A 137370-nucleotide genomic window follows, 5' to 3' on the forward strand; every position below is an offset into this window, starting at 1 on the left:
CCTCTTCATTAGCTACAATAAGATGGAAAAAACAAACAAGTAGTACCCTTATAAATATGGCACAAATGTAAAAATAAAGAATTTAAAGTAGAGTTTAACATTGCACACACCTTCACAATTTAATGTCTGCCGTCTTTGCTTTACGACTGCTGATGTCACCGCAGGCTGGCGGAGTGACCCTCCCACAGCAGCAGCAGCATAAATAGACGCAGGCTCAGCTCTCCTGCGCTCACTCAGCCAAGCTCACAAGCCAAGCAAGCCCGTCCGGCCTCTCTCGCTTTCTCTCCGCCTCAGCGCCAAACCAACCGAGAGACGAGATGTCCGCGTACGTGTCTTCAGACTGCCGCCGTGTCAGTCCTTCTGTCCACGGCAACAAGTTTGCCACGGCTCACCGCAAGAAAGCAGTGGCCAACATTTTCGACAACGTGAGCCAGGACGCCCTGACCAGACTCTTCCAGAAGACGGGCGACATGAAAGCAGAGGAGCGAGTGAGGAGCATCTTCTCCTACTCACACGATCCGGAGGAGACGGCCCGGGCGCTGATGGCTCTGAAGCAGCGGAAGAAGGACAAGTTCCTCCAGATCGCGGGTTTGCTCCGGCAAATGCTCAAACTCCGCTGACGGCACTGCTGTAGCCGCTTGTGTCTTCACTCACTCGGCTCGACTCGGAGCCGAAAACACGCAAGACTACGCTCCTGATGGGACTTGAACGCCGACTACTGTGTGTGCGGCGGCTATCCGAGGGGCGATGACGAGCTTGCACAAGGCTGCCAGCGTGGTCACGTTGCAGCGCCGGAGAGTCCCGCCATGACCGGTTGGAAGCAGATGAGATGATGGAAGCAATGAAGGACATAAAATGACTCCCCTCAAGCTTGAATTCAGCCATGCTGATGAGGCAGCAGCACACAAAGGAGGTGCTGGTGGAAAGCAACAACCATATGAGACTTGAAATGCCAGAAGAAGAACCTTTATGGATGCCTGTCCTGAACACATGCCTTCTTCCAACATGAACACTGTCACTGCTGTGGCTCCTAATTTAAATCTCAATTAGCCACTTTTTCACGAATGATGTGTCCTATTCTGTGCCCTTTTTAATAAATTGCTTTGTTTACAAAAGTAAAGCTCTGCTTGTGTGCAACCTTATTTCTGAGTTCACATGAACCACCATTTTCGACTCACGCATGAAAAAGGATCTGCTTTGTGTCATTTTAAGATACAATTGACATAAGTGCTGTGCTTCAAAGTCATTTTAATGGCCAAAAAGAGACAGGCTTACATCTACCTCTCTTCCTTAACTGTAAACATTGTAAGGAGACAAAGGCAGTAAAGTAAGGGGGTGCAGATGACAAGCCATTGTAGCACAAAGGCCACAATAAATGGCTGAATTATAATTATAGCTCAGAGAGCACAACTAAAATTGAGAGAAAATCACAAGTGTGGACAGTTTATTGTGATATTTATAAGATTAGTGACATATAACAAAATATAAGGTAAAATCTAAAGATGACTGTTGTTGTTTTGACATCAAGCTTACCATTACAAATGAAAACTGAATTAAAATAAAAAATCTGTTGGACGTTCATAAATCTATTCATAACGTCATCATTTAAATCTGAAAGTAGTCAGGTAAATGCCTGCAAACTAAACATTTCTTTCACAGCTTATTGCTAAGGTGATAATTAATGTTGAGTCATGTAACCAAGCCCAAATTTCTTTCTTCATAAAGTGCGTGGTTGGCACATTTTTGTTTTCATATTGCTCTTTGTTCTGACGAGACAAGCCCATTGGAGGGTGAATATTCTATTACTCAGAGAAGGATGTAATTATGCCTGCCTGGGTTTCCCTCAAACAGCCACGCGCTACATCAGACCGGCGAGAACCAGTTGAGATCAGGCTGGGGAGGGCGGGAGTGATTCCTCTGCGCTGTGTTTGCACTGGACTCTATTTAATCATCCCTTCTCTCTAGATAAGAACCTGTTAAAGTAGCATTACAGGCTTTAGACTTGTCCAGGCTTTGCTTCTTCACCTTCTGATTTATCCTTCTTGACAAAATCATAAATGACATTTCTATGCAGGAAGCTTTTAGTGCATTCACTCCGACCTCAGAGGTTTTTGTTGTGTTTTATAGCTTTTTCATCAATGCAAAAGGGGCATCTGTAGCAGGCTTTGCTGCTGACGCAAAGATGGTTCGAGTGGCTGCCTCCTAATCTGCTTGCTTTGGTAGTCCCTCTACCGGCTCAAACCAGTTTCTTGGTTTGTTGCACATGACGCCATTGCGCTGCTGTGTCGCTCACGTGCTGCAACATACGCTATACTGTAGGGCGCTGAAAAGAAATACAGCTCACCCTCAGAGGGGCGTCATCTGTGACAGTCTTATCTCTCTTCTGACACATAACTGTCACAGATGAGTTGCTGTGTGTTGGAATGACCTCACCAGTAAGAAAGGCCAAAGTTATACAGTGACAAATAAAAAGCAGTATATAAGCTGTATTATTGTGGCTGTGTATGTGTGTATTAAATATGTCGCCATGGCTCGGGAAATTTGTCTTAACCAAGTACTTCTATCTCAATGTATGTATAAGCTATCTCATATCAAAAGCCAACTAGTTGAGACAGATATTCACATCTCACCAGTGCTGGGCGGAGTTCCCTGTTTGTTCCAAGCGAGGCCTTATGTTTTGCATGCAGATTCATGTAGCTGTGACCAAAATGTTTGACTCAAATTTGTTTTTGTGAAATGAATTCCTTATAGAAGTTGGCACGTATTCCTCACAGTTCAGAGATACAGGGTTCGATTCCGGCTCTTGCGTGTTCTCCCCTTGCCTGTGTTGGTTTTCTCCAGGTGCTCCGGTTTCCTCCCACATTCCAAAGACATGCATGATTGACTGCTCCAAATTGTCCATAGGTGTGAATGTTTGTTTGTCTGTGTGTGCCCTGCGATTGGCTGGCAACCAGTGCAGGGTGTACCCCACCTACTGCCCAAAATCGGCTGGGATAGGCTGCAGCATATCCGTGACCCTTGCGAGGATGGGCGGTTTGGAAGATGAATGAATTCATTCTTTGTAGACCATAGTCTGTAAAGTTCATCATTTCAGTGTTCTGTACGCAATAAGTCTTCAACTGAGGTCACCGAGGCCACACTTCATGCTTTATCATCTAAGTCTGTTAACCATGTAAACTTTTTTTGCACTTTTAGCTTTCTGCTGTTTCATTTCTTTCTCCTAGCTCAAGTCGTTTTTTAATGTGCATACCCTTTTATTGCCATCCAATTGTTCAGGAAAATAAAGGTAACATTCAAGTCAATTGTCTCAGCGGTGTTGGCTACAGTGTGCCGTGCTGGACTCGGGCCCATCCTCTCCCACCCTTTTCCTGCCTTTTATCAGCCTTAGAAACAGTAAATGCTTTCATGTCAACAGACACTGTGGCAGACAGCCTTCGGACCTGGACGACTGTTAGAGGAAGAGAAAGGGTAAAGGTGTGGGCTGGGAGGGGAAAAGGCTTCAACGGAACTATGGAAACATGAAATGCCAACCAATACAAAGGTTCATATATAGCAACATTTTAGCTAAACAAGATTGAATATACTCTGAAACGGAATTGGTTGTGCCTAATAATATTAAATAATGGAACAAACTTGTGAACTATACATACTGTGCATTCAAAACAAATGTAATTCAAAATTTATGTACATGTTTTGTCCATTTCTTTTTGGTTGTGACAGGTTAAAGTTAACCTCATGTGTATTGCTAAACGTGGCTAAAGACTCGATTAAAAATTGTTTGTGCTTTTGAGAAACATGCACACGTAAGATCATATTCAATATAGCAGGGTTACAAATGTGTCTACGTCATTTTTTTTCTCTCACAAAGTCAAAATATCCAGGTTTGAACAATCAACGATTGCCGCAAGACCAGCAGTTTTTTTGTTTGTGTGTGCGTGCGTGCGTGCGTGCGTGTGTGTTTTTTGAAAAGAGGGTGACGCAGACAGGCACCAGATCAGCGATTACAGTGCAGGGAGTGGTAGACGACTTGTTTCCAGTGCCAACCGGTTCAAACCAAGATCTTATGAGGAACTAAGCATGATGTATGAACTAGTTTCGGATTAGTCAGCATTGTCGCTGGAAGCTCTCACCATAAAAGGAACTGCCATGGACATATACCGCATTGAAACTGATCCATGCTTCAGGACTTTTTAAAAGACACTAAATATATCTTCCAAACATATATCTAGATTTCACAGCATTATGGAAATAGTAAATTATTCTTTCTATTTTGATTGGATTTATTACCGAGAGCTTATAGAGTTCCGCTTAATAAGAAATGAGGCATCCTGACACATTTGATGGTAATTCTTAATTTAACAATTAATTTAACACATTCTGTTTGTAAGATTACCCAGTGTGCTGGACATCTTGGACGTTGAGCTCTGGGAGGTGGTGGTAGACTTTTTAATGGCCCCAAGCACTTTGGAGGTTAACCCCCCCCCCCCACCCTAAATAAAAATGAAATCGTGAAAGTAGTAGTAGTATATTGTTGAAAATATTTAGTTTTAGACTACATGTACTAACGTGTAAATTATGTGTGTAAATTATGTGTCAACACTGCCCATCTTCACCCTCCCTCGCTTTCCACTTCGACTGAGGTTTAAATCATTGGCTGGGATAATATGTCACTGGGAAACTATGTATCAACAACCTCTCCGTCAACGAACGTTTTTGAGGGTCCCTTGGCGATTGATTATGGGAGCCCAGATTTTGCGCTTTGGAATGCTTCTGCCCGTAAACATTCACACTTGTCATATGGACAGTTAAATATGCTCAAGCATAAAAACATTTGTGACAGTACAGACCTCATTGAATGTGCTCTTTTCTGGACTTAGACTTCCATTAATTGTCATTCAAATAAACTAAGTGTGAGGAACCAAATGTCATTACACGGCTCAAACAGAAGTAAGAAACAAAACAAAAGCCACCACCAACAATTACGACCAGCATTATTTTAAACATAATCATGATAATTATATTTTTTAAATGACTCTACTGGTCACGGGACAGCCGTGGTATGGGGTGGGGGTTTTGCATACGGACAGGGACTTTCAGGGTACAAGCCAGACTCCAAGTGATCATCATTTGCCTGTGGAGGTTTACATGCAACATACTTTCCACACTTTGATCTCCTGCATGGAATCTAGCAAATCAATGTTTGCTTCCACCATGTCCTACTCGCATGCCAGTTTTAAAAGAAGTGCTGATTAAATTGGCTGCAAAACAAGTTGGCTGTGTTCACGCCCAGAACAACACCAACCGGCTGTTTCTAAATGCAGGCCGAGCGGCGTGTTGCTGCGAAAATATTAAGGCTTGCCCATATGCACAGTTAAACCACACTGGGCAAAAATGTTGTAAACCTTCCTTTAAAACCAAACATTCCACATGTCCAAGTTGAGTCAAAGTATTTTTCTTCTCTGATCTCACATTTTAATATTTGCCAAATGATTAACCGCAGCCTTCCTTCCAACAGGACTGATCCTAATTCTGCCCTACATCTCTTCTTGCTGTGTCACACTCAGGATCCATGGTAATCCTCAAGCACTCTCCAACTTAACCCTGACTGACAATGTTGACACCACTGAAGAGCGTTTGATCATTCAAGCCAAAACGATGCCCTATTTTATCCTGCACGTGTCACTAGCTGCTGGCGGACTGACTGGACAATCCAGAGCAAAGGTCAGAGAGCTATAGTGATGTAAACTGTGTACATACAGGAAGCAGTTGAAATATTTGCAAAGATGAGTGCAGGAAAAAGAAAGGGCACTTGTCCTGCTAACGCGCCATCCAGTCTGACTCATTGTTTTTTTGTTTTTTTTTCCTCGGAGTCCAGATTCACTCTTGACGGGAAAATGATTCCACAGCGTCAAAGGATTCCTGGCATTCAGCACATTTGTTGTCTTGCTTGAAGTGTTGCGTCAGTGGTGTACTTTCTACCTAACCTCTGCCACCTGTGTGCCAGCCACAAAGGGACCAGGCCACTTTCTCCACATCCTACGCAAGACATTCCAAACACTTTTTGCATCATGGATCACACCGTGTGTCACAACAATGCTAACATGACTCGTGCCAACTGCACAATCATGCAAACAACATCACACCATAGGTAATAACATGTATTAACCTTTGAGTTTCAAAGGTTAAATCATTACGAACACCTGCTCATAATGCTTTTCAGTCCAAGAGATGTAAAAATAACTCATTAGTAGAATGAATTGAAAATAATGGTAAACAACCAAAAATTGGATCTGCACCAGCTTTCTTGATCTGGAGCTAGAGTTACTCAATTTATATTTCGAATATACCAACAACTAAAAATAGGCTTGAAGCCAAATTTAAATGAGCATTTTCTTTGTTGGTTTTTGTTTGGTTTTGTGGTTAACACATGAAAAAAAATATATCATCATTTAACAATTGAAGGCAAAAATCTTTCAAAGTGTAGGTTTGATGTGTGCGTGTCATCGCTGGTGCGTATGTTAATGTAAACAGAGCTTTGTTTCTATGTGCCCTGTGATTGGTTGCTGACCAGTTCAGGGTGTATGCTGCCTCTTTTCTCAACTAGAAACATGTTGAAAATGCTATGGTCTTTTTTTTCAGTTAATTTCAATAATACTGATACAGGTAAATTATCACAAATCTAGAGACAGATCAAACACAATTTAGAAGCAAATTGAAGCGTATAAAACAATAACATCAACTTTATTTTGTGATCTACCCCCGTGGGGACTAAGCGGTACAAAAAATGGATGGATGGATTAGCAGCAGAAAATGGACAGCACGATGGACAAGTTGTTCAGAAAGTATGCCTCACAATGCTGAGATTCAGGTTTGATTCTGGCCCGGCTCTTATTGTGTGGCATTAACTTGTTCTCCCTTCAATGACTTTCCCGAGGGTGTTTTGGCTTCCTCCTAAAAACAGGCATGCCACGTTCATTTAAAATTCAAAAGAACTGTTTTTTTGTCTCCATTATATGTTCTGGCCTTATCGGGAACTCAGCTTTGACGGAATGTGCTGAGTAAACAGACAATGAGCAAGTCTGAATCTGTCAAGTCTTCCATGAAAGTTCTGACCCCTTTGTAAGTGTGTGCGTCTGCCAGGACGGTCTGTTCTGAGTTTGTGTGAGATGAGTCCCTGGAGCTACAGCAGAGACATGTCCAGGGCTTGGTCAGGATGGGGCCCTTTCTTGTTCACTATTGTCTTGATCAATCTGTGTTTGTACGTTGTGTAAGTGTGCGTGCGGGTGTGTGTGCGTATGTGTGTTTGAGGCAGCTCTGGAGAAAGACCTTTCCTGTGTGGCGCTGGTGGTTCCTCCTGGGGCTCAGCAACCGACAGGCCTGCAGACATACTGTCGCGCCCCAGTTCCACCACAAGGCCTTACCATTGTTCTGCATGTTCACTCCCTTTGTCCTGTCTAGTTTCTATGCACACACACAGACACACACCACGCGGGTGCACACACACACACACACACACACACACACACACACACACGCACACGCGCACAAGGTAGTGCAACTTTAGATATAAATCTCAATTGCTATTTATACATACAGTCCATTATTTTGCAATTAATAAAAATGTTTGTCATATCTAGACAGGAGACTATTGTGTCAGCATGAAAAAAACACGTGAATGCTGAGTGCTAGAATGCTAGTGTTGCACACACTGCCAAAAAGTTAGACTGAATTTGGTGTGAGTAGGTAGGAATATGCCAAACTATTTCCCAGCTTTTCAATGATGTTCACGTAAAGATGAGGCAAGGAAGAGGTCAAGGAAGAGCCCATTCATTTTGAGTGTGGATCTGGATGAAGGTGACTATTTTTTCCACTTTTGATATTTTTACAAGAGTTTGAATTGTCCTTAATTTTCACTGATGCAGGTAAACAATATGAAGATAATCCATTGCCATTCCAGTTTTGTTTGTTTTCATTTATTATCTTCATGTGAAACCTTATAAACCTTTGGCAAAGTTGCGATTTTTTTATCAAATTTAATCTAGTATATTCTTTTGTAAAATTGATTTCGAGCGATTAAACTGCTGTTATCACAGTTACACTAACGTACATAAGAACCTCACCTCCAGTTCACCGAGGAAAGGTCAATAAAACAAATGATGTAATGAGCGGGTATTGGCCGTGACAACGATGCACTTTACCTGAGGGTGAAGGGGAGTATGTTTGTTGTTAACGTGCTTTCAAGCTATTCCCAAGTCCTGTATATAAAGATAAAGCAGAAGAATGTCAAAATTATAATGATCAAAGTCCTCACTTTGTTCTAGACTGACATTGTATTTTATCTGCAGGCCTATACTAAGAAGCACTGCATGGACTTCAGACCGTGAAGAGAGTTTATTATGAGACATTTGAAGAAAAAGAAGTCAGTTTTTCTTAGTACACAATGGATTTTTCAGTTTACAGTACACCTACTGTGTTTATCATTAGATATCAATATAAACGTGTTGTTTTTCATTTTCAGTGAAAGCTTTTTATCATTCTTGGTTCTCTGGATGGTTTTCTTTTGGGAATTCCAAAGAAGCAATTTTTCAAGTGGCGTATTTGTTTTAATGAGAAGAGACTGGAATGCTTTTTGAGAAATAACACTCTCACAAGTGTTGTAACTGGAAATGAATTTTTGGGGGTGGTACTTTGGCCCGTAATTACGCTCAATGCTCAAATGTCCTTAATACATTCCACTTGCCAGATAAAAGTAAAACTCATTAATTGGTCATATATCAAAGAAAATCTACTAATAGCACAAATGTCCCTTAACCCTGAAAAAAAAAAAAATAAAAAAAAAAAAAAATAAAATAAAAAAATATATATATATATACGTATATATATGTATATATATGTATATATATATACATATATATATATATAACCTAGGAATGCGGCTAATTTTCTTACACCTGACACACAATCACTTTGTAAATCGTAATGACTGAAACAAGCAAATAAACCTTTAATAAATCACAATAAACCAAAACAAAGAAACGTGCCCTTTGTTTACACTCGAGACTCCTAAAAATGTTATCCGCCGCCAAATTCATATGCACAAAACAATAGCTACCTTCCAACACATAAACCTGCCCATCACTCATCAACTGAGAAAGGAACTTGATAAAGAAAAAGGAAACTGATAAGGCTCAATTGCTCTGCACCTGATTCATATCTGAGTGGGCCCACGTCAGGCATACGGCACTGATATGGTGGAGTGGTGTGCAAGCCGTCTGCTGCAGCCGGGCCAAGATACTGTTTCTTGAATACGATCCACATTTGCCGTAAATGTGTTTTACAGATGTTCATTTCACTACTTCATGTACCATACATACGTGAGAACCAAATGACATATGTCGTTTTACTGTTGACCAGAAATTACATTAAAGACAACACTGCAGTAAAAGGTGTTTCGCAATTATCCATTTATCCATCCATCCACCTACCCGTCCATCCATCACCGGCCCCAAGATATGTACATTTTGATATTTGCACGACATTTGACAGTTAGTATGTTGTGACCCCCAGTAATAAAATTGTTTGTCTTCCTGCAAAGAAGCACTAAACTAGCTGGCAAACTAAATTGACATTTAGTAGCACTCTATTATGTATTGTATTAGTATTATACTGTGATTGTATTTACTATTTGATAAATTGTTTTATTTAGAAGACAAATTGTATGGTCTTGAATACTTTTCCAATGGAAACAACCTTGAGCAGTTTTGGCATGTCAAATAAAATAGAAAAATATAAATAAACATAAAAAAAGACCCTAATAATGAATCAAAACTAATAAATCTGAAAACAATAATATTGACAAAAATTATAGTATTATATCACGGGCGGAGCAAGAATGGGGGCATGGGGGCAGTGCCCCCCCCTTTGAAAATATGCTTGGACCTCCCAGCTGCCAGGCCAGGACTTTTTCACGCACGTTTCCGGCTGTCTCCCGAAATATAAATATAAATAATCTTTATCAGTTAATGAAGAAACATTTGGTTGTGTAAAAAATGAAAAAAAACCAAACGTTTGTTTTGAGGTCTACCTGAAATATCCTTTAACACCCACCATGCCCCCCGCACCCCCCGAGAAAAAAAAAAATCAGGGCTCCACCAGTGTGTTATAGTATATTAGTTTCAAACTATTTTGGCAAGATGCAGCTACAGTGGTGGTTTTGTGAGCTGACTTGTGGCAAACTGAGCTATCATATAAATTTCATACAGCGTGATCATGTGGCATGCCACGGGAGGGTATTATTTGTAAATCATCGAGTCTGAAATTTTGGCAGTAAAATGAGAGTGGCAGTGGGTAAAGGAGGCTACACAGAGCATAAAGTCAAATATATGTAAAAGCTCCAACAGTTAATATTTAGCTGCCCGCATGTTGTACATGAGCCCAGAACTGGTTTGGAACCAGTTCAGATTAACCTTAAGGGTCAAGTTCGAGAGAGCTGGAGAGAGTAGCACCACAAATTTATCCGGGCAGCCTGGCACCTTACAGTAAAGCCTATAAGCAGATCATCTGTCAGGCGACCACAACAGACGCACCGTTGCATGCTGTACGCTAAAACGGCAACATCCATCGAATTGACAGAATTTGTGACACAAATAATTTCTCATCTTGGCATTTAACCAATTCTTCGGAAACTCTCATAGATCACCAATTTAGAATAAATCTACAAATCTTCCCTACGTACTGCTGAAAGAGGAATTACGGTGATTCAAACCTAAGAATGAGATGAGAGTTGAAAATGACTAATCTTATTAATCTCTTCAATTATGAGACATCCATTTACCCAGGCTGTTGTTATATCACAATGCTGTCTGCCATCTTATTTGTTGTGACGTGCCAATGAGTTGAGCTTGGATTTAAGTGGCACCAATTAGAGAGGGAGAGAGGGTAATTGCATTGCCACCAAAACCTAAATTAGTAAAAATTTGGATCCAATTGATTTTGACGGTTTCACTGTTTTTCCTTCCACCCATTGGTCGCAGTTCATGTCATCAGTAATGACTTTCCAGAGGGTATATTTCCATTTTTAATGGTCTGACAGCCTATGTATCAGAATAGAGAAAATCTTTGTTTGGCAATTACGTTAACACACAAGAAATTTGTTGCCGGTAGTTTTGGGCAGTGTAGTAGCCTCCTATAGCAGCGGTCCCCAACCACCGGGCCGCGGACCGGTACCAGTCCATGGGTCATTTTAGTACCGGGCCGCACAGAAATACTTTTTTTTTTTATCGACGATCAATTAATTCAGATCAAGACGCTCGTCCCGGTCACGTAACATATATCCCCAGTCGAGCCCACAAAGCTATGGAGCAGATACTTAACGGTGAGTTTTATTTTTATGCGTTTTTTATTATAAATGTATCATTTATTTATATATTTATATAAAGGCCGGTCCGTGAAAATATTGTCTGACATGTAACCGGTCCGTAGCGCAAAAAGGTTGGGAACCGCTGTCCTATAGGATAACACAGTAGATGTGTACACAAAAAACTGGAGAGAAAATCTATACATTTAGAATATTTTCACAAATGTGCAGAGTCCAATGCTAAAATAAATTATGTGCAGTATTTCACATGATTACAAAATATTGTTTGTCTTTATTTTCTTTATTTTGATATGCATAATGAGCATGATAGTTGTTTTGAAGGCAAGTATTGTCTGTCATTGTCATCACGGATGTCACATGACACCGCTAAGAACTTTTCATAAATATTGTAAATCTCCTTTGGTGTTTTTTGACATTGTCTTTAGATAGCGATATCATAATGACAGAAGGTGACATCTTGGACTAAGCGATTACTGCTTAGGCTAATTGGAATTTGCTGGATGCAGTAATGTGGGACCATCTCGACAGCCAAAGTGCCTACCCAAAGAAAGGTTGCCATCTGGTGTTAGAACAGTTTCCCAACTTTGAGAGAGCCGGCTATCATCGTGTCGATTCATGGTTTGCTCTCTTGGTCTAATCCCAGCCTTTTCTATAATAGGCTCCAACACAATACAGTACAATACAACTTTATTTATATCGCACATTTCACAACTACAGCTTGTACCAAAGGCCTATATAATATAGAATACATGATAATGATACAACTACAGACAGTATATTAAAACACAAACAAATGTAGAGTACTAGTCTTATTTTGGGTTGAAAGCGAAGAATAAAAGTGCATCTTCAACTGTGTAACATTTAAGGGAGAGTGTTATTCTAGAGGGAAAGACCTGCAAAAGAGAAGGCTCAATCCCCTCTGAGGCTCTGCTTAGTCCCTCGGCACCTCCTGTAGCGTCAGGTCTGCGGACTTGGACACCGGGCTGGTGCGTAGGGTTGTAGTAGCTTAGAGAGCTAACGTGGTGTGAGGCTATTTAACAATTTGAAAACAAATAGAAGTATCTTGCTCCCGCTTACGAGCTCCAGTTAGAGGCGAGCGGCAGCATTTTGGAAAAAGTGGAGATGCTTGAGGGAGGACTGGCTGACTCCAAAGTAGAGGATGTAGTATAGCCAAATTGTAACGATATATTATATGTCAATAATCATCTCTATTTATTTTTGCATCTAGTATGTGTGTGTGTGGGGTGGTTGGGGGGATGGATCATTTTAGCATAATGTGGTATGTGAAATTCTTTTTAGAATTGGTTTGACCTCGTGGGAAGTGTGGGAGCTGATAGAGAACTACATTACAATTCAATACTACAATCTTTGTATGAAAAGTACAGTATCATCGAAGTTTGATTGATTGATTGATTGATTGATTGATTGATGCAACCTAATGAATTGTACAGTATTGAGTTGCCTCATTGCTGTAGAAGTAATTCATGTACTAGACACTCCACACCATCCTTATCCAATCATTTATTTGGTGTTGTTCAAAATATCGCATAGCTTCAAAAATTATGATTCAGTTTAAGAGTGTTATAAATATAATTATAATTATAAAAATATAAATTTGATTAAAACAATTTTAATAAGCACCATATGACTCCACTTAGTTACATATACGGCAAATATGAATATCATAATTGAGATTCAAAAAAAGCTTTGTTTCTAAATTTGATTGAATCAGTCACATTTCAAAAAATGTACTGGAACAACACTGTACATTTTTTTGAAATGTGACTGATTCAATCAAATTTAGAAATTTAGTGTGTTATGGAGGATATGCACATTGTCTTTATAGCTTCATGCCGTTGACGTGTGGTGTGACTGAGTATAAGAGGCAAATAGTCAGACATGTTACAATACCACCTTGACTTTTTGAGGCATTGCTGATCGATTATAGTGCATGCTTTTATTGTGGTGATCCAAAAAAAAGTTATTTAGTGGCGTGCTTCTTACAAATTCGGATGTTTCAGACAAAATTAACACATTGCAACTTTTATTATTTTACTTTAATTAAATTGTACATTTTTTATTAAAAAGAAAACACTTCTACAATCTATATTTGAAAGTCAATGAGGAAAAACCGTATTATCAATGTGTAGGTTGAACATAGGTATTTAAAATGTAATTATATTGATTAAATGGTCACTCGTGTATCATTTATTAAGAATGTGTTGACGTCCTCTGACGATCAAACCCATTCTTGTGTATTGTAAGAACATACTACCATCTAGTGGTCATTATGGATATATACATGTACAATACATTGCTGCCATGCACAGAGCTGGTCCAGTGTCTTGTATACTTTGAAATACCCAATAAAAGTGACTAAACATGGTTCCTGGATGCAACAGGGAGATGCTAATAAATCACTGTTATTGAATCAGCCATGATACATGCAGCCATTATCTTCTTGCTTTGTCAAACAATAAACAAAAGAGGACCAGGCAGCAAGGAATGGCACTTCCTTGTATCCAGATGGCAGAGCTATTTTCTGCCCATTGGAATGTAGATTATTTACATTGTGATTTATTAAGACGCCAATGCTCATTGTTTTCCAAATTAATTCCACAATTGTCATGGGTTAGCGGAACAGAGACGCAAGGGAAAAACCGAAACAAACATATGAATCATTGCTTGGGAATTCCCCTAAAAGAACAAATCTGACAACACATTTGCTATTTTTCATAGTTCCCAACAAAACAGTATTGGGAAATGGGTGGTGGTAGGGGGGCAGTATTAAGCACTTCTTTTGAAGAAGAAAGATTTGAATTATGGATACCGTAATTTTCGGACTATAAGTCGCACCGGAGTATAAGTCGCACCAGCCATAAAATGCCCAAAAAAGTGAAAAAAACCCATATATATGTATATAAGTCGCTCCTAAGTATAAGTCGCCCCCCCACCCAAACTATGAAAAAAAAACGCGACTTATAGTCCGAAAATTACGGTACATGTTAGGATTAGTTAATTAATGGACTTCATAGCAGCTCTGAGAATATGGAATTCCACCAGGGTAGTAAATAACACCAAATAGATGTTTTGGTGTCCTCGGGGCTGCTTGAGGGAGGGGGAGAACAAGAGTTTCAAAAGAGTGAAGGCTAGATTTTGACTCAGGATATGCGTTGCAACCAAGAGGTGCTGAAGGATCAAGGTTTTATTATTTGTGAAAAGATATAGTTTCGGTAAGGGGAACATATTTGTCATTTTTATGCATTTTCTGTAATTATAGTTTTTGTTCAGGCCCGTAAGGTTACAGTTGAAGTGGCTGGTGGTGTCATCTGGAAGCCCAAGAAAAAAAAAAAACAAAGCTACTGAATGGTGTCTCTTCTTGTAACCTCCAACTGAACTGGGAAATTAAAGCTACAGAAATGAACGACGTAGATGTGTCTTTCCTTTTGAGGGTGCAGCATATGCAAAAAGGACTTGGTTAAAAATGGCTGTTCCAGTATAAGCTATAGTTGTCACTGAAACCAATCTTCTATTGAACGCATACTGACTGGTGGCAAATGTCGAGGCTGAATCATTCCATAGCACTAAGTCACCCAGTAATCCTCATGAAACTCATCAGACTTCTGCCCTTACTGCTGGCATCCATTGAGAGTTATCATACAGTACCGTATTTTCCGGACTATAAGGCACACCTAAAAACCTAAAATGTTCTCAAAAGCCGACAGTGCGCCTTATAGTCCGGTGCGCATTATATATGGACTAAATTCCTAAATTTAAACTGGCCCGAAGCACTGTGTCATGAAATCAATCATAAGTGGCCCGCTGAATACTATGAATCATGAATCAAAAAGACTATGGATCATTATTTTGTGATTATAAAGTAATTTGTTGCGTCTGAAGTTGAAGTTAAAAAGATAAAATGGAAAATGATTTGATTTGGATTAAAAATCTGACATGATGCATTAATGGTGCGCCTTATAGTCCGGTGCGCCTTACATAAGGACAAAGTTTTAAAATGGGCCATTCATTGAAGGTGCGCCTTATAGTCCGGTGCGCCTTATAGTCCGGAAAATACAGTGCATGAGGGCTTCAAACCAGACAACAATAAAATAAGGACTTCAGAGACCTGTAATGTCACTATTAAGTCACAGAAACAAAGGTCAGAGAATGCAAACAGAACACCTGAAGACCAATGACTAATACTGCGCCAATGCTTGCTGTGTTAGTAATTCAAAACCACCATGTCATATACTGTAAATAGAATGTCAGTTTGTAGATTGCAGACCTCCACGAAGACTTAAGAAAAAACTAAAAAGAGTTCCATATTTTTCTGTGAAACAATAGATAGCTGTATGCACGTGCCCAGTCAGTCCAAAGAGACTCTCAGATCTGGTGGAATACATTCAGCACGTCCCAATGTGCATTGACCTACATTGTATTGCAGATTTCTCCTGAGCAGCAATAATAACTAAGCCCCTCAACGTCTTGAGTTCTTTCCCTCATTTATGATTTGGGGTTTCCCTATTTTACTTTGAGGTTTTGATCTTCGAATGAGTCCAGGCCCCGAGAGCCCCTATGCAGCCTCTTTTAGGCATACCCCGATTCCTACACACCTGATTCAAGTGATCAAAACAGGCCGACATGGGCAGCACTGGTCTAGTTGTTGCAGCAAATGTTTTAGAAATGATCTGAATAGAGATCACAGCCCAATTTGATGTGAAATCTTCACCATTTTTTTCCCTCCCGCTCACTGTGTCTTCTGTGCTTGAGCTGAGTGCCACCATCAAGATGCTTGTAATTATCTTGACAAAGCCAAATTGTTGTGGTTGTCACATTTGACATGGCCGTTTTCCCTATAATTGCTATTTGGATGCCAGCAACACCTTTGGCAATCCTGTAATTGGGGGTCGGGGAGCTGCTGTGTGTGTGCGGGCCAATCAAAGCGTTCAGCATGAGGATGAGCAGAAGCGTCAGCAGTTACACATAAACACAGACTTTAAGGGAAGACGGCAAAGCCATAATTACACTGCCCCCGACACCATGTCGCTCACATAGAGGCATATAAAACAATGTGTTGTGAAGCCTTAAGAGGAATCCATGTTTCTTAACCCAGACAGGGAGAGATTTATTTTCCCCTCCCGGCTGACAAATGACTTTAGTAATTTAACATGGCCTGTTGATATATGGCGTAGAGGATAAGGTGTTTAATGATGTACAGATTGACAATAAATGTTTTCCAGCCTGTAATGCAAATTCATTGATCAACTTAGATCTGCGAGCAACCCTAGCCATGTTGGGGGTATTGGCATGTCGGAATTTTTTGAAAGTGACAAAATAACCCCTAACACATAGATCCCTCTGCCAGGCCTGTGCGTGAAAATTTTCAGGTTTTTTTGTAGGTCTTGAGCTGTTAACATGTGTTGCTCAATTTAAATCTAGGGGAAAGGTACAACTTGAGCTGCTTTATTAAAATCTATAATAGTCTGTGTGTGGAAAGTTTCATATGTTCTCACACATCTTTAGACCCTTAAAATCAGCCACATATTTATTGACAAACAGTGCATCGCTACGGCAACAGTGCTCGACTAAATGGAAGGCTTTGTTTAAATCTTTAGAATGTCTAGAAGGAGTTCGTCAAACTATGACCTCTGTAAAAGCCCACATTTTGAAAGAAATTGAAGAACCTGAACCCTGTATAATATCCAAGGAACAGTAAGAGGAGATGAGCAAATATATAGTCTCATTTGCCCTCTGGTTTTATTGAGAGGACATCACATTTGTTGACCTCCTGCAGTGCTGCTGTCTAACCTTATTAGGCTGAGCAGGATGTAGCTCAAAGTTACAGAAGACACACATTGAAAGAGGGCATCACACACGCTCAGGGCAGAACAAAGAGATTCAAATACGTTCGAATGTATTTAAGTGGTTAATGAACTTTATGCATCAATGACTCCTACTACACGTGTGAAATTACGTGGAGAACTTGGTGTTTGCAGCATCTGCAGATCTGTCGATGTGGAGTGAGAATCTGAGAGGTGCCTTGAGGTGGCACGCATTCTCCTTGTCACTCGTCCTTTGATGATGGGAGAGGAAGTGCACGGTGGCAAATTCCCAATGGTCCCCCCTGAAATGACAACAACCAGGGGCACTGAGGGCACATCCAGTCAAGCTGGATACAGCATCATAATGGACCTCTATGAATGCTCAATATTTAATGACCTGTTTTATGAACAGAGAGCGGACATGTGGCTGAGTAGGACTCAATTAAATCAAAAGAAAAGATGGTGGATGCCAGTTCTACTTGATTCTCTTAAATGGCATATGAATGGAGCTGCACACATGCACGCACGCACGCACACGATTCATTGTATATTAATTATTATATTCGAAGATTATTTTTTTTACCTCCAACTGTGCTTGAACTGATCAATTCACAACATATTTTTAGTAATATCAACACAACCAATCAATCTCCCAAAACTATTTTGAGATTGAAAATACAGACTGTCCAACACACCAAGAAATGCTGCAAGTGCACACGCCAGGATGAGAACAGCACATTTTCAATGAGAACACTGACTTGCACGGATCATCAACTCAGATTTGGGATTTAGTTTTTTAAGTATTTTTTACAGCCTTGTCACTCCAATGTCATTTTGATTGATATTATTGAAACCGTTTTTTGAGTGAACTTTGAGCTAAAATGAACTGTTAGTTTTTATCGATTGCGTTGACCTGTTTAAAGAAACTGAGAAGAAACTGAGAAGAAACTGGATTGACACAGTTTTCCCACCGTTTTGCAAGACAGTTAACACAGATGTCATTCAAGAAGTCCAAACTCCATTGTTTTAGCTGGGCTTGCAGAATAGAAGCCATATGCGACGAGCTCTTAGAAATTCCCTGATCAGTATGCAATCACTAAACAAGGACCTGTCTGACACTTCAAAACATTTGCAATCAGTCTTTAGGCCTGTGTTCTTTGCAAGCATGGATAGAAGAGGTCTAAGGCAGATGAGAGGTAGAGTGAGAGTAAAGAGGTAGAGGGGTCAGAGGAAAAGGAGTCCTTGTGCGAGGTGGAGGTATAGCTGGAAGGGCTCAGAAGAAGAGACAGATGATCACTTGTGGCTATCTCATACTCTTATAGTAGAGGCCTACTATAGATTTTTGTTCTTTACTGTAAAAGACTTGTTTTTTATTTTCCTAATTTCTCACACAGTAATTAATTTTATTTTTAATCCCGTGTATTTTCTATGTGAATATTTAATTGGTCAGCCACAGTCTGATAAAAGGAATGTAATAAAAAAAAATTGCATCAAAGTATAACTGATTCTGGATGCATTTTTTGCAAGAGTGCTAATTGGACTACAAACGGCACTGGCATGTAAGCTACATACAGATATAGGCTGCATTGATAAGCAATGATTTACATGAGTGTTAGATTTTGTTGCCCATTGTGTAATGATTGATTGGAGGTGCTCATACAGTTGTGTCAAAGTTGAGTTGTTTAAAGGCACAAATTGCTTTTGTTCCATATTTTAAATTGGCACATAAGAACCTTTCGCAAACAAAATGTGTCATTTTGACTACTGTGGCACTGTTTAGGCCTCTGCCTTAACTGTTTTGAAAATGTGGATTTTGAGTTGACGGCTGTGTCAAAACAATCAATAAAAATTGTAATTGCTGTGACAAGCTGATATTCATTCACCAGTCTTTATCTTTAAGTCAAAAGCTACACTGATATCAAATTCAAACTGATACAATGTTACCATCTACAGCGAGCTGTTAGTCATTTCAATAGTTTACAACTTGAATTTCACTGGCACGCCGGCCAGGACCTTCTTATACGCCAATCTGTTGAAAAGCGTACTTGACTAATGTATATGTACCGTAATTTTCGGACTATAAGTCGCACCGGAGTATAAGTCGCACCAGCCATAAAATGCCCAAAAAAGTGAAAAAAACCCATATATATGTATATAAATCGCTCCTGAGTATAAGTCGCCCCCCCACCCAAACTATGAAAAAAAACCGCGACTTATAGTCCGAAAATTACGGTATACAATAGGATACATTTATGGTTCAGGGGACTTTTCATTGTTTTTACAAAAAAAAAAAGAAAAATTACAATGCCATTAAAACAATTGCATGTGTTTGCTTGGATTTTAATTTGTCTCTGACAACCCACTGCATACCTAAACAATAAATACTTAACAGGGTTGGTAAAATTAATTTTCTACATGAACTATTTCAAAGTTCAGTTCACATCTTTTAAAATAAACTATGTTCACCTTCCCAAACATGAAAAGTTCATAGTTCTCCCCCGGATCAAAAAAACGGTTGCTGCGAGCTATTACCCTCTGGCATTTTCAGCTATTCCATCCACGCAAGTGCTGCTATTACCTTACAATCTCAAATGCAAGAGAAAATTGCTTGAATTGTTTCTTTCTCTCATGAATTGAAACAAAAACATGACTGTGTTCCACAATGTGCAAACACAAACAATCGGCTGTCGGTACCAGACTGAGGTAGGATAAAAGAATGTACAAATGAAGTGCAAAACATTTAAAATAACATTATATTTGCTTTAACTAAATTTGTATTTTTTGGGAATGTATTATTTCTTAACTTGTTTGTCCAAAGAGCCAGAAAACGTTTATAATTTGGGACATAACGTTGCAAAGGGTGCAAAGCCCAAATAAATTACTAGAACAACAAAAACATCTCATGAAGAGTAATTTGTGGTTCAACACCATTGAGAGCACTACAACTTCTAAAATTCCTGAATGCGCTCACAGCATTATTGTTGTTGTTTGACAAGAAAGGGCGTTGTTGTTGTTTGACAAGAAAGCCGAATGGGGGGTGCTCATCACACAACTTTGAGTTTACATCGACTCCTCATACACTTTGCATTTTGATGACATTTGTTGGTGTCAGGTATTGCCAAATCCTTTTTCTCCCGCCTATTTAAGTCTTGTTTAGACTTTGTTAAGTGGGGTTTTATTTTAGAGTCTAAGAAGAGAAAACCTGGCATCCTTGAACGAAAGTGAAATGTCATTCAAAGTCGTTCATTGGTCCCAGAATGAGCTTGTTCGCAAAAACGTTCACGAAACAAAAATGCACTACTTTCATTTCAGGTTCGTCCAAATCATTGAACGAAGTTCAGGCACAACACTGATGTTTAATAATTATTAAATACTTAAGTATCATCGTGCATTTAAATTGAGAGAGCAATGGGATTGTCATTTTCAAATGTTAGTCTTCTGCAAACAAGCTTTAAAACACAGGTGTCAAACTCAAGGCCAGGGGGCCAGATAGGGCCCGCCAAATCATTTTATGTGGCCCGCGAAGACCAATTGTGCATCAAATTCGTGTCATTACTAGAATTGCAAATTGTCTTCACTTTTGATAATATCTTTTTTTTTTTAATATTTGACCAGTTTTTACTCGTCTGATTTGAAAACGAGTTATTTGTCAGTTTGTTTTGTAGCTTTTACTGTATATTAGGGGTGTAAATCGCGGGTTTTGTCACGATACGATATCATATCGATACAAAGAACCGCGATACGATATTTGCCGATATCTTAAAGCCTGCTGTGATTCATTCACGATACATCACGATATAGTGCTCTACGATCGATATAGAACAATATCCTGATTTCTAATAATTCATACGCAAAATCAACAAGGTACTGCAAACTCTTTATTTAGGAAATTACAAGAGTATTGTAGTATACAAAGTGCTTATTTTAACACTGAACTTGATCAAATTCCTATATTTTTTCTCATATAAGTAAGTAAAGAGAAATGAATATTCTTTCTTTCTTTTTTTGTAATACCATTAACTTTAAAGTGCATTACTGAACTATTTAATTACAAAACAAAAATAAGTTCTAAGGGGAGCGAATTTCCTCGTCTTCTTGGACACTAGCCATAGCACCAGCCCAGGAGCCGTGCAGTTGTCGGCTCCCCTTTCACGTGCCTGCTCTGCTCACAACACAACACGCCGCACACTGCTCCCGGAAAGAGGAAGCAAGCAACAATGAACTGGATTTCAAAATAAAGTCGCGTCTAATGTCCGAGGTCAGAAACGGGCGATATAGATCGATGTTTACGTTTAGCATCGATGCCAACAAATCGTAGAGCATTATATCGATTAATCGATGTGTATCGATGAATCGTTACACCCCTACTGTATATAATATGAGGTGCTCATACATTTATTTGGGTTGACAGTCATAATGGCCCTCCGAAAGAAGCTATGACTACAATGCGGCCCGCGAAATAAATGAGTTTGACACCCCTGCTTTAAAATATTCACTGCCCATCTTCCCTGAGCCTCCACAATATTTTACATACTGTAACAGTGGGGCAAATGCGTTTCAATATTGATAGAGCATTATGGCTGGTGTGTCAATCAACTAGCTTGGCTTCAAACAAAGGACCTAATGAAAAGCTCTCAAATGCTCTGCAGCCCCGGAAGAAACAAATGACTCGTGGAGTATTTAGTCAGGGTCTGATTACGAAGGGAAGATAGTGTTCCAAATAACACAGCTGTCACCCAGGTTTAAAGGCAACAAAAGGTGCTACCAAAACCAAAGTTGTTTAAATAGCTCACAAAAGATTTCACATGATGTTTCAATAAGCCAACATGCTACTGGAAAAGTACAAGTAATGATTTGAAATTTAGAATGTGGGTGGTGAAACAGATTTTTTTGATATTAATGAGGTTTTTGATATTAATGACGTGTCTCCCCTATCTTTTTACACGCACGCACGTACACACGCACACACGCACACACACACACACACACACACACACACATACACACACACACACACACACACCCACACACACACACACACACACACACACACACACACACACACACACACACACACACACACACACACACACACACACACACACACACACACACACACACACACATACGTGATTTATTGAACCCCCTTTTAATGCCATTAATTTATTATCATTATTATTAATATTATTAAAAATGTGTTGTTTAATTAGACTTTTTTGAAGTATTTTGAAACTAAAAGTACTGGATATCTTGTCATCTTTTTTGCAGGCTTGATTGTGTGAATTTGTGCAACCATGCTTTTTTGGATGTTTAAAATAAATATTTTTTTTATCTTTTATTTCTATTTTTATCTTTTTGTACACCTTGAAATTATTATGCGACCAAATACACCAGAATACAATCTACCAGTCGATAAATCAAAAAAGAAACTCACAGAAAAGACTTTGGCAGATACAATTTACTGAGAAGAATGACACAAAATCCCAGGGCACCTAATGTACAGTCGATGCTTCGGAGGGCTCATTTAATGACTTCCCCCCTGCCAGCATACCCTGAAATGTACATTAGTGTGATGGAAGACCAACACCTAACTGATCTATATCACTTTGAGCAACTGGCTCCAGCTCGGCTTCACCAGGATCTAGAAACAATGACAAGCCAAAAACTTTCAAGGGCTCTGTTATTCCTCGTCAATAAAAGGCAACATTAATTCTTAGTTACTTTTTTTTAGATACAGCAAATCAGAATAATCTAAATCGGCCAAGTATGTTAAAAATACGAAAGGAATAGGTACAGCGCTCCCCCCAAAGGTGCTGCTTTGTCCCTTTGAGTCACAGGTTCAATTCCCACAGTGTACCATTTTATTATTATTATTTTTCCACTGTATTGTTATGTTACTTTTCTTAACTCCGTTTACAATTTCTTGCAGCCAATCGGAAATTGTAAACAACGCTTTTCACTTCACCTCTGTAGGACCCCTTCAGCATTTGTAAACAATGTGGCACAATCTTAGGGGCGTGGCTTAACTGGAGGCAAAGACATCCAGTGCGTTCGCAGGAAATCATATTTCAACAAAGTGTTTACATCAGAATGGTTTGCGAGATATGGTCATTTGAGTGAATATATGAGTAAACTCACTCTCGACAATCGTAAAGGTTTATTTTTTTAGCGACTTGCTTATTCCATGGTTTATAGATGAAACTCATACTCAGTTATGCAGAAATCTTGAGCGCAAATGGCGAGCGACCAAATTCAAGGTTTTTCGTCAGGCATGCAACATCCTGCAGAAATACTAAGAAGCTCTTCTTTGAGCAAAAACAAATTATTTCTCTCGTCATCAGTCTTTTTAAGATGGACAACTGCATGGGTTTGTGGGGTATGTTACTATTTTTAGCACAAAGGTCAAATCCCTCTATAGATACCACAGTAGCTGTTCTACTAACATAAGGGTCAATTAATCCTTAGAAATGACATCGTCAGTGAAGTATTTTACCCTGCAAAATGTCAGTCCTCTCAGAGGTGGTTTTAATCTATCTGCCTTTTCTCAGGGTAATTTGTGTTTAAACCACCTTTGGGGAAAAGTGCTTTAGAATCTCCTTCCAATAAAAGCAGCTATCTGTTTTGTGTGATCACTGCCAGCCTTTTGTCTCTTCTTTTCATTATAGCTTCACAGGATAATCTCTAAAATTCCAGTCAGGGGAATTGAAAAAATGCGTGCCAGCAAGCTACTTTGTAGACAAAAGGAAAAGATCAGGTGAAATGGGAGGAAATAGGTTATAAATCATTAACCCATTATCCCTTTTTATATATTAGCAGTCTGGTTTGGGTATGGGTGTGAAATTGAATATTTGTTTGCTTATTGTGATTGGCTGTTTAGCAGTTCAGGTCCAAAGAATGAATGAATGGATGCTTGATGTTGGATGATGTTTAATTTAAATATATCAATTTATAGCATGAGTAGCTACAGTATGGTAAAACAAAGCTTTAACTTTTTTTCCTGTACTTCATGTTTACATCAAGAAATAAAATCAGAACAAGCCCTTTCATTTTCGAATAAAGTAAACATTTAATTAATAAGTGTCCAAAGTTGGCAGCACTCTGTTATGGTGGTTAACACATCTGTCTTAAAGTTCTGAGGTTTTAAATCCAGACTGCAGTCTTCTTTTGTAGATTCCTCATCCTCTCTTCCACTCTCGTTTCCTCCAACATTTGAACAACATTTAAATTGAATGAGTGCGCAAAATTTGCTACAAATGCTTGTTTGTGTAAACTGTGTGTTTCCCCATGACTGTCATGAAAATCAGCCTTTGCAATATGGAATATTTCCAAAGTCTTCACATTGCCTTGGATTCAAACAATCTCTAGACATGAAATACAGCAGGTAGTAAGTTTTCACAATGTACGTAAAAACATTAATGGTAACATAAATAATGATTTCCTGTGTTTTTCCATTAAAGTTTGAAAGTGTCCCCTGAGGATTTATATACAAAATGCCAAATCATTAAAAATAAAAATTACATGATATTTTAAGGCTATGAGGACTATAGATTCTTTCAATACTGTTTAATCATATGTATCAACTTGCAGGATATGGCATGTTTTTCAAAGTTTTTTTTTTGTCGTTCACAGGCTGATATTGAAACGCACAGCAGTAAGAACAATACAGTTCAATTACTTTAGTACAAATAGGGCTCTATATCATTCAGTGGAAAAACAGCCTTGGTGGAACCACAAATCAATATGACCCTCATATATCATTGAGCAGTGGCAATTACTTGTCTCATGCCTGTGTAAGCAGCAGTGATTCAGCCAGAGCTTGTTAACACCACTATTTGGCACACAACTGGAAATGAGACAGACAATACTTTATTCATGCTCTGCCTCTTGACAGATGAAGTAGACATTCTCTTTGAGATATTGCAGTTGATGTGTGTGTGTGTATGTATATATATATATATATATATATATATATATATATATATATATATATATGTATATATATATATATATATATATATATATATATATATATACGTATATATACATACATACACACACACACACACACACGCACACACACACACCATATAATAGATAGAAAATTAGGGATTAGAAAAAATTCCTAGGTTGGTCTGGGAATTGTCTCATGGCTCAACTAGGACGGTTTACCACAGATGACCCTGCCAGGGGCATAAAGCCCCAGGCAACTTACCTTATGAAAACTAGGACACTCAAACCCCTCCACCACAATATGGTGGCTCATGAAGGGTAGAGTAATAGTAAATGAATTCAAAGACATTTTTTTATCCCTGCTATGTTTTGCTTCATTAAACTGAGTTAATTAGTCATTTGGCCACAGCGAGGCCTTGTTTAATGCGTGTGCCAAATGTCCTCACAGGCTTAATCATGCATTTTTGCAAGGTAAGAATAGCTCATGGTTAGAATTTGTCTCAGTTGTAATGTAAAAAGAGAAGATAATACTCTGATCCACCCAAAGGAAATTGTGATGCCAAAAATATTATTAACATGATATTAAATATTGTATTCATATTCTTTGCCAAGCAACATTTAGCCACCTTGTATGCAAGGATGAAAAAAAAATCACTTTCCTTCATCAATAGGCATTACTGGGTCTGTATAAGGAGATGGATCAGATGATGGATTAAAGCTTAGGATCCCACCAAATACTTAATCATTCCTACTTTGTAATTTTGGAATTCTTTAAAGTAGACTTCTTATTTGGTTTCAAATTACTTTCAGAGAAGCATTCCAAACTGAGACCAATGGATTAGGGATTGCATCGAAAGAAAGATTTGTTTCACTACCTGTTCTGCTCACTAGAGTACAATGGCCCTTACTATAGCTGAGTTGAGGTCTGAACTGAATATTCTACCTAGCATTTGAAGATTAAAAAAAAGATGGCCACTCTTTGTCTCCCTAATAGTGAATTCCATCAAATGCACACTTCAATAATTATACGATAAACTTCACTTCTGGAAAGATCAATTACAGATTTTTAATGCACTCAGCACACTTGTACTTGGCTTCCTCAAAATACTGTATATATTTTTCATTCTCACTAAAGTGAGCAGATGAGTGTGAAAGAAAAAACACGCAAGATATTTACTTATAGCACTGGTTCTTGAAATAATCATGGTCCTTCTTCAAAGGCACAGTCAGAAATGTGGCAACCCCCACAGATTTCCCTCGCTTAGATGTTCTTCAGCCTGCAGGCTGGAGCTTTTCGTAGTTCTTATCTTACTCAGCCAGTATTTTCAAAATGATACCATCTCTGCAAACCACATTTCTCAATATCAAAAGAATACCTATGCACTAAAAGCACTGAAATTCAGACAGTCAGGAGGATAGTCAAGTCAAGTCAGGTACTTTTGGGGCAGCCTTTGAAACCTGAAATGTCTCTTTGAAACTCTACTGTTGTGGTATGACCGCTATCTCTATGGCACGGTGGTTAGCACCCTTGGCTTTGGACATGGGGGCTTTGTGATCAAATCTGTGCTTGGGTATTCTCAGACCTGAACTTTTATCTCAAATTTGCAACAGCTTGTAAAAATGGGAATTCTGCTTCAAAGACAAACTGACCTTTGATACTCTTCTTTAAAACTTTATTTTTAATTTCAAGGTTACATCATCAATTTTTTTACTCAATTTTGTAAGGAACAATCAGCTTGGAAGCCATACCCTCCTTTTAATCCGTTTCTGACTTTAAACCCGAAGCAGTAGTTGTAGAATAGTATGCCTACGAGTTATGATTTTAGAAAAATGTCTTTATGAACAACGGAAATTTACTGAATACAATTCCATCAATCAATTTTCTGAACCGCTTATCCTCACAAAGGTCGTGGGCATATCCGGAGTCTACCCCAGCTTTCTTAGGGCGTGGTACACCCTGAACTGGTTGCCAGCCAATCGCAGGGCACACATAGACAACCATTTGCACTCACACTCACAGCTACGGACAATTTGGAGTGAGCCGGAACCTCCGCACCTCTGAACTTTGAGGCATAAATACTAACCAGTGCAAAGCCTTGCCGCCCTCCATACAATTCCTTCCGGAAATTACATTTTCCCAGAAAGTACATTTGTATTTGTTTCCCATTGTCTTGTCAAAGCTCAACTCCAATGAAACCTTTGTTTTCATGTTACACACCCCCAGGGCCATGGTATTCAAGTTGGGGCCAGAGTGCAATTTGTCTCTTCAACTGATATCAATAGCCATCCATCCTGGCTTTGTCGATTAAAACATGTTAGAGCTGGCATTTGCATTTGTCTTCTTGTATTTAACCCCACAAATGAACAGAGAAGAAGAGAAAACAACACTAAAGTGGTTAAAACAAGTGTAAAGACATGCTAGTAAAAGACACTTGACAAAACATTTCCATGCAAAGTGCAAAATGGACACTTGTTAATATAGTGGGATTTAGAATTGAAACAAAGAATTTGTTAGAAAAGCAAAAAGCTAAATCTACCATTGTTGCTCAGCTGTCCTGAAAGTCTATACACGCACGCGTGCACACGCGCACGTATGCACGCACGCACGCACGCACGCACGCACACGCACACACACACACACAGTAATTTTTGTTGCTGCTGCCAAGATTGATATCAAGCTCCTAAAAAGCTTGCTGATAGGCTGCTCATTTGAATCAGATGTATTGGCGGAGGGAAACATCTAAAACATGCAGGATAGCTGCCCTCAAGGACCGCAGTTGTAGATCTGTGGTGTATAGTGTTGGTGTTCCTTGATCGCAGCATAAATTGCATGTTAGGATATTGTTCAGACATTTCCGTAGCTAAACCTTCATAAGAGGCCAACCAATGCATCCTTAGTTTAAGCTGGCTAACAACTGTATTCAATTGTTGACCAAAAAAATGAGTCCACATTTCAGGTTGCCCTGCCAATAAAAAGTCATGCAATCTTTGTAAGAGTAAGTGTCTTTTATTTTGTATTTTCCAGACACGATGAAGCACATTACCCAAAGCACAAGGGCGTTATTGGATGAAAGATGGGGGTGATGTTTGAATAATACACCTAAATCTCGATTTTACGCGTTGTTTGGGGTCCATAATTTGGGAAACGCGTTAACCCCGAAAGCGCGTTGTACAGAAAGTCTTTTTTAGACAGGCATGATTTTAGGCAGGGTTCTTTCTTGTTTTAATTTACGTCATGCATGTTGTTGGGCAGCCGTTTGCCATCTGTCACCTTGAACGCTCCCCACACATCGAAGTCTGTTGACACCATCCATCCATCCATCCATCCATCCATCCATCCATCCATCCATCCATCCATCCATCCATCCATCCATCCATCCATCCATCCATCCATCCATCCATCCATCCATCCATCCATCCATCCATCCATCCATCCAGTCCACCTCAGAGTCTCCAGGCCCTGCTTCCACATTGGAAGGCGTGTCGGCGGAATTGAGGAGGTCTTCGAAGTATTCTCCCCATCGACTCACGAGGTCCGGAGTTGAGGTCAGCAGCATTTTCTTAAAAAAGAAATAATACGCAGCTGACAATATTATGCAAGTCGTTGTGATGCTATGTCTATTAAATGGAAGATAATAAAGCAGCCACTTATTCCAATACTGTGTCCGGCCACGCTCTTTGACCTGTGAGTGACTGTGTGGATGAGGTGTTTCCGCTAAGGCCGCTATCCAGGGCTAGCACTCGGGTTTACGCGCTAGTCATTTAGCTTCACACGGTCCTTATATCGGTAATTTTAAAATACTACTTGAAAACGTATTTATGACAAAAAAAATTGGGGTCCATGACCAAACCACGTTAGACAGAAAATCACGGAAGATCGAAGCAAGTTAAATCGAGATTTAGGTGTGCCTGTTGAAAATCTATTGTTCTTGCTCTAAATGAGCTAAGCAAATCTCACATTGTTTTTTTCCCCAACTTGCAATATTTCACATCACACATGCAATTTTTATTTGCAATATAAAAACATATATTTATATAAAGGTTTAGTTTGCATTGTCAACAGTAGCATCTCATTTTTGACTGGTTGAGCTATCATTATGTTGTTTTCCCTTAATCAGCATTACAAAGTCATCGTTATGTGATTCCAGCTGCCAGTAAAGGTGAAAATAGAATGCTTTCATGGATGAGTCAAAGTTACATTTTTACCCCACAGCTTTGCAGTTCATACAGCACCTGGAATTACCTTGTAAGCTCGGAGTCTGAACCTCTAACAGCAGTGAATAACTTCTGAACAAATGAAATTATTTCAAAACGTTACTATGTATTGAACCCTACATATGTTTGGGCACCCCTGATCATTTTTAAGATTTTCCTTTATAAATCATTCGTTGTTCGAATCAGCAATTTCAGTTAAATATATCATATAGCAGACAAACACAGTGATATTTGAGAAGTGAAATGAAGTTTCTATATATATATATATGTACATATGCTGACAAATATATACACACATTTCTCTACAGCAGCCACATACACACATAAAAATATAATCCATTTCCCTGAGATGAAGACAACACTAAACGGAAGTTGTCCTAACCAGAGGAATCATTCCAAAGTCAATATTATTTAACCACATACACAAAGTAATGCATGGAAAAAAAAAACTGCAGTTCTGTAGGAAGAAAACCTGTTTACTGTTATAATTTTAGTCAAACACATAATTTGTGACCTGCACTGTAGTTAACCTTGAAAAGGGAGTGGAAATTGACTTTCAAATTGAAAATAAAATGACATTAAAATATATAAAAATAGAAATCTAAACTAACAATGGTGATCTGATCTGTGTGATGATAGTGTGATGTTACCAAGTCTTTCTAGCTGCTGGTCATTCCATGAGTTCAAGGCTATGTTGACCACTCATCCCAATTATACTAATCAATATTATATATTGGAATTTAATATGTATTCATCTTCCGGGCTACTTATTGTCACGAGGGTCACGGGTTTGCTGTAGCCTATTCCAGCAGTATTTCAGCGGTAGGCAATAACCATCCACAGTCACAATCACACCTACGGACAATTTTGGAGTGATCAATCGGCCTACCATGCATGTTTTTGGAATGTGGGAGGAAATTGGATTACCCGGAGAAAACCTGCACAGGCACGGGGAGAACAAGCAAACTCCGCACAGGAAGGCGGGGGCCGGAGTCGAACCCTGGACCACTGAACCGTGAGGTGGACGTGCTAACTCGTGCGTCACCGTGCCGCCCTATTTTGAGTTATAATGTGAAATAAAACACAAGTATTACAGATTTCAAGCTAACACAAAATAGTTGCTGTTATGAATGCGACAAATTCAGACAGCCCAAATCACAATGGAAATGTGTTCCAACAGTAATTTAAAAGCAATACATTGTGATTGGTTAGGATTTACACAGAGTACATTTTGTTATTGTGTAATGTCAGTAGTTTGTTTCTGGTCTTAATAGTTTATGTTTAATCTAGATGTAACTGTATCATTAACTTTGCTCATCTCTAAACAATTTTACAATAGTAATTTCTTACATTGCATAAAATGTATAGTATGAAACTGCAATTTACACAATTGGTCCAAACTTATTATTGCCATTTCATGCAAAATAGGAAAACAAATACCATATAAATAAATAAATAAATAAATAAATAAATAAATAAATAAATAAATATTTATTGTAGGTAGGTATTACAGCATACCTTTGTAATGCAAACAACCACTTTATTTATTTAATGCAGAAATGCTGCCATGAACCAACTGATTGTAATTCTGTTCGACTGGCAGCATAAAATAAATGTTCAAACAGCTTCAACAGATGGGCTGTCATGTAAATGTAATACTTACTTACAGCCATGCAAAGATAATCTTTTCACTGTCCTGTTGTGGGTAGACCCCCCTGACCCCTACCCCATCACTTTCCTGTGAGATAGCTGATGCAATGCAGCAACAGGAAAGACAATAAACAAATAAATGAAAATGAAAAATGTATTCATTCAAGACAGACGAGTGAGTGAAGACAGTTTGCAGAGTAGAGGCAGAAAAAAAGTAGGGCAAGCTGACCACAGCTTGTCTGACATCAATTCAGTGTTGCTGGTTTGTCTCATGTTCACTGGACACATATTTGATTTTTCAGACTGTTGGAGGAACAGAGACAGGAAAAGTTGAATTACCAATACTGTATCTTCAATGATAAAATATTCATCAATGCATTTATTCAATGTGGTTCACTCATGATACAACTAAAACATAATAAAAACCATTAACTAACACACGAAAACGTATCTCATTGCAGCCGCACGCACATGCACACGCATAGAGACAAAATATTGTTGGTTTCATACATAGTTTCATTTAAATTATTTGTTAGTAGTGTTGTAACTGCACCAAGTACAGTGCCAGCATGGTCTAGTATAAGGATAAACGATCCATCTGGCAGTACAACTGCAGGGTCTGAATGACAATCTAGTCAGCATGCTGGAGTAATTTTTTAATCAATCACTTGCTCAACCACACGTCAACACGTTGATCAAGGGGCATATAGAAAGGAAAGGATAATGAGACAAGTGGATGATGGCCAACTAGGTGAGTTGGAACGAACAAAATTTAGACTGGATCAGGTGGCTGAAAAAAGAAGAAACTAAAGGGACATGCATGCAGAGTTTCTTTAATAGCTCAAGGCTATCGCTTACTGTTGCAGCTCATGAGATGTCAGTAGCTAGCCTTTCACTGCCATTGGGGTGCATTTATCTGTTAATTAAGTTAGGTCGACATTCCTTGGTTCTGTTATTATTATTATTATCTGCTGGGATAGGCTTCAGCATGCCCGCGACCCCTGTGGGGACAAAGCGGTACAGAAAATGGATGGATGGATATCATTATTATTTTTATTATTTTTATTTTTTTATTATTATTATTGTCATGTGCCATGATTATTGGTATTAAGGTTTTTCAAGCAAAGCTGCCATTTTATGTCCAGCAGGAATGCGTGTGGATATCCAGAAGATACTTGGGGGCCCAATTTTGTGCACAGGGCAAGTCTAGCAAAAAGTGGCGTCTAACTGTACGCCTGAGTGGGGGTTTGTTTCATTTAGTATTTTCCTAGACACAGGTAGCATTGGGCATAACGGGGTATTTGCGCCATAGTGCACCATTATGGAATAGACCAAGACGAGCGGCCAAACAAAGTGCGCTCCAATCCATTCTGATTGAAATCAGTGCGGTGAAAGTGCACCAATGCAGAAATTGACTCGCTGGGGTCCGGCAGATTAGATGGTATAAATGATGAAGTTTGTCACGTATCTGACATCCACAGGAAATTGAAGGCCGATCGCCTTGCATCCCTGTTTGTGCACCGACTCCTGTGTGACCCCTTCCCCTAGTTGTGACGCTCGGTAAGGATAGACAGGATAAAACATATTAAGGATGACAATATTGATTTCTACAATGATTCAGAGAGGTTGTCCCATGCTGTTGTCATATTTATGAATGAAATCTGATGACTAAAACCACACAAGTCCGCTGCGCCAAATTTGTCTGACTCCACCTCGTTCAACAACACAAATCCTGCGACGCTGCCAACGCCATGAGTTAGACCTGCTTTTACTGAATAAAAAAATCGAGTCTACTTTTTGTAACCAAATTTGTAGATGTGCCGGTGGTTGCTTGGCGGACTACCTGGCGCACAGTGGACTTTCTCTCTCATATGGCGGCTTATTAAAGTCACGTAGTGAAAGTATTAAAGTCACCTAGTAAAAATATTAAAGTCACCTTGTGAATGAAATGATTTCCATCCAAAGGCAAGCAATCTGGCTATCCACTCAATAACAAATGGTGGGTGAAAGGGATGTCAATGACATGACGTCACCCGTTCCAGCATGGCGCCGTGCATTAAAGGTAGAGAGGGAGATTATTCTGGCAAATACAAGACTAGACACAAAAATCGGGACAAAAGATATTGACCAAACTTTACATTATGCTCCCTTTCCTCAGCAAGACCGTAACGTGGGACCACCACGAGTACACTTCAATTAAGTAATTTTAGCAAAATATATCTTCTGTATTTGTCGCATTTCCACACCATCAGCACCTTGGACAGTTCTGTTTCTTCTACTTCTTTTTCCCTTTACCCTAAAAAAAGGGATGGTGTTGCACATGGTTGCCCTACCTCATCCATGACAGTACTTTGTTTTTGATGATTTTGATATTATACTATTAATTTTGTGGAGCTCATTTATTTACTTTGTGTATGAAATGTACAACACAAGCTGCCTTGCTATACAAACGTGGGTTACATATTTGATTCTATGTTCAATAAAGGGCAGTAGGATACCTGGCTAAAATTAATTATAATAATTTATGCTTTTTTGGTGGCAATGTTTACCTTAATTTTTAGGAGTTATTTTTGTCATACAAATTGTTTTTTGAAATGATAAATTTGATATGATGTAGCTAATTTCTTGGCTTACCACGTGGTGTTGAAAAGGAAGAGGCACTTTTGAGATTTACCATATCCTGCTTTGCACTGAAAAGCTGCACATACGTAGTGTGCTTGGTTTTAATTTTGAGACTTGATCAGCAAAATCAGGCATCAAAGTCAAAAGCATGTAGTGTCGCTTTTGTCATTTGTCCAACCTAATCTGTAACTGCCAATGCCTAGGAGAATATCTTGTCATGGAAATTTGTCCCCCCTTGCTGAGCAACTAATAGTTCCACGGTGTGAAAATGGCCTTGCGCTCTGTAGAGTTCTGGCTGTGTGATGCTCTAAATGACAGTCATTAAACAACTGGAGGATGAGTGTTGGAACAATATTACCTCCCGAAAAGTGGATGCAGCTGTTTTCTGCTTCAGTGCACAGGAACCACTTTTTTGTCACCAATGTTTCATAACATTGCTTTTCCTACTGATGTAGTCATTTATAAATAGCACGTACTGTATCTATCTTCAAACCATATTTCATTATTTCCGTGATATGTTTTCTTTTAAATCATTATGGAACATAAGACAAATGAGTTTTTAATTGCAAATAGTTTGCTTTCAGGTTGCATCACCCCTCAAGTGTGAAGGCAAACAACCAAGTGAATCTCAAGTTATCTGGCATTAACCAAATTGTGTATGCGCAAGCCGTTCTGAATTACATTATCAAAATTGAGCTAATTTTTATAACCGTCACCCCAGAGTCATTAAATTGGATAAGCTCTAAATGGGCTCATTTCTACAAGACATAAAAATAAGGTGTGTACATTGTTCCATAATTCTTTACCCTTTTCATGAAAGCATGTTACAGATGTTAAAGCACCTGCAAACTGCTTTAAATTGCGGAAGGAAATGTCCTCAAAACAATAGTTGTGTATTCAAGAATTCATATTTTTCTTTTTTTTTTAATCAAATTGCTTATTCTATGGGGCAATGAATCATGCAAGGAGTGTTATGGGTTCAGCAGAAAGGAAGACAAACATTAGGAAGGTGATGGCTATTTGTAGTAGCAGGATGGAGTGGGCTTTGGGCTTTGGAGATTGCCATGCCTGAGAGGGCATGAAACAAAGGTTGCAGAAACACCCCAAGCCTGCCAATTACACTTCAAAAGCAGTCATTAGCAAATTGCATTCAGTCAAGTTTCTATACGTCATCATATGTAGGTGTGTCAATGTGTTAAAAAGTAAAAGGTAATGGGGTGGATCTACTTTTTTAAAATAAAAATACATTTTAATAGTGACATGGGAATTAACAAATTACAATCTAAAATATAAATGCAAACCAGTTTTTTTTTATGCACAATAAAACATTCAGTTAAATTTAATGTTCCACATGATCCACAGTCTCTGATCGGCAGTTCATTAAAACAATATAATTTACGGTGTAACTAAAAGAAATTAAATTCATATTTAAAATGAAGTTAGCGACGAGAGCTGAGGTGGACCACCTTCCCACAGGCGCTGCCACAATGACTGAGGCTGTCTTTCTGCAGCTCTTTATTTGATTATGGACATCTACATTCCCTTTTCTTTGCATTGTTTAATATTGTGTGGTAAATGTTGACAGCTATCGCAGCCCGATCGTCCTCCCATTGGTGGGCCCTTTTCAAGGTATCTCATTTTTCCCCAGTTGGGATTTACCTTGCCCTCCTGGGGTTTAAGATCACGGGATGTCGAGATTAATGGTCAACAGTGGCCATGTGAAGCCCTTTGAGATGTTTTTGTGATTAATGGCTATATAAAAATAAATTTGACTTGACTTGTTTCATTTTATTTTGTTGTCTTCTTGAGTCTGGGTTTTAGATTGTTTTAAATTACGTTTTATGTTATGTTATTTTGTCATTGTGTGCCTTGTCCTCAATGTGTTCCTGCTCCAACATTAGTTAAGGGACAATAGAAAGTTTCTGATTCTGAAACATGTTTTACAATTGAGTTGACATAAGCACATGATTTGTCCATACTAAAAATAGCCTTTTTTTTTCATACATCTGGTGAGGAAGTGTGCGGTGCAATGCAGTCCCAGTAGCGTTGTTGTAAAATGGTGCCCTCATCCATCGTTTAAGTTGGCAACCCCTTATATAGGCAGTATATAAAAATGACTAAATGTTACATCAACTATACACTGGAAGATTACATTAAGCAAATGACCGAGAAAAATTAACAGATGCCTAGTTGTGGATTACATGGGGGTAAATAAGGCTGGTTGTGGAGGAAGTGGTGGCCTCGGGGGTTCGCGTGTGGTTTGAATTCCCTGTAGGAGCCTGCTCAGTATAGGTACTGTTCATGCATCTGTAAGCAGGTATGTGTGCTTGTGTGTGACAGAGACTGGAACAGCAGATGTGCATGGAAACCCCACAGCTCCAACAAGCAGTGCAGGCATGCGTGACTAAAGCATGGAGCTGTTAAACGGTATGTCAGGTCTTGTGTAGCCAGCATCCCTGTGGATTTGTGCAACAAGAATCTGCCTCACAGGAGGAATTAATTCCTGAAGAAGCAAGTCATGTATTATCTGTCAAACAAATTCCTGAGGTGGCCCTGCTTTGGTTTAATATGAATGAATGAATGAATGCATAAATAAATGCATAAATAAATGCATAAATAAATAAATGAATAATGTGCTATCAGTAGGTAAATGAGGAAGTCAGTGTGAAGCGCTTTGAGGTCCTTATTAGTCCTTACTATACAAGTAAAAGACCATTTCTCATTTACCAGAGCAAAAATCTGTTTACATATTTAAACAAGTCAATTTATGTATTTTGGTCTGCAGTGAGTTTTTAAGGGAGATCTTCTGATCCTGAATGGTTACAGAAACTGCCCATATAATTTGCTGATTTAACAGCAACGTTAAAATGAATTACTATGTTGTTTTGTGCACTTCTCTAAATCCCTCGATCCATTTTTCAGACCGCGTCACAGGACAGGCACCTATCACAGCTGACCTCTGATGAAAGGCATCATAAACACAGATTTGGTTGTCAACTGGGCACATATACGTATATGCAGACAACCATTCAAAATCACATTTACGCCTATAAACAATTCAGAGTACTATGTTCGCCCATGTTTGGGGAATTTGTGAGAAAATTCCGATAAATCCCATACTAGCATGGGGAAAACGTCCTCTCAGAGATGTGCCAATGGAGATCTGGATCCTCTGACAGTAAAGCAGATATTGTTACCATAACCAGCTTTTGGAAGATTACAAATATTATTGATTTTCTACTTTTTTTTTTACCCAATGAGATATACTTGGTTCACAGCTTTTGGGAAGAAGATAAACTGTAATGGGACTACCCGGATGCCCCCAGCAAATTAAGCCCATCTAAAATTTCATTCCCAGCATTGCCTCGTTCCACAATATTCTCATGATTAATGCATGCAATGTGAAATGTGCTGTATCTAAAATGCACACAGGCCTTCCTGGGGTGCAGGGGATTTCAAGGACACAGATGAAAGCCAGGAAAATGCCAAAATGAGAAGTAGCATTTGGCATTAGGTACATCAACATCATTACTTAAAACGAGCTCGACTTTGGGACCCCACAGTGGCGTGATCAACTCACTTGTTTTGGTGCTTTGAGCCTTGCAGATGCGCGTGGTACTGTGCCACCGAATTCAATGTCACGCTGCACACTTCACAGGTATAGCTTCGTTTCAGACCTGGAAGTACAAAAACAAAGTACATCCACTTTAGAGGCTGTGTGTATGTGAAATCAATCACTCTAGGCTGAGCAACTTTGAGGGTCCAATTTACTGCAGGCTTGTGCATACTTGATTGATCAAGCAATTAGATTGGAAGCTGTTCGACTAACCCGGCCGGCACAACCAGGACTGCATGTGCTTAAAGTGCAAAACTTCTGCACAGTTGATTTTGCACATTTTAGCAACACATACCGTATTTTCCGCACTATAAGGCGCACCGGATTATAAGGCGCACCTTCAATGAATGGCCCATTTTAAAACTTTGTCCATATATAAGGCGCACCGGATGAAAAGGGCACCTTCAATGAATTGCCCATTTTAAAACTTTGTCCATATATAAGATATATACATTTGGCCCGCGGGCCGGACTTTGGACACGCCTGCTGTAGTGGCTCAATATTGGTCTATATATAAGGTGCACCTGATTATAAGGCGCACTGTCGGCTTTTGAGAAAATTTGAGATTTTTAGGTGTGCCTTATAGTGCGGAAAATACGGTAATGTGATTTATCATACCTGAGATGAAGTGCAATGGTTGATTTTGTATCTAAATTTCTGCGTCTGAAAGGCTGGGGCAAGCCAACATGCAAAGCTGTACGAGTGTAATGCAGACAAAATGAGAGGGAACACGGGCAAAAGTTAACTCTTGTGTGACCATTTTTCAAATCACGTTTTAAAAATATATGGGCTGAGAAAAGAAGGAGTCACGCCATATTACATACAAAACTTAATTTCCTTGCAGGTGTGTTATTTCAGCACACTGTGACTATGGCCACAGGCTTCTCCCAAAGCAGTTTTCTGTGTTTACAGATTCCTATTCAACTTGAGTTTTTGTGCTTGGTTAATTCTGAACACAGCAACATGAGGGTGGGCAAACTTGTGAAACCAGATTATTTTATTTGTTTTTTACTTTACTCCAAAAATGGACACGTTAATGGTATAAAACGTTTTGACATGACTTATCTAGGTCTTTTTTTTTTGGTCACAAAATCCTGCCATTTCAACACAGACTTTTTATTCTTATGAATTATGAGATGTCTGCTCTGTTCTGTGGTGGGCCTTGACTGCTTGCTTTTCAAACTATTGGATTACTCAACAGCCTGAGTATCAATCATTTCAGCTGCCTTCGGCTCTAAACTCATGGTATTGTCCCTTAAGCCTTCTGGCCTCATCAATGTTCCGCTCTCAGTTGTCCTGAATCCTTTCCATCCACAGAGCAACAGAAAACAACACAGTAATTTGTTTTTGTTAACTTCATAGAAGGGAGAATCAGGATGGACCACAGCCACGGAAAACTACTGTATGAGGTCGACTCGCCACCTTTCCTCTCAGGCTAATATTTACATTATTGGTGTTTGTAAATATTACAAACACCAATAATGTAAATATTATTTTTAATAGTATTATTATTATTATTAACAAACAAACAAACAAACAAACAAACAAACAAACAAACAAAACTTCTCAAAAAACAACAATAAGAAAAAACAACAACAATGTCCAATAGAACTGTTGGAACAAAGCAGTTTGGTCACGCTATGGCTACTGTTCCTGCCAAATACATGAACAAAATGGTACTATAATGACTATTATAACAATTGGGCCTCTATATTTTGTAATTTCACCTTTCTATGTTTTTATGGATGACCATTTATTTCTACAACAATGCAGCACATTCCAGGGTTATGGGACTCCTTTCATGGGAGCTGCTGAGTATTTCATCATATGTACATCTGCAGAGTCAGGCTGCAAATTATATCAGCGGACTGAGCAGATTGAGAAGATGATGCTGGGGTCAAATAGAGGGAAAAGCAGCATCAAATAAACAAGAAAATGAGATCAAAGTGGCAAAGACAAGATGTACAGAAGTGCTTTGGCAGCAAAAGCAGGCTCATTCAGCCAACCCACTCCCAATCCTCATCCAGAGGTTTACCACCAACCATGTCCACTGCATTTTATTCTTCAAAACATGATACTTGCTTGGGTCTGATAGGATGATTTACCACTTCATTACAAAATGATAGAGGCAAGAGAATTAATTTGTGTCATTCAGGAATAGTGCAGCAATTTATGTGACACAAATGCATTCTTGTATAAAAGACTAAACACATGGCAAATGATGGCTGTACTTAACTTATAATAATCTCTGATGATTGAAAAGAGAAATAACATACCATATACGTACGAACCAGAAAAAATCATTATCATTATTATGATCATTATTATTATTAATTATTATTAGTAGTAGTAGTAGTAGTACTGTTAGTCATAGGTGTTGTAGTAGAAGTAGTATTACTGTTAATATTATGTATCATATTATTTTACATTATTATTTATATTATATGTCATTTTAGCTCTGTAGAAAACAATCTACCCTTTTAGCATCAACTAGCTGTCATCCACTTACGAACAAAACAAATCAATCAGGCCTTAGGTTTAGACTATGTCCTCTGAACTGTACCAAATTGTCTGTCTCATTCAGTGTGGTCACATTTGAATGCCTTTTAATCTCTCTTGGGTACTTCTGGTCTTCTGGCAGCCAGTATGCCACCAGCTGGAAAGACATTGTATAATTGTTATTGACATATTGTGACATAAGCGACAACATCCTTCACCTCTCTAAGATTAAAAGCTTGTGAAATATTAGTCGATTCTAGAATGACTATAATAGCTTCAAAACAACAGTGCATGAAAAGCCTGCATCAATATGCCTATACAAGACTGAACACAAGAAGGCCAGAACTTCCAACCCTGAAATTCAGATGGTAGATTGAGGTATTCAGATTACCTATTTTTTGTACACTACATAAAATTGCCAAAACTAACACAAGCCAGTTGAGGCATCCAGTATTACTGACCTCACTGGCTTGAACAGTGAGGACCATGCACATGATTCAGTGATGAAGCTGCCTTTTTTTTTCTTACACCAACATGTCCATCACGCTCAGCCAAAGGCAATCAGGTATCGTCAGACCACACAGACATTTTGCCACCTTAAATATGAAACTTTTCCATTGATCTGATTGACTTTATCGGATTGGGCAATATTTTGTATTGATTTTGTGATGAGCCGTAATATCCTAATTTACAGAGCCAATTAATGACATTGGATGCGCAAAATAACTCATTACAGCGCAAGTGTTTCCCACATATCTATTTGTTTGTGGCAGGCTGCTACAAATACCTATTGGCCACCACTAGTATGTTTTAGCTCTATATGTCGTTATGCAATATGTAACAGTTACTATTAACTATTAACTTTGTTTTGCAGCGCGGATTGTGTTGTTATGCTCCTCCTATGAATCAGCTAATTGATAACTGGACCACTTTCCTTTCTGGTACAATACTAAAAACACATGCAGCACCCCAAATTATTTATCTATCAGGCATATCAGAGACATTGGCAGCTCAACCAATATCGTCCTATCATGGCGCTTAAAGCAGGCATAATGACTGTCTCATCACAGAATGGGACCCTCTGCTTTTATTTATTTTTTTGTCATTGTGTGGGTATTTGCTTGGAAACATGACATGTTGAGCATCAAAGGTGGCTTCTTACTGCCCCCCGAACTAGTGGCTCAGATTCACTTTGCTACCATTTCTGGGTAGGGAGTGCAGAGCACTGACCACTGACCACTGAGTTAAAAGCCCGGGCTGATAGCTAAGCAATCAGCACTCTGTAAAACATTATAGGAAGTGATGTTTGACTGACGTACTACTCTGTAGGTCAAGCTGGCATCCGTGGGGGGCTGATGTTATTAAGCCCCCCTAAATGATTTGGCTGCAGTTTCCATCCGTCCATCCCATTCTATACCGCTTGTTGTTGCAGGCGTGCTGGAGCCTTTCCCAGCAGTCATCAGCCAGTAGGCGGGGGATACCCTGAACCAGTTGCCAGCTGATCACAGGGCACACAGAGACGAACAACCATCCGCACTCACACCTAAGGGCAATTTGGAGTGCTCAATTGGCCTACCAAGCATGATTTTTGGGATGTGGGAGGAAACCGGAGTGCCCAGAGAAAACCCACGCGGGCACAGGGAGAACATGGGAGGGCCGGAGGTGGAATCGAACCGGCACACTCCTAACTGTGAGGCAGACGTGCTAACCAGTGCGCCACATAGTCGCCCTTGGTTGCAGTTTAATTTTTAATATTTATTTTGGACAAAAATGTACCAAAACTTTTAATATAAAGTGACTAGTAAATAACTTATTCATCTAAATATGGATTTCCCCTTTTCTTCAGAATGACACTTCTTGTGTGCTGTTATTCAACCCATTCGACTAAATCTTATTGAGAACATCCTGATTACTGAAACTCCACTCCATTTTTTTTCTTTGCTTGCACAGCGGTACAGGCCCATATGAGTATAAGGTAAAAAATGTGAAGGATGGACTATCATTATTCTCCTAAATATGATCATAAATCTATGGGCTTCTTTTATTGATAGTTTAACGTAGAGTCCTGGTCATGCGTCGTTACCCAATCTCTAAATCCCTTCTAAGTTTATAAACAATGTGATGTCATTTAACAGCTTAACTGTAGGCAAAAAGATCCAACGCACTCACTTGAAAATGCCAGTTAGCATGGTTCAACAGTGTGTTTACGTAGGAATGGTTGTGAAAAAATTGTCATTTCTTACTTTGAAAAGTTGACTCTGACTGATGGGATGATATTTACCAATTCCTACGCCCTCTCACACAGGATTGTAGCAGCAGCAAACTGTCACCACCCAATTTGTTCCTCCACACTCTCTGATGTCTTTATTTTCTCTCTGATGTTTTGTATCCTCACACGGTTATTATTTCTCGTTGATGTCTTGTACCAATCGGATTGCCCAGGGTCCGCTTAACCAACATATAAATAAGGCCAGAGCTTTAATAAATTGAAGTTACAACTCAGCTCACGACTCGCTGTCATTATCTCCTGACAGGTTGATTTAACAGTACGGCCTACTGTGCAATGCCCTGACATTTACACTTAGCTTTCGGGAAAAAAACAAGCATATGCCAAAGATAAACCGACAAGAGCTTTAGAATAGCAGTCTATCCATTTAAAATTCAGCAGTTAAACAAACACTAGCGACATGAAATGAAGAGGTCAGTCAGGCTTCCCTACCTTTCATATCCCCCATGTCCAGAGTCTTGCCCAGCTGCTCCAGCAAGTCTGCTCGGGCAGCATTCTTCTTGTGCTTTTTACCATCATAATGCTGCTGGGCCATGCCGGGGTTGTTGAACCAAGCGTTGCATAGTTGGCAGTACCGATCCGAGTCGCGTTGTTGTCGCGGGTAGGTAATGGGAGATGAGTCTGGAGAGCTCTTTACAGGACTGGGAGAGGCCTCTGAGGAAAAACAGGACAAAACATTGGATTGCGCTTTGTAGCAAGTTTAGAATAGCAAATTATGTTGGTATCAGATTTTTTATATTTCTGGCTTTACAATGCTTGTAGACTTTGAACAACTTGCATGCATGTCATTGTGAACTGATGACAGATAAGGTTTACATTCAAATGACAGAATTTCAAGGAATTGTAACCCGTGGCCAAGTAAACAGTTCAGTTAAATTGGAATTGGTCATGTGGCTTGCACAAGAGAGAGAAATGTTTAATCACTTGAGAAGCGAGAGAAAGGTTTAATCACTTGAGTAAAATCCCTACACCAAAGGTTAAATTGGAACTACAATGTGGCAGTCATGAATGTTGATAATATCCATTCATCCATCCATTATCGGAACAGCTGAGCCTCAAGAGAGTCGCACGCATGCTGGAGCCTATTCTGGCTGTCTTCTGCAGTGAATATATTTTAATGTAAAATATGTCATATAAATGAATGAGAAACAGTTTGATCATCGAGAATATAGAATTACTTTTTGATATTTTAACGTCAAATCCAGTTACTACAGTCTTGCTTTATTGTAAATGTGATCTATATAGCCATACATATTCTAGATGATACTGACTTTAATGACTATAATTAAACATTATTGTCTTATTTCAGTATTCTAACTGCTGAGTGTGTTTAATCACAAAATAATAACATTACCAGCACCAGACTGGCAAAAGATCTGTCAGGACAAGAACATACCACGGAGGTAAATAAAAGCTTTTAATTTCAACACGTCATTTGGTCAGACCATCTGTTTTGTTTTTCTTTTTTTGCACATGGAGATCCTCTTGGGATCCTAGTCTTATTCACCAACAACAGTGCCTAGCTGAGCATTTTTGCCTCATTCACCCGTGAAGGTCATGAAGGTGTTGGTATTAATGTCTCAATATAAACCTTAATGAGAATCAACACAATCTGGGATGGAAGAGCCTTAATTAAATTTCCTGTTTGTCTCCGGACAGATGGTTTTCTGTACAACATCTTTTGGGCTACATAATGCCCATTAAAACTTTAAGACAAATTTCAGATGCAAGTCTGGAATAGAACTTGACAGAGCGACATATTGATGTCATAAGAATTACATTTTTATCAACTGCTAGAGCACTGCACACAGCTTTAGTGACCTAAAAGATAGGCCCACTGTGCTTCTACTCAGGCATTCTGAATGTTCACTGACCCATATAGCACAAGCTGATGATATGCCTTATATTTGGGGTTAAATCAAACCAAATCCAAGTAATGCAAGGGCTTGCGTCCCAATTATTTTAGATTTTACTGTCTGGACTTGCAATAATGATAATTATTTATTATCAATCCGGGTGTTCATGCAACTGTAGTGTATTTGGATGTGGAGTGCAATTCTCATATTCTGGCTGGATTCCAATTGTCAAGGCTGGGGGCAGAGTAGCTCCCACGAATGTCACTTCCTTTAACATCCACAACTTACTAGCTTGCGGGAGCATTTCCACAACATTCATCTACAGAGAAGTTGTTCTGAGACTTTTAAACTAAAAATATAAGCTATTTTTTTCTTCACATTTTTGTAAATGATACAAATGTATAACTCAACATCTTATAATACAACAGATAAAGAGTTGACTTGGGTTTTTAAATGACTCACTGATGCTTTATTGCTATTGCACAATCTATCAAATGAGCAACTAGTCAACTACAATAATAATAATAATAATAATAATAATAATAATAATAAGGCGGCTCGGTGGCGCACTGGTTAGCACGTCCGCCTCACAGTTAGGAGGGTGCAGGTTTGATTGCACCTCCGGCCCTCTCTGTGTGGAGTTTGCATGTTCTCCTCCGCGTGGGTTTTCTCCGGGCACTCCAGTTTCCTCCCACATCCCAAAAACATGCTTGGCAGGCCGATTGAGCACTCCAAATTTCCCCTAGGTGTGAGTGCATGTGCGAATGGTTTTGCGTCCCTGTGTGGCTGGCAACCAGTTTAGGGGTGTCCCCCGCCTACTGCCCGATGATTGCTTGGATAGGCTCCAGCACGCCCGCGACCCCCGTGGGGACATGCGGTACAGAAAATTGATGGATGGATGTTCAAGTCAGTTTACCAAAAACACAAAGAAAACCTTTTGCTGTTGTTGTAGATTGCTGGGATAGGCTCCAACATACCCACGACCTCCCGTGGAGACAAGACAAGAAATACAGATAATGGACGGATGGATGGATGGATGGATGGATAATATCATCCTGAACTCTGAAACGTGGCAGCATGGTGCACAAATGATTATCATATTTGCTTCACAGTGCTGAGAATGGGGGTTCCAGCCTTCCTGAAGTTTGGTTAATTGAAGACTCTAAATCCTCCATATGTGTATGTGAGTGTAAATGCATGTTAATCAATTTATGTCCTGCAAAGGGCTGGCAGCCAGATCACTCTTGGCCCAAGTGAGGATAAGCCGTATAAAAACAGCGGTCACACTCGGTTATTTTGATTATTCACAGACTGTAATCGCTGTTAGTAGACTAATGATGATGATGATAGAACTTTATTCATCCCACAGCGGGGAAATTTACTTGTCACAGCAGCATATAAGAGTGCAAGAATACAAGTGCCAAATTCAAAAAAGGATAAATAACAGACAAGGACAAAGACAAGTGCCGCGAGTAGCGGTAGAGACAAAACTATTTTATCAGGTGCCACGCATGTTGTAGAGTCTGACAGCAGAGGGAATGAAGGACCTGCGGAATCGTTCCTTCCTACACCGTGGGTGTAATAGTCTGCTGCTAAAGGAGCTGCTCAGGGACCGCACAATGTCATGGAGGGGGTGAGAGCTGTTGTCCATGATGGATTTCAATTTAATTAACGTCCTCCTCTCACCCACAATCTCAATGGAGTCCAGGGGACAGCCCAGGACCGAGCTCGCTCTCCTGACCATCTTATTTAGTCTCCCCCTGTCCCGGTCCGTACTGCCCCCACCCCAGCAGACCACAGCGTAGAGGATGGCTGAGGCCACCACAGAGTCATAGAAGGTCCCGAGGAGAGCCCTGCACACACCGAAGGACCTCAGTCTCCTCAGCAGGTGGAGGCGACTCTGGCCCTTCTTGTACAGGGCATGAGTCCAGTTTGTTGTTAAGGCGAACACCCAGGAATTTGTAGTTCTCCACTACTAATCAGATTATAGTATGTAATTTGCAGCTAATCGCACGAGTATACAAATGCTCTTATGTAACCATTATTGGGTTCCATCTTGAACGTTTAAATGTACATAAAGATAAATACTCATATTGTAACTTCAAACTTTAAATTTATTATCCTGCCCTTTTTTGCAACAAATATTAAGTGCATTTGAGAAGAGAGAGAAAAAAAAACCAAGTGGCTCAGTGGGTCACACCCCTGACTTCGCAAATGGGAGTTTGAGATCAAGTCCGATGCTTGGACATTCTCAGACTTGAAGCTTTTAACTCAATTTTGTGATCAATGTTCAGAATGGGAACACTACTTGGAAGCCAAACTCAGCTTTTAAACCTTTCTTTGAAACTTTGGCTGTTTTATAATACCATAAGACAGCAGTTACAGATTTGAGTGGGCCGCAAATTCAGTCACACAGTGTTACAGGAATTGAAATAAAAGCGCTTATTGGCACTATAGAGCCCTCATTGCAAAACAGCATGTGTTCAGGTTAACTGTGGTAACCATGCATTGAGACACAAGTGGGCAGCAACGGGAAGAACAGGCTCTTTATTCCATTTGTCAAGTAGAATTTAGGTTTTCCTCTTCAGGCATTTAATGGAGATAACAGCTTATTTTTCACTTGACTGCATGAGGAGGGCCATAGACATTGTTACTTGGCAGCTGATCACGGCTTATTAAAGGTCCAATACTTCACTGTCAGTTGCATTGTGCTGACTAGCTTGCACTTTAAAAGGCCAACATGTACACGCGTATGTGTTGCTGTCGGTCTGCATTTTGGTTGCATTTAAAACAAATTCTAGCATTAGTCACATTTAGTTATTAGTTAATTGTTATTTTGTGAAAATATAATACAGTAGTGTCTTAAGATATGAGTGATTTGATGAACAAGATTTTGAAAGAATGAGCTGTTGCTCAGTTGTTGTTTTTTTTGCTTTGACTTGGGAGATCAAACTTGAGATGCGAATGCTGTATGGTTGCAGTGAACGCAGTTCAGGTCAATTCACTTCACAATGAGCAGACCAGGCTAGTGAAAAACCTTCATAAAAAGGCTTCAGGCTATTTATTGCAACTCCCAGTTGAAGTTTAGTGTCAACTGAATCAGTGGTTCTCAACTGTTGTCACCCTGATACCCACATTTATTTATTGTCATGAAATTGAGACACACTTCTATAGTATAAATTAAAAACATTCATCCATCCATTTTCTGAACTGTTTATCCTGATGGTCAGGGTCTATCCCAGCTGTCCTTGGACAACAGAGAAAATATTTATGTTGTTAAAACATTGCCTTTGAAAATATGTATATCCATCCATCGATCCATCCATACACCCAACCCCACCCAACCATCCATCCAGCCATCCAGCCGTCCATCCATCCAGCCATCATCAGAACTGGTTTAGCCTCACGTGCCTCACGAGGCATGCCTATTCCAGCGGTCTTTTGGCGGCAGGTGGGCTACACCCTGAACCGGTCGCCAGTCAATTGCTTATGGCTTTCTCTGATTACATAACTTGAAGGCACAAATACACAAGTATCCCAAAACATACAGTATCGTATCTGTTAGATATTGTCCCTGTTCTTTATCTTTAATGCTCGCTATGCTAACAGTAATTACCAGGAGGCTGCCTTCTCAGTTTAACTATTTGATGTATGCCAGGAAGATCGATACACAACTGTGGAGCCTTCTCTGCGAGATTGCGGAAGAAGGTCTAACCCCCACCTCCAAGGTTCCTATTCTTATACCACTTTGGGCCGTCCTCCTGCAAGGGGGCGACTCTGCCTAGTCTGTGTGACAATGTGTGACCTTGTAGTCTTAACTGAGATCAACTTCTACATATGTGCAAAGAGTATCATAGAGAAGGGATAGCCAGTAAAAGCAAGAGAAAGGTTACAGCAATATAACGTCAAAGCTCAAGCTACCTAGCTAATCACAAGTGCCTTAGAGGCTTATTCTAACATATCGTTACCCCTGTATCAATACCCAGCCCTTAGACATAATGCGTAGCTTTTCAATGTACTGATTTTTTTCGCACTATAAGGCGCACTCAAAAGCCTTTAATTTTCTCAAAAAAACAAACGTGTGCCTTTTAATATGGTGTGTATTTTATGTAGACGGAATTCCAAAATCTATAAATTGTTGTGTGGCTGCCGCCAAAGGGACGCAAGCTGACAGCAATCACTAAGTGATACGCAAAATACACAAGATAACAGCGATGAACCAATCAGAGGACATTACGTTTAATGTAAACTACGTAGGCCAGCGCGTTAAACAAATCAGTGAACTGTACGTAATGCGTAGAGTATGTACCTCCGCCACGATTGATAAATATATACTATCTGTTTGTGCAAAGCAAACAGTATTTAGACCCTCTAAAATGGTATAGACAAAGAGAAATGCTTACGAGACACAATTCAAGCTTTCTGGAAAGCCGGGATCATTGCCGAACAGCAACGTGATGAGTTTGACACCGACAATGACGAATGAGAACAGCACGTTTAATGCCCAACTGTTTAATTCAGATACAGATGAGGACTTTGATGGATTTGAGTATGAATATCCAATAACGATAATGTGAGTACAGTACAGTACATGGTTGAATAAAGCTGGTTCTGATTCTGTTGAGTGTTACAGGGAAAGCAAAGTTATCTTTTTGGCAAAAGGCCGACTCGACCCTGCACTGGTTGCCAGTCATTCACAGGCACAATAATGGTCACTGAATAGGAACACATAAGTCTGATTAGGGAACTAGTATACAATAAGTGACTAATCATGTAATGATTAATAATTAATAATTATTTATAGATATCACTTACCATTCAAACACATGTGTCAGATATAGTACAGTTGTTACAAACAGCTTTGTTTAAGCTACAAACAATGTGTTATGCATCATGTTCTTGTTTTACATAGAGTTTTTGATTTGCAGAAAGTCTTGTCTGGAACAGCGGAAAATCTGCTTTGGTTCTCGCATTGCTTAACCATAATTGGATCTTTGCGTAATGCATTGTAACAAGTGTGCTTCATCTTTCTTTGTGTTTTTCTCTCTTAATTAGCCCTCAGCAAGGCTGTTAATTGTAACTGCAAGCTGAAAACACCCCAAAAACACTTGTCACACAAGTGGTCTGCTCTGCGGCAGAAAGCAGGAGGCTGTTGTGTGTAGGCGGGAGTTCTGTCTACACAGTCTTTAATCACACAGTTGAACGTCATTGTGAGATTGTCAATCATTGTATATCACATGAAACCATAAAACCACAAAACATTTCATTAAAATAGAAAAGCGCTCTACCTTTAGTTGTGATGGCACTCTCATCCCCAAACAGAAGTTTTAGCCTCTTGGCATGGATTTTACCCTGGTAGTGCGACTGTGCAACCACTGCTGATGTGAAGGACATGTTACACAGCGTGCAACATTTATTCTTGTCCACGTCACCTTCATCGCTGCCCTAAAATATAATACAATATAACTTTATTTATATAGCGCATGTTACAACAGCTGAAACTGTAACAAAGTGCTTCACATACAGCAAAGGAAAAATAACAAAGACAGTGAAAACAGTAAATTGGAATACGAATTATTATACACTAACAGAACAGGAGCAGTGAAAAATCAGTCGAAAGCGAAAGAATAAATGCGGCTTGCCTAACATTTAAGGGGAGGTTATTCCAGCGGGAAGAACCAGCAACAAAAAAGGCTTGATCCCCTATGATGCCTCGCTTAGTCCTCCGCACTTCCAGGAGCATCTTCTCTGCAGACCTCAGGCACTGGGCAGGTGCGTAGAGGTGGGAGCTCAGAGAGGTAAGCTGAGGCAAGGCCACTAAAGATTTGAAAGCTCATACAAGTACCTTAAAACACACTCTAAAATGGACTGGGAATCAGTGAGAAATGGTGTTATGTGGTCCCTCTTACAAGCTCCGGTTAGTAGAAGAGTGGCAGTATTTTGGACCAACTGGAGTCACTTGAGGGAGGACTGGCTGACTCTGAAGCATTACAGTAGTCTAGTCCAGATGTAACCAAGTGCTGTTGAGAAAGCAAATGTTTTACCTTAGGTAGATGCCTAAAATGGAAGAAGGTAAGAAAGATTTGGTACCCAATTTTAAATCACTGTCCAATTTAAAACCCAAGTTCGACTGGCAACGGATAAGACTTCAGATAAGACTTAAGATAAGACTCCAGGGTGGGACGTACACGGGTCACTGGGACCGAAAACCATAATTTCTGTTTCTGCTTCATTGGAATTTAGGAAATACAGTTACATCCAGGCATTGATTTCCTATTGGCAGGAAATGGGTGGTCTTACATTAGTTCTAGAATTGTGACTTAGGTGAGGTTAGATTTTTATTTCACAGCAATTTTTTCCTTGATGGATTTTGCTTTTATTTGATTGTTGATGGTTCCAACAAGATGGGACAGGCAAATGTATAGGTAGCACCTGGCGATACTATGCATACTATACATACTATACTATACATACCTTAAGAAAGAAAGTATAATCTCATTCATACTGAGGTAATGTGCATGTAGGTGCCTTTCCTAAACGTAGTGATGCAACTGTATACACCACACACTATGGCTTTTTTCCGCAGAGACAGAAAATATTGTGAAAATAAAGACGAGTGCAGATGACTTCTTACTACGGCGAGTAAGCCCACACATTCACAGGGGATCTCCATGGAGGAAAGCGTCCGCGTTTGAACCCACAACCTCAGAAATGTGAGCTGGATGTGTCTGTCTGTCTGTCTGTCTGTCTGTCGGTATTTATTTGAAACAAATGTGTTGGAGTGGTTCAGATGCATTTGTATGCTTTTTAGAGCATCAAGAAAATAAGGTTATCATTATCAGAATGATCAGAATGTGAGATTTTCATACCTCGTCCAGCTATTCAAAAAGTAATTAACCCCCAAAGAAAAGTTTTTACTCGGATGCAGCAGGCATTGTAGAATTTCTCGCCTTAATCATTTAGGTCCTGCTGGGTGGGATACAAATGGAGCCGACAAGCTGTGTTATGTTGTGATAGTGAAGCCAATCAGGATGACACCCTGGGACTCCATCTGTGCAAGTAGCACCAAGTCGTTATGATCATCGAGCCATTATCCGGAGAAAATGCAGAAGACACAAATAACTCCTTATGCAGTAAAAGATGTATGCTCCTGTTTTAAATTTTTGGGTGGGGAATAGAGCTAGAGCACAAGCCAACCAAAGAGTTACATGATCTAAATCCCAGACCTACATCGATGCCCAGTGTTAAGTAAACTAGTGAACAGTAGCTGCATGATCACCTTTTCTCTTCATCACTGTCTCAGATTGAGGTTACCTGAAATAAGCAATTCTTCCACGTCTGTGATGTAAAATTGAACAAACATATATTTGTTAGTATGAACAAACATATATTTGTTTGTATGTTTTCTTATGCAAACCATTATTTGGTGCATGTTGATTAATGGTGCATGCCAAGTACTTTCCTCCTCAGTCACAAACATGATCTGGCCTCGGCCTACACAACAAGTTAGAAAAATGAATTGTAAGGTTGAAGCAAATTATTTTTCTGCTGTTTAATATGTGTTCTTGATGTAGCCTGTGAAAATGAAACGGGCCGGTGAAATGAAATGTGCTTTTACTCGCATTAAGAGGATTTGGACCGAACCTGCACACTTATCAAGCTCAAACACTTATCTAGCAGATGCACTCTAACATTCACTTTCACTCTGAGACTGATTTTCACAGAAAGCCTGAGTTTCTTCACTTTTAGATGCCCAGTAGGGTGTCAAGTGACACTTCACTAAGAAGGCTTGTGTTTAAAATAAATATTTTAACAACAGAAACTGTAAACAAAAAAAGAACGGTATGAGGAGGTTTTAAATACGTGTTATGTGACTCTATATAAACCCCCCATACACTAAAGACACACACACACACACACGCACACACACACACACCACCCGTCTTTTTGTCCTTGGCCATGTCCTTCATTTGTGCTAAGCATACACTTGGGCATTGATAGCCTTCCTACAGTGACAAAACCGAGAGCAGACTGTTTACCATCTAATAAATTGAAATATTAATATCCCTGTTATCTGATTGACCACGTTTAAGAAAATAACAACTACATATGCCCATGCTTGTTTTAAGCAAGCTGTTGTCATTCAAACCAGACCCGGCACCGCTTGTTAAAGACGTCAGCAAGAAGCTTGAAGTTTTTTTTCACTGGTACATATGAAATTGTAAGTTCGGTTAAGTATTTTTGTAAAACAAAAAATGTCTACTATAGTATATGCTGTGTTTTCATGTCTTGGTGGTGGCTGACGGGCGGCTTGAACCTAAACATTTAGTTTTCATTTGTGTGAAATAAACTATCTGTGTATTTGATGGACTAGAATTTTATGCAACTGCAATTCATATTTTAAATCATTGCATTAATATAATGGGAAAGTGCCTATAGTCTGACTTTTTGCACAGAGTACAAGTATCCTTATTTGGGACCTAGGCACCACTGACTACTTATGAACATCTCCCCTGCGGCACATGTACAAGAAATAGGACAGCGTAGTACAAGGGTATCTCTGCAATAAAAGGATAAAAAGATGGTCTGAGCAAACAAAGCAGCCTATTTCTGTGCTTAGAGGGGAGGGCAAAACAGAGCTGAGCCTGCCCACTACAACACACACACACACACACACACACACACGCACGCACACACGTGTGCACACACTGACATTAAAACAGCAGGTTGTACCCATATCGTATGAGATCCATTCGAAGAAAATTGTTTTGGATTGAAATTGTTGCTATCAAAACAGCAGTATTAGCTGCACAAATATATTTTTTACACACCAATAACATTGGCTGATTCTTTATGCTACACACAACACTACAAACAGAAATTTAAAAGAAGAGGCAAGGGAAAGGAAAGCAAAGTCATCTCTATTTATATAACACATTTCATACACAACTTAAACAAATGAGCTACAAATAGTTACAAAGCAACATTGAAAGGAAAATGATTTCAGACCTTTGACTAACAGAAGAATTTAAGACATTTAAAAGCAAAGTGAAGAAATAAAGAGTAGTTTACCAAGATTGCTGAAGGCACAACCCCAAATCGTGAAAACTTGATTATGGAAATGATCTAAAAGACCTGAATCTTAGGTATGTAAAAAAACTATAAATAGTTATTATTGGAATTAAAAGTATTTACACATGTACACATTTACTTCTGTTGGCACCTGTTGGCACCTCCGAGCTGTTACCCTCTAGCATATTGGCATTTTCTCATTGTTTTCATGCATTCCATTCACACTCGTATCCAGATGCGATCACCCTACAATCTCAAACAACAGGGGAAAATTATTTGAATTGTCTTTAATGAATTGAAACAAAAACATGACTGTGTTCCAGAATGTGCAAACATAAACAAGCTGTTGTAGGTACCAGACTGAGGTGGGAAACAAAGAATGAAAAGTGCAAAACATTTAAAGTAACATATTTGCTTTAAATAACTTTATTTTTTGTGAATGTAGTATTTCTTAACTTGTTTGCTCAAAGAACCAGAAAACGTTTGTAATTTGGGACATAAAAGTGCAAAGGGTGCAAAACCCAAATAAATGACTAGAACAACAAAAACCAATCTGATTAAGAGTAATTTGTGGTTCAACGCCATTGAGAGGACTACAACTTCTCCTAAAATTCCTGAATGCTCTCATAGGATGATTGATACATTATCGTTGCCGTTTGACAAGAAGGGGCGAGTGGGGCTGCTCATTGCGCAACACGAGTTTACATTGACTGAAGCTTTCTTCACTCTTCCAAGCACACGTTACATTTTGATGGCGCACGTGCAGTGAGATTATTTGTGGCCGGGGTTGCCAAATATTTTTTCCACAGCTAATTAAGCCTCGTTTACAGTGCGTTTACAGTGGGGCAAAGTGTATTTAGTCAGCTACCAATTGTGCAAGTTCTCCCACTTACAAGATGAGAGATGGCTGTAATTTTCATCATAGGTACACTTCAACTATGAGAGACAAAATAAAACAAAATCCAGAAAATCACATGGTCTGATTTTTAAAGAATTTATTTGCAAATCATGGTGGAAAATAAGTATTTGGTCAATAATGGCCTCGATCAGGGGCTCCACACAAGAGCTCACCCTGTGGGGTCAAAATGATCACAAGAACGGTGAACAAAAATCCCAGAATCACACGGGGAGACCTAGTGAATGACCTGCAGAGAGCTGGGACCAAAGTAAAAGAGATGATGGCCGATTAAATACTTTTTTCCCCATTGTATTTAGTCCAAGAGAAAACCTGACATACTTGAACGAAAATGAACTGCCTTTTCAAAACCATTCATTGGCCCCAGAATGAGCATGTTCACAAAAACATTCACAAAGCACAAATGTGCTACGTTCAGTTCACATTCGTCCAAAATATGAACGAGTTCATGAACATTCATTTATTGAATGCATTCAGGTTCAACAGGTTAAAACCTATTCTACAGCTGACTGAGATCCAGTGTAAAGTACCGTATTTTCCGCACTATAAGGCGCACTAGATTATAAGGCGCACCTTCAATGAATGGCCCATTTTAAAACTTTGTTCATATATAAGGCGCACCGGATTATAAGGCGCATTGAATAAATAACTCAACGTTGCTCAAACGTTAATGCAATCACAATATAGTAACACTCGAAATAGTGAAAACTAACAATATATCAATAACTCAACCTTGCTCAAACGTTAATATCACACAACACACAAAATAAACACGTAAAGCTTATTTGAATAAGTTAGTCCTCATCCACGAATCCATATTGGTCCATATATAAGGCGCACCGGATTATAAATCGCACTGTCGGCTATTGAGAAAATTGGAGGTTTTTAGGTGCGCCTTATAGTGCGGAAAATACGGTAGTTAGGAATCGAGTAATACGATCTGGTTTCTTTGTTATACTCGGAACTCGAGCTGCAGTGTCCAATAATCAATAATCAAGTCTACTGGAGATAAAAGCATGGAGAAGATTATCTTGGTTTGCTTGGAGCATGAAACCCTTCAAAGTAGATGTTTTTCTGATGAAAGTCAAATCGGAATCAATCAGGACACTAAGGTTTAGGATTGAGTCTTTAGAGACAGTGGACCCTATTTGTGTAGACTGGAGCCCATGGGCTCAGCATAAAAATGGTCCCTGCTGCAAGATACCGGATTCATCGTTTAAGTTTCTACAGAGCTTGCTGATGAACTTATCATTTGAATCAGGTGTCCTCCAGCAGGGAGAGATGGAAAACAGGCAATAAAAGGCTCTTGTGGGACCCCTCCTTTACAAAGTGTAACACAATAGTGAATGGCCGGCCTCCACTGGATGACCCAGTTGAGGGATATTTTGATCAGTTACACTGACTCAGCAAAATATACAGCTGTGAGATTTGCCAGTTCAGCTCTTCTAATGAACCACGTAAAACCATGTTTACTGCCAAATGAGTTGTCAATTGGCATAGCTCCTTTCTTCAGTAAGGTATCCAGAATGTTTTCAAACTAAAATCAGCTCGTGATTGAAATACATACAAGTAAAAAAAACATGCATATTTAGTCAACTAAAATGCACTAAAAGCATTCAGAGATACTTTTCAAGATCATTTTGATAGAGTAGTGGTTTGGAGTCTAGAAATTTTCTCAGCTACTCATGTCCTGTACAGGTTTGTCTTGTCTTGTGAATTTGCTTGTATTTCCTTCCCTGGTTTCTTTCTGCCTTAGTTGAAACAAGCTTCTTGTTGTTGCTTCTGTTCCTGTCAGTTTTTATGTTCCTATGTCATGTTATGTGCCCAGCTGTGGTGATTCTGTTCCCAGTGTTTGTTTGTGACTTGTTTTTTGCCATGAACTCATTTATATGTTAAAAGAAAACATTTTGCTGATGACTGTATGTAGGAATGCAACCATTAAGCCATCTATCAAATGTTAGATGGATAATGATCCCCGGGGGGAAATTATCACAAAATGTGTTGCAAAATACACATTTAACCTTGTTGATGCATGAACAGGCAATGTTCTTTGCTTGCCAGTTGTGGCACAAGAACCAACAATTAATCTGATGTTCTCTGCGGTTCAGTCTTAGTACAAACAAAACAAGAGTTATGCTTGTCGAAAAAAAATAGTCAACAGACATATTGAAATACTATATTTACAAATCTATGCATTTGGGTCGAAGGTCAGCTGAAGCTGATCCCAAATGACAATTGAGCGAGTAGTAGACACTGTACACACTTGACTGAATGCCATACAGACAATTAACCATTTACAGTCACAATGACACATGAGGAAAATTTTGGAATGTGAGATGAATCCGGTATATTCAGACACAACACACACACACACACACACACTCACTCGCACGCACACACACACACACACAAGGGGAACATGCAAAGCCGAGATAAGAACCCAGAACGTCTCGACTATAAGACAGACCTGCTACATTTGTATGTTGTAAATATATGATATTATAACACACATACCAAACGCACTTGTGGCGCTAACCCTTAAGATCAGAGTAGGGGAAGAGATCCTTACAATTTCTATTGCTCCAAACTGAATTTATTAAACAACCATGTAACAATAAAATGCAAATTTATTATTATACATTGTGAACATTTGTACGTCAAACGTTTTCAAACAGTTCCTTTGAGATTTGATATGTTTTTCGAATTTCATTCAGGTAATTGGGTATAATGCTAATGTTTGCTCACCTTTTCTTTTTTCATTTGTTGACATCACACGTGATGTTTTTACTGCAAGTCTGGACGCATTTTTTTTTCTACTAAGACCAATGTACCTCATCCATTTCAACCATCACCCAACCTATAAAATCTTGTGAACACACGAGTTGACCGACATTCTCACCCCACCCGAATGAAAGCAGGTTATCACAGCAGCAAGAATGACCAGCAGCATGTACAGTTGTCACATGTCATCAATTCAAAAAGGTCCAGATGCTGGGCCATGCCAGAATGTGCGCACTGTCTCAGTCTCTGGAGGCAATACTGCTGTGTATTTTTAGACAGCACCACCTTATATGCACAGCCTGGTCACATCACATTTGTGTAATTTTACAAGGGAGGGGACCTCCCATCACGAAATGTGCCCTTTTTACAAGGGCCACAGTCAGACTGGACACCAAACATAAATTTAGAGTGACAAAAAGGGTCAAAGATGGTCCATTGTTACATTTTGTCAATACTGTACTTAGGGTTGCAACACAAAGGTCAAATGTCCCTATTGTTTCATGCATATTATAGGTCAGAAGATGTTTGAGGTCCTTTTTTTTCCCCTTCAAACGCCAACGCTTGCTAAAAAAAACTTTCAATTTGTCACTCATTGTTCAAGTGACAACACAACTGGATCTCTAGCTAAAGCTAAACTTTGCATCAGCTCATAATTTCAGAGAAGTTGAGAAATAAATGGTTTCAGTTTATTTTGGGGAGAGGTTCTAAGCATTTTGTAAACTGAATTTTTGTTGTATTCTGGCACATATTGTGGAGGATGGCTTCGTCAACATAAGCTTTCACATGCACTACAAATAAATTTCCCCAAAACTGCATTATTCCACAACGTGTTGACAGGACTAAAACAAACTAACCATCACAGACATTCATTGTTTTTGTAAACCCTCCTCCACAGTGCTGAGTAGCAAATTAGAGAGGTATGCCTCTCATTAAATGTTGAATGCATGAGTCAAAATTCTGACTCAAGCTGTGGTTAGACACTAGACTGGGGGTTAACATTATACTAATGAACAATCCAATTTTTAAAACCGAGAACATTGTGTTAGATGTGTATTTAAGTTCTCATTTTTTTTTAAAAACTACACAACACCAAATCACTAAATACAAAAAAATAAACACAACAGCAAATGATAAAAAAAAAACATAAAATAAATGAAAGAACAAACAAACACTAAAATAAATGAAAAAAAACCCCACAAAAACTACTCACTAACAAATTTTTTTTTTTTTCTTTTGTCTTGGGGTGGACTTTAGGACCCGGCCCCTCACCCCGCAGGCCTGCAGTTAGGTTTATACTATGTACCGTATTTTCCGCACTATAAGGTGCACCGGATTATATGGCGCACCTTCAATGAATGGCCCATTTTAAAACTTTGTCCATATATAAGGCGCACCAGATTATAAGGCGCACCTTCAATGTATGGCCCATTTTAAAACTTTGTCCATATATAAGACATATACATTTGGCCCACGGGCCGGACTTTGGACACGCCTGCTGTAGTGGCTCAATATTGGTCCATATATAAGGCGCACGTGATTATAAGGCGCACTGTCGGCTTTTGAGAAAATTTGAGGTTTTTAGGTGCGCCTTATAGTGCGGAAAATACGGTACGTTGCATCATATCGTCTTTGTTCCTTTGTCCACTTGTATCTTCACTGACTTGTTGGCAGTCAGTCACAAAATAAAGATGTTTCTTATTTCTGACAGTCTCTCTGACATGTAACAAAGAGGCCATGGAATGTTTCCAACAACAAAATTGTTGGGATTCTGTAACCCTAACAATGCAAGTCTTGATTTCTCTGAGAAATTTGCCTTCTAAAAGGAGTATTTTTCAACTCAACGCAGTATTTAGTTCAGAGGGAGAAACTTCATATAAACACAAAGCAGATGGCAGGATCTTTTTTCCTTGTCTCTTTCAGTTTTACCCAAAACACAGAGCCAGTGTTTTTAAATTACAGTGGCGGAACCAATTCACCTGGCCCGGACATAACAAGGAAGGTAAATTTAGCAATATATAGATTTCATTCCCATGCCACAGAAACTACCTGCTGCTGTTATGCATCCATCTTCAAACTACCAGCTGGATACTTTGAGGTATCATGAGATGATGGCTATCCATAAGTCAGCAATAGAAAAATAAGAATGCATTCAAGAAGCAGCATTAAAGCACTTCGTTCACTCTCTCACTCCCCTTCTTCACGCAAATAGTGGTTGTTTGAAAAAAATTAACTTTTTAAAGATATCACTGCAGTTTATCGGGGCTGCACAGCTGGGCATGGACCAGAGAACTGCTTCAAAATAATTGTAGTTGCTTTGGGGTTTCTTATTTTCCCCCGTTGCTATTTTGGCACCACCTTGCATTTGCACTTGCCTATTAGACATGCTATTTATTAAATAAATTAGCCATCATCTCAATTTGTCTCTGTTTTGACAAATCACAATGGGTATAATAAATTGAATTTGCATATACTCCTCCCAGAAAACACAATAATAAACTATGCTGCAATTTAGGACATTTGGCAAATACAATACTGGGTGCACAGATGAGAAAATAATTAAGATTCTGCATTATTAATGTGGAATGTGAATTATTATCCAGGCCCTATATCTGCTTTGCTATGGCTGGTGACCAATCCCGGGTGTAGCCTGTAGGTCACCCAAAGTCAGCTGGAACAAATTTCAACTCACCAACAACCCTAATGAACACAATAAAATGAACAGAAGGACATACATAGTTGACAGAAAGCATTGTGTCACGCCTGCTGCCTCTCCTCCTTGAGCCCATGGGCTTAACGGGCTGCAGCCCCACCTCCTTTGTCGGTGTGTTTGTCTTCAAGTTTGTCGATTGGGACAGGGGCCAAGCTGCAAAGAATCCTTATCATGTTTTGCTGCAGTTTTCAGACACTCCCAAACCCCACTGCCCCACCCGACTGACTTTCGCTGTCAGGGAGTGAATCACATCCAGCTCATACAGTCCTCTCAACCTATATTTTATAGTCCTATCACAGTTCCTGTACCAGCATTCTTACCTGTAGTTGCTTAGTTTGCCTTGTCTTTTTCCCACCCGAATCCTTCACAACCGTATCTGAATTCCACTCCTTTAGCCCATCCTTAACGGACTCAATAAATATTCATCTGGTGACGCTGCCTTTGTCCCCTATCTGCTTTTGCCTCTGCCTTACTGCAATGATCCGTAACAGTTTGCTTTTTTGATGAATATGGGTTGATGTGTGTCTTGTTCTGATGAAATTGCTGCTGTGGCTATGCAGCATGAATGAAACTGCTGCCAAAAACATCTTTGAGTTTAGTATCCCATTTGTTTGACCTATAGTGTTATATGGATCATGCCGATATGTACATAAGCTAACTACATAACAGATGACATGTCACAGACCATTACTTTGGATATTGAATTCTTAAAAACAAACAATGCAAACCATCCACCCACCTTAACAAATCAATTAGAATTGACTCAAACTATAAATATTTTATCCCACTATAATCACCCGAACATTGTCCAACTGCCATGGGCCAAGCCTCATCCAGCGCGGTTTTGTGATGGTGGCGCGGCTGGCTCACCCAGAGCTGAGAAACTCGTTGCTTATTGGACGACCACCACCGCTCAACTCATTGGGTGACTGCCTTTGTCGCCGCCCAAGCAGTTTTGCAAAGGAAAACCTGCAGTCGGCTAACAAAGTACCGTATTTTTCGCACTATAAGGTGCACCGGATTATAAGGCGCCCCTTCAATGAATGGCCCATTTTAAAACTTTGTCCATATATAAGGCGCACCGGATTATAAGGCGCACCTTCAATCAATGGCCCATTTTAAAACTTTGTCCATTTTTAAGATATATACATTTGGCCCATGGGCCGGACTTTGGACACGCCTGCTGCTGTGGCTCAATATTGGTCCATATATAAGGCGCATCAGATTATAAGGCGCACTGTCGGCTTTTGAGAAAATTTGAGGTTTTTAGGTGCGCCTTATAGTGCGGAAAATACGGTATGGTTTCCCGTGTTTATCTTAAAATTATTCCCACATGGCTTACTTACTTACTTACTTACTTACTTACTTTCTTACTCAACCTGCTTTGAAGGTAAAGCTGGTAAAGTGGTATGGGTGTCGTATTGTCTAAGCATATTTCTTCAAGCCAAAATACAGTGCAGAAAAAGGCCTACAGTCTGCATCCCTACTCATTACCTCTAATCACAACAGTCACACCAACCTGGACCAAACCGTAAAATAAAATGTTTGCTGTCACTGATATCTGCTTTAAATAAGATCATGACTGCATGACAGAAGGTTGGCAACTGCCAAATTGATTACCAACCATGTTTTTTATCATGATTGTCTTCACTTTGTGCATTTCTGACAATTATAGGAGAAAGACTGTTGTGAATACGGGTTTGACATGCTATAATGTCCAGCCACAACCCCATCATCAGCACATCATTTATGGGACTAAAATGGTGGCCCCCAGCCTTTTAGCTACTCAGCCACTGAGAGAGGATCTTAAAAATCCATTAAAAAATCTTAGTGTGAATCTGGTAGATGAGATCTGACATGTTACACATGTTCCTCAGTGAGTTCATATGAGAGACGTGATGTATTGTATAAATCATGAATAACTCACATTGTCTGTCCTGAGCTTCTTGGCAGGGCAGCCTCCATCCACAGGATGTAACATGTAATAAAGTCGCACTTTATTTGCATGTTTTCGGCTCTGGAAAAAAGAAAAGACAGGGCTATGAATAAAGCAATACATGGCAGTCAAATCACATTTCATGATTTACATAGAGTGCTATAAACTGTATTGCCTATGCTACATACGCTACAGTTTATTCAACCTTGCCACTTGCATGATCCCAGAGATCTCATTAATTAATTCATTCTTTTTCCAAACTACTTGTACATCATATTGGGAGTGCACATAATTATTAATATAATTACTTTCAATATATTTTGTGGTGCAGCAAAGCCAAAGGTGGGGGTTGGGGCAGTTGTCACACATGGTCTACAAGTGTCCACTTCACAGCAGCCAATTTTACATCTACATCTGCAAGTGCTTTGTGCATGTCGATCTCCTGCGTGGATTCCAGTGAGTCTATTTCTACTTCCGGAATGTCAAAAACAGTGTACGTCTCTCCTACGCTGAATTTAGAGGGAATGAGTGGAGCCACTGTCATAGGCCATGAAGTAAGTCAATTGTGTTTATTCCAACAACAGAAACACCCATTTCAAGCTTGTACTGAAATACCAAAAGAAACTCCACCGGTACACACTTTGTTCAAACTTAGACGGGCACGAAAATGGGATAATAGAGTCAGAAAAAGATTGAGGGCTGAATCCACAAAGAATGAATTGCGCCCACTCAGCACCATGGCAGAACAACCACGACTCAAAATTTAAAGCTTCCTATTCATCCCTCCATTTAATTACTTCATTTCTTTCATTCCGATTCTTTTTGTGATTTTAATAAAACTAATGTAATGTAACATCGCAGGGCACAAATAGACGAACAACCATCTGCGCTCACACCGACGAACAATTTGAAGTGGTCAACCGGCCTACCATGCATGTTTTTGGAATGTTGGAATGCACAGGCGTATCCTCAGGAAACCCGTATAGACACGGGGAGAACATGTAACGTACACACAGGAAGAGGGGGAACCGGAATCAAACCCATAACTTCCGCACTGTGAGGTGGGCGTGCATCAGTGCTCCACGATTCCACCTTATTATTATGATGATTATGATTATTATGATTATGCTATTACGATATTATGATTATTATTGTCATTATTATTGAAACTATCCAAACGTGAGCTTAGGGTCCTGACTACGGAGGTGTGAACGGGACTTTCACATCTGATCGTAAGTACAATGATGGATGGATGGATGGATGGATGGATGGATGGATGGATGGATGGATGGATGGATGGATGGATGGATGGATGGATGGATGGATGGATGGATGGATGGATGGATGGATGGATGGACGGACGGACGGACAGATGCACGGATGGGCTGACGGACAGACTGACGGATGAATGGATGGATGGATGGATGGATGAATTTCTTGTTTATGTTGGAACGTTCCCTCACATTGCTCTGCAGCAGTGTCCACTGAGTAGCGCCAGCTTTCTGTGTATGCGTTGTTTGCGCACTCAAAACCTTGTGTGGCTATTAGCGCTGATGTCCGTGAATTAGAAGTGGTTTATTAATGAAGCCCCTTTGCATAGAGGTGGGTGATTTCGCAACCAATTACTTGATTTAAGTACGCGGAAATATCACCAGTGCACGAAGAAGCATTCTTCTTGGCATTGTAGTTCATGACCCATTTCACCATCTGTGCGTGTTTTTCAATGAGATGGTATCTGTTCGCTCCATTTTTACTAGTTAGCGCCACGCTAAAGCAACATAATCCTGGTGAATTCGGCCCTGAGTGTTTTAAATTGCACATTTATTCTCTCAAAAATGTTCAGCGAATTAAAGCAATAAATTGAACATCTACTACAACAGAAAAAGGTTTTCTTTGTGTTTTTGGTAAACTGACTTGAACATCCATCCATCCATCAATTTTCTGTACCGCTTGTTCCCACGAGGGTCGCAGGCATGCTGGAGCCTATCCCAGCAATCATCAGGCAGTAGGCGGGGGACACCACCAGGGGTGTCAAACTCGTTTTTTTCGCGGGCCGCATTGTAGTCATAGCTTCTTTTGGAGGGCCATTATGACTGTCAACCCAAATAAATGTATGAGCACCTCATATTATATACAGTAAAAGCTACAAAACAAACTGACAAATAACTTGTTTTCAAATCAGACGAGTAAAAACTGGTCAAATATTTAAAAAAAAAAAAGATATTAAAAGTGAAGACAATTTGCAATTCTAGTAATGACACACGAATTTGATGCACAATTTGTCTTCGCGGGCCACATAAAACGATGTGGCGGGCCGTATCTGGCCCCCGGGCCTTGAGTTTGACACCTGTGCCCTAAACCAATCGCAGGGCACACAGAGAGAAACAACCATCCGGACTCGCACTCACACATAGGGGCAATTTGGAGTGCTCAATCAGCCAACCACGGAGGAAACCGGAGTGCTCTTAGAAAACCCATGCGGGCATGGGGAGAACATGCAAACTCCACGCAGGGAGGGCCGGATGTGGAATCAAACCCACACCCTCTGAACTGTGAGGCGGACGTGCTAACCAGTGTGTCACCGAGCCGCCCTCTGACTTGAACATTCCCTCCATAATAAATATTATACACATTATGCAGGTCAAAATAGCAAAAAAATAAAAATAAAAAAGCAGTACCATGTTTCAAAAAAAGTGATTTGTGGAAAATAGTCCACTAAGAACTAAGAGCGTCCGCCTAAACATTAGGCACCTGCTCTGTGAAAATCAAAGAATGTTTTTATTTTCACTATTAATCAATCATGGATTATTATTAATGTGTCAATACAGTGAAGTGTTATTAAAGAGTACTTCTACTCATTTGACCTTGAAGGACTACAACTACTTACAAAATTCTCAGTACAGTTAAAGGTTTGATGGTGATTGGAGTTTGACCCTTGATCAGATCATCTCTCTGTATTTCTGATGCATTAGACAGTTTTTAAATCCATCAAGATGGAATTTGACCAGTAGCCCGGAGAGGGTTGTGTTCGAGTTATCTATATTTAGTTGTCCATTATTTAGTAGCAGTTTGGTTTACTTGATCCTCTTCACCATCTGACCCCAGGTTCCTTATTGTCTAATTTAAGCTGTAGTCATCAGCCCCTTGTTACAGCAGAGTGATACTCACTTGTGATACAGTATAGCGTCACAAAGGTTGCCACACTGAGAGCCCTGCTGCTCTATTTACTCAATTTTCCGTAGTGTATACATTGATGTACTGCAACAATTTAATAGAACATGTTTATTTGAAAAACTCACATTTACTTAGCAGTTGCCTGATGGCCCATTCAATTTTAGACACAATTTTAGATATTCATCTCACATGCATGTTTACTTGATATTGAGCAGCCACATTCAAAAAGGTTCACTGAGAGTGTAGCAGGTCTCTTCTTACAAGCTTTGCATTGATCGCACAGGATCTGTTCTTGGAGCCACGTCGGGCGGGGGAGATAATTGAGAGGACAAATTCGTTTATCTGAAAATGAATCTGCTTTATAAGAAACACAGGTAATATAAGATGTGATACAGAGGACCGAGGAATATGTAAATCGAAAAGAAAAAAGCACTTTTACTGACAGCTGTGATATTGCTATTTCACAGCAAAGGAGAAAACACAAATCAGAGAGCTTAAAGCTTTGATTGAAAACCTTTCTTCCCAAGGACATAATACACAAGGGGAAGGATGTAGAGATTTTACAGTCTGTCGTGTTTGCTGGTATCATAACGTGAGCCAGATCTGCTGAAATGAAAACTCTTTACTGCACGATACTGCGGTCATAAGGTGATTCGGCGAGCTCGCTGCTTGGAGTTTCAACGCTCCGTTACGCCTGATTCTACTGGTGCAAAGTTGAGCAAAATACCGAAAGCAAGTAAACTCCATTGCCTGCAGTTAGACTCTGCTTTGTGCTAGACTTGAGCCTAGAACAAAAAAAACATTGTAGGAAATGATGGGTCTGTTTTTTTTCCAAATCTTTTAGCTAATTTGGTGCGTGGGATGCTTCAAGCAGTTGAGTTAACCTCTGTGTTGAACTCTAGTATTGACAGAAGGCCCAACTGACCATGAGTGGAAGAGACATTCATTTTGAGTGTGCTCATGCAAGACAAATTTGGCTTCATTCATTTGATCAACTGTCAACATGTTACATTATTGATGCATCTTGATGCATTTTTAATCAATCTTAAACTGAGACCTTGTTTTTTGATTTTTTTTTTCTTATTGTGTGACTATTTACTATTTCTACAATAGTATTTACAATGGTCAATTTATACATTATTAAAATAAAATATACAATGACACTCCATTACCTTTCATTAAAACACAATGATAGAGTTCAATTGGGGGGCACAGACAACCTTGTGTAATGTGCTTTTGTTTGCAATTCTGTTTTCTTGTTTTTTGTGTTTGTGATTTACACGTTAGGGCCATCGTAGTTATGCAAGTTAGTGCGGCATATACGGAAAGTCCACTAACCCGTTTTCTGGGTTTGGTCACATGACATTGTAAACGCAAGTGTGGGGTGCACTTGTGATGTTTTTGTTCGACAGATGGGGACAATATCACTAACATGTTGGCCGCCTGAGATGGATGAAATTTTGTGAATACATCAGCTTGATTCTTATTTTATGAACAGAATTTTAGGAACACCAGACAAGCAGGTGTATATTCTGCCAAATGTTTTTAATTGCCGTTTAATTCAAATAACACAAGAATGAACAGTTTTGATATTAAAATACACCAATTACATAGAGAGTAATACTTTACATGGGTTTCATTGGTTATTGTATTTTCTTTAGATCACCTATGTTCTTCCTTCCATTCATGTTGCATAAGATATTGAATATTCTTTAATGTGCTATAACATAAATGTTCTTTGTCATTCGGAACACATCTGCCACTTGACTGCATCTTCTACCCTTGGGAAATAATGTATAGTCCATATTGTCGCATGTACATGCATTTGTACATGCAAGACTAGGAATTTGTTTTTCATTTGATTGTGTACTCATCCAACTTTTCTAAAAGTCTGATTTTGCACACTTCAGGGCTTTCTTTAGTTTGTTGCTATCAAGCTTTGCCTTTACATATACATACATGAACATGCTACGAGTCTACGATTTCTGCAGCAGAGCTGCTCGAAGTTTATTGTATCTCATAGCGTGGCATTCCATCCAATTTCCGTAACACTTTTTCTCATAAAAGTCACTGCATGGTGTCCTGGACCAGATGACTTGTGCAAGAGGTGGAGAATGACTGTCATCCAAAACCTGAATTGCATCAAACAAGCCTGATTGTTAAAGTAGAGTGTTGAATGTTGACAAACCCATCCATCGATTCGTCATACCGCTGATCCCCACGGGGGTCGCGGGTGTGCTGGAGCCTATCCCAACAGTCAGCAGGCAGTAGGCGGGGGACACCCTGAACTGGTTCACAGAGCGCAAAGAGATGAACAACCATTTGCACTCGCACTCACACCTACGGGCAATTTGGATTGGTCAATCGGCCTACCATGCATGTTTTTGAGATGTGGGAGGAAACCGGAGTTTCCGAAGAAAACCCACGCAGGCACAGGGAGAACATGCAAAATCCACACAGGGCGGGCCAGAGATGAAATCTAACCTACAACCTCAGAACTGTGAGGCGGATGTGCTAGCTCTCGTGCCGCCCCGTTGAAAAGCCAATGTTGATATTGAAATCTAGAGTTAAGCTCTACAAATATCACCTTAACCTACCGTAATTTTCGGACTATAAGTCGCACCGGAGTATAAGTCGCACCAGCCATAAAATGCCCAAAAAAGTGAAAAAAACCCATATATATGTATATAAGTCGCTCCTGAGTATAAGTCGCCCCCCCACCCAAACTATGAAAAAAAACCGCGACTTATAGTCCGAAAATTACGGTAAATGTTAACCGATTGTTTGCCAACAAAACCATGAATGTATGCAAACAATAGAAACACAAAACACTTTTTTTTTCAACACTTGCTCATCACCACCATGACCCAAACAAGTCAGGATGCATTAGACCCAAACTGTGTAAAAACACAATCCAAAAATGCCTCTGTTCCGGGAGGGAAAATGCCAGGTCCTGTGTTCAGCATTCATACACAATAACTAAATTAATATTTTAGTTGCAATTTTGGCACAGCCACTCCTGTCTCCTACAAAGTCCTGAAGAACAAAGCAGTTCTCCAGTTACCAATGGACATTTTAGACAACTGTACTTTAAATAGCAATGAGCACACACCCTTGCAAGAAACAAGGAATAAAAAAATCTTAGTAAACTAAGTTGACTCAGAATGCCACAAACGAAGGACAGCGAGAAGCTCACAGAACAAAACAATTATTGAACCATAAGGCATCAGTTTTACTATATTCTTTATATTTATATTAATGATTGACTGACTCTAGTTTTTTTTTTCTGTACACACTGTAAAGGGATAACGCGTGTGTCACGTAAGCCGTTTGAAGTCTACTGACAGCACAATATCCCACAGCCTTTCCACCCATTCTTCTGACTCAAGCCGACAGCGGAGTGAAAGACAACAGCTGCCGAGAAACTTGACAAGGCTAAAGCAGAAGGAATGAAACCACTCACACATTACACTCGGCATCACTGCAGATCAGAGGAGATTGATGTGTTTATGCACCTCCCACTCTTGGATAACCTTCAGAAGTGCATAAATACCATAAAGCAAACAAAGCACAGCGGCTAACACTCAGTAAAGGAAAAAAAAAACATCCACCTGAGCACTTAGGTTAAAATGGAGAGCAAGCGAGGTGCTGTAAGGTGTATCAGCAAATTATAGTAGACCCTCCAAAATATATTTGTGTTGGTTCACTTTTCCAGTAGCAAACAGAGGGTTAGGTACAGTACTTTATACTGTATTGGTAAGTGAAGTTTCTAGGGATGTATGCATTAACAATGTTATTAACTTTGCATACTCTCAGTGTGCCTTATTGGAGTGTTCCTTACCTCATAATGAGCGACCCTCTGGGACTCGGAGATGAGCTGAGCACTGCAAACTCTGCAGTAGGTGTCTGTGAAAAGCCCTTGGTCCACTTCTGTAGACTTCATCTGTTGAAATAGACCAACTGTTAGGTGACCTTGGAGCAAGGAAACAAAAAAAAAAGGCAAAAAAAAAATTGTATTACCTAAATTATATTCCACTAGTGAACCTACACCAAGGCCTACTTCAGTTTTGTTAAGTAACTTTGCTAACAGACAAATTAAATGTAGGTTAGGTTTTTTTTTGTGTGGATATTTTTGAACATTTTCTCAGTCATCAATGAATGGATTTCAATGTATGATTGTATTTTGCGCCTTGTGGGCTTCTATCGTATTTGGTACCATTTTAGGTGAAAAAGTTATTTATTTATTTTAGAAAAACAATATTATACCATCTCCGCACTGCTTTGGGGATCTGGGAGAAAATAACAATAATCTTGTTTCATAATTTCAAGGCTGTTAATATTTCATCAGCTCCAACATTTAAATTACATGCTGAGCAGCTTTTCTAAGAAATGACTTGGAAAAAGACATTAAATATCAAACATCCGCAGAGGAACAACATCCCATGAAAACTTCAACAACACAGACAAAATCTATTTCTAAATAAATGACAGCGATAATGCGCTTCAACTGACAACTACTGCTGAAAGCACTTATTCAGTTTCCCAGGGACATCTCTGAAACAACTATTACATTCTACTACAAATTTTGTTACAGCTTGTTTGAAAACTAAATTACCGTACAAAGTATTTAGGCTTATCTTCTACAAAAATGCGAACGTCAGAGGCTAAACTAACCTTTTTCTAAAAAGGTAATCCTATTCCTCATCCAAATAACAAATTTTTTTTCTGCTGGTATTTCCTTCTCGCTTGTAAAAGCACTGAGGGGACTTTTTGGATCCTGAGGCTTTGACTCCTCGTGAATTCATTAGCTGATTTTTTTACACTAACAGCTTAAGTAAAAGCATGTTGTCTTGTAATGAAACTGAGTATAATAGCAATACAATATTGTAATGGAGGCTTTAAGACGTGTAGGTTGTTTCTCACATTATGCCCTAATGGTTGACTGTACAAATAAAGTTAATGAGCTTAATGAGGCTTGGAGCCATTCCTCATGTCTGTGTTTTAACTCAGCCTGCAGTTAAATTGCAGATGTGTTCATTGTGGAACTTATGGAGGTTATGTTAAGAAAATCAATGAATACAAATAGTACAGGATTATTTTATGTCAAGCCAGAAGGGTGAACAACGTCCCGTTTCTGCAGCAGATAAAATGATGAGGGAAATCAAGTCACATTGGAAATGCTTGAAAATACAGCTTTGCTGAAAAGGTTTGTTTCACTGACGAAAGCTGCAAAGAGGCCAGAAATAAATTATTTAAAAAATCCTAAATGTTGTTGAGGAGGTAAAGCAGAAAAAAACAGCAGGAAACACTAAAAAGCAACCTGGGAAACTTGGACCCCTCAGATTCAAATGTTTTTAAAATGCTACCGCAACAAAATAATAATAAACTAGTGTTCCTATAATTGACTTTTTAAGCCCAGGTCTTTTAGGGATGCATTTAGTTCAGCTTGAAATTACACATTGGATAGCTGTAACATTTAATGGAAGAAACAATAGTTTCAATTTAAAGGTGTAGAACTCTCAGTGAGGATATGCCACAATTAAATTTCAACAAAATGTTACGAGGCATCTTATTCTTGAGCTGTTTAGTACCAAGTGCTTGTTGAAAATCCAGTATCTTCAGTTATTTCCCCAGAGCATAAAGACTGTCAATTTATATTTACCATAACAAATTAAGAATGAATTACATGGATGTTTAAAAGGGTTGTCCATCCCAAAATGTTCTTAATATCGTCCCTGTCCGGGGGAAACCGCTCATGTCCAAATATGATTTTTTTTTTTAAACAAAAAAACATGAATTAACCATTTTACGTTTGGTGTGGAAATTGTGTCATAACGGACAGCAAATTGAAAGTGTGCAAAATATGGGCTGTTTAAAAAAATGCTTTCAATAGCATTGAGTGTTAAATGGGTTCACATTTTGATAATGCTAACACATTTTTAAACTTCTCTTAAATTAGTCTTAAATCCTTAAATTAGCATTAAATCCAATAAAGAAGACTGTGAGAGCATAAAACGTTAAAAAGCCCTACCACTCACATTTCATAATATGAAATGACTTATCAGTATTATAATTAAATTAAACCTAAACCTCGATTGTACGCGGAACAGAATTTGGGAATCACGCGAAGCCTGAAAGCGCCTTATTTAAAAAGTTTTGAAAGTGTAATAAAATCAGAGCCATGCATACTGACCAATCGGGGAAGCGATCATGTCCGGACGTCCTATCCTATTAGCATAAGCAGTCATAAAGGTCAAACAGCCCTTATCGATCGCCGTCTCTGTGGTCGCACAATTGATTGCCGTTCTAACTTCTAATCAAACGCCTCTAAATTTGTGACGGAAATTAAATCACTTGCGCTAAGCTTTACGCGCGAGTCATTTTGTACAGTCTTTATAATATAAAGTTATAAAGTTTATATCATCCATTTTAAGGTTAGTGCTCACAGTTCAAGAGAACATTTATGACAAAAAAAAATAAAATCGAGGTCCAGAAAGTCGTGTAGAATCGAAGCGTGTTCTATCGAGGTTTAGGTGTACTGCCAAATGTGCAAAATGGACATGATCCAGATGACACTAGGCTTAACAACGTGGATTGGTGAGACTTTCTAAACAGAGTAGATTATTCATGAATGGAAAAAAAGTACAGGTCTCCAAGATTCAAAGCTCTACATTTACTGTAACTCCGTAGAATGCCCCTGCCCCTGGTGATCAGTGCATCAGGCCGATTGATTTGAGATGCACAGCGACAAGGGTTCCAATTCTTCTCAATGGCATGCTAAAAAAGAATATATTTTTTCACCTGGCATGATTGGATATTGGAAGTTTGCAATTGTAACCCAACAGGGGATATTTAGAGAATCTAATCATCAAGATCTATTCACACCAGCATTTGTCAACACCATTAAAGTCACCTACTGTCAACACAATAATTTTTTGCAAAGCTCATTACCGAAGCTGGCCTTTTAATTTGGTGGAGCACCGTGGACTCATTTAGGCAATAGAGCGCTCCTCAAGTTGACAATCAAATTAGCGGGATGCCAGTTTCAATGTCACACCTAGTCAGCAATGTTTACCATGCGCATGGAACGCTCATCAGCTTGAGGCAAATAAGTCTAGGCATGCAACGCAGCATTGCTGGGAGCTCTGGAAGGGTGCTGAGGTCACGGCCGCAAGTAGCCAGCAGATGTTGAGGCAATGACCAGTCACTTGTAATTCATTCAACTAGACAAACCAGGCTTGACCGGCCTTTTGTACGAGGTGTCTCTTTGGTTCTCAGATCGGATTACCGGCTTCACAGGGCTGTGGTTTTGTTGTGAAATAAGATGACAGACTTTAACACCAAGGGCACATTTAACAAAGAACCCTTTCCCTTCCTTATCCTTTGCAATCATACCAGTTTCTCTTGAAAAATATCCCCTTCTTCAGTGGTTGTCAATTAGTGGCCAACAATATCTGTCCCCCGCACATGACATTGATGAAAAAAAATATAATTAGGGATGCCAATATTCATGGTATTAAAATTGCATCAATATACACATATTTTTGGTCTGACGAAACAATTGGCCCAACATCTTAAAATATAATTTGGCTTGTCTTAATTGTCACATCGCTGATACAGGACTGTAGGTCCTTCTTATAAGTTATGGAGCCAATCTGGTGGCTGTACTCACTGTTCAGTATAAAGACACCCAATTGTCCGCATGCATGTGACCAGATCAAATGGTTGGCTGACCATCCCACGCAATGCCAGTGTAGGTACCAGATCTACTCGGGTGTTCAGTCTGACTCGGGGGGCCTGGGTCTGTTGACGACGTCATGTTATATGATTGGCCGGAAGACAGTACGGTCACGTTTAAAGTTGTGGTTGGTCTGTTTTGTGGAAATCGGATTGTAGTCCTTTGGCACAAACAAGGAGGAAGGTAAACTTGAGAAGGAAACTATTATGAAGAAGAATTTCTTACAGCGGGCGGCTCGGTGGCGCACTGGGTAGCACGTCCGCCTCACAGTTAGGAGGGTGCGGGTTCGATTCCACCTCCGGCTCTCCCTGTGTGGAGTTTGCATGTTCTCCCCGGGCCCGCGTGGGTTTTCTCCGGGCGCTCCGGTTTCCCCCCACATCCCAAAAACATGCTTGGTAGGCCGATTGAGCACTCCAAATTGTCCCTAGGTGTGAGTGCGAATGGTTGTTTGTCTCTGTGTGCCCTGCGATTGGCTGGCAACCGGTTCAGGGTGTCCCCCGCCTGCTGCCCGATGACGGCTGGGATAGGCTCCAGCACGCCCGCGACCCCCGTGGGGACTAAGCGGTACAGAAGATGGATGGATGGATGGATGGAATTTCTTACAGCCTGAGTTCTAATAAAATGTTTCACTTTTTTAACTTGTTGATTAGTTGATTAATTCATTCAGATTAGTTAGACTGGGTGGAAGCAACTTTGGCCAAGATCAAAATGGCATTGTGCACTCATCATTCCCTTTCTGTCTTTTATTACTCTACTTGTGGCCTCTGGCTTGTTCCCATGTCGTGTGACCCATGCACTGTCCACAAATATGCTGAGTGAAAACAAACAACACACAAACTGGGCAGGGTGTCTACACTTTATTACAATAATCAGATTGCTTTTACGCCAATGAAAACAATTAGGGTAAATGTTGAGAGTGTGCAAAACTAGTCAGCCTAATGAGGTTAATGTTGACCGATGTGGGGACAAGATCGAAATCTAGTCAGGGAAAACACAGTGTTGAATTGTCACAACAAACAGAGGTTTTTCAGTTACATAAATTACAAAATTATCTAAAGCAGAGGTGGACATGTTGCAGTTCTGCTCTCAGATATGTTTGAGAACATATGTTACATAGGCTACTTATGCATGTACGCATCACTTGCAATGCAATCCCTATTGAGACATGTATACAAAATCATGCAGTAATTTTACTGATGTCTTTTACAAAGTTTCGCTGCACTAGTCTGTTTTGAACCTTTTATTGGCTGTGATGTAATGTCACAAATTATGTAACTATCTCACACTGTACAGTTGGTTGTTTATGTATTTGCTTTCATTTTCCTTTTACGTTGCCATCAGGTGTTGCCAGGTTGGGATTGGAAATGTGAATCTGTTCAAATGCCCTTCCTGCATAAGTAATGGTTAACTAAATAAATAAATAAAAACTACAACTGATTGTGGTCCACAATGGACTGCACTTCACAGTTCCATTATCCTGTTTAATAATCAATTATTTAAATGTATGCATCGATTAAGAATCAATTAACAATGTGATGCGTGTCAATCCCTTTTTGTGCTGACAGCTCCTCTTGGTTATTCAAGTGATTCATCCTCATCATGTGATGAAAAAACAAAACCAGCTAAGCTAGAAAATGTGTATGAAATGGTTAAATAACAAAATGATCTTGTTTGGTCTGCCTGCGGTTGGTTCTTTGTTTTGAATCATGAGGTGGCGAGACAAAACTGCCCCGAATATGAACAATCAATTATTTATATTCAATTCCAGCGATAACAACCATTCAGCGAGTGGACGATGACGTTTTTCTTTTTGTTTTATTTTAAACTTCTTCATCAACAACTCAACAATTCACTGAAGCATTTTTTCTTCCTCTGCCTTGTGTTGGAGAGTATTTTTTGTTTTTGATGCTTGTTTGATTTCTTCCTTCTGTGGCTTTTGTGTACCTTCCTTGTTTAGTACGACCATTTCTTATTTTGTTACCTTAAGTGTCATGTCACTTTTTGTCGAGTCGTTTGTTTTATGTTTACGGGCACCTTTTGTTAAATAAATCTGCTGAAGTCTTTTGTGGTTGGATTTGCGGTCTTCAACTTTTTAAATGTTTAACGCAGCCATGACAACAAACACATGAGGAAACAGCCGAGTGCATGTTAAAAGCACCGCTCAAAGACCCTACCCTCACTTGTCGAAAAGAAGATGCTTGCATGCATAAGTTAAGACATCTGTTCGTAAAAGGTTGAATCTGTTTTACATGTCACAAGTAGTGAAGTTGCACCAAACCACCAAATCTCACCTGGCACTCAGTATAGAGTAAAATGCTAGACTCGCTGTGGTTTGATCCAGCCTTTTGGGAAAAACAAGTGCAGCAGAAGAGCCATTGCAAAACACATCGTTTCTATCAAACTTTGTTTAGCTGTTACTGTAACAAGTTGATTCATGCTGCTAGATGATATCATCACAAGTCTTTCTCATTTAAGCTGTTTATAAAAATCCAGAGGTGCATCTCACTTGAACTACAAAATAATAATGAGAGAATACTGTTATAAAACAAAAATACGCATTATGTTTTGCAGACTGAATTATAATGGATTTTGGGGGATTCATAAACAGAATAAAGCTGGTGAGAGGTGTTATTTACAATTTAAGAAAAATCCATTTAAAATGTAAAATGGCTCATTCTGCATATGTAACATTTCTTGGAGAAGTTGTACATCCAATCCAAGAAACAAAACTCAATTGAACCAACATGGGGCCCTCTTGTGGTCTGTAAAAGAAGTTGGTCATAAGGAAGCATCCTGTGTTGGTATAGTGAATACATGAGGCCAAAATTTAATGGGATGCTCATTGCAATTAAGTTACGACCATCAAAGTTCTACTCCTCTTATCCTATTTAGGGCCACAAGGAAGCTGGTAAATTACAGGATAGGATACACCAGTCATTTTTTAAATTTGTATATTCACAACAAAAGCTGTCGCGAGACATTTTCTTCAAATGGCAGGTCTAGAACTTAGTATGTGATGAAATGGAATCCAAACTCATTGATTACTCATAGACACTTTCAAAACAGGAGAGTAAAATATTTGAACAGCTATTACATCACCTTTTTCTAAATGTGAAATGTAAAGAAAATAACAATAAAAACATCCTAGACATTTTTCTCCATGTTTTGCTACTTAAGACTACACCCATCACGTTAACCTTAAATTAAAATTTGACCAAGGTACAAATTGGGCTAACTATATTTGTGCAACCTGCACAGCACTCTCCCACAAAGGTGAGCGATTTGCATCCCTGTCTGGGGGTGGGCGGCTACCTCGACTCATCAACCTCTTAAATGTCACCTTGAGGCAGTCATATCTGACTTACACTTGCAAGAGGGTCTTAATTATGTTTTATGATTTCTTCTTCTTCTATTGGTTGCATTTTAATGCCCAAGATAAAAACGTATGGCAGAACTCTGCACATCCACTGACCACTGCAAAATAGTATATACAAGAAAAATAAAGACACTCTTAAGATTGGTGGGTCCCAGTTCTATGTTTATGTGCTTAAAAGTCAACCTCCACCTGGATGCTCTTACTTTGTAAAACATATACCACTGCACAACGCCACAATATCTCTGCAACACACTCCAAGATTCCCGCTGTGTAAGAAAATAACCATGCAGCGCGACAGTCATGTCTGCTTTCCCCCTGCGGTATGCTCTCTCTTCAGTCTCCACTCACAGCTCTGTGCGTCTCTTGTGATTGCCAAAGAGGGGCAAAATAGAAGAGGATGCAGGACAAACAGTACCTGTAACTCTGTGCTGTATCCCTCACAGAATTTTGTCGGGAGCACTGGCAGCTGATGTCGTACTTGAAGGGAAAGTATATAATCCATTAACCGGAGCTGCCAGGACGGCAACAGAGTTAGAGTGGGAGATGCGTCTACTCCTGGCAGCTGTACTATATTATAGTACAATCTGTCCGCTATGCCCCGCCCACCTGTTCTCTTATTGGCTGTAAACCGTTCATCAACACGCGCCGGCCCAGGCGTCAAGCAGCCTTTCAAATATTTTTTTAAGCGTTCTTCAATTTTTGCTTAGTAATTATATATTGTATAGTTGTGTATGTGTGGTAGATTTTAAATAAAAAAATAATAGGTTTTGTACAAAACAACCCAATTGTTTTTTTCTTTTGCAGAACAAACCAAAGTTGTGTTAGACTGACCTAACTGGATCGGTCAAATTGTTTACCCAACAGTTTTAAGGGTGTTCTTTGAATTAAGTACCCCCAAGTCCATAGAGATCTGAGACGGGAGCAGACATTGCAACAATTAGCTAACTATTGCTGATTGATTTATTATATTGACTTATTTGATATATTTTAAGGTCAGTGTGTCCAGAACGGCAATGATTGAGTTCAGCAGTGTAAGCTCCAAGTCAAGCACAATCCATTGAGTAATGACACTAAAATATACTCTCTGTCCTCTGAATCCAATTCAAGGTCAGAAAGGAGGAGTCTCTCTGCATGAAGTTTGTAAAAACCTCTTTAGTTCTTCATTAAGGTATTGGAAAATTGTACTGAGCAGTCAGGATAAAGACGTGTATTGCACGTTGATGTTTCCACACATTTTCAAGTGCATAGTAGACTTCATCTCTATTTCCTGTCTTTGCCACAAGCAGTACCTTTCTCTGCCAGTATCCTTCCTGAAAAAATAAATAAATAAATAAATAAATAAATAAATAAATAAATAAATAAATAAATAAATAAATATCAAAGCGTTCTCATGAATCTCATTCAAAAAACAGTTAACATCAAAATAATACCAAAGGGCAACGGTTTTTGAGTTTTGCATTTTTCATCTCAATAACAGTTATTATTTCATATTTTTGGGTGGAAAACCGTTCATGCCCTTCTAATAGGGTTAAATAAGTTAAATATTTACACATTATTTCACATATTCACATTATTTACTTTCTATTAGGCTTTTTTCTGGTCACGGATGAGTTGAATTGAAATTTTAACTACAAACCAATTACAAAACATACTTGGTGCTAATAACTCAAAAATTATTAAACCCTCAGGCACCATGAGCCCCACTGGGCTACAGTCACTGGCAATGTCTGGGGTGAAAAGGCAATCTAACAGCTGCCTCTTCACAGGAATCAAAACAGAGTGAAGTAGAAACTCATTGCGTGTGCATTCAAGATCCAAGAGCAAATAGCACATTTTCGTCATCTAGCACTGGAATGGGTCAAGGCAGTGAGGCTTCAGTTCAACACTTGTATTATTTATTGGCTATGATAATTAGAAAAATCGGAGTCTCACTCCTGATTATTCCAACTAGGTCAGAATTCCAGGTCAATCGCATTGGGAGAAGAGGGAGATAGAAAATCTGTAAATGTCAGTGCAAATGCCTTTTCTTTGCCCTTCAGCACTGCACCCGTGGTCCAGATGGTTAAAGGATGCCTAAAAGCTGTGTGCAATAGAAAACTTAGTGGCTGCTTTGCAACTTTTCAGCATTTTGAAATTATGGGGAATGTAGCTCAGAGGTTGACGAACTGACTTGATTTTAAGAAGTCTGCCTTGCAGCATGCAGGCCTTACTGCTGCTTCCGGAAAACTGCACTTTGATCACAGCAGTTTATAATTTATCAAACGCTTACTAAAGAGAGAAAGTGTGTCAGCTCCACATGATTTACTAAATGTATTTCTAGTTTTCTTTTGCATGCCATTACTCCCTTGCACAGGATATTCACAATACGCCATAGAAAAGAGGATGTTGCACAGAATTGGATGTTGAGCTGAACAGGGTTGATTTTTTAGTTTTACATAATTCCTACAATAAAAAGTGCTCCTTTTTCGCAGTAAATCTGCACAATTAAATTTGAAGTGGATTTTCAACATGGCGTGTAAAAAGCTACCCACTTTGCAACGGAAGACTGAAAACATGAAGACACTAAGGAAAACCAAGCATTGACTCCAGAGCAGCAGGCTGTTGGATGTTCCTAAAGGCTGTGGATTTATGGATGAAATCATTTTCGCTGGTAAGAATGTAATTCCGCTGCAGCTCCCTGGGGAATACAGCAGGAACGATTCCATAGACAATGAATCCTTACCTAAAGGAAATGGTCTTGAATGGAAGCATTAATTCTGAGCTCAGTGAGCAGCGGCTGTTATCGCTTCCAAACGAGCCCAATTTGTTTGTTGGGAACCTCCATGCTGACATGCAGCATACATGTTTGTCTGTCTGTCTGCTAAACTGGTTTGTCCCTTTTTCAGTTTGAGCTGACACACAACACGCAACCTGTCCTTCGTAACCCACAAACACTTCAGATTAGCTGTAGCTGGGAAGAAGAGTTGAAAAATACAACTTTATATTTGTTTAGGAAACTGTCTGTTGCGCAGAGGCAAAAGGTTAATTTTGGAGTTACTGTATTCTGGGTTGATAACTGCATACATTTTTTTTTACTATTGGGTTGTCAATCCATCTATCCATTTTCTATACCGCTTGTCCCCACGGGGGTGGCGAACGTGCTGGAGCCTATCCCAACAGTCATCGGAGCACACTATGAACCGGTTTCCAGCCAATCGTAGGGCACACAGAGATGAACAAACATCCGCACTCGCACTCACACCTAGGGGCAATTTGGAGCGCTCAATCGGCCTACCAAGCATGTTCTTTGGGAATGTGGGAGAAAACCGGAGTGCTCGGAGAAAACCCACGCGGGCACGGGGAGAGCATGCAAACTCCCCACAGGGAGGGCCGGAGGTGGAATCGAACCCGCACCCTCTTAACTGGGAGGCGGATGTGCTAATCAGTGCGCCACCGTGACTATTTGGTTCGCAACGACACTCTTTCCTCAATATGCTTCCTTCTCAACCAAACTATGTGAAAGGAGCTGTATCATGCAATTCTAAGCTTTGCACAGTTTATTATAGGCATTTACTGTATGATTACATATTACCTTTGGCAAAATGGCTAATTTTCTAATAAAATATGAGTTATGTATTTTGGTAGCAAGATTTCATAGTAAGACACCTGGTTGGACATCCTGGTTGTTCTGGAAGGAGGATCCGCTCATCTGCGGCCCCTTCTCAAGGTTTCTCGTTTTTTCCCCAGCTGGGGTTCTGCGGGTTCTTCTTTGTCCTCCTGGGGCTTAAGAGGGTGATGAGGAAAGTAATTGTCAACTGTGACCATTAGAAGCCCTTTGGGACGTTTTTGTGATTAAGGGCTATACAAATAAATTTGACTTCACTTCACATGTCAAAGTTATGCAGAGAAAAACTCGAAGCATTTTATTAATTATTTAATGCACAAAAATCAGAACAGCCGCATCTCAACTCAAGTTGCAGACACAGCTGCTCTGAGAAACTAGGCGTGTGTTTAGTCTGCAGGAGTGAGGCTGGTGCTTAGAGAGGAGAGGAATACTCCAAGATGAGTGAATGGAGAAAAAGAACACTTTGAGGGTGTTTTGATGAGGACTTAGCATTTTAACAAAGCTAAAAGCTTCAAAAAGTTGATCTAGCACTGTGGTTCTTAACCTTGTTGGAGGTACCAAACCCCACCAGTTTCATATGCGCATTCAGTGAACCCCCTCTTTAGTGAAAAAGAAAAAAAAGAAAATTCAAGACATAGATGTTTTTTACTGGTGCACAAAATGAGCCGTGCAGGAACATCACCTTGTTCAAAGAATAAAACCAACACAATACATGAACTCACAACAAATGACATACCAGCAAATCAGTGTGACTTCTGCTGAGGCCAGTTCAGATATGCATTATGACGAATTTATAAATCAGGTATGTTCGGACTTCCGCAGTGGAGGCTCTGCCGAACCCCTGAGACCGACAACCCAAACCTCTAGGGTTCGATCGAACCTCTGATTTAGCATAATATGGGTCCTTTAACTAGCCCCTGCATACATTTTGATTTGATTTGTTTATTTTGGCAAGTACATAACAAAACAATTATTACAGCTTCATTTCACAATATGTTTTACATGACTTGTCAAAAAGGGAAACGGGTAGAAGTAATTCTGCTTATCTAGTCCCGTCCCAATTACAACCAAGAACCAAGTTGGACGGCTCTGAAGAAGACTAGAGTAGCAGTCGAAACTGTCAGCAGGTAAAAACTTACATTTTTATTGTCTGAACAAAATAATCTGCATAAATAAACCAAGGGTTTCAATGCCAGACACACAATCTACATTTCACAGTACTACCAATAATGCTGACAGTCATTATGAAAAGAGAGAAAACAAAAGAAAACAGAATTTTGACCAGGATAACATGTGATTTGAATACAGCAATAACAAATAAGCTGTACGTTTGAAAATGATTTGAAAACAGCCATGATTTGGATACAGCAATAACAAATAAACTGGACGTTTGAATATGATTTGTATACAGCAATGATTTGAATTCAGCAATAACAAATAACAAATACCGTATTTTCCACACTATAAGGCGCACTGGATTATAAGGCGCACCTTCAATGAATGGCCCATTTTAAAACGTTGTTCAGATGTAAGGCGCACCGGATTATAAGGCGCATAGAATAAATAACTCAACGTTGCTCAAACGTTAATGCAATCACAATATAGTAACACTCGAAATAGTGAAAACAATAACAATATATCAATAACTCAACATTGCTCAAACGTTAATATCACACAACACACAAGATAAACACGTACAGCTTACTTTAATAAATTAGTCCTCATCCACGAATCCATATTGGTCCATATATAAGGCGCACTCTCGGCTTTTGAGAAAATTGGAGGTTTTTAGGGGCGCCTTATAGTGCGGAAAATACGGTAGACTCGAAGTTTGAGTAAGATTTAACTACGGCAATAACACAAACTGGACTTTTGCAGGACAATGGATCTCAATTTGTTTTGAACACAGCAATGCCAATTTGATTTAGTCATAACACGTTTTAACTGTTAAAACGTGTAACAGTGAATGTTTAATCGATTTCGAGAGAGTTGGAGTCACAATCGCGAAGGCACTCCGTGCATCGTCTCCAGCAACAGGCGGCACTTGCACCAACCGATCACACAGCTAATTGTCTCCCATGCTGGCCTCCTGTCGCTTGTCCAATTTCTCCAGACATCTCAAGACGGAGCGTTGCCTCGCTGCTCTCAGCCATCCGGTTCATTCCTTTCAGCTTTTTGTACAGGTGCAACCCAATGAGGGTCAGAGCAAGCCAGCCGATGACGAGAAAGATCAAGATGTACACATCTTCCATATCTTCAGTGTACAACTTGTCGAGGCATATGACACGCCACCTGCTCCAGCTCTCCATTGTGGACCCTGCAAGAGAGGTACCGTGGGGGCATTGTGGCTCCCCAGTTCTTGGATGTCGAGGGGAGATAGTATGGTCGATTGCACTGAAGACCCAGCTTAGGAAATCCATAGCTCGTGATACGTTTGGGGATGTGCCTGTGTCTGCTGCTAGTAGATCTGCTCCCAGTGTGCCCTCAATGTTACACTCTGAGCCATTTGTCACTGCATTTTGGTATCAGTGTTTGCTGCCCGGTGACGGCTGGGATAGGCTCCAGCACGCCCGCGACCCCCGTGGGGACTAAGCGGTTCAGAAAATGGATGGATGGATGGATGGATAATAATAATAATAATAATAATAATACATCAGATTTGTAAGGCACTTTTCTGTCAAAGCGCCCAAAATGAATATGCATGCACTCGCACGTTCAAACACTTTTCACTAAGTGGTTTGACGTCTTTTGTATTTAAATTGTGTACCTTCTTGTGCTTCTGCTTCAAGCCTATATTACAAATGCATCCAGCAATGCATTCATCACTATTTGCCTGTCAGTGCCAACTGCAAATAAGTCACAGGTTAAAGTATACCTCTGACAGCCCATTTCTATGTTTTTCTATGTATTGATGGGGAAACGAAGCAATATTGGAAAGTAATGAAATGTATTTTCTGTCAAGCGGTGGAGGTAGGAATGCGGTGCCGCTTGACAGTTTTCTACTGTTGAATTACAGGTCATTATTAAACAAGCATTAACTGTTCATTTACATGTGGGGATTAATATTTAACTGTATTTTACTTTAAAAAATATAGTTAGATACTGTTGTAACTTTAATTTACAGCAACCCAATTATGCTGTGAAATTACAGTTATCTATTGATCTTGTTTCTCCAAATTTTTACAATGAAACAGTTTACAGCTGAATCTCTGTTGAGTCATGAGATGTAATCTCGTACTGCTACAGGCACCTTTTTCACCTTTCCCTGTTCTGTATGTTGCAGCCATCTCTGTTATTATTATAACACAATGAGCTGCATTGCACCCTACCAGCATACCAATACGCACATCTGCTAGAAAGCACAGAATAAAGAAAAGCAAAGGGTATTATGCGGAATGTCATGACAACGATAAAGATGGCACATGCCGACAGCGGAAATAAGAATTCCACTGATGGGGCAATAAACCTGTAGGGTTGCATGCGCACAGACAAATGGAAACGCACTTGTGCACATGCACACACGCACACAGAGTCAGAGACATGTGCGCTGTACATCTCTACCACTTTATTTCACTATGACCTTTCCCCTTGGTACACTTGAGGCAAATAAAGATACTAGGTTATTTTCCTTCACTTGAGTTTGATAGAAAGAATCGTAAAAGTCATATTTAATCTTTCATCCAATGAAATATAATAATACACTATCTTATAGGAAGCCTGGCTATAGCCTGAAATAACAACAAACCAATTTGTTAGAAACAATGATTGTATTATACGGCAAACTGTAATTTTTTTGCTGTGTCAATAAGCCAAGCACACCCATCCATCACAAGACACTTTTAGTTAAGTCTAGTTTTAATTTTATGACATATCAGAGTAACTAAAAACAATTCCAAAATATTTCAGGCTTTGGATCCTTTTTTGACATTTTAGAAATTGTACACTTTTTAATATGTCTGATGGAGTTAACACAAATCAAGTTCTAAACATTTAAAGTGTTTTAAAGTCAGTTAGACGGTTAAATAACTAAGGTTTTCCTGCACAAACCTATCCCAATCCAAATAATACCGTGTTTTTTTAAAAACTTTTTTTATCATCTCAAGAATGAGTGATATATGTTCTGTATGCACACACACACGCACGCACGCACACACACACACTCACACGAACCACGCGCACTCAAACACACATTCACCTACACTTGAAAATTGTGATTCTGAAAAATTCATTCAACCCATGTGATAAGGGGGCAAGTACTTTTTCCAAATAAGGTCATGTATCTTTGAACATATTTTTTTCATTTTAATAAAAACAAATTTCCCTCTTGATTCACAAATGTGAGAGTGCTCCAGCTGCCGAACGCGATACATCCAATGACAGTAATATGTATATTTAAATACATAATTTGCCAAAGCACTCTCATATACCGTAATTTTCGGACTATAAGTCGCGGTTTTTTTTCATAGTTTGGGTGGGGGGGCGACTTATACTCAGGAGCGATTTATATACATATATATGGGGTTTTTTCACTTTTTTGGGCATTTTATGGCTGGTGCGACTTATACTCCGGTGCGACTTATAGTCCGAAAATTACGGTACATTAATTTTCCTCACCAAATGTGCTAGTATGCGTTGTGTGCAAAACAATGTTAAAGAACATTGCATGAGTCATTACTGGATGTGGTAAACTTCATGTTGTTATGCAAACAGTGCATATGCTGAGTCCAGCTCTCTGCTATCTTGTAGCGATGCATTTTATGCCCAAAACGATACTTCAATCCAAACAGCTCTGAGTCAAAGATCCAGTGCACGTTCTGGCCATTCTTTCTCCCCCAAGGGCAAGACTCGTCAGTCGGCACGTTGCAAGACAATAAATTGCCTTATGCTGTGCATAGATGCTTGCTTGTACCATTTTATTTCTTCCCTATCGTCAGCGTTGGCTGCTTTCTTCCCAAGAATGTGATGTTAAAAACAAATTAATGATATTGTCATTTGTTGTCTTTTTTTTTTTACCACCCCATTTTAATTGTACCTGGTGTTTGAAGAACTGATCAGAATGTTACTAAACATTACAGTTTTTCTCTATGTGCAATAATGGTACAGGTGCTTACATGAAGATGCGTGAACACATTCCATAATCTAGGTGTGCCTCGTGGACCTCATCTTGATTCCATGAGAGATGAAATCTGTAATTAAGTGTCTCTCTACTATGGGTAGAGCAGAGATTCTAGAGAGGGAATAAATACATTTTGATTTCCAGACGATATCAAATAAAGGCAAAAATGTATGAAGTGCTGGCCAAAGGAAAGTGGGGAATATTTTTACCAGGCTTGATTCTTTTTCATTGATTGATTCATTTTGCAATAGGCCTATTGACATCCGCATCACCCCACCCTTAAACAGACAGACAGACAGACAGACAGTCAACTTCTATAATTTAAATTTTCCATGTGTCCATTTGTGGCTTTTCATATGGGAACAAACAGTGTAAGGGATTATCCTTGAACTGCCATATTTGTCACGATCCGTCTCCGTTCGTTTCCTTGTTTTAGTGTCATGGTTTCTGTTCGCGTCTCTGAGTACACGCCCCTCCCCTACTCTACTCACAATCTATGTATTAATCACAGTCACCTGCCTCTCGTTACCTGTCGCATATTTAAATCCTGTCTGCGTGTCACTCCCTTGTCGGATTGTTTTCGTCTCGCTTCTGTAGTCTGCTCTCGTCTCTCTGTTTCAGTTTGTTTAGTCCCTGTGTTAGGAAGTAATGTCAATTTGCCCATTTCGGTTTTTCTGTTCCCCTTCTTCCCTTCCAACTCCCTTTTCCCTCAATAAACCCTGGTCCGAGCTGCATTTGGTCGCCCCTGGCTCCATTCTCATCCGTGATAATATTCCATGATATTCTTGTCCACCATTCCACCTGTCTCATGATAATTATAATAATTAATCATTTAATTAATAATTAATTACTATCTTAAAGCACATTTCTCCTGCAAAAGTTTAATTCTAAACTGTGGTAACGTCAAATGTGTTTGGCAACACACCATTGTCATAGTTCGAGGTTATGTACAATTTAATTATGCCTCAGGCCCCGACAAAAGCTGCATACACAGGCTTTCTGACATCCCATCTAACTTGAATCTTATAGCTGTGAAAGAATCCTCATTATTAGATTGATACTGGTATAAAATGTATGATTTATTTTGTCCTCTGAACGGATCAGATTAAGTTTCCATATCGCTTCTCCTCAGACTACCCAGCCGCAACAATACAAAGATGTCTGCTGAGCGTTTGTCATATGGATATAGTATGAGGCTGTTTCACTGTGCTGATTTTAGTTTCCACAAAGCTTGCTCCACCCTATAAGTACAATACCACAAACTTTGTACCACAAAGATTTAGTGTAAACAATGTTTTTAACTAACTAACTAACTAACTAACTAACTAACTAACTAACTAACTAACTAACTAACTATCTATCTATCTATCTATCTATCTATCTATCTATCTATCTATCTATCTATCTATCTATCTATCTATCTATCTATCTATCTATCCATCCATCCATCCATCCATCCATCCATCCATCCATCCATCCATCCATCCATCCATCCAACCAACCAACCAACCAACTAACTAACTAACTAACGAACTAACCAACTAACTAGCTAATCAAAGCAAGGAAAAGGCTGGGAAAGTGGCGTGATAAACTGACAGTGACAAGACTGTGATACGACAATGAACACCTGGCCAAGACGAGGGGTTGGAGGGAGGCGATTGGGTACCACAAGAAATAGGAAAACTAAGCACAATAAAAATAACGTAGAAAGATAGGTGCACAAAGGAACACAGGGGAAATAATTAAAACTAATTTCCAAATCATAAACAAAAACAACCAAGCTCTCAATTAATATTTTAGTGTGGAGACCTCAGCACAGTCTAAATTCTGAACTCAACTACAAAAAGTGGAAATACCCATGTAAATTTGACACAAAATGAACACATCCAGCTCTGCTTTCACTTGTCAATCAAATACACTTGTTCATCTAGTATATCTTTAAATCTCCATACATGTTTGCACCGCCAACATAAACTGCATCCACTTAAAGCCTGGAATGCATCCTATCCAGCTTTTGAAGCCCTCCAATGCACTTGAGCGTGAAAACAGAAATATAAATGTCTCAGTGTGGAATTTAGATGCACTCATTTCTGGCTGTAAAATGTAATTGAGATGCCGCCGTCGTGCTCCCAAACCGCACCAATACAATGAAAACCATGGGCCTCTCATAACTGATCGGGGAAGAGAGTCCTGCTTCCTGTAAGCCTGTCTTTGCACCAAAACGTATGTATGACTTATGTATGAAGTAGCGACGGCAAATGTGTTACGCAACTCACATTAGTTTACTAGCTTCCTGATTTAAGTCGCTGACTTGCAATGTCACTGACTCAGCGCAAGGCCCCAGCTCATTATTTGCCCAGAAAGATGCGACTCAGTCCCAGACATGGAAAACTAGATTTGCCCCGGCATGAAAAGGAGATGCAGCTGTTTTGACACCAATCGTGCTGCCTGTCTATGAAAATAGTTCCCAATTATTATTTGCCATACTATACTACGTCATACACAATTTTCATGTACTTCAATCTAATTTGTGTTTTCATGAGGTCCCTAAATGTAATTAATTCAATCTCTAAAACCACTCCACAGAGAGTTGCCCAAGTAACAATTTGCAATGCAGTCCTTGACAGCCATTATTCATCAGGAGTCATCGTGTACACCTCTTGCACTTATCTGAAACAAGTCTTAAGCATCAGCATGTGGTTGCTAACAGATTGCATGCAAGTTACTAAATGTGGTGCAAGCAGAGCTTGATGCTTTGTGCAACAAAGATTTTTTTGACATCAACAGACTTGTTTCATGCTTCTTCAGTAGAAACATGTCATGTGTGAAAAATAGTGTGCAGGTGACATCTTGCCGTTTTAGTAGTGCAATGATGGCATTTTTCGTCATTTTCTCTAAAATTAACTCACTTGTTTCTTGTTTCCAGACCATGATCTTTTCAATGCTTTCTGGTGTTGTCAAATGAGCAATTATGAGCCTGCTTTACATTTCTATAGGACTGTACCATGGCGCCTGATGGGTTGAAGGTTAACAGTGGCCAAACAAGTCAACGATCTTGAAGAATTTGGGATTTTTTTTCCATTTGGATTTGTCAAATTTCTAAAAAAAAATAGAAAATATTGTCAAACAATCCACATTCCCAAAAATATGCCTGCAAACTCAGCGACATGCAGGCTATGTATGCAAGAGGGGGCACCACCGCCCACTCCAACAAATTATGTGCCCAACACATTTGTATAAGAATCACATTCATTTCGTTATTCATGCTGAGGATGGAGCCAACAGGAAGGAGAAGAAGAGTGAGGCCAAAGAGGAAGTTTATGGTCGATGTGACGGAGGAAGATATAGAGGACACAGTGAGACAGAATTGACTGATGTGTTGTGGTGAACTCGAACGGGAGCAGCCGAAAGATTATTTATTTATTTATTTATTTATTTATTTATTTATTTATCCATCCATCCATCCATCCATCCATCCATCCATCCATCCATCCATCCATCCATTCGATGATGATAGAAGTTTATTCATCCCACAGCGGGGAACTCCATCATCTGTACCACTTGTCCCCACGGGGGTGGCGGGCGTGCTGCAGCCTATCCCAGCAGTCATCGGGCAGTAGGCGGGGGACACCCTGAACTGGTTGCCAGTCAATCACAGGGCACACAGAGACGAACAACCATTCCCACTCACACTCACACCTAGGGACAATTTGGAGTGCTCAATCGGCCTACCAAGAATGTTTTTGGGATGTGGGAGGAAACCGGAGTGCCCGGAGAAAACCCACGCGGGCCCGGGGCGAACATGCAAACTCCACACAGGGAGTGCCGGAGGTGGAATCGAACCCACACCCTCCTAACTGTGAGGCAGTCGTGCTAACCAGTGCGTTATTTATTTATTGATTTATTTATTTATTTATTGATTTATTTATCACAGTTTTAATAATTAACAAATAATCAAATACACAAGGGGACCACATTCTTCGATAGAGAATCATAGCAGGTTTCATTGTTCCTTTTCTTTATTAAGGTCAAACCATGGTGGCAGACTGCTAGTGTAATGATGAGTTGCACTAATACTATAGTTCATTATGATAATAAATTGTTTACAATTTCAATTTACATTTGTATGCCACAATAAATATCAATAAGCAATTTGTTTTTATGGCTAATATTATTCCAATGGTTGTGACTGGAACAATATATTTACAGTACAGCTTTTCATGATGGTCAGGCAGTAAGACATCTGGTCCTCTGGGGAAGACACAGTTGACGGAAGAAGAGAAACCAGCACATTTGCATATATCAAACTGATCAATTGCCATAGTTAAAGAAACCATCAATCACGTGAGCACATGGGACTTCAGGCTCAACTACCCTCAGTCGCAGTAATGAATAAACTATGACTCTTGGGACCCTGATCAAAAGACAAAGTAATCAGCTAGAATGATGCTCGTTTACGTGAAAGAGCAGGAGTGCTGCGGATTTCTTGAAAAGTGCTGTACAGCAGCGCCACCCTGAGGTATTTATTCCTATTTTTTCCCTGTCTCTTCCTTGATATCTCAGATAATCAATGAGCAATACACAGAAACCTGCACTTGTTTTGCAAAGCATAGTTTATCCTGAGACAATCATGTAGCAGTTTGAAAACAATAATGACTCCTAAATAATATATGAACTAAAATACTCATGATCACCCTATAAAATGGCCTTTTTTCCCTCTTGTCCCTCCCTCATGATGACGTGAAATATAACAGATGCAAAAAAATCAATCTTAACGCAGGACTTTGTTCATATGTCTTGCTTGTAACTGTTTTACCAATATATTGTTTTAAATATATATATATTGTTATTGTATAGCCAATACTATAGCCAACCTAACAAGGGCGTTTGGTAGAGTAGCTGATATTGTTGTTCAACCTAACAAGGGCGTTAGATACAGGAGCTGATAATGTTGCTCAGCATTATGTGTAATACATACAAAAAATTGAAATTATGTTCTCTGTATCACTTAAACCACCTCTACACACACATAACTAAACATGGCTTACACCTAGAAAATATATGTTATCTTAGTAATGTGGTATCAATGTGTAGTATCAGAACATTTTAACAAGTACCAATACTGTCCATACATATCACCAATAAAGATGTCAGTCTATCCCTATAAAAGGTATTTCTTTTTTTGTGTCAACTTATTATTATTATTGCCTACCATTCTTGGAGAAAAATGGATGATGTAATGGAAACTGGCTCATGTACAATAAGCAAATAAAATGTTTTCACATTTGTTTTACATTACATCATACTGTATTAATTTATGTATTTGTGTTATTATTCAATTTCCCCATTAAGTCTTTATTCATAATTTTCAGAAATGTGCTTCTGTCTTTCTGTGCAAGCCTGTCTGTGCTTGCTTGGCTTTCTCTGGGTACTCCTTTCCTCCAAATTTCTAAAACGTGTTTCTTGGGTAAATGGAAGCCTCTAAATTGTCCTCAGGGGTGAATGTGAGTGTGAACATCTGTTTGACTTGGTGTGTGCAACGATTGGCTGGCGACCAGTTCAGTGTGTACCTCCCTTCTCACCCAAAATTAGCTCTCACCCACAACTCTATTGGGGATAAGTACTACACACAATGGATTGATGGGTGTTATAAAGTGAACATTCATGTATCAGCTAGGGGTATGGGTTTGATGCAAGGAAGCAGTGGACTAGAACATTACATAATTGTGGAGCACTATGAAGGGTTTTCCTAGCTTGAGCCAATGGCATCCTGATCTTGTATAAACGATCAGCATACATAATGCATCATTATTCAACAGAAGCAAGGACTTTATTCGAAACTATTATCATGTGTTAACTGCTCTTTTCCCATATAGTGTCATTCTGAGAAGATAAAAAACAGCTGCAGAGAAAGCAAATGGGACACAGTGGGAATTTTAAGGGCCGTCACCTCTGTGCAGGCTGCAGAGGAAATTAGTGGGAGGTTGCTTGTTAAGATGGAGGACTGCCAACCCACTTCATGTTAGCCTTGGCACCCCACTGGGGAGGATAGCAAGAATAAGGAGCCTCCTGTTCTTCTAAATGAAGGATTGTATATCAGTGGAAAAGTCCAACACTATTTCAAGTCACAAAATGTCAGCAGTCTTTACGCCGACAGTTTCAGTTTGGGAAATATGTGGCGAAAATTCACTTCAAGCTGTCAGCCACTTCAGATCAGCGGTGTCAACTTTCTTTCACCTTTGTTCTTACAATACGTTATACATATTAGATGGTCGGAAATTTCTAAAAGTTATTATGGAACAGCTGACATCTTCAATGGGCTCTGCGCACACATAATTTGTGCATTTAGAAGTAGTAGGCGTGCACAGTCTGCTGAAATGGTGACAAATTACCATAAATGATGTGTTACCTTTTTACTATTTGCTCAAGTTATCCAAATGTTGGAGATCAGAGCACCAAATCTCACAGCAAGAGAGCACGCGCAGCTTTGTGACTTGCCAGGAGCCAAGCAAAGAGAAATAAAACGAACATTTTTTGAAATTACTTCACACTTGATCACTTAACATTTGTCTCATCCATCAATAGAAACTCAGCGTTTGTCTCATCCATCAATAGAAATTTCTGTCAAATGTCAGTTAAAATTTTTTTTTAAATATTTGTTTGTTGTGCCCTGCAATTGGCTGGTGACCAGATCAGCGTGTAGTGTGCCTTTCACCCGATTTTAGCTGGAGTGGGCGCAGACGCCCCCGCGATCCTGAACAGGATAAGCAGTGTTGCGGATGAATGAATGAATAAATGGATGAATGTTTGTTTGTTTGTTTGTTAACTTTTATGTTTGACAAAACTACAATATTTTATGAATGTTAATTGCAAAATACATTGTGTAGTGGACTGGGACTAAATACAACTGGGTCTTTTCTCTTTACTGAGGTACAGTTAAACTTTTACCATTCTTATACTTTTACATACTTTCAAAAACGCAATATTAGTTGTGTTGAGCCTTTGTTTTCTCATTGTTGTTGTTTTTTGGTATTGCAATAAGATGCACCTTTGTATTATTAAAATATGAAAAGCGTCGGGTTTATAACAAAATGACCCATGCAGATTTGATACAGTACACTAGAGGGCGCTCCATAACCAATATAACCAACGCCAGAGTCGTTACAGCTGGACGTCTGTTATATATATTATATTTTATCACGCATTAGTTACATTGTGTTTTCTGTGCTGTTCAGGGTCACAGGTGATCTAAAATCTCTTCCAGTAATGAGTTTGGGTTAGACTTTCTACTGACCAGCAGTCAATTTTAATTATGGATGAAGTTAAAAACACAGAAGATAATTTCTGATTATTTATTTTCAAGGGTTAAAAACTAAAGTTATGACATTAAAATCAAATAATAATAACTCGGTTATCGCTCGAGGGATGGACCTCCATAGTAGGCAGTGAGGCTGCCTGGCTATGGAGGGTGGTCCACAGTAGGGTTCTGGCCAGGGTGACCGGTGACCACACAGGAACACACCCCCAGGCACTATTCCTTTGGCTGAATTTCCACTGGAGATTTGATGCCAGAATGTCAATTAGTGCCTAACTATCAAGAATATCTGCATTTATATTGAATCACCCTCATTCAAAAAATATTTACTAATGGTACATGTGCAGTAGCAACTGATTTATGGAGATCACGTAATATAGTTTGTTTGTATTCACTTGAGCTAGTAAATTGTAACTTCAAGAAACCCAAAGGGTTCTAGTTTCATGCCCAGTGCAAGCCTTCCAATAGCACGCAGTTGAATTGCATGCATTGATGGAGTTTTGTTTCCTTTTTGTATTTTCACAAATGAGAGCAGTTCAAAATGGGTGTTTGTATCAATGAGCGGTCTGCAACAAAGCTAGGCTTGCACAAATCAACATGTGCTAGTTTTCAAATTGGGTTGTTTTTAACAAAGCATTTTAATTTATTATTTTGTATTGAATGATATCTTTCTTAGGAAGACAACAGCATAAAATGCAAAAAATGCTGTTTTAAGAGCACTGTAGTGAAACAAATGTTTTGACAAATGTAGTGGCAGCAGTTGTGGAGAACTGACAAATATGGTACCATAAATTCCGAAAATGAATAGGTGTGTTTTTTTGTGGGCCCGTCATCAATCGCATACAATCATCAATCATCATCACACAATGATGTGTTAGCTCTCTAGATGTTTTTTTTAATGCCCTCATACAACCTATAATTCTCCAACTCAGTTTACTATGATTTGTTCAGGGCTTTTCCGTAATTAAGGTATGTGAATCTCTTTAAGATTGGAACAGTGATTTTAAGTGGAGTTTCCCTCGCTTGTGTCTACATCAAAGAGTGAAGTATCTTTAGTGGATGACCTTTGAATTGGCAAGGAGGAAAGAGATTAGTTAGAGGGAGCGGCACTTATGGGGAAAAGCAAACAGGCTTAAGATCAGGGGATGCTTTGAGAATAATTGTCAATTTTTGTCTATGTGAAGCCCTTTGAGACTGCTTGTGATTTAGGGCTATACGAATAAACTTGACTTGACTTGACTTGACTTGAGGGTGACTCATAATCTATCAAGCTTTCTTTCTAGCATTTGTGTAGTGGACTATCTTCAGCTGCTACCGTCACGCAAAAAAAAAATATCCAGGGAACAGAATATGTCTGAGTAGAAATTTTATAAATAAATAAACAAATAAACAAACAAATAAATAATAATAATAATAATAATTCATTAAATTTGTATAGCGCTTTTCAAAAACCCAAAGACGCTTACAGGGAATAAGGCAAAGACATACATGAGGGGAGGGGGACGGGGAAGAAACAATCGGATAAAATTAAGAAGAGGAAACCAGTTATGGGTAGGGGAGGTCATGAGCTTGGGAGAAGAGGTAAGTTTTTAAACGGGAATTAAATATGGGGAGTGTGGGTGAGTCACAGACAGACTGAGGGAGAGAGTTCCAGAGTCGGGGTGATGTGCAGGAGAAGGCTCTGTCACCGAAGGATTTGAGTTTAGATTTTGGGACTGTCAGACGTGAAGTATTGGAGGATCGGAGGGGACGGTTGGGGCAGTAGGGGACAAGGAGGTCGGATAGGTAAGTGGGAGCCAGGTGGTGAAGGGCTTTGAAGGTAAATAAATACATAAATAAATAAATACATACATACATAAATAAAAAAATAAAACAATAAAAAAAAATTAAAAAAAAGGGTTTGCTTACCAATATATTTCATACCGTGTGCATAAAGCAGTTCAGACAATTGATGGATGATTGGAAAGTGCGTTTATTTCTCTTTGATATGATGCACCTTGATAAGGAGGATCCATTTGTGGGCTGAGTCACATAACACTAAAGATATAAACAAAACACTTACTTTTGGTCTTATTATTTATGACCTTAACGCCATGACTTTGTGACTGTCAAATCTTGTGTTAGTGAGCACTTCTCCGTGACCAAAATAATCCATCCATCCACCATGCCACAGATGTGGTATGTCAAAATGCTGATGAGACAGAAGCAACATTCTCTGTAAAAATGTCTCCAGTATACAAAGCTACTATCTGACCTCTTTGCTCAATAATCAGTTGTTAGTGTAGTTTTGATGCATGCCACCACCTACTGTAAAATCCACTTCCGTCAGCGTTGAATACGTCTTTTTTCTAAAAAAAAAAAAAAATCCTTGGCCATTCATCGACTAACATCGAAAAATTGGCTATCCTTCAACGGACCTTCCGTCAATCTGACAGAATGCCCACCTCTAGAAGACAAAATTCCTACAAAATTCCTGGAAGCTTAAAGACTGGAGAATCAGTCGAAACTGTCAGCAGGTAACAAGGTATACTTTTTATTGTCTGAACGAAAGAATTTCTTTATACTTAAAACATCTTGCATGTACAGCAAACTGGACAGACATGTCACCAGTCAAGCATGTTTGGGATGCTGGAACAATGTTTTCCAGTTCCTGCCAGTCTCTATCAATTTCCTGTCAATAGCTTGGCACAGCCATTGGCAGGGGAGAGGACCAACATTCCACAAGCCACAATCAGTAACCTGATGAAATTTATGTGAAATAGATGTGAAGCATTATTTGTGGTTACACCAGATACTGACTGGTCTCCTAATACTACTTTGTTGTGTGCAGCCTGAGGCATACTTGTGCAATAGGTGGATGGATTATATTGGACAAGGAGAAAGGCTCACTAACACAGAGTCTTAGGTCATGGAGTTCAGCTAGTGTATAATGTCACAAGCCTCCAGGGAGAAAGTCATATAGATAGCTAACTTGTTGCAGGGCGATATAAAGATGAGATTGTGCAGCCAGTAGCAATACCAGATTCAAGATTCAAGAGTTTTTATTCGCCATGTTTGAGCGTGCCAAACAAGGAATTTGACTTCGGTAAATCACAGCCTCTGTTCAACATTTAGGTGACTAACAACACTCAGGACATGTGAAAAATTGCAAATATTCTCAAACATCCCCTGATCTTAAACTCCCAAGAGGGCAAGGAAGAACTCAAAACTCCAGCTAGGGGAACTGAGAAACCTTGAGAAAAGACCATATAGCTCCACACTTGAGACCGAACTCCATCTTCTAAGATGAAAACTCTGTAAGCGCTGTTTAAAAAGACGACCTCTTAAAGTTAAAATCCCAATGATCATTGTCACACACACATCTGGGTGTGGTGAAATTTGTCCTCTGCATTTAACCCATCCCCGTGTGATTTTGATCCATCCCCTGGGGGAGAGGGGAGCAGTGAGCAGCAGCGGTGCCGCATTCGGGAATCATTTGGTGATCTAAACCCCAATTCCAACCCTTAATGCTGAGTGCCAAGCAGGGAGGCAATGGGTCCCATTTTTATAGTCTTTGGTATGACCCGGCCAGGGTTTGAACTCACAACCTTCCAGTCTCAGGGCGGACACTCTACCACTAGGCCACTGAGCTGGTTAAGGGGATGCACCGTTCCTGGAGGTACTGCAATACCAGGTCGATGCGTGGAGTGGACGGAGCAAGCCCCTACTCCATCTCCCTGTTCCAAAAATCTATTTAATACATGATCCCCAGATAGGGGACGTATCAGATATTAAACTGATAAGAACAGATACTACACTTGATCTTAGCCAAAAGGCAGAGAAGCTTGAGATTGAGAGACTAGAGGTGTTACAGTCCTGACATCAACCCATCTGATCTCTTGTGGGATCTGCTCGGGCATGCTGTTTGTGCTACAGTGACCAGCGCAAGCATACTGGCTGACGTCCAACAACTCCTGGTCCCGGATGACGAAGCTTCTCACCCTATCTCTAAAGGAATGCCCGGACACTCCACAGAGGAATCTCATTTTGTAAACTCTGTATCCGGGATTTTGTTCTTTCAGTTACGGCCCACAGCTCGTGACCATGGCTGAGGGTAAGAATGTAGATCGATTGGTAAATCAAACGCATCGACTTTTGGTTCAGCTCCGTCTTCACCATAACAGACCAATACAGAATCCGCAAAACTGCAGACACTGCACTGATCTGCCTGTTGAACACTTTCCATTCTCCCCTCACTTGTCAATAAGACCTCTGAACTCCTCCACTTGATTCAGGATGAAGTGAGCATGCCACCCGTCTCTGACTAAGGACCATGGATTTGGGGGTTCTGATTCTAATCCCAACTGCTTAATACTCAGCAGCGAACCCCTCCAGTACCAGTTGAAGGTCGCTTCTTGCAGCCAGGAGAACCACTTCTTCAAAAAAGCAGGGATGCACACTGGGGCCCGCAACTGGATCCCCTCGACCCCGGAGCTGTGCCTAGAAACTTTATTCAGAAAGGTTATGAGTAGAATTGGTGCCTTGGCATGGTTCAACCCTTTCTGGAAAGAAAGTGACACTGCAGATCAAACTCGGATACTGGTTGTACAGACTGAATGAGTCTTTAGGGGTTCCAGTACCCCTTACTCAGAGACCCACAAGAATCCCCAAGGGACATGGTCGAGTACCTTTTCTGAGTGAACAAAGTGTAGTTGAGTGAATTCTTATTCACCCTCCTGGATCCTGCTGGGGGTTATCCACTATTCCACAAACAGGACAAAAAACACAGTGCCTCCTTAATCACTGACCTGGAGAGGACACTCCACCCTTTTCCAACTGATGACCAGAGGCTCACAGGTTTTGAAGTACTGATTTTCATTCCAACCAATTTAGTCTTGGCTGAGAACCAACAATAACCTTGTCCTCTAGTGGGTTCATGGATTGCCACCATGGCACTGACCATCTTATGGCCCCAGCTCCAGTGTGATGCTTCATCAATGAAGAATGGTATATGTTCCACTCGAACTCATTGTCCTCTGATTCCCTCCAGATGCGGATGAAGTTCTGCCAGAGAGGAAACTCTTTCTGAGCATTCCAAGCAGACACAATATGTTGGTGGTTTGTCAGGTCGGACATATTCCCCCACTATGAGAACCAATACGTGGTGTGTTGGTTCTGGTAGTGGTGGTGATCGGTTGACAGCTCCCTCCTCTTTTGACCCGAGTGTCCAAACCACGAGGCTGCATGTCTGAAAAACTAATTGATATGTGTAAGGGTGCAAAGCTATGCCAAGGGTGCGCTGGTGCAAAGTGCACTTGTGGAACTTTATGCATCCTTATGGCTGAACATGCTGTTAATCATGGAAAATCCGTCATGAGGAGAGAAATCCAGGAACAGACTACTGTTTGGGTTCTGATCAGCGCAGCGTTTTTTTCCAAGCATACCTTGCCAGGTCTCACTGTCATTGCTCATGTGTGCATTGACGTCCCAAAGCAAAACTTCTCCCAACAAATTTTGCTCCCATATTGCCTTTTTTGGCTGTGTTCGTCTGGGCCCCCCTTGATGCAGACCCGGGGCACACAAAAAACCCCCAACACAATCAGGTGAAGGCTCACGGAGGGGATTGGGAAAATATTCTTAAATCATAATCTAGTCATCAGTATGGAAAACCATTGATCAGTAGGAAATTGGTATCTGAGCTACTGAGAATGCTGTGAATTCTCGAGAATCATATTTTTTGGAAGATTTTCTTTTGTGGGCAATTGAGTTGAATTGATCGTGATGGTATGCAGTTTTGAGGTTATAACTGGCTATTATTGAATTCTGGGTTTTTGTGCTCATTGTTAAAAATGGCTTAATATTGTCACAAGCAATTTGTGTGATGACAATTGACCGATGAATTTTGGCTCAAGACAAAAGAGCACAAACGACAACAATTCCCCTTCAAATGTTCTTCGTTGTCATTCATTGTGGACCACTCCTATTGTTTCCTGTTTTTCTCAGAGGTTTTTGCTAATGCCGTGTGTTTGCATTTTTCTCCATCTTTTGGGTGAAGTGATCTTTTTTACAGCTATTTTTCTTCACTGAAGTCAGCTTTCTCTCTTCTGTGAAAACTCGTCAACGTAAAAGTCTCTTTCCTATCGATTTTGTTTGGCAAATAGACGTGAAAGGTTCGTACATTCAAAAATTGAGAGTTACCATGCCTCAGACATGAAAACAGATGAGAAAATTATGGATAAAAAAAGGGGGGGTCAGAAAAAGTAAAAACTGTGGCCTGTGCAGTAATTTGAGACACTGCTGTGAGTTCAGAGCTCAATGCACTGTTGTAATTTGTGTTGATGATGCATATCTTTCACTGAAAGTGCCACTATGTCTGTAGGAGCTGCCCTACAAATTAAGCAAAGGGAAGAAAATCCTTCTGTGAGCTGTATGTTCTATTTAAACAGATAGAACTGAATTGGGAAAGAAAGACACTAAATTCATGAGTCATTTCTTTGCACATTGTAATTTAAATTTTGTTTTATCTGCACAAACGAAAGGGCATGTTAACTACTATAAAAAGCCATGCACAGACTTGATCGTCCTGTCACAGCCTTCACAGGGCGCCGACAAGCCTCGGGTATTTTAAATTCCCTCTCACTTGTGGTAGATGCGGCAGAGAGCAAACTATTTTTTGTCCCATATACTCAGATTAAAAACAAATCTGTAAAAGTATGCTTTGGAATTTACTGAGAAACACTTAAGAAGACTTGAAATCAATTAAAACTAAAGTTCTTCGGGGTTTGGCACGCAAGCAGGCACACACACTCTGCCAAATTACATTTACCGTAATTTTCGGACTATAAATCGCTCCGGAGTACAAGTCGCACTTTGTTTAGGGACCTCATTCTATAGTTCCCAACGGAAGGAGGTAAAATCAGACCGGCATCAGAAAGAATGTGGAGGACTACAACAGAATGTAATGAATAAATCTAGAATTCTATCATGATTATAAAGTAAAATGTATGCAACAAAAACACTCTTAAGGCATTGAATCGATTGAAACTGGACTGTTTTGAAGAGATCTGCTGTCCATTTGCCATCTCAGCATGAAGCGACCCAGATAAATAAGTAAATTCACATGAAACTCAAAAACACGTCATTTGTCAAACACACACACAAGTGTTTTGGACCTAGGCCAATGTGTTATAAATGGTCAGACATCTGACTGTTTTAAAAGGAAAAATGTGTAATTGTGTGCGCTTGATTGCACAACATGGGCGTTCTGGGGAATGTGAACGCAAATGGGCATTGGTGTTAAGTGTTCAGTCTGGGCAAGCAGAACTAAATCACATGGCATCAGCAACGGAAGGTGTTGTGACATCATTTGGGCTTTTGCATTTCTCGTCAAATCTGCAGAACTATTTTCAAGTCATTTCACTGGGTTGCTTGTCATCTGTAGCTACGTGACACATTCCACATGTATCTTCCAAAATAATGTCACGCTTAACTATGGGGATACTGTGCGGACCAAATCACGGAAAAAAGTAATGAGCCAAAGTAATGTCAAATCATTTCAAATAAAGCTGATACATGTATGGTCCACTTTCTCTGTCAGGTATTTACATGCCTAATTTTGTCTGCCAGTTGAAAATGTATTTCATTTCCTAATTATAGCTTCTTAATGTGAGTTTCCCTCCAGTGATTACTAGAATAACTTTTCCACTGGATACTCTGCCAGGAAAATAAAATTAGGGTTTGATTCAGGTGGAAATTCCCCATAAAATAAAGTGGTATTTATTGTGTGACTACATCTTGATAATATAATGGCCACACCCCTCAGAGGTACTCCTCCAGAGTGAATACTCCCTGAGGATAACTATTAACACACTATGGAATTCAATCAGCAGGATAGTGCATGTGAATGGAACCTGCAATGATGAGTCATACTGTATAATATTGGCGTTATATTTTTTAATTTCCATGATCAAACATTCAGCAATAAAATGCTTGAACAAATGCACAGGGTAAAAAGTAAAGCCCAGTTTGTCACAGGAAAATCTCAACCACGAGTGATGAAAATCTGGGGACAACCAACTTCATCAAAATGAGTTAAAGTACTTCTGGCACGAGTAAATAGCGGAACCCTATAGCAGGGGACGGAGACAATTAAAGGACCCATAGGAACTTTAAACATTTACAATGTGCTTTATTTTACACCATAAGTCTTCCACTGGCTGAGTTAGTGGAGCCTTAACTGTCTTAATCGTTAAAAAGGTTGACGTCATTGTTGGCCTGTGCGCTGACCCTGTAAGCACGCATTTGAAATCCGATTTGTTAAAGAAACATTCCCTTTGCTAAAACGTGTTTAAGTTACATCTGTCAGAAGTTAGAACTGCTCCTCAACCCACTTGCCAGATTACATTGACATGGGCAGCACAGACAAAAAAGAAACTCTAAAATCCATATACAGGATTAGAAACAGCGATGTAAAAGAAATGGTACAAAATAGACTGTTAACAAATACAAAGCACTTAGTATAAATGAATGGAACAGCTCTTAGAACTTAACTTGGAAATGTAGCCTTGCTGGGAGTGATGACTGACTATAGTTTTGAGATAATATAGATTGTATTCATTTCACCAAATGGTTAATAATTTATAGTCATGTTTATGGTCTATGACCATATAAGATTATTTATAATGACAGTTTATAGATGTTGGCTACCAGCAGTTCATCCATAAAACAGAATATGTGGATGGTTTTATAGTATTGGCAGAACAAGGTGGCGAAAGGACACGTGTCACTGTTTAAATAAACTAAAGCTCAGCATTTGTCTTTTTATCCCCCAAAAAAAAAACATCTGGAGTTGAGTCTAAACCATATTTGAAAATTGTGTTAAGATGTGCTATTTTCAATCACGTATTTGTGCCACAAGTGCTTAAAAGCACATGGTTCTTAGTTTTAAGTGAGGGTAGGGACTTAAGCCATCAGCCATTAAGATGGCCGTTACTTACATGGTCATAATTGCTAGCTGAAAGCATCTTTTGACATTTTCAAGTTTAATACAATTGTAAAAAAATACAATGACAATACATTTACAATATAAGAATGATAAAACATAAGATAATGAACTAAAATGACACTTGAAGGACATGGATTCAGTGGGCTCAAGGATTACGGCATATAATTTGGAGGCATTTCTCTTCAGATTAACATGAATAAGGGGTGACTTTGTGGCTTCCGTTCAATTTGTTAATTATTGACAACTCAGTGTACCTCTTATGTACGGAGCAGACAGCAAAGAAATTGATGTACCACTTTGAGCAGGACATTAATACACTACTACTGTTTGTCGCAAGTAAATCTCTCGGTTTACTCTGTTTAAAAAGAAAAGGGAAGAAAAATAAACATCTGGAAGCTCATTAAGATGAAGTCTAGCGTGACGTTTGACCATCAAGTCTTTTTGTGTGACTTACAAGGCATATTTTTCTAACAATGTTGGATGGTTGACAAAGTGTAAGAAGGGCGTTCCAGTGTGTACGTGTGTGTGCGTGTGTGTGTGTGTCTGTGTGTGTTCGCATGCGTGTGTGTGTGAGAGAGAGCGAGAGAGAGAGAGAGAGGAAGGGATAAAATCCACCATATGCTTTTTGCGGATCATTTGTTAATTGGACAAAGCTGGATTCTGACTGTGGCTTTTTTGCCTTTATTGAAGACAGTTGAAATAATGATTCATGAGGAAAGTCCACATCTGAGAAAGGTTTTCTAGGCTTTTGTAGGAATAAGATGGATTTGTCTATTCATGCTGTTTTCATAACAAGCTTTGTCTTTTCCAAAATGTGTTTTTTTTTGTATCATCTTGCACTGATATAACTTACATTAGAAAGTTCATCATTATCTTACGGATCTGTGATAATGTAGTATGTCAAATCTTGCACTGGCTGTCTTGTGTATATTTGCATGTTTTTACTTATTGACCAAAGTGCTTCTGGACATCATGTCTTTCAGCAAAAGATTGGAAAATAAATATGAAATATTTCTTCACTGATTTGACAGCACTGCCCTTTATTAAAGTGTTCTCCAATAGTATGAACAGTTAACATTGAATATCAAATAAAAACACAATACAAATAAATCAAATTACAAACTCTTGGAACCCGTTGTGTTTGTAAGTTCAGGACTACTTGTACTTTAGATTGGCCAATAATTTGTAAAAAGTGGCACCCACACGTGTGGACAGACCAAGTGTATAAATATGGGGAAAAATCTGAAATTTTCCATGGAAGTTTCTGGTTATTGACTTTTTAATAGATCTTTTTTTTGCCTTCCCGCTCGATTGAAGTGATTTGAATCCTTTGTCGTTTGTCCTGTTGGTGGTGGGTGAAGATTTGATACCTTTACTACTCCCCGCTGGAGGATTTTGCTGATCACTACCAATTGTTTCTGGATCTTTCTTTACAGCTCTTGCTGATGTTGTTTTACTTCTTCCTTTTCACCAATTTAACATCTGTAACTGTAACACCCCATGCCTTGATTGAAGATAATGCATAAAGTAACCTTTTAAATCGACAAGACAAAAACCGGTGGATTCAAAAGTTGTAATGTTGTTCAGTGAACGACAAATGTAAAGAAATTGGACTCACTGTCTTGGAGGCAGTTTTGTAATTGACTTATTTTCCTTTTATGGAATACAACCAATCCCTACTGTCCACTTGAGCATTGTAAGACTAAGCTCAAAACAAATAAAACACAAAACAATTGGTGTTTTCCTTATTTATGTAAAATTTGTATGTACACGTACTAATAATGCACACAAAATAGTGCTAAAACAGGCTAGCAATATCAAGCAAAACACTGGACAATGGTTAACACTTGTTCTTGTGAAAAAAAAAAGTCAAACTGCAAATAATTTCATTTCAACTTAATAATGGTTTCTGAAAACCAGTGACGCAAGAGGCACATAGTTTTTGGTCAAGATTGCATGATGATATTGCCATAACATGATTGGAATATAGGTTTTTGTGAGAAGCTTAACAATGACAACAAGCTAAGTCTTTAGCTGAAGCATCTTATGACATCAGTCATTGTTCACTTATTCTTTCGAAAACATGATGAGCTCTGAATTGTTATAACTGAAAATATTGACAATATTACTCATTTAATTTTGAAGGAAATAACAAAAGTGGCCGCCTTTTTGTGGTCCAGGTCTCATAAAAAAAAGAATGTAGAAACAAACTAGCGAGCTTGATCCTTACATAATCATAACGATGATATCATTCTCTTTACTAAAATTCAGACAGAACTAATTGAATGAATCTTGTAAAAAATGTCCTGTTACCTTCAAGTAACATTTGAAGATGCATCTACATATACGTTGTGGAAATTTGGGATATAGGAGAGTCGAGCTAACTCAACTAAAGAAATAAATGTATCTCTTCTATTTGTGATGTCATCACTCACTCAAAAACTGGGACATTTCAAATCATATATGTAAACAGAAAGATATATCAGTATAAACAAGACAAAAAAAAGCCATGTTTTGGAGTTTAACGCTTGTGCAAGTTCATATGAAGAAGGAGATGTGACCAATTAGAGGGAGGTCATCTTATTTGAAGACATTTTCAAAGGCAGGACATTTGTGGGTCTTGAGTTTCTTGATGGCCTTTTTGAACTCTTTGCTGGACTTGTCCCACTTGTGGATGCCCGTGAGCAGGAACAGCTTGTCAACCTTGCGGCCCATGATAAGATACTGGTTCCCCAGATTGTCCAGCTGCTGGCACGGGCAGTCCGCACCATTCTTCAAGTACATCACAAGCTTCTTCATGTCCTTCTTCGACAGAGTGCCAGCTTTCAGCATCTTCTTCCGTTTCTGAAAGATCACCTTACGGTCCATATTTTCTCGCTTCACCTCTTTGATCTTGGTCTTAAAAGCTGCAGAACAAGAAGTTACTCATATCAGTCTATTACAGCACTTTTACATTGAGAATATGGTTATGTTTAAAAACATGACTATGCTAAAACTGAAAGAAAATCTGGGGAATAAATGATATGTAACATTTAGACATAAACCCTTATTTCATCCTTCCTTTTCTATAACCAAAAATTATTTAGGCTTGTTTTTTGTAAGTTTCTCTTGAATTTTTCAATTGCAATTGAACAATGTTAAAATTGAATGCATATGACTTGATTTTTCAAGGTATTGTACTAAACCCCATGATTTTTCAGTCAAAAGGCTTTTTTGTCTGCTGATGCCTGACACGGGTTTCTCTGGTAGTTTAGTTCGGCTTAAGGCCGTATGTCACTGAGCAGCAAAGGTTTACAAGTGTGTAAACGTAGCAAATATTTTTTCAACATAGTTCCTTCAAGGTCGCAAACGATCACAAAGACGTTCACCAAAAATTTCTTTCTTGTCGCAATGGTGACGGGAAAAACGGTTTGCAACCAATAAAACTGAGAATATCTGATGAACATAGAACAAACGTTCTATATATAACATTGTGCACACTTTTGCACACCTTCTCCACTCATGAGATATGGGCTTTAAGCTCGAGACAGCCATAAAGCCAAACAGAAGGGTGTGTGCTATCTTCCATTCACAATGAATGGCAATGTGGTTCATCTCATCAAGTGGCTTAAGTAAGAACTGCCCTGTTCACGATATCAGCAAGGGGAAAAAGCAATTTGGCAATGACAACAAAGTAAGCTGTCTAAAGCAGAGGAGAGATTCAATTGAAGGGTGTTGGGAGTTTTGGGTGCAATGAAATTCCATAAAACTCTAAGTGTGGAGAGATAAACTGCGGTGGGAACAAAGTGTGGAGTGGGGCAGGCCGTAAATCTGTTACGAGCTGAGTGCCGCGCGGATTTGTGTCTGACAGAGGGAAATTCATCAAGATCTCTTGAGACATTAGGGAGTGTGATAGTGCTGAGGGGATGACTTAAAAGGGTTACTTTTCAACAACCATTCTGATCTATTGGCTGCAGAGCAAGTATAAGAACCCTTCCCCGCATTTAACTACTTTTAATCCAAAGCTGACTTGGCTTCGCTATATTCATCTTTTACTAAGGTCAAACCACATGGGGAACGTGCTTGTGCATTGAGCAGGAATCATTAATGTGCCCCTGTAAAAATGTTGAAGAGATACCAAAAAGAAACCACCAACAACAACAACAATTTAACCTCCACCTCTAAATGAGAACACATTTCCAACCATTTCCAGTAAGTACGATTTCCAGTGAACAAATAGACCAATCCTCTGCCAGAGTGGGTATATTTAATAAGGATTTCTGCCAAAAGTCAATGACTCATTGGTTAAATTTCACCATCCATGCTTATCCATCTCATTGTTGAACAGAAAAGAACAGGAAGTCTTTAAAACATATCTATTTTATGGTCCATTCCAAACAAAATAGTCTGTCTGTAAAATCAGCTCGTAAACGTGGTCCCAAATCCCGCTGTCGCATTCCATGTTCTCAAGTCAAAAGTGAGCACAATGCATGTCTTAGGTGTGAAAACCATCATAATCTTAGTGTGGGTCTTTTCTAATTTGTGTGTATTTAAATGGTTTCCCGAATACATGCCATGAAGTCATACTTGGCTTCATGCACAGTTGGAAATATTTGGCACTTTGCGAGTCCGACAAGAAACGCTCTCAGTTGGCCAGCTGGAAGAAGAAACAGATGTTTGGCCGAGATAGTACAAAAATGCAATCTTCTGTCATGCTGTACATTACTTGATACCACATCGCAATTGACACACACATACCACCGTCAAAGTGGTATGTTTTGGAAAGACATCTACGTAAGCAATGTAGTTTCATCCTGGTTACGGGGTCTTAATTTGTCTGTATCAACTAGGAACCAAAAACAAGTTTCCTCGAGGAATAAACAAGGAAATTATGTGCCACCATAGTTTTGGCAAACAACGACACAAATGCCAGAAGGGGCAGACTCATTACCAATCTCAACAACAAAGCAAAACATTAAACATTCAACAATAACTTTAAACCTTGGGATGGGACAAGGAAGAAAATCTGTTTTTAATATTACCGTTAGCTCGGCGGCAAACATGGAAGAAAACTTGTCAAAGTATTTTGGAGCAACCAGTAAATAAAATGAACAAGCTGGTAGATGTTTTTCTGACTAAAATCAAATACTTCCATTCTGTTTCCTTTTCAGAATGGTTTGTTTATGTTGGACCCCATCTGGTTTTCATTGCAGTTGGGCAGATGACCCTTCAATGTATTGAATGTGCACATCGATAGGTCTTCAATACTTGTCTTTAGGATTGAATTGTGTGTGTATATATATACGTATATATATATATATATATATATATATATATATGTATATATATATATACACGTATATATATTTTTTATTTTTATTTTATTTTATTTTTTTTTGAGCGCTGTATGGTTTCTAGTCATCAATATTTCATTTTATTCAGACATCTAAACAAATAGGCTAATATTTAACAACAGCCTTCCCAGACAGCAAACATTCGACTTTAGTGTTGTATGGAGCTGTTACATAAAGACTTTAACGACCCCCTTTTTACTGGCCACTGAAAATAATCCTCTCCTAATCCAGACACACTGTGAATTGTGACCAGAAGATAAATTCTGAGAGCTGGTTTGTGCAGGAATAGGAACGTTGCACTTTGGAAAAAAATGTTGTTTGACATACTGAAACAAAGTTTATGTAAAGAGGTCAGGGTCTGTTTTAGGATAGAAGATAAACCAATGCTGCTCACTCAAAAATGAGTAGCCGATGTATATAATTGATGTCAGTGCATATGACTGAGTGTCACAGCATCCTTACCAAATTCGCTGGCACACATGTGCTCCAGCATGGCATCTGTTTTCATTTCATTGTCACAAGGAGGACAAATGGGAGAATAACCTGTGGAGAAAAAGGGAACACGGTATGTGAAGTATAATGGTATGAAAATTACATTTGCAATTAGACAAGACCAATTTATACACCTTCATACCCATCACATACTGATGACAGAGTGTTATTTGTAGGATGTATGCAATCTTCATTGGGAAATTTAGAAAATGTGGAAAAATCAGTATTAAACAATCTTCTCTGTTGCCTAGTTTTGAAATTAGAAAGTAATTTTTGTTTAAAAAGCTAAAATTAAATACCATAGTCCTGGCCAAAGAATTCCATTTATTTATTTATTTATTTATTTATTTATTTATTTATTCATTTATCTATTTGTTCTTATGCAGCTATGACTACATGGAATTTTAGCAACATAAGCAAATCATACGCCTTAAACCTCCCAGTCTTTGTCTTCTACGCTTCATAAACCCTTCTAAACTGACCTCAGCAAAGAACGTTTTCAACTTTTATGGCCAGTTGTAATTAAAAGAGGCAGAAAGCAATGTTTCTGACATTCTGATTGCACGTGGTTCATTGTGTGCTTTCTATTTGACCAAACTACTAACGTTTCACAATCACACAGGGTAAAATGGGGGGTAAGCAAATAGTTTTCTCTCCATTGCCAGTTGTCCATTACATGTGCTTAACAAACGTTTGTCAAAGCGACACCCTGGTGTAAAGAGCTTGTGAAAACAGACACTGTTTACCAAGTCTCACAGTCTCTTTGCTTGTTTGAGATGGTTTCTCCTTTTAAATCAATTATCACCACATTGTATGTCGCAACAGGAAAGTGATAAGCACTGTTAGCTGACCTCTGCTAACAACAATGATGGAAAACTGGAAGGAGACATTTGATTGCCAATGTCAGTGGTTAAGTTCATGCTAGCGGACGGGCCTCTGAGTGTGCCCTGATTTATTTCTCACCAGTGACAACAGGTGATGTCTGTGGAGTGGGGACATCTGTGTGGTCCCCTGAAGTTTGAAATGGGGAGGGTTTTTCGCTTGAGAAAAACAGGCCTTTATCCATACCGACGTGTCAATCAATGACACCCGCCCCCTTGACACACACAGGGCTATGTCCCCTCTTCAGATACAGTGAGCACTGTGTGAGTGCTGGAAGATGCACAGGCTCCCCATTTATAGCGCACACGTAGTGTGAAAAAGCCTTCAAGTGGTGTCGTTAAAGCGTCAGATGGAAATCTAAGTGAGTTGATGATGTGATGATGGGACCCCACCCCCACCCCCCTCTATGTTGAAAATGAATAAGATTGCTGTACATTCCCTACCCAGGTGTAGACCTCACTTGTGGCAAGGGCACAGTAACACAACAGCAAACCTACTTTTATAATCAACCCATACTTTGTCTTTCCCCAGACTTGCTGGTTTTGGCTAACTTTCAAGGTTCCTCTGGTATTTGTCAGCTTGGCTCGGGCTGGGAACAGAACCCCCTGCCCGCCCCTCCATTGATTCTGTGAGGTGTGTGAGTCAGCCTCACACTAAGGAGTCTCTGCAGGTTTGGGGAATGAGCAGCCAGAGAGCCATTAGTAACGGATGATGGCTCCGGGGAGGGGTGGATGGTTGGGGTTTGCCGTGTCTTTGGCAGCTTGCTTTAAGATTGCTTGAGAGATTCACAAACTTCCAAATTGTAAGGTCTCTGTTGAAGCAATATTAAAAGAAGATGTGCATCTTTTTCTTATTTACCCAATTTGTCATATAAAGTTTTCTTACTACACTGGAGCTATTCTCTTTTTGCGGGCTTCTACCCAACATTGTTTTTTGCTACTCAATAAACACACACTGAAGCTTAAAAAAGAGCTTTTCAGTGATCCATCACACTAAGCAAACAACCTGCTGACAGCTCTTCGTGATCATGATTCCCTTTTAAGTCCCTTTTATTACAGAATAAGAAATTATAACCGCATTAGATGTTCGTTGACATTGCAAAGCGGAATGCTCTCCCCCAAAAGGTTGCATTCACTTTGTTTGTGTTGGGATTTACATCTTCACACCTTCACCCCTGAAACAACAGTATCACACCAAGGTGGCAAAAGTGGTCACTGTTTGTTTTTTCAGCAGGGGTACTTTGTCTTAATTTCTTAATGTTAGTTACTTTGTTGTTACACAGTAGTTGGTGCCCACTTTGCCCAAATGGGATTACTGATTAAGGCAATGATCATTTTAAAGGCAAACCAAATGAGTTTTTAAGTGAGAGCTGGATTTTTAAAAGTAATGCATGGTACATTTAACTGCGAGTGAAAGAGTGACTGGAGTTTTGTAGATTAATCTAATATACAAATATATATTAGAAAAGTGAATTTGGAAAATTAAAAAAAACACACACACTTGGAAACAGACTCAGGTACAAATTATACATGGGCAAAAAAATAATACCTGTCTGCTTTGTGGATTCGGTGGCGTTGGGTTGAGTCATGGCGATGCACACGTCGTCTTGAGGGTATTTGTCGCAGGTGAGCATCTCCGGCCAGGGGAAGCCGAACGCCTCCATGATGGGGGTGCAGCCATCCCGCACGGCCTCACAGAGCCATCTGCACGGGTAGATGGGCCGCTCCAGGCACACGGGCGCAAAGAGCGAGCAGAGGAATACCTGCGTGCCCGGGTGGCAGTTCTTGAGCACCAAGGGAACCCAGCTGCTGGCCTGTTGTTTCACCTCGGCCATGGTCTCGTGCTCCAGCAGGTTAGGCAATAACATCTGACTGTAGCCAACGTTGTGGCACAATCGCAGGTCGTCTGGGATGTCCACGCACTGCGGGGGCTTTCCGTAGCTGCGCCCGCCGTTGTACGAGTCCGACGACTTCCAGCTCAGATACTCGTACTCGGAGGCTCCACATGCTGTCAGCATCGCTATGGTCAGAGCCAGGCGGATCGTCCCCAAAACCGAATGAGACGCAGAAGCAGCCCTCATTGTGACTGTAACTCGAACCACTTCTGAAAGAAACCGACGGGATACGCAAATAAAGATCCGCTTTGGTCAAGTCCTACGTGTTGCGCTGCTCTCGAGCGTGTGGCTGCTGCAGAGTTGTGCGCTCCACTGTTGCGCTGTTGGGACACAAGCGCACAAGAGGTGATTGTAAAGTGCGCACTGGCCAATAAGAGACTGTTTTTCAGCCTTTTGGCACTGGGCTGGCTGTCAGTCAAGGCGCGTAATTACCCAATGTGTAAAAACTCCCCGGGAGCCTTTCCTACCTTTCCTTTCCCTCCGCTGCGTGTTGTTCCTTTGTCAAAGTAGACTACAGAATAGAAATGGTCAAATAAATCTCACAATGGTAAATGAATGGCTTCATAGGCTTTGTGGTGACTGCACAAATCACAACCTAGAACATCAGATTAGATTCGAATCTTAATGCAATTTAATGCGATTTGTTAGTTTATTTTGGAGTGATTGAAATGGCACTTTTTGACTCTTCATGCGCAAAGAGTGATGTATTAATCACGTAATGAGATTTTTCCATATACTATGGGAGCATCTATAGTATGTTAAATTTACATTGCTGGTAAAAGCACAATTCGGCATTGTGATTTGCCGACACAGTACGCCATTCAGTAAGGATTTGTCAGAGATTAAAACCACAATGAATTCACATAGATAATTAATTGGTAATTGATTTTTTCAGCCTGTATTCTTTGAGTCATGCAGTATGGTGAATCTGCACGTGTCTCATTGAGTCGGAATAGTTTTGTTCTGGGAGTTTGTTATAGTACTCCCTCTGCAACGCATGCAGGTTGTATTGAGATGAAGCTTTATTCTAAATGTCATTAGGGATAGAGTAAGTTTTTTGAGGACAGAAATGGGAGAACTGAGCAATGAATCTGGGTCAGATTAAATTAATTTGGAATTTATTTCAGTTGCATATCCCAATATAAAAACTTTTTTCTGACGTGAATCATTTTTTAATTGATATATTTTCTGTATTTTCTACCAAAGGATAAACCAAACATCATTAATATGAGGTTCATATCAATTACAGAAAAACAGAAATATATTAGTCGACTAACTGTAAACACGAAGAAGCACACAGGTATGTGCGTCAGTGGATGCATCACCTCTACAGCAAAGTGTACCACGCATCAAAAAACATTCTTGCAAGGTTGGTTGAATGTTGGTGTAAAATAAATACAGATACAATATTGCCAAATCTGATTATGCGACTTTCTTGCGTTGATTGCAAATTGTAAAATGATGTGCTGAGAAAAGAATCCAACACAGTAACTCAATGGTGAGATTTTACAAGGTTGGCTCACAAACAACCAAAGAAACCTTCAAGATTGCTATAAAATTGAGAACTGCTCTTTGGATGATAAACAGATATGCAGTTCCTGGCCAAACTTAGCATATCAAATAGAAAGTAGTTAATATAATGAAGCACTGTTTTTGACTGCAACATTGGCTAAGTACTACTTTGTTCTAATTAACTAACAAACCTGAGGCTAAAGTCACTTTGCTGACCCATGAGTGCCCATCTCCTTAAGCTGTGCCTTGTTCCATAATAAGACTAACGGTGTAAATTATCTCTGTTTACATGTGGATACATTTGCATTCCATTGGGCTGTTAAAACCAAAGCCTTTAATTAGATTTTAAGCGTAAAATTAGCAAATGCAGACTGTGTAGAATAATTGGCTTTGCTTAATGTATTTATCAAATGAATGCATTTTACAGCTGTCGCTCATTGGCTGCCACATTCACCCTGATTTTTTTTTACTTCTAGAATGAAAGACATACTGCATTTTGAACGCACGATGTAATGCACAAGGATTGTGAAAGAAGACAAGATAATCAGAGAGTAAATCTAATTTGCTACCAGGTCAGATAATAAATGTCAAAAATGCCAATAAAGCTTAGAAGCTATTATCAAATTGGAAGAAGGCATCTGAAAATGTGTATAAATTAAACAAGCTCAAACGTCTTGTCAGTTAAATTTGTTGTGAACAAGGACTCTGCATGCCAAAGTGGTGTTGAATGTTGATGTAGAGGCCAACTCATTCCCCAAACTGCTTGGGAGACATATTTTAAATGAACAGTGATGGTTTAATAAGCTTTAGCTGTGTAAGTGGGTTGATGACATCAAACTGATGGTTGCTAAAGCAAACCTTTAATGTCTGGGATGGACGGGGGCTTTCACCTCAAGGTCAGACCTGGCATTGCTCAAATGGACTGTCTGTTTGGAGTTGAAGGGCTGCTTCAAACATATTTTCGAATGGTAACAAGCAGGTCCAGATACAAAAAGCCTTTAGAGCAGATATGTCAGCACATGGCTTCCTTCTTGGTTTACAACGGAAAAGGCTGACCAGCAAGGTTTAAAATTCCGATAAGAATATATTGCCATGATGTCACTCCTATCATCATGTTTCATCTCAAAGTGTTGTTTAAAGCCAGCAACAAAGACAAAGACTGATAGAAGCTAAATATTTGTTAAAAAAATTGATAAGTATCGTTGCAAATGGCAAGCAACTATATCCTCTAGAAGTCAGACTAAATGCATGTGTATTGCCATGAAAGGGCATATTGGCAATGGCAGAACTGACATAGGGCGCTGTCATCACCAAGCATTGGGTAAACACTGGACCTTTCCCAGCTGACGTCACCACCGAATAAAAGCTCTGTTATAACCAATGTGAAATATAAAAATAACAAGCACCCCTTCAATTTGTCAAGTCACACCAGAGGGAAGAAAGACGTATAAACTTCTCTTGAAAGGACTATTGCAGCATTTACAGTGGATTTAAAAACGTCTACACGCCCCAATTCAAATGCCCTGTTATTGAGGTGTAAAATGAGACCAAGATAAATAATTTCAAAACGTCTTCCTCCATTCATGTTTCTTATAATGCATTTTCATTATTATTATTATTATTATTATTGTTGTTGTTGTTTGTGGTGGTGATGTAGTTGTTGTTGGGGTCACATGAACAATGACGGGAATAGGTACTACTTGAAGTCTGCCGATATATTCAGGTTGTCAGCGGTTATGACCAGCTCATTTAACAAAGGTGCCTGCTTACCTTTTCTCACCAGCCATGCACAGTTCCAACAAGCAGCCCAGTGGTAGAGTGTTTGGCTTTCAACTCTGAAGTTGCGGGATTGATCCTCAACCCTGCTGACCATGTCAAACTGACCTTGAGCAAGACACTGAACCCGAGTGTGGACCAGGCAGCGCCTTGCATGGCAGCAGTCTCCCATTGGTGTGTGAATGAGTGAATGCGAGGCCTTGTAAAGCGCTTTTGGCACCATGTGTTGCAGATAAAGCGCTATATAAGTGCATATCATTATTTTTATTTGACCTTCATTTCAAAGAAAGAGGCCATCATGCTTATCACACAGCTTACTTGGCCGTCACAGAATTTGAAATGAAATAGAATTCTTAAACAATGTTAACATCATATTTTGCAGCGAATGAATTATAATTCAGGTTCAACATACTCACGTCGTTTGGCTGTACAGTAATTTGCAGGAGTAGATTACATAGAGATCAACCTCCCTGGTAATTAATGTCTATTCAAGCAGGTTCTGTCGAACGTTCCAACCTCTTGATTCAGGACAAGCAGTGTCATTTCTGTCAGGATCAGGATTCTGGTGGGTGCTGATGAGCTTGCCTAAACAGTGTACCATGTGGATCCTTGAGGGACGCGCTTTAAGAGTATGCAGTACAGAGTCCCTCAAATATGGACAGTTTGGAACCTGTAAGATCAGTGTCTAAGTTAGTGGCTGTGAGTTTGTTTCTCATTGTCAACAGTAAAGTGAGCTCAAGTGGCTCATTTTCAAAGCAGTGACTTTTTCTCATTTGTCTGTCATGTGTCACAAACGTGAATCACTTCATTCAAGTTTTTTTTTAACTTGTTTGAAAGTTATGAATGTTAATATAAAGTGGCAGACTTCCTTTAAATTCTAAAGGCCTAGAGCACAGGTATCAAACTCAAGGCCCGGGGGCCAGATACTGCCCGCCACATCATTTTATGTGGCCCGCGAAGACAAATTGTACATCAAATTCGTGTGTCATTACTAGAATTGCAAATGGTCTTCACTTTTAATAATATCTTTTTTATAAAATATTTGACCCGTTTTTACTCATGTGATTTGATACTCATACATTTATTTGGGTTGACAGTCAAAATGGCCCTCCGAAAGAAGCTATGACTACAATGCGGCCCGCAAAAAAAATGAGTCATGGAAAACCTTGAGTATTTCGCTAATTTTCCACATTTTGACGTACAATATCTGCCTGGACAGAAGATAAGAAGTGTGGGGGTTTGCGTCACTTGGGAGTTCATCGTCAGCGAAAAATATAATGCATTGTTTACCTTTTTATCTACCGCCTCCATAAAGAGCTTTCTGGTTGGCTTTTTCTAACCATGAGGAATAGTGACTACCAATGTTATGGAGTGGTATTATATCTCACGCATGCGCAGAAAGTACTTAATGGTCAGCGTCGCTCTCTGTCTGTTGCAGCGTATTTTCAGCATTTTTTTCCAGTGCAACGTGCCGACAGTCGGGCTGAGGCCACGGGGGATAGGCGTCGGTCACATTTGGCCGCCATTGAATTGGTTTATCTAGGCATTCAGGATGTCCAACATTTTTTCCCGTCCACTGTCTTGTTCACAAAGTTTATTTATCCAATCAAGTCTTATCCGTTCATTCCTAGTATTGACACAAGGCCACAGCACTGTTTGTGGTTTGGATTCAAGTGGAGTAGACGAAGAAAAGTTTGTACAGGCCGAACATTACAAATCATGTAAATTAAATAAATAAAATATCCATACTCTCAATATTTCCATGAAAAAAAAAATTCTCAGCACGGCATGAGATTAGATAGAAATAAAACAACTATCTGAAAAAGTATGAAAGTTGTACATGAGTTCAAATCAGACCAACGCTAAAGAAAACAAAGAATAAACACAAGTAATTTTAAAACAGAAATAGAAGAACACAAAGGAATGCACCAAGATGATTTGCTTACATAAATGGTTACTCGACGAGACACATTTGACGCCACAACAAAGGAAGGAAATAACAACACAAGAAAACTTGGAAGATCTCACCCAAAGATCATAATGCAAACAAAGGCATTCCATGAAGACTCTTGATAGATTTAGGAAAATCCACTTTGTGGGGCCTCTCATTTCTTAATGGCATCTACACTGCAATCCAAAAAAAAACACTTTAGTAGAGACTGAGCTCAGTTTTAAAATTGCCTCTCTTTGATTCGATTTCAAGATATGAGGCGTTGATTAACCGAGAAGACGTCGATCAACTTTTTTTCTTTTTTTGTGCTTTGACTTGTTCGGCCAAACTTGATATGCGTGCCATTTCTATTTATTTTAGGATGATAATTTGAAACATAAGTGTGGCCAAGGCACAAAATAATACTAGTATCTGAAGGCACCATTTGTAATTCCATTCCTGTAAACATTTCTGTTGACAATTATGCTCTAAGAATTTGTATTGTTGCAGATACATTAAATGAAGACTGTTGAAATACAAAGCAAGATATGAGCATGTGAAATGAATTTTTTTAAATAAAAAGAGCTATGGTACAACAACAGTAACCGTTCCCCCAGATACAGCGGTTGACTATTTTTGGGATTATAAAAAAGATTATTTAAAATTCATTGTGCCTACACCCTGGTTTGGTTGCCTGACAATCACAACTCACCTTGACACCAATATGTGTGTGTGTGTGTGTGTGTGTGTGTGTGTGTGTGTGTGTGTGTGTGTGTGTGTGTGTGTGTGTGTGTGTGTGTGTGTGTGTGTGTGTGTGTGTGTGTGCGTGCGTGCGTGCGTGCGTGTGTGCGTGTGTGTCTGTGTGTATATATTGTAAATTTTAGATTTGTTATAATAAATCGAGACAGAGAGTAAGATAAGTGTAACTGGAGTCATTCCCAGAAATCCAGTTCCCAGCTGCCCAAGTGCCATGGGAAAGCCACCCCAGAGAGTGTGGGTCAGGTCAAGCTTGTCTCCTTGCCTGACTGTCAAAGTAACAGTACCTTCCCCTCAGGCAGGCACCCAGCACTGCCTGACAGAGCCATGCTGCTGTGAGCTACTGCACAGAGGGTTGCAAATGCAATTAAATCAAACATGGGTGAGTAGCTGCAGGACAAATGCCTAGTCAGCGTTTTTCAGCTCACTGAGAAAAAAACCAGCTTGAGTTTTTATTTTTTTGCATGAGGAGTGGTATAGAAAGACATGGTATTGAAAGTGGGAAACCCCCCCAGCCTCACAAAAAAGCCAGCTCTGAGATTTTGTTTTCTGTGTGCGGCCAATGCAGGTTTTAGCGAATGAAAACATTGGCCCAATTCAGAACCTCTTTTTCTCAAGTATTGGTCTGAAACTTCGGGTCAGACATATAGGCTGACCCCTGACCGACTTGTAGGCTGACCCCTGACCCCTTGGTTCACGTATTCTTGTAATTACCTTTGCGCATCAACTCCTCGGCCACCCCCACCCAAAGACAATGTAACAATTTGTCTTTTCAATTGTCTGTCAGTCACTCTCTTGTGGGCCTTTTCAGTGGGCGTATATGGTTTCTTTTTCCATTTGTATTTATTTATTTATCTTGCTTGCAGAGTTGGGGGTTGTCTGGCCCCAGAAACAGGGAGTCTTTGTCTGGGCAGGTTTCACATGGATATAGGACCCCCCTTCTCTGCCCCCTGCTCTCCTGCCCTCTATGCTGCGCCCCATGAACAGAACCCATAGACTTGTTTGGGGGATGATCTCAGGGTCATTGTACATGGTATTTTCATGAGCATTGACCGATCGATGAGACCTTTCTCTCTCTCACTGGCCACCAAGGTACTTTTCACCTGAAAAAAAATAGTACACACAGACATGGTTAGAGGATGAATTCTAAATTGCAAAATACATGGTTCCCAAGTCATTGGGACATCTGGGCATTATGTCTAAAAAGAATGGAAAATTTGGGATCGACCTCCCACCAAAGATATATATATATATTTTGGGATGGACGAAAATTATGAGACAGCTCTCAATCTCCTTGACGCCTCCCTGGTGAGATCTTCCAGGCCAGACCCACCGGTAGGAGGCCACAGAGAAGACCTAGAACATACTGGAAAGACTGTCTTTTTGTTGGTCAGGGTACGTACGTCTCAAGATTCCTCTGGATGAATTGGCTGTGTAGAACCTAGTCCAGGCTTCTCTACTTAGTAAAGACATGACTAAATAGACAGATGGATAATAGTATTCATTATACTAACACAACACTGAATTGAAAATATATGCCAAATGTTGACGTACAAATATATGTTGGCCTCTTTACAAAAAGGATGCAGTTATTGTGGGAGCAAAACATTCTACCAAAATGATGTAAAGTAATACTAAATTATTATGTGGTGCATGTGCTTGTGTGCATATTGGGTGACCTCAGTTTCATGACTCTTAGCCAGAAAGCCTGCTGAGTTAGTGAAGGAACATTTTGGTCATTGGAGCTGTGGAGGAATGCTCAGCTGCAACGATTATTGGTTGTTAAGTTGGACTTTTAGATTTGTTGGTTTTAAGTCAGCAATCGCGTTATATGTGGGTCATAAGCCTCTCTCGCACACACGCGTGTACACAAACACACGCACGCACACAACACTGTAAAACTGTCTTGATTTAAATGTCATGATTAATGTGCCTCAAACTGCTGAGTGAAATATGAGGTAATCTGACTCCCCAAACCAAGCCAAAACATGCCCAGCATGAAGACTATGTTTTGATGGCATGACTAGGAAGATTTTGCCTATCTGTAAGTATAATTTAGTGCAGCTTCCAAAATATGTTTGTGGACAAATCCTCAAACAAAATTATATATATATGAGATCCTATGATGGTAGAGGGGTGGGGAAGGGGTACCTACCGGAAGCAGTGACTCAATTGAGGTACTTCACAGCACTGATAAAAAATTTTTTTAAAAAAAGACACCCTAAACAGGATATTAAACAGCTAATAAACATTTAGAGGCATGGATATTTGCCTTTATAGTCTTCCCTGGAATATTAGGGAACATAGTGTAACTGCTCGGATTTTCATTTCATGTTGAATGTATGCTTTTGACCACAATTGATGCAAGTAAATCACATGGAGTTGAGGTAATAATACCACGTCTTGACAGATTTAATTTGGGTTGGCATGGACGAGTGTGTGGTACACAAAACTAATGTGTGACTGGCATGAAATACAGATGACGTCCACAGTGCTCCATTCATATGCTGGTTTCGAAACAAAAATGTCAGCAGCATTCATTTGCTACAGATTTAGATAAAGATTTTTTTTTTTTAAGTACAATTATGAGTGTAAATGAATGGATGTAGGGGTGCAGATGGGACTTTGGACCTGTGGTGTTACTTTAACACTTTTATTTTAATTAATTATTACAAATAAATGAATACATAAAAAAAATGCACATTTGTGGATGTTTAGTGTCTAGTGTGGACTTTGTCCAGCTCCTCCTGGGGGATACCGAGGCCCTACTATAATACTACAAAATTATTTATGGGGGAATATACAAATGTATGCAATCATTTACAAATCAAAAAGAAATGTTGCTAATTCTGAATTGCTGTTGAATTCTCTCATTTGTGTGAGCTCAGCTTCTGATAGCTTGTGTTGTGCCCAGTTGTTGGTATATGAGGGATGGGCTCTTTTTTAATTTTTAGGGAGTTGGATATTTCAATAGGCAGGGGTGTCAAACTCATTTTTTTCACGGGCCGCATTGTAGTCATAGCTTCTTTCGGAGGGCCACTATGACTGTCAACCCAAATAAATGTATGAGCACCTCATATTATATACAGTAAAAGCTACAAAACAAACTGACAAATAACTCGTTTTCAAATCAGACGAGTAAAAACCGGTCAAATATTAAAAAAATATATATATTATTAAAAGTGAAGACAATTTGCAATTCTAGTAATGACACGAATTTGATGCACAATTTGTCTTCGCGGGCCACATAAAATGATGTGGCGGGCCGTATCTGGCCCCCGGGCCTTGAGTTTGACACCTGTGCAATAGGGTTTCAGCAGTTTCTGAAGCCCAAGGTAACAGGTCAGCAGGAGGCCACAGGGTTGTGCCCTCTATTTACATATGTGGCCATGAGTGCGCAGCAAATGATTGACACTTTGTCAGTCATGACTTCTGTTTTTGATTGGTTGTTTTTGTGCACCGGTTTCTTGCAAATCAAATTAGAGGCACATGATGGGACTAGAGAGGACTTTTTATTTCTCCTACAGATCATTTTACTGATGTGGAACCGTGAGGTCACACTCACAGTTTAAATGACAAAAAGTGATTTTTATTTTACTTGAGGGGGGAGGTATTGCAAAGTTTGGTTGTCAAAACTATCAGCCAAGATGTTACATCTAACCTCGCCATAAAGTGGCTTCATGTCATGGTGCCTCACTCAATTAGGACAAATGATGTGCAATGAGAACATGCAGTATTTTAAAAATGTTATTTTGGATTGACCGGCGGCCAATTTAGGGTGTATTGCCCAGTGACTGCTGGGATCGGCTCCAGCACACCCGCGCTCCTCGTGAGGATGAGCGGTATGGAAAATAGATGGATGGATGTTATTTTGTCTATACACAGATAGCAAAGTCCGGGCAAAAGGTCAAACAAAGATAACATAGCAGATGACACACCAGACACAACACAGCAGCTACCTTACTTACAACACCTATTTTATGTATGTAAAGCACGAAAGCGTGACATAAGTGAGAAATGAATGAGTCCCACGCTCAGGGCGTGACTGTTGACAGCCCTAATAGTATCTATTTACTTAAATGTAAATGTATTGTTGATGTACAATAGGTAGATACAAGTTAAAAAGTACCAAAAGTTTAGTTCCGTACACACATTATATCCAACTCAATTGTTCACAAAGTTCTTTCAAGCACAATTGGTTTCGATGAATGACTAAGCTGTGGTTTCTTTCGAACTAGAAAGAGGCACAGTCATAGAGGGAGGATTAAAGCATTTCCATGAGAGTTCAGCTTCAGCCAGAGTTGCCTGTACAGCAGTAAAACCATTGTCGTAGGATATAACCCCCATGTGTTGTAAATGAAGTACCCAAATGGCGCTCATTAGTGGTCTCTCCCCCACCAGCCCTCACAGAGGAGAGTGGTTTCCAAGGCGGCCCTTGCCAGCAAACATGCAGTGAAGCAATACTTACATTTGACGTAACATTTGTACGAATCACCAATTTCCACCTGAACTGCGCCCAGGCCTTGTGATTCAAGGTGCATGTATGTAAACTGAATCAATGTTAGGAAAGCACTTCAGAAATCCAAATACTGCATTCATAAAGGCTCAAAAATATTGTCGTCGTTGTAGTTAATGTTTTTATTTTGAAAGTCAAAATCAAAAGGTGGTGTTAAGAGTTACAAATGTAGCCTATATCCCTGGCTTTAAGACTTACAGCCTGAAGGCCGCATTCAATCTCGTCTCTGAGAGGCTCTTGTGGTATTTATGAAGTTTCAAAATAAAATAAAATGGGGTATTTTTTTTTAAACTGGTGCTTTCACATTCTTTTGCATGCGTAATGACGTTTTGAGCTAACTACATTTGTGACTAGCTTTCTGTTGTTTTGCCAACTTAGCGACATTTTCAACATATTATGACTTTTGAGAATAATTGTCAATTTTATGTATATGTGAAGCCCTTTGAGACTTGTTTGTGATTTAGAGCTATATAAATAAACGTGACTTTTTTGCCCCACAAAATGACAATTTTTGAAGAAAAAATAGGAGGACTATCAAAAATGCCAACAGTCGTCACCCCTGCGATCCTAGTGAAGATAAGCAATTCAGAAAATGGACGGACGGGCGGATGGATGGACGGACAGACGAGTGGATGGATGGAATGTATGGATGGATAGAATGTATGGATGGAGGGATGGATCCTAATGTTAACAACATTCTCATTTAATGCAAGGTGGTTGGAAGAGGGGCATTTGCACTGATATGTATGGTACATATATCAACAGTTTTACGAACCTTAGCTATATTATAATTCATCATTGTATCATTATACTGCCCATCCCATACTGATACATACCTCCTTGGGTTATTATGTCAAGATGCTGGTTTGAAAATGCATGTTGATATCATATTTAAATTACCAAGCGTAAAAATGTATTCTGAACGTGCCACTGTAATTAATTTGCTTTTATTGCTCTTAATCACAGAATTCTGGTGGATCATTTAGTCCCACTTCCACAGCTGTAGACAATCAATCACCTATTCAATCAGTCAGCGTTAAGTGAAATTCCTCCTGGATATTCCGCCATTAACTGTGAGTTTTGTTATTGAAGTAGAGGCATAGTGGAGTTTGGAACCTTGCCTGGCATTACCATCAGTTCATTTTTAATGCCAGCAGTTTTACGGCATACGGTTGAATGGCTGAGCTGCTGCTATTTCACCAATTTCAATGCCAGCTGTCATAATTGAGTGGTGAAAGGCACGCCACCACTCTTCATGAGCTCAGCTCCTCAAGCGGAGAGCTCGATGAACAAGTCAGTTTGGCAAATAAACTTTCAGAACACTTACTTCCTGACTGCAGTATTGTATGCTTCCAATTACGTGGGAACATTATGGAAGAGACACTCTCGGTTGCAGCTTTTGCAAATCAAAGTCCATGAATTTGCAGGGAAAATACAAAGGACAATTTTGTGCATATAAAGGTCTACAGTACACACCCTGGGTAAATGCCAGGATTTTGTGATGTAATAAAAAAGAGGGACCAAGATAAAAATATTTCAAAACATTTTCCACCATTGATTAGCTCCGTAACATGTAAAATGCAACTATGATATTTGTTTTAAATCATTTTGAGAGAAAAAGTGACAATAAACAAATGCACAAATATGAAAACACTCATATCTGGGATGTGGCTGTGTTCTGAATTAACCAATCAAATTAAAAATCATGTTAAAGGGGTGTCTGTACACACCTACCACCATTTACGGGGAAGTTCCCTGACTTTTTTTTGCTTTCAAGCAGAAGCATGAATGTTTGTGCTAACACTAACTGTTATTTTGAACTGTTCCTAATTTCCTCCACCTGACTTTAGGCCCCAGTTACAGTCAAAGAAAAATAGCAAACTACCCCAAAGCATAACACTTCCACTATCCTTGTTATTGTGTTCTTTTTGTGATGAACAACATACCTTTTAGAATTATGGCCAAAATGTTCTGGTTCCCTCATATCATAGCTAAATCTTGCAAACACGTGATCAGATCAAACCAAGTTGAAGCTTTTTTGTCTTAAGCCAATCTTGACTACATTATAAGCAATTTTGTTCTATTTTTAACTTTGTAAGTGTTGAGACATGGCAGTCAGCGCGTGGTCTGGAGTGAGGAGAACAAAGAAAAAGCATGATCATGATTCTTCAAAGTTTGGACGACTGTGGAATGGTCCAGATCTTCTCGGCCGTTATGTGTTGTTTGCTAATGATGTATGAGACCATTCAAACTGTGAAGTCACGTTAACACGAGACACTCAAGCAACCGGGGGGATTATTTTTGTCTGTGTCTTTTTAAATTTCGTTGTACATGTGTGACAATGACAATAAAGATCTATTCTATTCTATTCTATACTGTAAGAGTATATACGTACAGAGTCACAGCTGCGGAAAAGCTGATTGGCACATTTAGAACATCAATGATAGGGCAGATATTAAAAACAACAATGACAACAACAATATTTACTTAAACTGCTGAGAAAGTAATACGAAAAGCAGAACTGTTCACGCTGTCCACCAGAAATGGAGAGATATTATTGCCAATGTATAATTTTTAATGGATGACAAATTTTGGGGTTTCTAAAATGCCTGTCAACCCATCAAGTGTGAATTTAAACAACTGAGAAATTCCTTTAGCTGCCTATATTTGAAAATGTGTCTGTCAGAAATTGTCTCTGAACATCTGCCCCATAATTCATGGTGTTGACTTGGTGAGCAGAACTGATTGAGTTATTTTGGGTTTAACATTATTAAGACAATTTGGGTACTGCTGTGGATGAATAAAATAAGAAAGAAAAGAAAAATGTTCAGATGCTTCCTGTCAACTTTTCAATGTGCCCTTAAGCAAGGCAGTCAACCCATCACCTAGTATATTGAGCCAAGCCACTCATTTTACAATACCAAGAAAAAATGTCACAAGAATTATGAATACTGAAATAAGGATAATTGTTGTCTCAATTTACTCACAAATTTACATACTCCATGTAAAGTTTGATTCAAAGCTGATATACTTGCATTTTCTATCTAAAGGAAGAAACATTTAATTGTATCTGTAATTATTAAATAATACTCTTCATACAAATATGGTTAAATTGGGTAATTGGTGCATGTGAGTTAATATTTTCGGTGACGTCACAGATTATAGAATCATCTCTTGAGTCCCGTGCTTGAATGGTTCTTGTCCATATGATAAATTAAATTGAAATAGCATTTCCGTAGTGTTTTTTGTTTTACCGTCCCACGCCAATGCAAATTCCCGTACCGCCGCGTATCTAGGAACATTCGTTATGTTGCATACGTTCCCGCACGGAAAACTGTATCAAGTGTACAGATCACCGCATAGCTAACGGAAGATAAACAGAAGACAATATGGCAGAGGTGGGTGAGGCAATGTTGTTAAATGCATACTTTTACGCTCGTTGGTCTGATATTTTTCGTAACAAGGAAAGAAACAATCGCCGGGATATTATCAGTAAACCGATTGGGTGTATTTAGAAACCGACCAATTTTGCCGATATATTTGATCAGTGTAGAATTTTTCAATGTAGAGAAAAAGACGTGTTTTATTTCAACCATATTTGCAGTTCAAGTGTTTTATTTTCTTCTTTTCTTGTAAATAATGGATCTGAGCTGGCCGAACGGGGCATCAGATGACCGTTTTGTCTTGGTTTCGTCAGCAACTATATAAAAGATATTTTATTTAAACGGCCGAGCAGTTGTGTTATCGTTTGCGAGTCGCTGCATTTTGATGCCATCGGCGAGAATTATGACGGCAACCTTACTACAACAGATGTGCAAACATATTAATAGTTTTATGAGCTGCCATAGAATAATCTCAGCAATTTTGCAAAACCGTTTGATTATTGTTGTGACTATAGGTATGTTTCATTTACGTTAAATCACTGTAGCACTGTAATGTTTACACAACAATAACGTTGTAAAAACTGAAACAATGACGAAAGTAATGTGTAAAAAAAATGTGTTGTTATGAATATTTGATTAAGTGATGCATTTATTATTTGAAATTTCCATCTCATTTTTTCACAGACTCATAGTTTACATGCCATTAGGCAGCAGGCTGCAATTGCTGCTAAAGTCTTCATACAGAGGGATTATACAAATGGCACTGTATGTCAATTTCAAACCAAGTTCCCTTCTGAGCTGGAGACCAGGGTAAGAGGAGCTGCTTTTATGTGTCTGATCGTTTCTAAACATTATCCTCCTGCGATGCAGGTCTTCTCCAAGTAACTAATTGTCCTCATCATGGTGGCTAAAAAAACTACACTTGGAATAAGCGTCATTATCACTCGAGGCAGACTAAAAGTAGCAGCAAGTAAAACAGAACAGATGAAGTCAATGTTAATTGCTAAAATAATCTAGTTCCAAACACCAGCATAAATACACTTTTCACAGAAGTCTGGTTGAATTGACGTCCGCCAGCTATGAACAGCAAATTATCAGGTAAATTAATACTTGATCCAAAATGAGGTTACCAGCCAGGACACTAATTTAGAAAAATACATTACGTATTACTGATTAGTAGCATGGTGGTCGACTGGCTGGTGACCACGTCCAGGATTTACTCCCAACGTATTGAATCTAAAAATAAAAAACTCTTTGCTGAAAAGGTATGCATGATGATCAATAAAATATCACATTTTATTCCTCTGGTCAGTAACACAAATATGTTTTGAATTCTGACTTTAAATATGAGAAAGGATGAATCAAGTCTAATTAGGTCAAATTCACCCTGAACAAACGCTACAGGGGTTAAAATTTGTGATTGTAGTTGTATTTTTTAGCATTGTAGGGATTTCTTGTGCTCATCTTTTCAAACTAAAGCCCCGATTTCACTGTTCAACAAATACTTGTGGGGGTTTTCGAAGGGAGTAAAGATCCGTTCAAGGTCGCAAATGTTCGGCATACCTGTATTTTTCTTGTCACATTTTAAACATGCTCAAAATTTTGTTGCGACAAGAAAAATGACTGAAACATTTGGTGTATATTTGCAAGCTTGAACGAACCCTGTTGATCCCTGACGTGAACACTCATCTTGCTACCTTTGCCAACAGCCGCAATTGTTTGCCCCTCAGTGGGATTGCGGTGCAGTGAAGGTAACAAAAAAGTACCAGTTTGATTTTTGATAGCTGTCAGGTATTGTATTAATGTCTTGGATGAGGTCAAGCATGAAGAGTGGTTGTGTGTAACAATCTTGGCTGGAAACAGGTCATCGTGACCAAACAGGAGCTATGCAGTATCAAAGAGAGCAAGTGACATCTTGACAGCGAAATTGCAGCACACAAGAAGAGTTACTGAATCAAATCAAATACCGTTGACTTATGGACTTTGTGAAACTTTTCTAAGGTTACTGTTTCATTGTCTTGACATTTCTAATAAGAAGAATATCCTCCTCACTTGTAATCTTGTCGGAATGCTAAAGATCAGGTCCAAAATGTAATGGACAGATGCCCTGGCAGAGAATACTTGTTTGAATCAGCGTCTCTGAGTTGGGAAATAGAGGAAGAACAAAGCATGTAGCGAATGCGTCTTAGACCACTGATGTCTGGGGCCTGTTGCCACATTCCTCAGGCACACGGGAGCAGAACTTTGGAAAGTTGTCAGAAAAGCAAGATTCCCTCTGCTGCCTGCTTGTCTGGTCTGAAGGTTCTTTTTTTCCCCCCAGTATCACAAGAACGATTTCAAAATCGGTTCTGGACAGCCCTGTGCTGTTAGTCCAATATTGACATTGCGCCGAGAAGCCCATTTAAATGTCAGCTAGTCATGGCAAGGTTTATAATTGAGCAGCCTACAGACAGAGTAACTGAGATTTAAAGCTATTTATTTTAGTCAATAAGACTGGAACATTCAGAATTTTTACAGTGTGTTTTCACTTAACAGTCTCTTGATAGGTGATGACATTCAAAGAACACATTGTTAGGGCATCTTAGCCTTTCTGTGATGTTTTAAAACATCATCCAGTCCAACTAATGAAAGTCATTGTTTCAAAACTGAGTAATGATGTGCGGGATTAGCATCTCTGACAACGCGAAGCTGGAGTATGTTCAAGACAGCGAACCAAAAGTATCAGGTTGCAATCTGTTATTTTATAGGATGTAAATTGTTACTGCTTTCCATATCATTTTCTAGTCTTCATATTTTTGTGATGTGTTCCTCCCCCCCAAATGATGTGTTAAAGATGGACAAACAGCAGTTTGAGGAGACAGTGCGGACTCTAAATAACCTCTATGCTGAGGCAGAGAAACTTGGAAGCCACTCATACATTGAAGGTTGTCTGGCCTGCCTGACAGCTTATACCGTGTTCTTGTGTATGGAGACGCATTATGAAAAGGTGAGTGGAAAAAAAAAAGGTGACATAAAAAGCAACCACTAGCCATTTCTACACTTGACATTTTAGCCAGCTTTGTCGCTCACACCCTTGTGTGTCAGGTACTAAACCTGAAAGGCTTAGGTGGAAACAAATTTACATTTTCAACATTTCACTTTCACCAACTAAATCTACCTTGGTTGATATTATGATCAGTACAGCAGTTATTGAAAAATCAAATGACTTTAGAGTGGTTCTCTTAAGCTTGAGATACCTCACACATTTTAAGTTAAATAGCATTTATGTATTATTTTCTTTGCAAAACAACATCTGAACATAGCGTGTCTGACAGCTTTCGAATTTGTACGACACTTCTATATAATTTGAAGTTGTTTTTACAAACCACTGTATAATGTAATTCTAGAATCTGTATGAGAAGTTTTTACAAACCACTGCGTCTTGAGCACAACACATTATGTTACATGTGAAACAACAATAGAACTCATTTTTACATTTGCTCTTCAGCTTCAAAGCTTTATTTAACTTTTGAGAGAAACTTGTTGAAATTTCTAATGATCACCTTATCTTTTCTTGATTTCTAATTTCTTAAACATCTTTTTCACATTTTTGCAACTGTGAGCAATGTACAGTGTTTTAAATTGTCCTCTGTGTTCTCTTTACAGGTTTTAAAAAAGATTGCAAAGTATGTGCAGGAGCAGAATGACAAGGTGTACGCACCCAGAGGTCTCTTGCTCACCGACCCAATCGAAAGAGGCCTCCGAGTCGTATCCTTTTTCTTCTTCAGTGTCAATATGAGTTGAGATGGAACACTCCGTTTGTTTTCCTCTTTGGTTGAAATATTTTTCCAGCCGCTTCAAAATGATTGGCTAAGACGGATACATAGCCCAAAACAAAGGCTGCAGTCATCAACTTAATCTCCTATTCATAACTATTAATAAATCAGCAGCTTACATGACAAAACAAATATATATTCATGCCAATAAATTGGTAATCATTTAGTATGGATAGCAAAAATAAATAAATAAATAAAAGATGCCTTTCGGAAATACGTTTGGCATTGCATCACATTGCAATCACCCAGTTGCAGTAAATTTGAGGACGTTACTGTTTTTTTTCCTGAATATAAATTAAAAAAAGCTTTAGTGTCTGCAATTTACAAGAAACCCAGCACTGTATAGCGGTGTCAAGTAAAAAGCACAAATCAAAATTTGTTTGTAGTCCATAGCAGCTGCATAAAATTATTGGCTTTAGCTGCATGTGTTGGGGAATTCAGACTGAGGCAACATTCTAGTTAAATGGAATTGAGCGGCAATAGGAGATTAGGGATAACAAAAATATAACTGAAATTGTTCTCAGCTGAGCTTTGTAACTACCCTTGCCGCTGAGTTTATTGGGCCGAGAGTGTTCTGGATTATTTCGCCAACACCGAGGAGCTGCTATGCTGTGTTTGGCAAAGGCGTCCTATTGGAGTTTGACAAGAATGTATCACCTGAACACTTCAACATCAACAAAAGAATTGCCAGATCATCGTCTAGCAACATCAGCCCTCAAAAATCAGTCAGTAGTGCAGTTCGTCCTTCCAAAATAGTTGGAGAATAGAAATGAGTCTGTGCAATGTTTTTGTAACTGCTCAACTTGAGTGACACTAGCGATTGTGAGATATTTTGTTTCATTGAAGCCAAAAGTCGTTAAAATACCTTTTCTTAACTAATTTTGTTCAAGATTGAGGTCACTATCTTTGAAGAGAGAAGCCTGACTAGATAGAAATTTCCAAGGTGAGTGTCAAACATTTGGTATTTTTACAAGAACAACTACAAATTACAGTATTGGTCTTAACTCATTGACACAAGGGACCAGATGTTATCCACTTTTTATTTTGGCATTTTCTCATTAAAGTTTGGCAGTATATTCAAATTAAATCTGATATTTTATAATTCCATAGTCATTCACGTGACAGTAACTCAACAAATGCAGAAGTAGTGTAACATGATGAATTAAGAAAAAAAAATAGTGCTGTAATAATACAACAACTACGTTCAGAAAACAACAACCAGTTATGAAGTTATTTTCTAGATCACATTTTTGAAGCCTTTTGCCCAATTATAGACGCGCACTATTTCCCTACTTTTTTCCTAATAGCTATCAAATCTTTCCCAGATGGATTTCTGAAAGAAATCATCTGGCATAGCGGGTTAAGGTAATCCTTGTTCAAAAAGTAATACCTTCAGTGATCAAGCGCACATAACCCAGACGGAGCCTTCAGCCACACACAAACAGGCTTAAGTCTCCTCATCTGCTTGTACTTGGAGTGAACTGTTTCATAATCATGGGGTTCGCTTCCATTAAAGCATTAAAAGGATCATTCTTCCTAGTTTATGACATTCGCATAGCTGCTGCTCAGTGGCTTGTCACTTCATTGAGGACTGTAAATGTATATGCAAATTAAGCTCACTGAGAGCACCAGTCGGGAGTGTGAGCCAAGCCAAGCAGCTAAAGTGTTGAAATGTCATTTCAACACACAAGAATTCGTTCCGTATTTATGTCTCAGCCGTGACCGAATAATTATCGTGTGTTAGTCAAAATTGCTCTTTTCCTTTTTGTCTGCAGTATATCTTATAAAGGATACCATAATTTTTGTCTTTTTGTGAAATTGGACATAAGAGCACTTATGATTTTTGTCTTCTTGTGAAATTGGACATTACAGCACTTAGCCTTTCATAAGTGTGGAGAATATACCGTATTTTTCGGACTAAAAGTCGCTCCGGAGTACAAGTCGCATCAGCCATAAAATGCACAATAAAGGGGAAAAAAACATATATAAGTCGCACCGGAGTTTAAGTCGCATTTTGGGGGAAATTTATTTGACAAAATCCAACATCAAGTACAACATGAACCAGCAACAACAGGCTAAACCAGGGATGTCAAAGTCAAACACACCGAGGGTCAAAAAAACTAATTTGCTACAAGCCGAGGGCCGGACTGGTTCAATGTTTATTAAAACATATCGAAATGATTGCACATAGCCTATTGAACCAAGACCTAACACAGTGTACATTATTTAATGATTAAATGAATATGGCAATATTTTGTTATGGCTCTGTCAGTAACTTCAAGGGAAAACATTTTCAACAGCCAAACAGCAAAAAATTAAGTTGTTTTTAAAAACAAAATGTGTTTCTTAATACCAAGATAAATGCATAAATAAAAGTGCATGCATTATAAACTGAAAATGTATTATTGTGCTGCTCTATGATCTACCGATCACTGCTTTCAAATAGTAAAATAAAAAAATAAATCAAATCAATTGTATTCTTTCTCATGGCTCTTATCTGCAATTTTCCCTGAGTCCATTCAACTGAAAAATAAATATAAATAAATAAAATACAAAAATGTATGGCACACAGACAAAACAATACTTCCTTCAAAGAAAAATCACGTCTTTTGCCACAATAAAGCTAGCCTTGACAGCAGGCTCGCTTTGTGATTTAGCATATGTGAACATAGCCTGTCTGGACTTAAGGCCTCGTTTTAATTCTTCCACCTTCTGTAGCTTTTGTTCATATTCCATATTCTTGTCTTTGTCTGTGTGTTTCTTAGCCTTCTTAAATTAAATTCTTTCATTACAGCCACATTTTCTCCACACAGAAGACACACAGGTTTGCCTCTTACCTCCGTAAACATGTACTCTGCCTCCCACCTGGCCTGAAACCCTCTGTTCTCAGCGTCCACCTTACGTTTAGCCATTTTTGAGGAGGGGGGTATCAGAAAGTTGATCTCTGCTCTGACGACTGATGAATAATGAAGCCGCTTGTGCGCGCTGCAGTGACATCGTGGGCTACCGTTGCATTGTGGGAAATGTAGTGTTGGTGCGTGCAAAACACCAGCGGGCGGCTGTGGCCTGCGGGCCGGTTCTAATGGTAATTAAATATCATCCAGGGGGCCATAGATAATCAATTTGCGGGCCGGATCTGGCCCGCGGGCCGTAACTCTGACATATGTGGGCTAAACGATACGGTATGCTAACGTGACATAAACACAAACAAGGAGCTGAGAACGGGCCTGACCTAACAGTTATTCAAATAACTATAACATAAATAATACGTTTATCAAACCATCTGTGTCACTCCAAATCATTGAATCCATCGATTCTTTCTGTAAACAACGCCGCGTGTGCGGCGCGCTGCTGACATCGGACTCGTCGTCAGTTGCAGTTCAAATTATTCCACAGGCCCATATAACGATGTATAAACTATATATCAAATAACAATAATATAAACAACAATTTTATCGAACCATCCGTGTCACTCCAAAGCATTAAATCCATCCAAACCTTCGTCTTGTGTCACTTAAAATAAAAAATAAAAAAACACAGCTGTTGACTACCCACCCAAACTATGAAAAAAAACCGCGATTTGTAGTCCAAAAAATACGGTACTTATACCCCCCCGGATTACAATCAGAAGAAAATAGGCCCCAAACCGGTGATGTTATTTCGTTTGTGGTTTACCTCATGGAAGCTCAAGAAGAGCAAGTGACTTGGCAAGTCAACACGAACTCAATCATTCTTCCAAATATGAGGGTAGTTTGCCTGAGAAATCATAATCCGCCACTGAACGTGCCCATTCCGTCTTACGCCTTCCCATCACTGACACTTGTGATTTGTTTTACATGTGAATTCATTGGAGACAACAAAGTAAAATTGTCAACCGCAGACAGCTTTTCAATATCTGCTGATTTGTGTCTCTGGCATCATATGCTTTGTTTCAAGAGTGCATCGCCTGTTGTAAATAGTTTTCATCGTTGCCACAGCAATTTTGCTCGCTCCACCATTTGTCCCGAGTGGACCCCGCTATTTGCGGGGAATAGGAATGGCCGAGAATAGCAAAAATCTGTAAATAATTGAAGCTTGTTATAAGTGCTATGAATTTCAGGGGCTCTGTGAAAAATGGGGGATATGTCACGCTTATTTTGGTAATAATTTTAATCATAATTATTCAAACGATTTGTTTATTTTTGATACATAACAAGAAATCTTTTTCATACGTAGACACATTTCTTTGAAACATTAATTTTATGTAAGTTGCTTATGGACCAAACAAAATTGAAATGTAATTTTTTTTTAAAACAATGCAAATGTTGACTGCATATATGCATTACAAAATGTACAGTTATGCCAATTTTGTAATGGTGGAGTGTAATCAAAATTGTAGTTGAATTTCGATGAATTGAGCAGCCCTAGATAGTCTGCACAGGCAATTACTTCATTTACAACCTTTATTCATTTTTCATACAACGTAAGCAGGGCTTGACCAACCTTCTTATGCAATGTTGTGTGCACTTGACTGTGTTGACTGAAGAAAGAGGTAACGGAGGAAAAGCCACACGTGTCTAAGTCCGCTATTTTGGTCCTGAGTCGCCCTCACATGGTTGCAACACACTCAGACATGAAGACTACCCACTCATTCGTAACCTGCGCGAAAGGAGCATTTACTGCATGTTCTTGTTTTACCATATGCGGAGGTTGGTTGGGCATAAGCGTATTATTCAACTACAAAATTGTGGCTAGTGTAAATGCTGATTGGCGAGTAACTCTGAGTGGTGAGTAACTCTGAGCAAACACTAGCCACACTGACTGGTGGGTAAACAACAAATAAAGTAAATGTAAATGCTAGCGTGAACTCATTTTGTCACCTTGTGTTTGTAGGAGCTGCTTTCTGAAGAGAGCTTCTGTGTCAATCCCCCCACACACAAGGACCCGGCACATCTATACTCTCCTGCGTCTCAACAATCTGCTTTCTTAATCACATGCTGCCCTAAAATGACAGTATTCAACATATTGTTTGCTGTATAGCAGTCAACGCCACTCAACAGCATCGCTTGAAAACTCTGCGACAATACAAGATTCCCCAATTAGCACTAAATCTCTTCAGCCAATGACAAATGAGCTTTTATTTGGTTTAGACCAGAATTACAAATTCTATTTGAACCATGAGGCCAAAACCAGCAGACGTGACTTATTTATTTTTTCTATGATGCTGAAAGTCTGCTATCCATTTTGTTTTGCTGGACATTTTTATGGTTACTTTTTTTGTAATCTCTCCAAGGATAACTGACATGCTGATTGTTGTCAGACTCAGACATTCCAGTCGCACTGCCATGGTTGTTTGTAATCTGAATATTTTCTTTTTAAATGCCTTGTTTCATAAGTTGTAGTTCTGTGAACGCACAGTGCTTGTGGTCTGTTCATAATGTGCATGAAATATTATTAAGGCTTTTATCATTTGCATACCGTGCCTTGCAAAGCGTTTGGTGATGTCTAATAGGCGTCATTCGTTTGGTGTTTATTTCTGTCCTCTGCTATGTAATGTAAAAACTGTTTGATGATTGCCTGTTTTGTTGTTATTTTTGTTACTATTAATGATTAGCTTAGTTTTAGTCCTAAACCAAACCCTAGTTATTATTGTCATTATTATTCTTCATCCATCTGTTTTCTGTACCGCTTTTTCCCCACGGGGGTCACGGGCGTGCTGGAGCCTATCCCAGCGGTCATCAGGCAGTAGGTGGAGGACACCCTGAACCGGTTGCCAGCCAATCACAGGGCACACAGAGAGGAACAAACATCCGCACTCACACCTAGGGGCAATTTTGAGTGCTCAATCGGTCTACCAAGCATGTTTTTGGGATGTGGGAGGAAACCGCAGTGCCCGGAGAAAACTCACGCGGGCACGGGGAGAACATGCAAACTCCACACAGGGAGGGTCGGAGGTGGAATCAAACCGGCACCCTCCTAACTGTGAGGCGTGCTGAAAACGTGCTGACCACCCATTAGTATTATTATTATTTTTTTATTATTTGTTTCCCAAACAGTACACTAAAAAGCCAAGCTTAAAGATCTCAATTGAGGTTAGATGCTTGACAAATTTATGAGATCACCTTCTAATTTTAGAGCTAACCTGAATTAAATTACAGAATAATTGATATTACTTTTGTGTTTCTATACTATTGATGTTACTTTATCTAAAGTGGTATATTTAGTGCTGAAATGTAATCACTAATACTTTATTGCCCTCCCCAAATAGAAAAGGTCATTCTTGTTTATTGCTGAAGATAAGTTATTAACTTGCATTCCTGAACAGAAAAACATCTTTTAAGGGTTGGTAGTTATGCTTGATTGATTTCTGACTTCTTGGAAAACTCTAGTGAGCTGGCTCAAATATTGGTTGAAAAAAGATGCATTCAGTCTGGAATTCCTCATTCCTTTTCAAAATGGTAAATCGCCAAAAGGGGTGGTCTAATTGATTCGATAGACACTGTATCTGAATGTACGACTTCATCCATATTTGATATTTTCTGTAATATAATTAAAAAATAGACTTTAGAAATGTACAGTTTTACCTTATTTAGGTGAGGTTTCGTTATGTACCTGATTTTTTTTTTATTGACCTTTAGAGGTTATCTTATAATGAATAAAATGTATACATATTTTACTTTTTAATTCTTGTCTTTATGTTGATCATATGTCTTGAATAACTGAAATATGCGACAGGTTTCTGATTCGTTTGAGATTGATAAGAGGTAACAACTTGTTTTGGTAGTTACTATATTTAAGAAATACACTATCCCGAAAATAATAAGACAGTACCGTATGCATATTAATACAGAATGGATGGTTCAGATTCTGGGCTACTTTGGTGACTGGTGGTCTTGAGGTTGGTTAATCACAAGAACTGCAAAAGAACATCCGTTGGATTTTTGAATCTCAATTTGGAATTACAAGAATATGCAGGAAGATTATGTCACTCTCTGACTTCTTAAATTGAATTTTGTTGTCCTGAGATTGGCTTCAGTGATGGCCATGCTTGAAAACAGCTATGCAATGTTATTACATAAGCACAAGCATGTTGTCCCTTACAGTGAATGGAATTTTATTATGAAGTAAAATCCACCATTTTAGTGTATTCAATCCAAAATTACTCTGCTTTACCTTACTTTGTCGGGAAACTCATTGTATAGCAGGCAAATTTGTTATGCATGTATTTTTGATTCGATGTTGACAGTTGATTGTTGTACTTTAGCTCCTGCTTTCCCCTTTGCGCCCTCCCCTCTCTTTTCCTTTGTTTCTTTTTCCCTTCCCTTCTTAAACCCAACCAGGTAATTTTCTCAGAGAACCATGACAAAGCCACAACTGCTGTAGTTTTGAGACCTCATCTGTTTGAATTTATGTCACGTGGCTAACTGTTTGTGTCTGTGGGATTCCAAATTTTTGCAGTGACTAAGTGATGTTTATGTTATTACTTGCAGAGATTATTTAATATTATATAAATCATTGCTATAAATTGCTAGTCCAGTACTTGTTTTCACATCTAAACTTTATGGTTAGTATTGTTGTAAGGTTACTTCTTAAATAAATGTAAAATAAAAAAAAACATTTCTGTGCCTCAACTGGTGTGCACCCCCGGTAATCTGTGGATTATCTCGATTTGTAGATTGTGCTTCACTTTACAGCTTGATAACGACCCTACTATATTATGACACAAGAAATATTCTTCAATGGCCAATATTTTTCACCTTGCACGGAAAAACAAGTGATGTTGACTCTCTACGATTTCAGATGTTAGTGATTTTAATGGTCTCCCGAAAATGATGGTGGTAAGTGTGAAAGGTTCTTTGCAAATGTCAGCTTGCAAAGGTTCCAGTTAGTGATGGGAAAATAAAGCAGGAAAAATAAGGCAGAACTTTACATTGTTGATTGTGCTACACGAGTTGAGGTCGCTTTTCTTACATTTTGCCAAAAAAAGTGTGTTTTACAGAAACTCTGAAAACAACTGTTAATGCCAATTTAAAAGGGAAAAATACTACATTTTCGCGCCCCACAGCTAAAACCACATTCTGATAAAAACCATCACAATTATTGCAACACTGAACAGAAATCTTTAAACATCATACACTGCCTTCCCTCCCAGTTACAATGATAATTTAGCAGTGAAAAAACTTACGATCACTCTCTCCTGCTACATGAACTGAAAACTCAAGGCCAGAAGACCCCTAATTTACACCACATGGAGATTTGACATAAAAAAAAAATAGCTGGCGCCAACTGGGCCTATTTTGTGCCAAATATTTACTTACAGTATCCTATATACAATACAGCACGTGGTCACAACTGCACTGAACCAGATGTGAGAGGCACTTAAAGGCAAACCTATCTTACTAGATGGCGACATCAGGTCTGATTGCTAACACACAACCTGAAATATATACATTACCATTGTCATATTGTTTTACAACCAAGGAGAGAGAGAATGATGCTCTTTTAATATGTTATGTGTAGATTTTGTTTTTTGGTTTGCCAGTTAGTCCAGTGGTGCAGAATGCAGGTTGAAATCAGACGTTACTCTGGAACTCTAAATTATCTTAATTACGTCGATTTAGCTTGCATCACATTTAGTCCTTGAAATCTAAATGCACTAAATATGGTGGCCTCGAAGGATGAAAAAGAAGACTGTAGAAAATGTTTAACTTCAAGTCAAATACTGAGTTATGGAATTCGTTCTTTTAACTGGACACCAACATGATCGGCAGAACCAGTGGCCAATTTAAATTTTAAACATCGACTCTCTAATTTAGTCTTTGCTTCAGGTTTCATTAACTGAAATCAAGCCCAAAATAGATAGGGACACACCTTGGTCTGGTCATGAGCGGACTTGCTAAAAAGGTACCTTCTATTTGTATGCAGCACATTCCACTTGTCAATATAGCAGCATATATATAAATATCCATCCATCCATTTTCTACACTGCTTGTCCCCATGGGGGTCGCGGGCGTGCTGGAGCCTATCCCAGCAGTCATCGGGCAGTAGGCAGGGGACACCCTGAACCAGTTGCCAGCCAATCCCAGGGTACACAGAGACAAACAACCATCTGCACTCGCACACACACCTAGGGGCAATTTAGAGTGCTCAATCGGCCTACCATGCATGTTTTGGGGAGGAAACAGGAGTGCCTGGAGAAAACCCACACGGACACAAGGAGAACATGCAAACACAGGGAGGGCCGGAGGTGGAATCGAACCCGCACCCTCCTAACTGTGAGACGGACGTGCTAACCAGTGCGACACCGAGCTGCACCAAGTAAACTACATGATTAATTAATTTAATTTATGATTGGTGACCCCCTTATAAACATTTTAAAGTTTTGTATATAGAATTTAAGCGGTTCTGGTGATAAATGAATATATGTGTATTGGCAGTAATACTCAAACTCAAACGTTTTGCATTGTACGAAAGTATGTATATGGCCGTATATTAATCTCACCTCCAGAGCATGCAGTTATCAAAAGTCCTGTCATTTAAAATTGGTTAGTTAAAAGGTATTGTTTTCATTTATATTCATCTATTCGGTTAAATAATCGGTTCATGGAGGTATTATACCAATAATAAAATATTAGCTTAAAATGTTTGTGTATAAATTGCTTTATTTTTATGATCAGATAATTCAATCAACAATAATGTTAGAAAACAGATTTAAATTTGGGGGAATTGTATGATTATAATGAACTCCTTTACACACACATTTTAACGTTAATAACCGTTTCCTTTGAGCACTTGTGTCCGGAGGCATGCAGTACTCGTCCACCGCCACAGGAGGTCAGACGTGCACCGTTTTACTTTAACGCAGTGTTCTTTCACCTCTTTTATTTGTTGGATGGATGGATGGATGGATGGATGGATGGATGGATGGATGGATGGATGGATGGATGGATGGATGGATGGATGGATGGATGGATGGATGGATGGATGGATGGATGGAACAATAAAGTATTCTTGAATCTTACTTGCTGCGCTTATTTGATCATGTTTTGAACTGATCTTCTCTAATGGCAGACAAATTTGAAGAATACTATATAAGATATAGAATATACATAATGATTGAAGAATACTATATAATATATAGAATATACATAATGATGACACAATGAAAGAGCTAACATGGTTAATTCACACAGCAATGATTGTTGTCATTGAAAGATTTTCTCCAACAAATACATTTGTGCTTTGGGAGGGAACATAAAGTAAAGCAAGAACATTGTTTTGTGTTTGCTCAATATCTTTATTAGAATTTTAACAAATAACGCAAATTTATTATTATTAGGTCAAGTATACTGTTAGTATACATAAAGTAGCTTGTAAAACACACAGTGTAACCTCAGAAAACAGAGGGCCAATTTGATAGCACCATAATAATATGTACAATAACATGGAATTCACACACACCATTGTACCAACCACATTTTAAAACA

The 137370-nt window shown here is 39.2% G+C and overlaps 4 protein-coding genes, 1 long non-coding RNA gene and 1 other non-coding gene across 8 annotated transcripts; 3 read left to right on the forward strand and 3 right to left on the reverse strand.

Moving 5' to 3' along the window:
• Window positions 1-214: 214 nt before the first annotated feature.
• Window positions 215-1120, forward strand: tcima (transcriptional and immune response regulator a). Its single transcript, XM_037259591.1, has one exon. The coding sequence runs from the start codon at window positions 318-320 to the stop codon at window positions 618-620; it is 303 nt and encodes a 100-aa protein (XP_037115486.1). The 5' UTR covers window positions 215-317; the 3' UTR covers window positions 621-1120.
• A 2847-nt stretch (window positions 1121-3967) lies between these two features.
• LOC119127149 lies at window positions 3968-6269 on the forward strand. Its single transcript, XR_005098760.1, has 3 exons — window positions 3968-4082; window positions 5565-5721; window positions 5876-6269. It is a non-coding gene; the product is annotated as an uncharacterized LOC119127149 (long non-coding RNA).
• A 267-nt stretch (window positions 6270-6536) lies between these two features.
• Window positions 6537-76152, reverse strand: zmat4a (zinc finger, matrin-type 4a). 3 transcript variants are annotated; one of them, XM_037258899.1, is made up of 8 exons: window positions 76013-76152; window positions 68325-68426; window positions 61301-61390; window positions 49183-49339; window positions 42471-42692; window positions 37217-37313; window positions 8199-8255; window positions 6537-7461 (listed from the first exon to the last, which is right to left on the reverse strand). In XM_037258899.1, the coding sequence occupies exons 1-7, from the start codon at window positions 76097-76099 to the stop codon at window positions 8243-8245; spliced, it is 768 nt and encodes a 255-aa protein (XP_037114794.1). In that variant the 5' UTR covers window positions 76100-76152; the 3' UTR covers window positions 6537-7461; window positions 8199-8242. The 3 variants fall into 3 exon arrangements, with proteins under 3 accessions (XP_037114794.1, XP_037114791.1, XP_037114793.1); XM_037258896.1 differs by lacking the exons at window positions 6537-7461; window positions 8199-8255 and adding an exon at window positions 16779-17501; XM_037258898.1 differs by lacking the exons at window positions 6537-7461; window positions 8199-8255 and adding an exon at window positions 31157-31317.
• Window positions 76153-95268: 19116 nt separating this feature from the next.
• Window positions 95269-95459, reverse strand: LOC119127857. The gene has a single exon (XR_005098915.1). It is a non-coding gene; the product is annotated as a U2 spliceosomal RNA (small nuclear RNA).
• A 6176-nt stretch (window positions 95460-101635) lies between these two features.
• On the reverse strand, window positions 101636-109568 carry sfrp1a (secreted frizzled-related protein 1a). Its single transcript, XM_037259313.1, has 3 exons — window positions 108871-109568; window positions 106411-106491; window positions 101636-103521 (listed from the first exon to the last, which is right to left on the reverse strand). Exons 1-3 carry the CDS (start codon window positions 109400-109402, stop codon window positions 103196-103198), a joined length of 939 nt encoding a protein of 312 aa, XP_037115208.1. The 5' UTR covers window positions 109403-109568; the 3' UTR covers window positions 101636-103195.
• A 13434-nt stretch (window positions 109569-123002) lies between these two features.
• LOC119127391 (golgin subfamily A member 7-like) lies at window positions 123003-132459 on the forward strand. The gene is made up of 6 exons (XM_037259312.1): window positions 123003-123104; window positions 123774-123899; window positions 125923-126075; window positions 126735-126836; window positions 127795-127847; window positions 131777-132459. The coding sequence occupies exons 1-5, from the start codon at window positions 123096-123098 to the stop codon at window positions 127834-127836; spliced, it is 432 nt and encodes a 143-aa protein (XP_037115207.1). The 5' UTR covers window positions 123003-123095; the 3' UTR covers window positions 127837-127847; window positions 131777-132459.
• Window positions 132460-137370: the final 4911 nt, after the last annotated feature.

Source organism: Syngnathus acus, chromosome 9, assembly GCF_901709675.1.
Source record: "Syngnathus acus chromosome 9, fSynAcu1.2, whole genome shotgun sequence".
Lineage (NCBI taxonomy): Eukaryota > Metazoa > Chordata > Actinopteri > Syngnathiformes > Syngnathidae > Syngnathus > Syngnathus acus.

Coding starts and splice junctions, on each gene's coding strand:
- tcima (XM_037259591.1), top strand. CDS start 318: ATGTCCGCGTACGTGTCTTCAGACTGCCGCCGTGTCAGTCCTTCTGTC.
- zmat4a (XM_037258896.1), bottom strand. CDS start 76,099: ATGGATTATATACTTTCCCTTCAAGTACGACATCAGCTGCCAGTGCTC. Junction 49,340..61,300: donor AGAAGCTCAGGACAGACAAT/GTGAGTTATTCA, acceptor ATTATATTTTAG/GGCAGCGATGAAGGTGACGT. Junction 42,693..49,182: donor GAGTGCCATCACAACTAAAG/GTAGAGCGCTTT, acceptor GTTTTTCCTCAG/AGGCCTCTCCCAGTCCTGTA.
- sfrp1a (XM_037259313.1), bottom strand. CDS start 109,402: ATGAGGGCTGCTTCTGCGTCTCATTCGGTTTTGGGGACGATCCGCCTG. Junction 106,492..108,870: donor CGAATCCACAAAGCAGACAG/GTATTATTTTTT, acceptor TTTTCTCCACAG/GTTATTCTCCCATTTGTCCT. Junction 103,522..106,410: donor CATGTGTGCCAGCGAATTTG/GTAAGGATGCTG, acceptor CTTGTTCTGCAG/CTTTTAAGACCAAGATCAAA.
- LOC119127391 (XM_037259312.1), top strand. Junction 123,900..125,922: donor CTTCTGAGCTGGAGACCAGG/GTAAGAGGAGCT, acceptor GATGTGTTAAAG/ATGGACAAACAGCAGTTTGA. Junction 126,837..127,794: donor TCGAAAGAGGCCTCCGAGTC/GTATCCTTTTTC, acceptor ATTTTGTTCAAG/ATTGAGGTCACTATCTTTGA.